At 38.6% G+C, this 126494-nt stretch overlaps 1 pseudogene; it reads left to right on the top strand.

The window, feature by feature from the left end:
• Positions 1–57536: 57536 nt before the first annotated feature.
• Positions 57537–119303, top strand: LOC101834471 (annotated as a pseudogene).
• Positions 119304–126494: the final 7191 nt, after the last annotated feature.

Below are 126494 nucleotides of genomic sequence, written 5' to 3' on the forward strand. Positions count from 1 at the left end.
AAATGTTAAATTCTAAATAACTTAGGGCACGAAACATCTAGGAAATCTGTTACACCATGAAAAGATCAAATCTAACAGTAATAGAAATAGGGGAAGAAGAAGAAAAAAACATAGAAATATCTTTAATAAAATCATAGAAGAGAATTTTCTTAACCTAAACAGGTAGATGTTTATCAAGATACAAGAAGCATACAGACATCAAATACATTGTGATCAAAAAGAAAACCCCATGACACATAATAATAAAACACTAATGTGCAGAACAAAGAAATAATATTAAGCTACAAGGGGAAAAGACAAAGATATAAAAGCAGATATAGAATAATGCCTGACACACCAAAAGACTCTAAATGCAGAAGATCCTGGACAGATGGTCCCTTCTGGATTCCAGGAATACATGCAGACAGAACACTGTATACATGATTTTAAAAAACGCCTTTAAAGAAAAACCAAGGAATGAATAATTTCAGGTGAGCAAATCAAAATAACGGAACACACACACATACACACACACACACACACACACACACACACACACCACATGCTCATACACACCACCAAGAAAAAAAAGGAAACAATAAACTCTGCTCATTGATAATTCTCAACATCAGTGGTCTCAATTCCCTAATAACAATATATAGATTAGCAAAATTAACATGAAAACAGTACCCATGGCTCTATTGCATTCAGAAGCAAACCTGAACATCAAGGATAGATATCCCCTCAGGGGAAAAGGAAGACAAACACTATTCAAAGTAAATAGACCTAAGTAGTAAGTTGGTGTAGCCATTTTAATATCTGAGAAAATAGACTTCAAGCCAAAACTGGAGTAGATAATAGGAGGTACACTAGATACTCATCCAATGAAAAATCCACCAATATGACATTAAAACTCTTAATATATATGAACCAAACACACGGACAATCAATTTTCACATACACACAAAGGAAATACTACTCTATTTAAATTGCTTATTGACCCTCACACCCTCAGATTGGGTGACTTCAGGACTCCATTCCACAATAGACAGGTTGTCTAGACAAAAACTAAACAGAGAAGTGCTCGAGCTAACAAATGCTATCAACCAAATGACCTTAATAAATATTTATAGAACATTTCACTCAAACACAAAAGAATATACCTTCTTCTCAGCACCTCATACAACATTCAACAAAATTGACCACATACTAGGGCTACAAAGCAAATTACTACAGATAAAACAAAATTGAAATAACACCCTGCATCCTATCTAACCAGCATGGATTAAAACTGGATATCAAAAACAAGATGAAAAAAAAAAACAAAACACTTAGAAACACATGGAAGAAGAAGAACTAACCACTGAATGAAAAGTAAGTCAGAAAAGAGATTAAGGGGGAAATTAGAATTGAATGAAAATTGAAAACTCAACATAGCCAAGCTTATCAGACCATTTTAAGAGGCAAGTTCAAAGCACACATTAAAAAAAATGGAGAGATTTCATGCTGGTAACAACAGCATACTTGAATGTTTTAGAAGAAAAAGCAGAAATCTCAGCCAAAAGTAATCCAACCCAAGGCCAAAAACAATAAAATAGAAACTAAAATAATTACAGAAAATCAATAAAACAAAGAAAGAATTGATTGGAAAAAAAACAGTAAGATTGACTAAACACTTATCCAAATTAACTAAAAAGCAGAAACAAAGGTCCAAATTACAAAATGAGATGTAAAAAATGAGGACATAACTTACATGGAGGAAATGTAGAAATCATAAACACACACTTTAATAACCTGTAATACAACAAATTGGAAAATCTGAAAAGAAATGTAAATTTTTTTTCAATACATACTCCTTACAAAAGTTGTTTCAAGATCAAATAAGTAATTTAAACAAATCTATAATGCCCAGTAAAATAAAAGCAGTAACTAAAAATCTCACAATCAAAAAAATAATCATGGCCATACAGTTTTAGGTTTGAATTCTATTAGACTTTCAAAAAAGAATTTACACCAATACTTGTGAAATTATTCCACAATAGATATGGAAGGAATGTTGCTAAATTCATTTTATGAGGCCACTCTTACCATAATATCTAAACTATATAAATAAAAACTCAATAAATGAAAATTACAGATAAATTTCCCTTATGAACCCATATGCAAAAATTCTCCAAAACCATACCCTTGCAAACTGACTAAGATCACATCCCAAAAATATTCCATCATAAACAAGTAGGTTTCATTTCAGAGATACAGGGATTGTTCAACATATGTAAATCACTAAATGCAATCCACAGCATGAAAAACCTGAAAGAAAAAAGAAAGCAAAAACCATGATCATCTCATTAGATGCAGAAAAAGTTTAACACAATCAAAAACCCCTTCACAATAAAAGTCCTAAAGAGAATAGCTATACAAGAAATACAACTCGACATAATAAGGTTGGTTTACAGCAAGCTCATAGCCAACATTAACTTAAATAGAAAGAATTTCAAACAAACTCCACTGAAATCAAGATGATGTCAGGGTTGTCCACTCTTTCCATACTACTCAATAAAGTGCCTGAAGTTTTATATAGGGCAGTAAGCCAAACAAAATATGATCAAGGGAATACAAATTATAAAGAAGAAATCAAAGTATCTTTATTTGTAGATAATATGATAGTATATATAATGATCATAAATATTTTACCAAGAAAAATCTGCATCCTATAAATATTTTAAGCAAAGTATCAGGACTCAAAACAAACACACACATACAAAAAAAAAACACTAGCCCTCGAATACACAAAGGACAAAGGGACTGAGAAAGAAATTGAGGAAACAATACTATTAAAAATAGCTTCAAAAATGAAGAATCTTAGGATTACATAAAAGAAAGAATTTAAAGACTCCTGAAGTTGTAAAGATCTCACATGTTTATGGATCAGTAGGATAAATATGGAATAGGTAGCCATTTTACCAAGAAATATCTACAGAATCATTCAATCATCAACAAATGTTTAACACAATGCTGCACAGATGTTGAAAAGACAGTTTTCAGCTTCAAATGGAAACAAAAAATCAAGGATATCTTTAAAAAATTCTGAATAATAAATGAATTTATACAAGTGTCACTGTCACCACCATCAAATTGTATTACAGAGCAACCATAGTAGAAAACAGCATGGTATAGCACAAAAGCAGACATATCAATCAATGTAGTCGCTTCAAATACCCAGTCATAAATCCACACACCTGTGGATATGTGACTTTTGTAAAGAAGTCAGAAATACATACTGGAAAAAAGACAGTTATCTTTAACAAATGGTGTTTGTCAAACTGGATGGTCGAATGTAAAGGGATCCAAGCAGATCCATACTTATCATCCTGCACAAAACAACCTCAAATGATTAAATTAAACAACCCAAACCAGATAGAACCTGAGCCAGATAGAAAAGAAAGGGAGGAATAGCCTTGAACTCAATGGAAAAAGACTTTCTTAGCAGAACTCCATCAGCATAGATACAAAAGTCAACAATTAACAAATTGCACCTTGTAAAACTAAAATCATCTACAAGGCAAATTCTATCAAATTTCTGAGAAAGTGGAAGGCTACAGAATGGGAATTCTTACCAATAACCCATCCAATAGAGGGCTAATATCCAAGTTTTACATAGAATTCAAAATCTGGATATTAATGAAATAAATAAAAAAATTAAAAATGGGATACAATCTAAACAGAATTCTCAAAAGAGGAAACTCAAATGGCTCTTAAAAGCTCTTAAAAGAAATGATCAGCATCCTTACTCATCAGGGAAATGAAAATCACAACTATTTTTATATTTCATGTTGCACTAACCAGAGTTACTAAGATCAGTAATACAAATGACAGCTCACATTAGTGATAGTGGGGAGTAAGGAGGAAACTCATCCATTTCTGCTAGGAGTGCAAACTTGTACAGTCATTATGGAAATCAGTGTGGTGGTTTCTCAGGAAGATGGGAATTGATCTACCTCAAGATCTAGCTATTCTACTCTAGAATATACACAAAGAATTCCTGTCCTCTCATACAGACACTTGCTCAACCATGTTTATTTTTGCTATATTCAGAATATTCAAAGATTTGAGGCAACTCTCAACAGAAGGATGGATAATGATGACAATGTAGCACATTTATACAATAGAGCTTTTCTCAACCATAAAAAGAATAAATCATACAATTCATAGGTAAATAGAGGGAACCAGACTCAAAAAACTGATCCTATATGAAGTAACTACACCCAGAAAGACAAATATAGTATATTCACTTATAGTAGATATTAGATGCTAATTCGATATGCTCAATGCATGGAACCTCAGAGGTCGGGAGTAGTTCTCCCTAGAAGAAGGCAATAGAATATGTAGTTATGGATGGATGAGGTACTGTGGGGAGGCTAGGACTGAAGAATCCGGATAGGAAGGAGGTGTGGAGGAAGTTGAAGTGGTAGAAGGAGGGGGAATCTGTAATCAGAATATATTATATGAGATTTTTATTTTTAAAAAGAAAACAATAAAAGAATTTAAAGAGTAGAAAAAAGTGAGACTAAAGTCAAAAAGCATAGACAACTTCACTAATAAAATTACAATAGAAAGTTCCTAACTCCAGGGAAAGAGGTGGATATTGAAAAACAAAAGCTGTTTAAAACATCCAACGTATATGATGAAAGAAAAATTGATTCATGATATATTATAAACAGGATGTAAGAACTACCAAGCAAAGAAAATACATTGAAAGTAGTAATACAAAAATGCCAACTCACATACAAAGGCAAACACATCACAATAATATCAGTTCTCCCTTCAGCAATGCCAAACAAGGCCTGTAAAATATGGGATGACATATTTCAAGCTCTGAACCTAAGTAACTGTCAGCCAAGATTGCTATATCTAGCAAAGATGTCTTATAAAATTGATTTATAAATAAAGCTGCCATAACAAATCACAACCTAAGGCATCTGGTGACAACCAACCCACTATGGCATAAATATTTAAAAGAATACTATACACAGAGGAAGAAGAAAGACTCCTCTTTCACGAGACTGCAGGAAATAGTAAATGTCATAATAGAAATGGTGAACAAAGAATGTGTCCTGTTCAAAAGACCAAACCAGAAAACTGCAAATAACAATGCAGTGGGGATGGAGGCTGACAATTAACAACTAACCAGAGCAACAGCCAACAGCACAACAGGAACTAATAAAACAGTGTCAATAATAAACCTAAAGGAAAATGATTTCAACTCACCATTAGAAAGGCAAAGGAAGTGAATGAATTAAAAACCAGGATAAGAGCTACCAATTTTGTCCATGACACATACCTTCCTGGCAAAAACCCACACAGTCTCATAGTGAAAGGATGAACGTCAATTTTTAAGTCAAATAGAACGAAAATTGTGTTGAATTTGTGCATAGTGCCTTGTAAAATAGTTATTTTCATGAAATTAATCTTGCCAACTCATGGTCATGAGCACTCTGTCCATATTTGATTCTTCACTTGAGTGTTTTAAGTTGTCATTGTAGAGGGCTCTCACATTTTGGCTAGGTTTGTTTGTAGACTTTCTGAGCGAACATCCTCTTGATTTATGTGAAATCTTGTAGGATGTAGTAAAGTAATAGGCCGCAAGCTTTTGTCTACTAAAAAACTACAAATATCATCAGAGACCATCTGAAACCTAGAGAAAATAGCTATCTGACGGAGGTTCCACGAGAAATGTGCCTTCATTTATGATTTTCTTTTGTTATGTGTCTACAAAACTTACAGATAATTATCATTAGACTGTAATATTGCATTTTGGGAAACTTGTGTCATGATCTTTTGCATTTATCTTAAAAATAAACTATCACATTTTCATTTGATGTAACTGCAGTTTTATTATGTTGTTAGACATTGGACTCATCTTTTATCCTGAAAAAAAAAGGGAAATTATAGAAGGCCTGAAATTTTCAGATATATCCATTAGCATAAACTTTCTGTTAAGTTACCAGAGTAGCAAAAGAATATATCCCAGCTACTGGCATATGAGACAGGTTGAAATTATAAAGCTTCTATATATGCAAAAATCACAGGGTAATGAGTCACATTACAAAGTGTATGTGATCTTTGTCAGCTCTTCAACAGTTAATGTCATAATATCTATAATATATAAAGAGCTGTGAATGCACAAAGAAAAAATAAATTAGCTTATTAATGAATGGGATAATGAATTCCACAGCCATACCTCAACTGAAACAAAAATATTTAATAAACATGCAGAAAAAAGAGTCCAATATCCTTAGCTATCACAGGGAATTGAAAATTCAAACACATACACAATTTCGCCAAACCCAAGTTAGAATAAGATAAACATTAAAGCACACGTGGGGAAAGAGAAACCCTTACATTTCCAGGGGGAATGTAAACAAATGCTGCCAATACAGGAACCAGTATGAAGGTTCCTCAAAAAGTAAACAATCAAAAAAAAGCCCAAAACAGAGCCAAAGTATAGCCCTCAAATCTTAAATCTTAAAGCAATTAATGACTCCAAATTTATAAGATTCACTGAATATTTCCTAGTGTTTGACATTATCATCTTATTCACAAAGCCTCCAAAATTTTACAATATTGGTACTGCAAAAAAATCCTCCTTTTGTACTAACACAGAAAATGATACTACCATGTTCATCCTCCTGTAAGATGTCTCCTATATATGTCAACCACCACTCAAGCTACACATCTGCAAACTGATTTAGACAAAAATTCTATGTCCTAGATTATTATTAGTGGTAACTGTTTTTAAAAATATGTTTTTATGGTTTTATTTCATAATAGATACTGATGAGCAATTACAGTTATATAAGTAAGTATTCATCTAGCAATGCAAATGGCTAAACTATGAATTTTTTAAAAGTTTTCAAGATGGCGTACTTTCTGGATAAGCATGAGACCAGGAGCCCTGATCTCCAGCGCACCCATACAAAGAAAAGCATGGTGGCTCGCATCTGTCATTACATTAATAGGAGTCAGAGGGAGAAGGATGTCAGGGACTGGCTGTGATTCCCATCTTGACAATGAGTTAGGGATTCTATGATACCCTGTTTCAATGATTAAATTACGGTACAATGGTGGAGATGCTCAGGAGATCAGTATTGACAGCCATGAGATATAACAATCAGAGCGATTTAAAAATATATAATCTTCACGTGTTCCAGAGATCTTAGATGGGTAGATGCTGGGGGGGGAGGTCAACTCATAACCCTGGTTTTGGGCCTGGGTGTGAGGAGCCGCCCTCGCTATCGCTATCACCATTAGAAGATGGCGCTGAAATCCGCTGTCAGTTGGAGTTCACCGTTTAAGCTGTGCCTCTCTCGTGGTGTCATCTGGGGTGATGAGCAAACCACCAATCTCGGCTCTACACGTCTCACTCGGAGCTCCTAGGCTTATATAAGGGGCTGGGTTTCTTAGCTTGGGGTCTCCCTCTCAGAAGCTGATCATCTATCTCTCAAGATGTATTAAAGCTTTACTGCAGAAGGATCCGAGTGTCCTGCGTCGTTCTTGCTGGCGAGACGGTAGCGCAGGACACCTGGGTAGTCGGCAGGGTTGGTCAGCCTGCCAGCTCTCCTCATCTGCACCACCAGAGTGAGTTCCCCAGCATTTTCCTGGCCAGTTCACCCCTTGCATCAATGAGCAAGTGGCAGGGCCGGTTCTCCTGCTCCTAAGCACTCCAGCACCGACATCTTCAGGCCTAACTCTACTTTGTTGCCCTGGCAAGATGCAGGGGCCGCTCTCTAGGTTGCCAAAACCAGTGATTGGAGGTTGTCTCTCCTGCTTGTAGATCTCAGAGCCAGCTCTCCCACCTGTCACAGGCTTCAAGGGCTGAAGTGGGGGGGCATCTCTCCTCAACCCATACCACCACGTGGCAGATGAGGGACAGGACCATATCTCCATGCTCCAGCTCTCCAGGCTGATGTAGGATCATGTTCTTGGCTTAATAAAATGCTGGTTGGCCAGTATAGGACTTATAGGCAGAGCCACCAAACTAGAAGCATTCTGGGAAGAGGAAAGGCAAATAAGGAGTTGCCAGCCAGACACAGCAAGAGCAAGGTGAGAATGCCACACAAAGAAAAGGCGCCAAGCCACCTGCTAAACATATATGAGAATTATGGGTTAATTTAAGTTGTAAGAGTTTCTTAGTAATAAGCCTAAGTAATAGGCTAAACTGTTTGTAGTTAATATAAGCCTCTGTGTGTTTATTTGGGACTGAACAGCTGCAGGACTGTGGGGGGTAAAAACTTCCATCTACATAGGGCCAGGTCACCTGCATCCCTAACTATGGAGTCAGCTCTGGGGTGCTTCCCAGGTGAGGTGCAGGGACAGAATTCCTGAGTGCTACATCTGGTAAAAGGATCCTGGGCCACCACAGGTGGCAGAGGCAAGGGGCCCAGAGGGCATCTTACTCTTGCCCTCACCACCACAAGACAGACAAGGGGGCGTGATCTGCTAGCCTACTCTCACATCCTCAGGGCCAGCTCACCCAAGCCTCTGCCACAGGGTCAGCTCTACTGTGTTTCCCAGGCAAGGAGGAGGACCCACTTTCCTGAATGCTGCCACTGGTACAGGGAAGGTTCAGCACCCTCTTCTGTCACAGGCAGTAGCTGTAGATGGTTAAGGAGAGGGCTATGTCCCATGCTCACAACTTGAGGCTGGCTCAACCACACCTCTGCCAACAGGGTCTGCTCTATTATGCTTCCCTTCCAAGGTGCAGGGCCTGTTCTCCTGAGTGTTGCAGCTGGTGAGGGGCAGGGACTGATCTGCTAGGATACATGAAGGGGCCAGTCCTACAGACCCAAGCTGCAGGACACAAGGCAATAGCACGATATCCAAGAGGATTTTCAATGAGGGCCCAGCCACTGAGAGTGTAGCAGAAGCCAGCGGCCTGGAACCAGACCAATGACTCACAGTAAAGTTATAAGTATAAAAGTGTTTACTGTGTAACTCACTGTATCGCACTACAGCTTCCATGGTGAGATTTTTTTCCTTTTTCTTACTTTTTGTTCTCTTAAATTTCATTTTATTTTATTTGGGTGGGGGCCTGTGAAAGCAGCAGAGGGTGGATACCAAGGAATGAGAAATGAATGGGGTCAAGTTGCATGATGTGAAAGACACAGAGTATAAATTAAAAGAAAGTTGAACAAATAAATGAATCCAAGAAAAAGAACATGTAATCTTATTACTGATATTTTATTTTCTCTACTCATGACAAATCCACCTTACACCTAATGGAAAAGGTGTCTACCTCTGAAGTATGCCCCAAAGGCCACCGGGAATTTATACTAAGGAAATAATTTTAATATAAACTTTATTTGGACTTTTAAAATTAATTTGAGCAAGAGATTTTTTTAGTAATCAAATTGCAGTGCATACCTGAAATCCATGGCAATGAACTCATTGAACTATGAAACCATTTGTGAGCTATGAAAGACATTCATTCATTAAAAATAAGAAACCACAGCATGAAGTTATACAAAATAATCTATCTGCCACTACTTTAAAGACCTACTTAGGAATTTGGCTCTGGTTTGATATATTGTGCATACTGAACACCTTTTTTTTGGAATTTGCCCGTGTGTTAGCTGGAGAGTGCTCATGTGAACAAATGCATGTCTTCAATGAGCCCTTTTCGGAAAGATTCTCTCGGTGGCTGTCCCCCAAGGAACTATTCTTGCCCTGTGTTCTTTGTGACTGCCAGTTTACAGTATCGTAGCTTCCATGGTGGCTACAATGACTCCATTCCTTTGCAGACTCTGTCCCCAGTGCTCTCTGAGAGTAACCATTTTCTGGAGTAGTACTGTGCTGAATTCTCAGGGTGCTCATGGACAATCTCACCTGTGGGAAGTCTATTCTTGATGATGCTGGCCACAGAAACATATACTTTGTTTTTGAATATACAAATAATTATTTAAGCACAAATAAGAAAAAACCACAACCTGCTAAGACTCTAAACTATGGATTGCAAAAACTATCTTCTAAATTTAATTACCAGCATTACCAGTATTCTGTCCACAAAAGCTTGTGTTTCTTTAATGTAATAGAAAAATAGTATAGCTACTTTACAGTTTTAATTTCCTCTTTCTTGTACAAGGATATGAGAAACAAACACTACATAAACCAAATGTTTGTAAGTGGTAGTAAAATAGATGGGAAGCACTAACTATGTAGAAAGTGATGATTTGCTTTGATTATCCTGAAAAGTATAAAATATTAATTGACTTGTTAGTTTCTAATACTGTCTTGGTTTGTTAAGATTTATAAGATTATACTGTCATTACTTGCTTATTGATATGCACACTAAATTAATTAAATTAAAAAGCAAAAGATAATCCACATTTTATATTTGTCAATAACAGCTTTCCAGCCTGTCTAGGAGAGTAACACTCCTGTTATTTTGACTTCATCATGAAACTAATTTCTCTAATAGCAATAAGCTTTGAAGTCCGACATATTCATGATTTGTTAGTTATTACTTGCACAAGTTAATTATTGTTGAAAAATATTAAGAAGACAAGTCTTTAGACACACAGTTGAGCATCTTTACCAATATTAATGAAACAAAACTACAAGAAAATCACTTTGATGAGGTCTGAGAAAATTGTAAAAAAAAAGAGATAGAAGAGATAGAGAATATGGATGCAATCCCAAAATTAAGTTAAAAAGGAAAATGAAGGGAAGGGTATTAAAAACAATTATGAATCGTATACAACAAGGCATTAAATTACATCTACTGTTTTAAAACAAGTTACCTACAAATTAAATGGAACTTTCATTTTTATTTTTCCTACCTGAAGTGAAGAGCTTTCAGTTGGAGAGCTTACAGCTTTCTTATTCAGATTAGATTTGATTAACTTAGTATTTTTTCCAAACCATATGTATATTTAAATTTCACTTTGTTAGAAATAGTCACCAGCCAGAACACAGTCCATCAAAGGACTCCTGTGAGAATTCTGAGTGCTTGTGAGAACACTGTGAGAATACAAGAATCTTGTGACCTCAGTTTCTTCAAAACACATAAGTGTTCTTGGAATGGGTTTTCCCACTCCTCCCAAGTGGAGCAAACAGGAGTGACTTTGCTTCAGATTACTCGTTATTGCTTGCTGTTGCTATCCGATTAAATATGTAAAATATCCTTTAAATACCTCTATGGAAAAACATGATTTTGCTCTGTGTGTCTTCTCCTTGTGACTGTATACAGCCCGAACTCCTGCATACTTTGCTCATAGAGCATTTTTTAGCTCTCAGAGTATTAAATTATCTGAGTAAAGCAGGCTACTGCATGACTCCTTTATCTGCCTTATTTGTCAGCTCCATTCTCCCAGGTCCCACCGTCTCTAGCTAGAGTAATGAAAGCTGACCTCAAAATTTACACTAGATTTAATTTAATTTAATTTGACTCTGGGTACAAATAGGAAAACATGTTGATGTACATGTTTATACATGTAAAAAGAATACCTGACTTTAAAAATTTTGAGAATCTAAATTTTATAATGTAAATAAACCCATGTAACTATCGTTATTGGCAGAGTATTTATTTTTGTTTTTCTTGTAGAAAGGCAGAATCTTAGAAAACAGTTCAAGTTAAAATATACAGTGCATGCATTATAAAAGGCATTAAATAAATATTCGCCAATTTGCCTTTTGTCCAGGCAGTTACTATATATTTTTTATTCATCTTACAGATGAATGAACTACAACACATTTTTGCCTGCTGAAATAATTCTCCTTTTTTTTTTGCAAATCAAGAAGGTATTCATTACAGTGGTTGTTCATTTGGGATTTTTAAGAGGTTTTGATGGGGAATGTTGTGGATAGACTACAGAGACTATTTTCCTTCTGTGTTGAAACCTCCTGTTGAGGTTTCTTCCCTCCTTTCTCTAACAGGAAGCCACTCCACTGCTTAAGGTCTCAGGTGAAATCACACAGTCTTCAATGGTTTACTGCTTATTGAGTTTGGCTGCCGCTGTGGGAACAATTTAGGTTGTTTGAAAATGTGTCCAAAATAATGAGAATGATTGACAGCTGAGTGAGATTAAAAATCCCATAAAAGAAAGGTAAAATATGTTTCTATTGCATTAGACTTTTCTTTTTATAAAAACCATGTTGAACTTTCATATAGTGAATTTTCATCTTGTCTTTAATTAGTTGGATTCTTTAGTAATTCCTTACCATTCCTTAGTAAATGACAAAATGCAAAAGGAAACAAAAGCTAATTTTCTATGGATATATATTTTAACTAAACCCGCTTTAATAATTTATTTTAATGATACTGCGTTGTGTTATCTCTGCCATATGTACATTTCAATAAACATAGTTTATTAATTTGATCTGATTTAGGCCTTCCCAATAACATTCTTTGGTTTCTTTTTTTTTTTCTCTACTTGGTAACAGGTATAGACAGCAAAAAATATCTTTCATCAAAAGGATAATGAGGAACTTTGATCCAGGAACATGGATTTAGGCTACCTCAAATTCCATGTTCCAGTGTACTAGCAGTTTGATGAATTTTGTACAATGACAGAACAAACAAAATCATAAATCAAGTCACCTTTCAACTAAATTAATGGAAACATTAGTTAGGAAGGTTACAACTAAGCAGAAAAAAACTCTCCAAGAGGCCTTTGGTGATTTCTGGTGGCATTTTCAAACCTACGGACGGTTAGTAGTGCTATGTTTGTAATGCTCACACAGGTGTTAGGTCAGATGCTGAGTAAGGCAGTAATGCCTAGCAAGAAGACTGAAGATACCCTAAGATAATCTGGTTATACATATGTGACATTTTCGCCTTTCTACATTGCTGATATACTAATCAGTCACTTATGTTTGCAGAGCCTTCAGTGAAAGATACTATTCTTTTCAGAACTTTTGTTCACATGAAGAATGGAGAGATGAAAGGACAGCTGTGATTAAAGTTTAGATAAACTAATAAAATGTTCCCTCTGCCTACTCTTGGTTTCTGAGAATGTTTCCTTTGGAATCGTCCAAGAAACCCTGGGCAGCTAATGAGGGGAAATATTCAGATGATGTTTCCTGAGCTAACTTAATTAATAGCCCCTCATTTCTCCCTCCATTGCTCTTTGACTTGTCAGTCTGTGACCCCTGCTAGCACGAGGGCCATGGATCCTGAGTTAGATACAGGTTTCTGATGGCAGATTGCATAGCTATAAACAGTCAGAGCCTCATGGGCTGCCAAGATGGTCCTCAATTAACATGCCATTCTTTGGAACAGTCCACATAATAAATGACCGCATAAAAATCTTTAAGTGAGGAAACTTTTCTAATATAGTATCTTTTTATGTTGAGAAATAGCAATTGATTCTTTCTAGCTCATGATTAGTAGAAATCCTCTGAATCAACTTTAAGGGATATTGATGCTAAGCTTTGATTTTAAGTGCTATAAAATTGCTAAGGACAGAAAAAATTTATGAAAAAAAATGTTTAAGGATTCTGTTTATACAATAAGTCAGATTGCTACTGGGAATTGGCATGATGAGCTCATCCAACCAAACATAAGTCTTTATGTGTATTTTTCTCAATGTAATACCATTATACTGTCACATTTAGCCCCATATCTTTTGGTATTGCCAAAAAATCTTCTTAGGTCAATCTAGTTGAGTTTTTTTTATTCCATTTTTAAATTTTTTATTTCATTTTACATTCCAACCACAGTTCTCCATCACACCCCTCCTCCCACCACCCTTTGCCTCCTCACACCCTGTATCACCTTCCCTGTAGCCCACACCCAGTCCATCCTTCTCACTAGTAAGGGCTCCCATGAGGAGTTAACATAGTCTCGCACAGTAAGTTGTGGAAGGACTTCGTTCCTTACCCATGGAGAAATCTACAGAGACAGCTGAACTAAGCTCATGAAAACCCATGAACTCTAGACCTAATTGAGTCTTTACTCTGCCATTTGATCACCTTACATATATCTTTCATTATATCCTAGGTAATATAGGTATATCCTATATTCAGAAAAATAAATATCTTTACTAAGTTTCCATCAAATTATGTCTACTACTCTCCTACTAGTTGTCATTCATTCACAATACATTTATAACTCAACCTAGTTCTATACTGAATATAGTCTTTAAAAATTTTTGGGAGGGATTTTTTTTACCATTTTAGTGTCTGGCTCTTGTTTTCTTTGATAGAATAAACTAAATTATCTGCATGTAGCTTCAGTTTGTTGCTGGCTTTGGAGAGAAAGAGCTTTCCAAATATATGCCACGATTCCAGTATGAGCTTCCAAGTTAGATCACAGTGTCAAAACTTGATGTCTTCCAGAAACAAGAAAAGGAAAAGGAAAAATATCTGAGCAGTTTGGATCCTTTTATTTTTTAAAAAAGTAACTGACTAGAAGAATCTATAATTAGAAAAAGTAAGCGCCAGGACACACTTGCGTTGACAACATAAGAACATATGTTTGTGTTTTAACTGACAGGTTGAGATTATTCTTTGGTTTCAATACATTAATTAAAATAATAACATCATTTGCATTTGAAAAAGAAGAAAAGCAGATAAAACAAGAAAAGATCCAGTGGCATAAAAATCTCCCTGTATGCATTAGGAAATAATCTTCCTAAATGCATAAAAATCTCCCTATATGCCACAAGAAATTATTCATAATTAGTTGTTAGCAATAGCAATCAGCTCTCCTAAATTTTTGTTAAATGTGTACATTATACACATTTCTCCACTCTTAGCAGTGTTACTTTGACAAAGTCTACCATATTGCTTTACATGTCCCATGCTGTCATACAAGAATCTCAGGCATTGAAAAAAAGACAAAAGGAAAAAAATCTCAGTCAAAGAAAATGCAAAATCTAAAAAGAAAAAAGAAATTTCCAGACACAAACAGCCAGAAAATTTGGGACACTATGAAAATACCAAATGTACATATAATAGAAATAAAGAAAGGAGAAGATACCCAGTTCAACGCCACTGAAATATTTTAGACAAAATTATTGAAGAGACATCAGATCTCTATCAAAATACAAGAAGCACAGACAACATCAGTGGTTGCTCAGCTATCATCAGAAAAGTTTTCTCCTGAATCAGATGAAAACAATGGGATCTACAGCTGGACTAAGTGCAGAAAGTGAGAGACTTTAGGACACTCAGCCCTAAATGTTATGTCTCCATCAAGTCTCCCCCCTCAGGACTTGGGGGAAGAAAAGAGTTAGAAATATTATAAGATCCAGAGCAGGTAGAAGACACCAAAGAAACAGCAGGACCATCTCACAGTTGGGCTCATAGAGACTACAGCAACATGAACAGGTCTTGCACAGGTCTGAGCTATATAGAATTCCAGCACTGAGAGGGGAAGTCCACAAGCCCCCATCGGTAAATCAAACTCTATCTTCTGCTGCTGACTGTTCCAAAATAAAACATTAGTATTTATACATTGGGTATACAAACCACTCTTAAGGCAGGCCCCATGCTCAGTAATGAAGGCTAACACAAAATGTACACAATGGTACTTTTGGGGGGGGGGAATTGTTAGTGTTTTGACGCTTTTTCTGGGTATTGTGTTTGTTTGTTTTACACTACAGATCTTTGGCTTATATATTATGGTTTCTGATTTTGTGTATTTTTTTATCTTTTTTTAATTAAAAAACAATCATATATTGCATACCAGTCCCAGTTCCCTTTCCCTATAGTAATTCCATTTCCCCCAATATCTCCCCATCCCATTCCCCATCCACTCCTCATGGAGGGTGAGGACTTCAATGGGAGTCATCAATGTCTGTCACCTAGTCCCTTCCTTGTGTATCTAGACTGAGACAGTATCCCTTCATAGGTAATGGGCTCCCAAGGCCCATTAATGCACTAGGGATAAATACTGGTACCACTGCCAGAGGCCCCAAACACAGGGGACCTGGTTCAGTCTTATGCTGCTTCCCAAGCTGTCAGATTAGGGTTCATGAGCACTCACTTGTTCAGGTCAGCTGTTTCTGTGGGTTTCTCCAGTGTGGTCTTGATTTGCAGAGACAGAGGACTGATTTTGTGATTTATGGGATTTCTGTGTGTGTAAATGAGTGTGTCTCTACATCTGTGTGTGTTTCCATTAGCTATTTTCCTTTTGTTTATTTTGTGCTGTTGTGGTTTGTTTGCTTTTATTTTATATTATTATTAGTTACTATTAATATTATTTTGGTTTCTCATAGTATGCTAATTAAAGCATAAACAGAAATGGGTTAATTTGGGTGAATTCCAATTGTGGAGGACCAAGGAGGGGTTTGGGAGCAGAACTGTAATCAGAATATATTGAATGAAGAAAATCTATTTTCAGTTTAAAAAAGAGAGACAAAAATGGCTGCTGACCTGGGATAGGATAATTTATCAGGGAGGGCTCACCCTTGGAGAAAAATCATTCTATCATTATCCTTAAGTACACACACACACACACACACACACACACACACACACACACACACTTCTCCATCCATTTAGAATGAAGAAGATAAAAGACAAAGAATGGGGAATAATTACTGGGGACACTTGAATTATATATTTGTTGAGTCTATTAGAGAACTGAGGTCACCAGGTCATGCAATTCATCTGATTCTGTCATGAATAGAAAAGTCTAAGCAGAAATGGAGCAATGAGGCAACCATCAAAAGGAAGACAATAAATTGAACAATTAGTTCATTACCAGACTATCTTAATCTTCTAACATACCTTGAAGAACTAAGCACAATAAAATTTCAAAGACTTTATAAAAGTCATCCTTAAGGTTTCATTGGCTACTCATCATAAATACCAGAAGCAAGAAAACAAAAAGACATATGGAGACCAATTTGGTAGTTATGCATATTGAGGTCAACAGGGTAACAGGCTAGACATGATTCCAGGGAACACTACATAATTCCACAGGTGTCCTTTCCTATGAAACATTAAATGGGTGTAGCAAGGATGTGAATAGTGTCTCTTCCCACTAGAGCAACTACCTTTCCAATATTAGACTATTTTCACTTTCTTTCAGATCCTTTTTTCTCTTATTTTATGAATTCAGTAATACTCTGTGTAGAAGTATCTAGGGAATGCTTTCCTACTACTAGGTAACTTGCTTATTAATCCTTCAAATAGATACTTGTTTTGATGACTTTTCTGTTAAAACTCCATTATTTCATTTCACTCACCTTTGTATCAAATTTCATGGTGTGTCTTGATATCATCCCATAATTCTTACTTGCTATAGTTTTTCTTCTAGATTTCTGGAAAACATGGACCAATTACATATTTCAATATTTTATATAGCTAGGATCCATACCAGAAAACTTTTTAGAAAGTAATATTGCTAAACAAAGGACCATTGTCTTTTCTTCTAAAAATTTCTCTATCTAAATTAACCTAAAGTGCTTAGCAGTCTCATTCAAACTTATGATCCATGATGTCTGAATTTATATAAATATGTTCAGGGATTTTGCACATTAATCTTTTATATTTAATCTCAGTTTTCAATATGATTTAGAGATGACTTAGAGATTAGTGTTATTCAGAAGATGTACAGGAAGGCATTTTCCAAAGATCATTAGATACACAAACTTACAAATAGTTTAAATTATTGACTAAATATCAATTCTAATAAATTCTTGGAAAATTGTAGAGCTGTAAAAAGTGGAGCCTATGGTGAGGAAGCAGATCAGTGAGAGGATTATTTTTAAAGTAGAATGGTTTTGGCTAAGACTTACTATCTGCCCTTCTTAGCTACCATGCAGTAACAAACATCTATCATGATACATAAATCTATCATGACACTGACATTTCTCTAGAGCCAAGCCAATGGACACATATGAGCAGAGTCTTTAATCTCTAAAAGTATAATAAAAAGTATTTCTTTTTAGTTGTTTGTGTCAAAAAATTGGTCACAACAAAGAAAATCTAACAGAGAAAACTGGTACCAGAAGTGGGGTTATTGTTATAACTGTTTCTGAGTATAGGTTTCAGCTGACTTCTGGGAAAAATTAGAAATATTTGGAGATGTGGGCTTGAGGAAGCCTATAATTCTGTAAGTGTAGCTCAAGGAGAAATTCGGAGACCTCAGAAGATCAGAATGCTCATAGAAATATATACAACAAAGGGATTTAAGACAAGATTAAAGACTTTACTAAGAATTGAACTTGAGGATATTTGTATTAAATTCTGACAGGTTTTCATTTCATTCTATGTCCTGATACTTTTGTGAGAGATAAAGTTTAAAGACATAGGTTAATTAATCTGACCCAGTAAAATTCAGAGAATCAGTCTTCAGGTTTTAGCATGGACATTCCTGGTGACTTTTAACCATTTTCTTTATTTTTGTAAACTTAAATTTAAAGTAATCTTGTTTTACATGTCAATCCCAGTTCCCTCTGCCTCTTTTCCTCCCCTGCTTCCCATCAACTCCCTATCCCATCTCCTTTCTGCTTCAGAGGGAGGGTGAGACCTTTCATGGGGAAATCTTCAAGTCTGTCATATCAATTGGAAAGGGTCTAGCCCCTCCCCCTTTTGTCTAGACTGAGAGAGTCCTCTATGTGGAATGGGCTCCCAAAGACTTGTTTGGAAAAAGTAGGTCCCTGCATGTTTGAGGGTAGTGTGCCTATCTAAGCTCTCACCTGTCCTGCTTACCTTTTTTCCTTGTCTAAATACACTTGAGCAGCTTCTGCCACATACACAAGCTACCATGCCATTTCTGCCTTATTTCACATTCAAAGCAGTGAAGCTTTATCACAGTAATTCTGACATAGTAGTAAATTTTTGAGTAATATGCTTGATTAAAAAAACATTCTGCAGTAAAAAATAAGTTGTATCATTTTATATAGACAAATATTGATAATTCTTCTGAGATCTTTAATTGGCAGCTAAATATTGTTCAAAAATCAAGCATGCCACTTGTATGGACAGTTTTATTTACTATTAAGATGTTTCACTTACGAGAGGAGGCTGGGAGTCCAGGGAAGCAGCTGTTCCTCAGGCAGCATCAGGTAAACAGGCCTGCTTCCTGGCCTGTGTTCCAGTGCCTGCAGATCGCCTGGGAACTGCACAGAGCTCCCAATCCCGGCGGGAGCCAAGCACCCCAGACGCCAGATCTTCTCTCCCACCATCGAGACCAGGAAACGAGAGGAGCCTGGGAGTCCAGGGAAGTAGCTATCCCTCTGGCAGCATCAGGTAAACAGGCTGGCTTCCTGGCCTGTGTTCCAGTGCCTGCAGATCTTCTGGGAACTGCACAGAGCTCCCAATCCCAACGGGAGCCAAGCACCCCAGACTCCAGATCTTCTTTCCCACCAACGAGACCAGGAAAGGAGAGGAGGCTGGGAGTCCAGGGAAGCACCTGTTCCTCAGGAAGCATCAGGTAAACAGGCCTGCTTCCGGGCCTGTGTTCCAATGGCTGCAGATCGCCTGGGAACTGCACAGAGCTCCCAATCCCGGCGGGAGCCAAGCACCCCAGACTCCAGATCTTCTCTCCCACCAACGAGACCAGGAAACCAAAGGAGCCAGGGAGACCAGGGGAGTAGCTGTTCCGGATCAGGTACAACAGGACCCAGCATAGGGTCCAGGGGACCAGGTAGGAGGCTAAGTGCCCCAGATTCCTGTTCTTCTTCTCCACCCACGGGACCAGCATTTGGACAAGGAATAGAAGAACCACCAGATTATTGGACTTGCTAGCATCCACCAAAAGGGAACTCTGGTCCCCAGACCAGTAAGGGGCTCTTTCTGCACCCACTAGAAGAAGAGATGGGAAAGAGACAATACAAAAACACAGTCAGCAACAGAAAAACAAATATGACACCGCCAGTTTCTAGAGACTCCACACTAGCAAGAACCTAACATTCCAATGCGAACGAAGCAGAAGAGAACGACCTTAAAAGCACTTTCATGAAAATGATAGAGGCCCTAAAAGAGGATATTGGAAAATCCCTCAAAGAAATGGAAGAAAAAACAAATCAAAAAATGCAAGAAATGGAAGAAAAAATGAACCAAAAAAGGCAGGAAATGGAAGAAGAAACAAAGCAAAAATTGCAAGAAATGGTAGAAAAAACAAAGCAAAAAATGAAAAAAATGGAAGAAGAAACAAACCAAAAAAGGAAGGAAATGGAAGAAGAAACAAAGCACAAAATGCGAGAAATGGAACAAAAAGCAAACCAAAAAATGCAAGAAATGGAAGAAAGAACAAACCAAAAAATTCATAAAGGCAACAAACGGATGAACAGATAAACAGAAAATTGCAAGAAGCAATGCAAACACTGCAAGGGTTGAAAACTGAAATAGAGACATTAAAAAAACACAATCTGAAGAAAGGCAGAAAATAGAAAAGCTGGACAAACAGTCAGGCACTACCAATACAAGGATTACCAACAGAATAGAAGAGATGGAAGAGAGAATCTCAAGTGTTGAAGATACACTAGGAGAAATGGATTTATTAACCAAAGAAAACCTTAAATCCAACAAATCCTTAACACAAAACATCCAGGAATTATGGGACACCATGAAAAGACCAAACCTAAGAATAATAGGTATAGAAGAAGGAGAAGAAATCCACCTCAAAGGGGCAGAAGGCATATTCAACAAAATCATAGAAGAAAACTTTCCCAACCTTAAGAAAGTCATGCCAATGAAGGTACAAGAAGCCTACAGAACACCAAATAGAGTGGACCAAAAAAAAAATCCCCTCACCACATAATAATCAAGACCCCAAACATACAGAATAAAGAAAGAATATTAAGAGCAGCTAAGGAAAAAGGTCAGGTAACATATAAAGGCAGACCTATCAGAATTACACCTGATTTCTCCATGGAAACTCTGAAAGCCAGAAGGTACTGGATAGATATTCTACCTACACTAAGAGACCATGGATGCCAGCCCAGACTACTATACCCGGAAAAGCTTTCAATCACTATAGACGGAGAAAACAAGATATTCCATGACAAAACTAGATTCAAGCAATATGTGTCCACTAACTCAGCCCTACAGAAAATCTTGGAAGGAAAACTACATCCCAAGGAAGCTAACTACAACCAGAAAAACATAAGCATTAGAGAATCCCTCTCTACCAACAGCCAAAAGAACAAAGGGGTGAAATTCCACACATAATTCCACCAACAACAACCATCACAAATCGAAGAAGGATGAGCAATCAATGGTCATTAATATCCCTCAATATTAATGGCCTTAACTCACCCATAAAAAGACACAGACTACCAGAATGTATTCGAAGACAGAACCCTTCCTTCTGCTGCATACAAGAAACACACCTCACCCTCAAAGACAGACATTAACAGAGTAAAAGGTTGGGAAAAAATTTTTCAATCAAATGGACCCAAGAAACAAGCAGGGGTAGCAATCCTAATATCTAACAAACTAGACTTTAAAATCAATCAAAAGAGATGAAGGAGGTCATTACATACTTATCACAGGTGAAACCCACCAAGATGAAGTGTCTATCCTGAACATCTATGCCCCCAATACAAAGGCATCCACATTGGTTAAAGAAACTAATAGAACTTAAATCTCATCTAAAGCCCGACACAGTTATATTGGGAGATTTCAACACACCACTCTCACCACTAGACAGGAATACCAGACAGAAACTCAACAAAGAAGCAAAGGGTCTAATAGAAGTAATGACCCAACTGGGATTAACAGATATCTATAGAACATTTCATCCACATAAAAAAGAATATACCTTCTTCTCACCACCACATGGAACCTTTACGAAAATCGACCACATACTTGGCAACATATCAAACCTCAGCAGATACAAAAAAATTGGAATAACTCCATGCATCTTATCAGACCACCATGCCTTAAAATTAGAATTCAACAATAACACAAATTGCAGAAAACCTACAAACTCATGGAGATTGAATAATGCTCAACTGTACCATCCCTGGGTCAAAGAGGAAATAAAAAAAGAAATTAAAGACATCCTTGAATTCAATGAGAATGAAGACACAACATACCCAAACCTATGGGACACTTTGAAAGCAGTTCTACGGGGAAAGTTCATAGCACTAAGTGCTCACATGAAGAAACAGGAAAACAGTTATACCAGAGAATTAACATCACAGATAAAAGCTCTAGAACACAAAGAAGCAAACTCCCCCAGGAGGAGTAGACGCCAGGAAATAATCAAATTGAGGGCTGAAATCAATAAAGTAGAAACCAGGAAAACAATACAAAGAATCAATGCAACGAAGAGTTGGTTCTTTGAGAAAATCAACAAGATAGACAAACCTTTGTCCAAACTTACCAAACAGCAGAGACTGAACACGCAAATTAACAAAATCAGAAATGAAAAGGGGGACATAACAACAGACTCTGAGGAAATCCAGAGAATCATTAGGTCATACTTTGAAAACCTGTACTCCCAAAATTTGAAAATTTAAAGGAAATGGATGACTTCCTGGACAGCTATCATTTCCCAAAACTAAATCAAGAACAGATAAGCAATTTAAATAGACCTATAACCCCTATGGAAATAGAAGCTGTCATTAAAAGTCTCCCAACCAAAAAAAGTCCAGGTCCAGATGGCCTCAGTGCAGAATTCTACCAGAAATTCAAAGAACAGCTTATACCAATTCTTCTCAAATTGTTCCACACAATAGAAGCAGAAGGGTCTTTGCCAAACTCTTTCTATGAGGCTTCAATAACCTTGATCCCAAAGCCACACAAAGATACAACTACAAAAGAGAACTTCAGACCAATATCCCTCATGAACATTGATGCAAAAATACTCAATAAAATACTGGCAAATCGGATCCAAACAATCATTCACCACGATCAAGTAGGTTTCATCCCAGGGATGCAGGGATGGTTCAACATACGAAAATCCATCAACGCAATCCACCATATAAACAAGCTGAAAAACAAAAATCACTTGATCATCTCACTAGATGCTGAAAAAGCCTTTGACAAAATCCAACACCCCTTCATGATAAAGGTCTTGGAGAGATCTGGGATAACAGGGACATACTTAAACATAATAAAAGCTATATACAGTAAACCAACAGCCAACATCAAACTAAATGGACAGAAACTCAACGCAATTCCTCCAAAATCAGGAACAAAACAAGGCTGTCCACTCTCTCTATACCTTTTCAACATGGTGCTTGAAGTTCTAGCTATTGCCATATGACAACAAAAGGGGATCAAGGGGATACAAATTAGGAAGGAAGAGGTCAAACGTTCACTGTTTGCAGACGATATGATAGTTTACATCAGTGATCCAAAGAACTCTACCAGGGAACTCTTACAGCTGATTAACACCTTCAGCAAAGTGGCAGGCTACAAGATCAACTCAAGAAAATCAGTAGCCCTACTATATACAGATGATAAAAGGGCTGAAAGAGAAATCAGAGAAACATCACCCTTTACAATTGCCACAAACAACATAAAATACCTTGGGGTAACGCTAACCAAACAAGTGAAAGACCTGTATCGTAAGAACTTTGAATCTGTAAAGAAAGAAATTAAAGAAGCCCTCAGAAAATGGAAAGATCTCCCATGCTCTTGGGTAGGTAGGATCAATGTAGTAAAAATGGCAATCCTGCCAAAAGCAATCTACAGATTCAATGCAATCCCCATTAAAATCCCAGCACAATTCTTCACAGACCTTGAAAGAACAACAATCAATTTTGTATGGAAAAACAAAAGACCCAGGATTGCCAAAACAACCCTGTTCAACAAGGCAACGTCCGGAGGCATCACCATCCCTGACATCAAGCTCTATTACAGAGCTATAGTCCTGAAAACAGCTTGTTATTGGCACAAAAATAGACAGGTAGACCAATGGAATCGAATTGAAAACCTGGGTATTAACCCACACACGTACGAACATCTGATCTTTGACAAAGAAACTAAAAATATACAATGGAATAAAGAAAGCATCTTCAACAAATGGGTGCTGGCATAATTGGAGACTGGCATGTAGAAGAATGCGGATCGATCCATGTTTATCGCCATGCACAAAACTTAAGTCCAAATGGATCAAAGACCTCAACATAAATCCAGCCACACTGAACCTCTTAGAAGAGAAAGTGGGTGGTACCCTTGAACGAATTGGTACAGGAGACAGCTTCCTGAACATAACACCAGTAGCACAGACAGTGAGATCAACAATTAATAAATGGGACCTACTGAAACTGAGAAGCTTCTGTAAGGCAAAGGACACAGTCAGCGAGACAAAAAGGCAGCCCACAGAATGGGAAAAGATATTCACTAATCCCACATCTGACAGAGGGCTGATCTCCAAAATTTACAAAGAACTCAAGAAGCAAGTCTCCAAAACACCAAAGGACCCAATTAAAAAGTGGGCTGCAGAACTAAATAGAGAGTTTTCAATAGAGGAGTCTAAAATGGCTGAGAGGCACTTGAGAAAGTGCTCAACATTCTTAGCCATCAGGGAAATGCAAATCAAAACAACTCTGTGATACCATCTCACTCCTGTCATAATGGCTAAAATCAAAAACACCAATGACAATTTATGCTGGAGAGGATGTGGTGAAAGGGGAACACTCCTCCATTGCTGGTGGGAGTGCCAACTGGTTCAGCCACTTTGGAAATCAGTATGGAGATTCCTCAGAAAAATGGGAATCAACCTAACACGAGTCCCAGCAACACCACTCTTAGGCATATATCCAAAAGATGCCCATTCATACAACAAAGATGTCTGTTCCACTATGTTCATAGCAGCTTTATTTGTAATAGCCAGAACTTGGAAGCAACCTAGATGTCCCTCACCCGAAGAGTGGATAGAGAAAATGTGGTACATCTACACAATGGAGTACTATTCAGCAGAAAAAAATAATGGAATCATGAGATTCGCAGGCAAATGGATGACACTAGAAGAAACCATCCTGAGTGAGGTAACCCAGTCACAAAAAGAGAAACATGGCATGTACTCTCTCATATATGGATTTTAGACATAGATCTGGGGAGTGCCAGCCTACAATCCTATGGCCAGAGGTTGGGAAACAGAAACTTCATTTAGTGGCTGATCGAAGAAGAGGCAGACTCCCTTGGTTAAGTACTGAGCTGAACTCAAGAAAGCCAGTAACAGAGAGGGAGGACTGGTGATCACATGGATTAAGACTGGGCTGGTTTAACCCCCAGAAAAAGCTGACCAGACAAAGGTTAACTCTTGAAACCCAGGCATCAGCCTGGGAATCCAGCATGGGACTGATCAAGACCCCCTGAATCTGGGTGTCAGTGAGGAGGCCTAGGTAATCTATTGAGCCTTGGGCAGCAGATCAGTACCCATCCCAAGTATACACACGGACTTTGGACTCCCATAGAACAATGTGAGGTGCACTCTCACCCGAACTCTTGGGGAAGGGTCTAGGCCCTGCCCTATATGAAATGACAGACTATGGACACCCCCATGGAGGGCCTCACCCTCCCTGGGGGAATGAGGGGATAACGGGGGGGGAGGTTGGGGGGAGGGCACGGGAGAAGGGGAGGGAATGGGAGAGGGACCTGGAACTGACTTGTGAAGCATCCTCGTTTCTTATCTAAATTTAAACTGGAAAAAAAAAAGTAAAAAAAAAAGATGTTTCACTTACATCCAGGCAGTGCTGGTACACAAGGTTTAATCCCAACCTCAGGTCGATTTCTGAGGTTGAGGCCAGCATGGTCTACAGAGTGAGTTCCAGACCTGCCAAGGCTACACAGAGAAACCCTGTCTCAAAAAAAATATTTCATTTGAAATAGAATTTTATATTAGAGAATAGTAGCCAGTAGGATAGAATATACATATGATTATATGTTGGAAAAGAAACAAAAATTATAGGAGATATATAAGACATGGAAGCTGGAAGTATAAATTACCCTGTCATCTGAAAGAACTGAATTAACCAGGTTTCATTTAGTAGTATTATTACACTCGGCAAACACTGTGGAGAAAATTATTGCATGAAAGATTTCTCAATGAGCTCATGCAGAGCCCACACAGTTACTGCTTTTTAAAATAAAACAGTCTTATGATTAGCACTGAGACATGACATGTGTGATACCAGTGTGGTATTGTGAAATGTAAGCTTTTTCAAAATTGTGTACTTATATGCAATGTGATGCATGATAATATTAATTTGTCTAAAATTTCTTGAAGCAATTGGTCTTTTAAAATGAAAACTTCAAATTCTGAATTATTTAATGTTTTTATTATTATTGCTATTGTGTGGGGCATGTGCCACTTCAACTTATAACATTGTAGTCAGTTCTCTCTCATGTTTATTTGGGTGCCAAGGATCAAACTTAGGTTTGCATGGCAAGCCCCTTTAGTTGGTAAACATTCTGGGCAGCCCACATTTTAAGTGATTGCAATAAAAAGGTTCAGTCTAATCAGAATTAAATAAATAAACTTAAAGGATTTTCTTTCTAATAGTTGGATGATTGCTAATAATTGTTTTCCTAGTGCCACTGCACTATTGGAGAAATGGTGGACTATGTCTATAATCCTGTGAACTTTTCTTAGTCACGCTTTTGTCATCCTTGGATGAAGTCATTTTTTGGTAGCAAGAGCTGTCGTGTAGAGGCTGTGTAAGTACCTCAATTTGAGGCACAAAATAATCGTTCACAACATAGTACTGAAATGAGTTTTCCAGGGTACTATTCTTCTTCTTCCTATTTTAAAGCTTTAGGGTATTTTGTTTTTAATAACCAAAGACCTACTAGTAGCTAAAAATCAAACAAATACTGATGTCTGATAGGAAAGCTCAACTTGTGTCACTTTGGGCATCCATCCTACCACTCATTGAGGTCCACACTTGGGGATTCTATGCTAACGTTATTATTGATTGAACTTTTCAAGTGCTCCATTTGTAACTAAAGTTGCGTTGCTAACGCCCAGGCAAGTCCAGCTGGTAGATTTTTTTAGTTGATCTTCTTAAAACCTGTCTGGCATTTGCACTCCTCCTTGAATTCTTTCCTATAAAAGGGTCAAGCAAGATTTTTATTATTAAATTTTGCATTTACAATATAGCTTTACCTTTGAAGGACTTCTAGCATTGCTGTTTTAAGGATTCAACTCTTCCTTTATAATTTCCTCATTGTTGTTTTCTTAAAAGACTTTTTATGTTTCAGTTCTTCATATCAATCATAGAAACATTTTATAGCAAAGATTTTATAATTTTTCAAGTAGATAAATGTTTTTTTAATAAAATGGCATACTAGTTACATAAAATGAGAAGTCTATTTTTAAGTTTCATATGCTTGAAGGAAATGAGAAAATTCAGATACTTTATTCTTCTAATTTATAGCCAAATTAAATGTTCTAAGAATATTATATGTAGGGCAGAAAAATTAACAATAGTCAACTTATATTCCAATATCAATTAAATTAGTTGCTAACTTAAAAGAAGGGACAAAATATTATAGATATTTTAAATTTTATGGAACTGCAAGAACATAGTTATGAAAATAATTTCCTTTTTCCTTTGGCTCGGGGTCATTTACTTTTTTCTTTTAATTTTTATAGACAGAATTTCAAACATGCTTGCAATGTGTTTTATGAGGTTCATCCCTTACTCTCCCAGTAATTTCTCTCTTATATTTCCTTGTGATCTCTCTCTATTTTCCTAACTAAACCCTTTAATCACCTAGTGCTGCCAGTGTGTTCCTGAGTATAGGGCCATCTTTTAAATCATGGTAAGCTCTCAGTGGCCACATCCCTTGAGAAAACAGATTCTCTATCTCTATCAGCTGCCAAAAGCTTCTCAGCTGGTGCTTGAACTGCCTTACCTCCTCCTCTTTCCATGCTGAGATGTTGTGTGGCTGAATCGTGCACAGGACTTCTATGATGCTGTAACAATAAACAGCACACATTCTGAAAGTAAAACTAAGTATTTATTATAGAAATTACTCACAAGATACCAAGCAAGTAACCCAGATGAGCCCAGTAATTTTCCACTGCCAAACCGGAAGCCGAAATCCGGGAAAAGAGACCAAGACTTCCTGTGTGCTGTCTTTTATGCCTTCACCCTTAACGCCCCCTAGCCATGCCCAAAAGTGGGCCTGGCTAGTGACGTAGTTCACCACCTATGTACATATACGTTTTTACGTCCGTCCGTATACGTCTTTAGTCAGGCCTAAAGTGGGTGTGGTTAGTGGTGCGGTAAACCACTCTTACCTCATCTGTATGTGCCTCTAGTAAGTCACATGGTTCATGGCGGCATACCGGCTTCCTCCTACACTTCTACATACAGCAACTGATGGCGTGTGTAACTGCTGTGTGTATATAGAAACTCAGGATTTGCTGTGGGTGTCCACAGCCTCTAACTCATAATTTTTCTGATCCCTCTTTTGCAATGATACCTGAGCATTGAGAGGAGGGTTGAACAATTCTCTGTACCTTGACGTTGTCATGGACTGCAGATCTGATACAGTGTGAGAGAGGTAGTAATCTGTAGGTATAATGCACTTCATTAGAAGCTGACTCAATACTCTGTCCATTTAGAATAATAGAAGCACGCTCTCCCCTAGGGTACAAGCTGATTGCTTCTTAATTAGGCTAGTCCCTGATATTTATTCAATTCTAGAATTTCAACACAAGCTTTTTCTTGTTACACACATGGAAAATATCTCAAATAGAGCTGTTTTGAAAGAATATTTTTAAGATATACCTATTTAAAGATGCAATGACAAGAAATAACAGCATAAATGTTTTCTCAGTTTCTATATGTATCACTTCTATTCAATAACAGACCGAGTCTGTCTGTTTATTTATGTGAAGAATTTCTCAACAAATTCAAAGTCAATTTTAAAACAGAGAGAGTTTGGTTTCATCATTTTAAATGAACAGCAATGAAATCAGAAAATAAAATGTTTTTCCTCCTTTGTTTTTTGAGACAATGATCAGTTAGGAAAAAAAACTGGTATAGCCACAGCACTAAAATCAAAAGAGAACTAACCAAAGGGTCAGGAACATCTTTAGTTTGTGGTGGAGAAGAAACTGCATGATTGAGACCTTTGTTATGAAGTGCACTACACTTCCTAGATAGATGGTATTCTGATTGGTTTTATTGCAGCTTAGCACAGACGCATGCCATCTGAGAGCAAGGAAACTCAGTTAGCAAAATGTCTCCGTAAGATTCGACTCTCGGCATTTTCCTATCTAGGTACTGGTGTGAGGGGCTCATTCCATTGTGGATAGGTCTACCCATTGGGTGGTGGTCCTGGAAGCTATGAGAATGTACGATGAGCAAACCAGAGTAAGTAACACAGTGAGCCTCACCCCTTGGTTGCCTGGGCATCAAGTCCTCCAGATTCCTGTTCTTTTTGAGCTCTTGCTTTTCAGTGAGTTCAGTTCTTCAGTGATGGACGGTGATGTGAAGACTTAACTCAAATAAGCCCGTTCCTCCCCAGTTTGCCTTTGATCATGGTATTTCATCACTGCGCTAGTAGCCCTGTCTAACACAGAATGGCATGCACATCCATGATTGGCACTATTTAAGCAATGCAGTGGGTTTTTTGTTGTTGTTTTTTTGAATTGGGGCTCTTTTTTTTTTACTTACTAGTATGAATAAAAAGTAAACGTTGGCGCCGGGCGTTGGTGGCGCACGCCTTTAATCCCATCACTCGGGAGTCAGAGGCAGGCGGATCTCTGTGAGTTCGAGACCAGCCTGGACTACCAAGTGAGTTCCAGGACAGCCTCCAAAGCCACAGAGAAATCCTGTCTCGAAAAACCAAAAAAAAAAAAAAAAAAAAAAAAAGTAAACGTTGACCATTCTATGAAATCTTTTCTTCAAAAAATGCAATGCCTCCTTGCCTCCCAAATGTATAATAATACTAAATGTCCATGCCATTAAAATAGACATTGGCAGATGTCAAACAAAACTCTTTGTTCCAGAATGCACACTTCCCAGATCCAAAATCTTTCTCTTATACCCAAAATGAGTATCTGCAACACATGCCATGCCTTTTTCATCATATAGAGTTTTGAAAGGGAAACAATAAAAAAAAATCTCAAATAACATTAATAATAAATGGAATAAAACAGCTCCCTTAAAATACAAATGTTTAAAAGTACAATATTTTACAAACATAGCAGGTAGTGTTGTAATTTTATTAATGTCTTTTAATGGTAATATTTAAATCAGTAATTTAAATTATTAGGTAAAGAGAGTAAATTTATACATTTGTAAAATTCAGCAAACACTACAATTATTGTGGATATCCAGAATAAATCTACCCCAAATATACATGGTTTTTAAATAGAAGCTAAATCAGAAGAGATACAAAACAGTTTTCTGACTCTTTTTTTTTCTGAAAAATCACTATTATATGTGTGCATGCATGCACAATCACTCAAACACACACAGACAAGAAAAAGTTATATAAAGTTTGCTGCCTTCTATAAAGCAGACATTAACCATTATAGACAAAGGTAGACACATTTGTCTCCTGTCAATGCTGGCAACTCTTCATTAAAAAAACCACCTACCCAGGTCTAAAATCTAGTATATTAATTTTAAGTTGTAAGACCTCAGACAAGTTTATTAATTTCTGTGTAACTCAAATTTTCATTGTAATCAAAATAATCATACTATTGAAATTAATGGTAGCTCCTGCTGTCAGCATATAACATATAACAAATGGAAGAAAAGTGACTCAGTTTGTCTCAAAGTTTTGAGCATTCCTGTCCATGAGTAGTTAGACCTGTTTCTTTGATATTTTGTGGTGACAGCAGTGTATCATGGGAGAACATTTGGCACCGAAAAAGCATTAATCTAGTATCCAGAAAGCAAAAGTAGAAAGGACCCATCTCCCATAATCCCATTCAAGAATATCCTGCTAAGGATTTGTCCCTAGAGCTTTACGTGGGTATTTATTTGGGAAAATGTGTTGTATTTCTGCCTCACTGTGGCTAGACTAAAATTGTTGTAGATCAACACCCTCAGAAGTAGCCACGGTTATGGAGATGTTTAAGTACTCTTTGCCTGGCCTTCAATCTCTAAGTTCCACCAATTTTCAAGCATACCACAATTGGCACTGTTTCTTTTGACATGTAGGTCTTGGACATACAAGAATTAAATGAGTTTCCACATGTAAAAAAGTAGGAAATTAAAAAAAGATATGAGACAGAGAGAGACAGAGACAGAGACAGAGGCAGAGAGAGACAGAGACAGAAAGAGACAGAGAGACAGAGAGAGACATATATAGAGAGAGGGGGGAGGAAGAGACAGAGAGAGAGAGAGAGACAGAGAGAGAGAGAGAGAGAGAGAGAGAGAGAGAGAGAGAGAGAGAGAGAAAGAGAGAAGCCTTATTTAATACTAAACAAAGAGCTATAGGCAACCAAGAAATGCTGGGAGCAGGAGAAATACTCATCCCCAGGAAAAGCACCGCAACTGTTTATCTATTTATTATCAGTGTTTCACCCTGAAAACACACACACACACACACACACACACACACACACACACACACACACACACACGTAACATTAACAGACTGTGCTGCTTGCATTTATGTATTGAGGAATATATTATATATGTGAGAGTCAGGAAGGAGAAAATAGAAGTGAAATAACATAATTCTTCAACATCTCTTAATCTCAACAAGCACTGGTTGTGTATGGAGACGATCTGTAATCTAAGCACTTGGGAGTTGGAGATAAAAGGGTCGGGAGTGAATTCAAGGTCAGTCTGGAACTATATAAAATCCAAAACAGACACAAGAACACTCAAACTCAACACACACTCTATAATATTACTTTGAGAAAATATCAGACCACAAAGATGTCTGCCCAAAATGTCCTTTTATTTACATTTAATAGTTTGGTTTTTTCTGTTATAATGGAAATAGTGTCCGTGGCAAAAAATCTCAGTTAGCTGCTTAGTGTCTATTGTGACCCATGTTACTTGCTGAGGAAATAAAGATACTTTTATGGAACGCTAGCATGTCATCAAGCTTGTGATTGCATTAAGGGTTCAAAACCTCACTTCCGTTTTCTGCAGCCCTGCTTCTGGGGTGCCAAAGGGCTCATTCTCAGCATGCTGCGTAAGCCTCCCAAGAGGGCCTTGGGGTGCTTATGCTTTGCTGCCAGCTGATGAGAACAGCTCTGACACTGCTCTTTTCCCTTCTTGGAGATGTGACAGCCAACGCAAGGACCAGGAGCAAAAGGACAACACATTAAGTATTACAGACTAGAAAGACAGGAGGATTCTGTTTCCTTAATTCAACTAATCACTGTGCCACCTCCAGAAATGAGCCCCCTTCCTTATTTCTAAGTCTGATGAGACAAACCAAAGACATTGTAATGGCCATTCTCGCTTATAGGTAAACCCTGACTAAAACAAAATTTAAATTTCTGTTATTTATTTAAGTGTATGTTTGTGTGACCGCGAGTGCTTACGTGCACCATGAGCATACCTGTGCCCTCAGCAGTCAGAGAGCATCTCATTCCACGAATCTGGAGTTACAGCAGGGCCCACCCACCTGATGTGGGTGCTAAGAAGGGAGCCAGCTTCCTCTGCAAGAACAGCAAGCCCTCTTAATTTCTGAGACGTCTCTTAAGCTCCCTAAAAATATTTAAGGAAATCAAAGATTTAGTGAATGATCTGATATTACAAAAGATAGCCCTACAACATTAACATGTGATATCACAGACATGGGCATAGTGTCGAGGAGCTTAAAAACTAAAGGTTTTAGAGGAGTAAATGAGAAAACAGATGGCCCCTGACATCTGTCCTTCATTGCACCTCTGTCTTCTCTGTCTAGATCTAGTCTACCACCTTGGTTAACTTTGTATAGATATGGCCTTTGAATCAATGTTTTAACCCCTTACTTCATTACGCTCTCTGTGAAAAAGAAATGATCCTTTAAAGAAAGTACAACCTTTTGTTCTATTCTTAGAATCTTTATCACACCTCACATTACCATCTTTTCAGGTAGTGTATCCTGTAAGTCCCCACAGCTCCCTCCAAACCTCAGGGTCAACACATCTCAATAAATATCTGCTGATTCAACCATTTTTTATTTCTTAAATACTTTCCATGTTCTTTACCTCTCTCCCCTCTCATCCCCCTACTCACGTTTACATTCATGGCTTCTTTTTTATTTGATTATTATTGCTATATGCATTTAACACCTAAATATATGAATACACTCTGCTGACTCCATTTTTGCTGTGTGTGCAAATACGATTTTAGGATTAGCCACTTTGTATTGGATTTTTTTCCTTCACTGACTTGTGTTTTCTATTCTCAGTTAGAATATGAATTCCATTAGTGTATACTAATAAGACATAAAAATTCAGAAATGCTGACAAAATATTGAAAAATAAAGGAAGGAATAGAAAGTCTAAGAAAACAGCATTCCTAGAGTGTCTCAATATCTCCTACATAATGGGCATCACTAAGCAATAACTTAAGAGTGTTCCTAAAGTGTCTCAGTATTTTCTACATAATGGCCTTCACTGATTGATACCTTAGGAGTGTTTCTGGAGTACCTCAGAATCTCCTACATAATGGACATCACTGAGTGATGCCTTAAGAGTGTTCCTAGAGTGTCTCAGTTTGTACTACATAATGGCCATAACTGAGTGGTACCTTTGGAACTGGACAATCCATTTGTACTTATTCCTAGGTGTTCTACAACATCTTTACAGTCTGCTTTGTAAATAACAGCAGCAATGAAATTTCCTTATTTTTAGCTAAGAGAAAGAATCTTCAAAATAACCACTCATTGCTCATATGATAGCTTGTTTGTTGAATTTAATAATTTTCAAACAATAATTAAAAATAGGTTTCATGCAGGCAGATCTCTGTGAGTTCGAGGCTGGGCTGGACTGATAGCCTCCAAAACAATACAGAGAACCTGTCTCATAAAACAAAACAAACAAAAAAAAAAAAACAAAAACAAAAAAACAAAAAAAATAGGTTTCATGTAATTTATATTAAACTTATACACCTCTGGCTTACTTTTCTATGCAATTTTTAATGTGAAAGATTACAAAAGGGTGATAAAAAAAAAATCAATCAGAAAGACGACACAGTGAAAACTCATCCATCCCTAAACATGATCCCATGGAACTAAAGGGATAAATGTCAATTTAACTTAAGGATACTTCTTTATACTGTCAGCTAAATTCATCACCTGTACTCATAATACATACACACACCTGCTCAGATGCAAACACACACACATACACACACACATAATACACAATCTTCTATCTTTTGTATACCCAGTTAACGTATTTCTTCTATAATTTCTGCTTCTACCTTGTTACTATAGTTGGCATTGGGCCATGGAGATTTCCCATAATATAGTGTCCAGCAGTAGTATTTTAACAAATCCATAGCAAATGTGTCGAAATACAAAATTTGTAAAGAGAAGCTTTTTCCTTTGAGAGCAGCCTTCCCGCCAGCCTGGTTCTAGAGCTGCATCAGTCCCAAATAAACACACAGGAGGCTATAATAATTATGAAGCTGTTGGCCTTGTTTGTTTCTTACTGGCTAGCTCTGACTTAAGTATTTACCCCATAATTGTTAATCTATGTATTTCTCTTACCGGAGACGTTCCGGGCTTCCTACCCTTACATCTTGAATTCCTGTGTTTCTCCTTCCCAGAATCCTCCTGGACTCCTAGTCCCACCTATCTAGATTCATATTGGCTCAACAGTACTTTATTGACAAATAACAGGCAAATAACAGGACTTCCCCAACAAAAATTGAAAATGATTACCAAATGGATATTAGAAAAATATTATGATATTTAAATTTTGTGAGGCCAAATATATTTCACCAAAAATATATAGCATAAAAAACTCATTTCACCAATAGTATGCAAACACTATCTTCCTTCATCCTCTACAATGTTTCTCTTGTATTTAACTTACGTTGTCCTGTTTGTTTGGTCTCTGAAGAAATGGAAAACATCATTTCATGGCTATGCAGCTCACACTAGTTCTAAGTGCACAAATTAGTGAGAATAACATATCCTAAGATACTGTAAAATGCACATTTTTATTCTTCCTTAATGTTCTTTCCCCTTTCTTATGTTCTTTTCAGTGGTTCACTGTTTGTCTCACTGATGTATAAAAATATCTTTACAACTATTAGGCCTTTGTAACAAAAATATAGATTATAATTAATTCTTTTATTTTATGCATTTAATTATTTTGTTTCATATTTTACAGAACAAAGAAATGTTATTTTTTACGTAATAATACTTGTCATCTTCATGTAGTAGATTTTCAAATTTCTTTGCTCTGTGTTAAAAAATGCAATGCGGTGTTATCTTGACATGTTGGTATTTTATGTTCCTTTTTCTCTCTGACACAAACCACAAAGAAGGTAGTTTCCTTTTCTATAAGTGGCATCCATAAAGCAGATAGAAAGGATCTTGCTTTAGCAATATAAAAAAATAATACATTAAGGTAAATTTCAGACACCCTCTAAACTAGGGTTTGTTTGTTTTATTTTAAATCAACATGGAAGGAGCAAGGAGAAGCTAGACCTAGAAATCTAAAACTCCTCTCACTTTCAGAGGCTGGTTAAGACGTGCACACAGTTGTGTTGCCTTGTTGTTTGGTTCATGTGCTTCTTCATCTTTAACACAGGGTCTCAAGTGGCCCAGACTGGCTTCGAACTTACTATGTAGCCGTGGTTAACTTTGACCTTTTAATTTTGTGCCTCCACCACCCAAGTGCTGTGATTACAGGTGTAGGCAATCATGTTACATTCATGTGGATCTGGAGATTGAAGTCAGGACTGAGTGCATTCAAGCATATAATCTTACAAATGAGCTTTGTCTCTAGCTCCTACCACACGCTCTTAAGAAAATCCAGGGAAGCTCCCTAGGAGAGGATAGGGACAAGTGAGAGATGAAGCCTGAGCCTGAAGAACACTGCTGAAAGAGCTAAGAGGGTGACCTGGAATTTCTACATGGAAGGGAGTAGAGTGAACTGCACCAGCTGCTGTCATTTATGGGGACCAGAGGATCTAAGACAATCTCCCAGCAATGAGAGCAGGGGCCCCTGCTCTTCAGCAGGACCATCCTTATAAAAAGATGTGACAGTCTCTTACAGCAGAAGCTAGAAAGTTAGCAAGAAGCCTATCAAGTAGAACCTTCTTTGTTGTTCTTGGTTTGGAGTATCGCCAGCTCACTTGCATGTTCGTCATTGCTGCTTTGATGTTACTGTGTCCCACTGAGCTACCCCTTAAGGGAGGGGTCAGGAAGGCACAGCGTCAACGACACAGATGCCTCCGGGAGACTAGCTGGATGTTGTAAGCTCAGTTTATTTTAGGATGGGCAAAGCCTTATATACCCCCATCCACCCAGAGGAGGGGAAACAGGAGCACTGGTATTATGGTCTCACATAGCTGCTAGAGACTGGTTCAGGTTGTCTTGTCTCACGGCAAGGCAGCTGTTGCTGGGGCCCTTTGCAAGACCTAGGTTGGGTCAATTTGGGGAAGTTACCTACTGCATTCTCAGATAGCCAGTTTAGTCCGGTTTATGTCGGCAAGGGTCTTTTGACCCCCAGACCCTTCGTATGCCTCGGCAAATATCCCCTCCCCACACACTTGGTATGGTGTGAATCTCCTCTTTCCCTTTCAAAGTTCCTCAAGCAAATGCTTCAATTGGTAATAAGTTTTTTTCCTATATCACATCAGTCACAATACAAAACTTAGCACTACCTGTCATTTCTTGGCCTCTGAACTCTAACCCTGTATTGGTCTTTTGTCAAATCTAGAGACACATTTGCACAGAATCACTAGATGCCTACTGCTAGGACATCTGGAATTCCAGTCACCAGCAAATTGCTGTTATCCCCGGATGCTGCAGAGAACATTATCTAAGTCACCTTGCTTTAACCACAGTCCGTGAGTCCCTGATAGGTCTACCTCCTTGGGAACGTTTCTCCATGATAGTCTCTCATGGTGCTGGAAAAGTGTGCTCAGTAGATGTTTTATGATGGTGTTGTTCTTGGTGACTTCTGAACCATAAACCCTCCTTTTCCCCTCTCCTACTTGGAATCTCATGTCACTACACTACTATAAAATTGTGGTCACATACCTGATTCTGTTGCTTCTCATTAATTAGTCACTTTATTTCCTTCCTTCAAAAGGATTTCTATAATATTTTAAACACATTGGATTATGGGCCTGAAAAATTCCTAAACTTTATGTCTGGCACTTTGAATATGGCATTGTGTGCCATTGTATCAATAAGGGGATTTGAGGCACAAGGAATGAAAAAGAAAGCAATTTTCCGCTGTAGTTGAGTAACTGGCTAATTGATTTTAAGGTTAGGATATGAAAACGATATGAAGTTAGTCAACTGGACGCGATGAAATCAAATGAGCACTTAAAATTCGATAATAAAGGCAACAAGAAGGGAGGTATTAAGACATGTGAATCTGATTGTAATTTTGGAATTTTTAAAAATTTGTTGTGCAGGCCTACAGAGATGATTCAGTAGTTGTCAGCACATGCTGGTTTCAGAGAGGACCCAGGTTCTGCACCCATGTCTAAATATTGCAAAAATTAATCATACATGTACATTTCCTCAAAAATTAAAATATCAGAATGGAGAAACAAAAAGCTACAAAACAAACCTAAGTATATTACTCTCCTGTATTAAAATGTAATAACTTATGGTCTAGTGATTGTCAGAAAAAGAGAACAGCCTTTAATGATGATGAGACTAGAAAAGAACCTCAGAGAAAAGGGTTTAAAGGGCAGCTTTTTATAAGTTCTACTTTTGTACAAGAACCAATATACCTATAAAAATAATATTAAAACATCAATATTTAGAAGTTTGTGTTTCTGCTTCATAAACTCTACAAACAAGTATCTCTAAATTTCTAACTATATATGATGAAAATAGAATCCAAATATTCTGAAGACTCTGTTCTATAACAAGCACTAAGGAATATCTAAGACTTCAATAATTTCAAAAAGCTCACAGATACAGAAAAGTAAAGGAACACCGATAGGAAGAAGGAACACAATGAAAAGGGAAGGATAGAATGGAAGGAGAGTTGAACCAATCGGTTCTCTTATGTAAACACAATAAATAGAAAAGAAAATTACACTTCAAAGATAAGGACTACCATAACAGCTTATAAATAAGTTTAACACACACAGAGAGAGAGAGAGAGAGAGAGAGAGAGAGAGAGAGAGAGAGAGAGAGAGAGAGAGAGAGAGAGAGAGTAGAAAGACAATAATAAAATCAAATGTGAATTTTGGAAAGGCCAATAAAATAACAAAAGCTGAAAGATTTTTAGGATAAAAGAATAGAAATTCTGCCTTAACAATTTTATGAGATATTAATTTATTTTATTGTTTGCAAGGATATATGCATGTCTGGTGCTAGGTGAGGCCAGAAGAAGGTATCAAATGCCCCTGGAACTGAAATCACAGGGGCCTGGAAATGACAAGTGCTTACATGTGAGTATTGAACCCTGAGTCATCTGCAGATCAGCAAATGGCTTTAATCACTGAACCATCTCTCCAGGCATGTACAATGAATTTTTTTAAGAAATCCAAATATTACAACCACATTGAAAAACAACTTTAGGAAGGTAATAGAAATTATTTTTTATCTTACAAAATGCAATGTACTAAAGTAAAAGTAGACGTAATTACAGCAAGATGCCAGGTCGTGCTTTATTTAAGAACTAGTTTCAGTGAGCTATGCCCACTCTGTTGTGTGTGGTAGGGTGGCTGGAGTTATATCTCATAACTATCAACATTATACTGAGGGACACAGAGGCTACTCTAGACTGCATGACTCATATGACTTATGAGAAAACAGTGTCACTGCTGCTAAGCATGGTGCAAAATGGATGTGAACTAGTAAACTATTGTATATACTTTGCATGCCATCCTTCTGGAAAGTCTGAGTACACAGAATTGAGGAGACAGATCCCAATACCATGAGGAACCAGTGCTACTGCAAGGTATACAAAGGACTCAGACAGAGCAGTAGAAAGTGTGGAGTGTGGGAACAATCACAGATATTGTGAAGGTTGAACTGATAATGTTTGGTGATTGACTGGAAGATGTCCCTAAGGAAAAAAGAGGCATCAAGAATTACTTTAATGCCTCTGGAGACATTTAAGGTAGAGAGAAAAGGTTGGGCATGAGAGAAGAGCTTGAGAAATAAGGGGAAAGGTTCCCTTTACCATTCTGTTTGTAAAATCTAAAGAGTGCATACATGAGTGAGTGCATACAATGTTTGTCTTTTTGTGACTGAGTTACTTCACTTGGGAAGGTTTCTTCTAGTTCCACCCATTTGTCAGCAAATTTAAGATTCCATTGTTTTTTTTTTACACTGAGTAGTACTCCATTTTATAAATGTACCACATTATCTCTATCCATTCTTTGATTGAGGGACATCTAGTTTGCTTCCAGGTTCTGGCTATTACAAATAATGCTGCTATGAACATAGTGAAACAGATGCCCTTGCTGTATGAATGTGTATCATTTGGGTATATGTTCAAGAGTGGAAATGCTAGATCTTGAGGTAGATTGGTTCCCATTTTCCAGAGAAACGGTCATACTTATTTCCAAAGTGACTGTACAAGTTTGCACTCCCACCAACAGTAGAGGAGTGTTCCCCTTTCTCCACATCCTCTCTATCACAGACTGTCATTGGTGTTTTTCATTTTAGTCATTCTGACAGGAGTAAGATGGTATCTCAGAGTTGTTTTGATTTGCATTTCCCTGACAACCAAGGAATTTGAACACTTTCTTAAGTTTGTTTCATTGGATTACCAGCCTGCAATCCACACCTCCAGAGAAACTAGGAAACAAGGAGGACCACAAAAGAGACATACACAGTCCCACAGTGAAGTAGAAAGGAACAAGAGTCCCTGAACAAATGGGGAGTATAGGAGGGAGGGAGGAGAAAGTGGAGGGGAGAAGAGTGGGGAGAAGAACATGAGGGATTGGAAAGTTTGAGTGAGGAGAGGAATAGAGGAGAGCAAGGAAAGAGACACATCAATAGAGGAAAACACTATAGGTTTAAAGAGAAATCTGGCACTAGAGATTTGTACAGAGATCCACAAGGATTACCTCAACTAGGACCTGTAATGTGTACTCTTCCTGCCCATCCCCTGGTTCCTGTTGCTCTTTCAGGCCCCAAGTAACACACAAGATGATGTATCAATTATGAAGCTGTTGGCTGTTTCTTATTGGCTCGTTCTGACTTGATTATTGATCCATAATTACTAATATATTTCTTATAAGGACTTAGCTTTATGAGGACACACTCCTGCCGCATCCATTCCTCCTGGGAGATCACACAACAACCAGTCAGTTCACTACATTTCCTAGAATCCTCCTTGACTCCTAATCCCATCTGTCTTGTTTCCCTATTGGCCAACAGTGCTTTATTCAAACCAATCAAACACATATTTACAGAATGACATCTCCCAACCAGGACACTAAGCATTAGTGGGGAGGCTACCTTAAATGCCCTTCCCCTGCAATGAAAATGATGACTACCTTACACGCCATCCTAGAGCCTTTATCCAGTAGCTTATGGAAGCAGAAGCAGAGATCCACAGCCAAGGACTCCTGGAATACAGTTGCAAAGAGGGAGGAGTGACAAACAAAGGGGTCAAGACCATGCTGGGAAAACCCACAGAAACACCTGACCTGAGCAAGTGAAAACTACTCGTGTACAGCTTCTGACAGGACCAAACATATGACCAAACCAGGCCCCCCGAACGTGGGTGTCAGTTAGGAGCACTGGGCAGCCTATGGAGCCTCTGGTAGTAGAATCAGGATGTATCCCTAGTGCATGAACGGATTTTGGGAGCTCATTTCCCATCTGTTAGCATAGATACACAGGGGAGGGCGTAGGCCCTTCCCCAAATGCCTTGACAGATTTAATGATCCCTCACAGAAGGCCACATCCTCGCTGGGGAGTGGATGGGGGATGGGATAGAGGGGTTGCTGAGGAGTATGGGAGGGAACTGGGATTGACATGCAAAATAAGACTGTTTCTAATTTAAATAAAATTTATATAAAAAACTAAAGAATGCCTTTCAACACTGTGCAGCATACAATGTTCTCACTGTGTTGACCCATATTAAAAAGTAAATGCAGAAACCCAACTTGAATGTTCAAGATCTATCTTTGCAGCATGTCTTAAAGAAAAAATAACATCAAAGTCACATTTTTTTCTGCTGTAAAAAAAAATGGCATCTTTTCAATGCCAGGAAATTTGGGTACATATTGGGGATGAAGTTATAACATCCACAGGTGAAATGTACAAGTGTGTTTCATACAAATCTTTCTTTCTGATTAGAAATAGGTTTGCATTATATACTAGAACTAAAAAGCCAAGGAACTGAGATATTTTCGGTGTGTGTACTGTTTCTAAAAACCACAAATTAAGACTGATAAATTATCAATATAATTTACTATTTGCTAATTTTACTACACTCTTGTTATATATATTTAAGGAAGTCATAGGGATTGTAAATTCGATTTGAGTAAAGTTTAAAACCATATATTTTCTGATAAAGAGCCCTTAACTTAGGATGGCCAAAGCACTGATATTATATATTTGCTGTAATAGAATTATAAGAATTTTATTTTTTCTGATATTAAAAGTTACTTAATAAACTTGTTTCCAATAACTTGAAAAAGTGGCAACCTTTAAGGTTAACTGTAAGTCACAGAAACTAAAAATAAGCAATGGCTTCCCAATAAATCACTTATTTCTTCTGTAGCTTCTTCTGCTTTGTTACATTAATTTTAACAGCTCCCACATCATGGTTCAAGCTAGCTATCATTATTAAGCCAGTATCCTTATATTCCTTTCCTGATGCCATGAAATAGGGACCATGCCACTTAAACAGCACTTTAAGTAGCCCTTCAAAAATTTGCACAACCAACTTTCATTACATGTCACTATATAATATGCTCACTTGATACTTCTTAACTCAAAGACAACTTGGGTGATTTAATAATCAGCTGGGACGGCAACGGTTTATTTACATGAACATTTTGCTTTCATAATGGAGGCTGGATTTTTGAATAATTAAGAAAAATTTGGAACCTAATGTGTACATCAGGAGTCTTCAACCTCAGGTCATGACCTTTTGGCAAGCCTTTTTCCCTAAAAATCTTTCCATAACAAATTGGGGATGAAGTTACAACATCTACAGGTGAAATGTACAAGTGTGTTTCAAAGAAATCTTTCATAATAGTAGCAAACTTACATTTATGAAGAAACAATAGAAATACCCTCATGATTTAGGGACATCACAGCATGAGGAACTGTATCAAAGAGTCACAGCATTAGGAAGGTTGAGAACCACTGGTGATGTTTCATGGCAGTCACATAATTGAGTTAGAAGCTTCTCACTAACGCTCCTCTGCATGGGATAATTAGGTTGGGGTGTTTCATGTTACCCGTAATTACTAGTTTTCAGCCTTCATGTCTCAGTTCCATGATAGTCCCACATTAGCACAGTGTTTTAGATTTCCTTAGCACTTCTTTAGGTGGTATGTATTGATAAGAGATTTAGCTGTCCTTTGTTAGCTACTTTGCTATACTGAAAGTTTGACTAATGGAACTGAATGACAAGTGTTCAAGCTTGAAAAACTCAGGTGGCAGAATCTGTTAGGACATGACATAAAACTGTGCTTTCAAGGAAAAAGTCATAAGGCAAACAGCGGGGGAAAGTAGATCAAGTGAGGGAGTGAAAACAGTAAGGAATAAAGTTGCTCTAAAAGACATGGAAGATGCTCTATAGAATAAATCAAATGATAAGAATGCTCCCTAAATTCAAACTGGTGAAAATGCAGTACAATCTTATGTTTCAAGTCCTTTCTAATCATAAGTGGTGTGAATAATATTTTTTATAGAAATACAAAAGCAGAAAAATCTCTAGAGATGAAGTTATGACTAAAAGGTTTTTAATAAATATTCAGGCACTTCTGTTTGTTGGTTTGTTTTTATTTCTCCACAATTTAGTGAAAACATTCCAATTAGATTAAGTACACACAAAAAATGTCAATATTTAGTCCAGCCATGGTGGATCATGCCTTTAATCCCAGTTCTTGGGAGGCAGATACAGGCAGATCTATATGGATTCAAGTCCACACTGGTCTAAAGAGTGAGTTCCAGGACAGGCTCCAAAGCTACAGAGAACTCCTCTCTTGGAACAAAAATTGTCAATACTTTGAACCTATGTCCATTATTTGTATGTAACACATCTTCAATAACCTCCTGTATTTGAACACTTGTTCCCAAGTAGGAGAGGAAACATTAGGAGGAGGAGCCATGAGGAAGGAAGTTGTTGGCAGGTGTTCACCTTGAGTTTTACAATCCAATATTTCCCTGTCTAGTTTCTGATTGCACTCTACTGCTCTCAAGTAATCAGCTACAAGCATCTGCACCAAACCAGAGGCCCCACCACCAAACCACTGTGCAGAAGAACTAACCTTTCTTTCCTAAGTCACTTCCTGTCATGTGATTAACAAATACACCAACAAGAACCTTGGCAGCTAAGCAGAGAAAAGATGCTAAGATTTATTTTCTTAGATTAGGTTCCAAACAATGTTCTTGTTTATGAATCTCTTTTCATTCTTAGCATATGAAATTTAAATGTATGTTATTCAATGTATCCTGGTCTCCTGTGAGATAACAGGGGGAAGAGGAATTGTAATCTACATTATTTTGAAGATAGCAATATCAGTTTAATTATATTTTCCTCCTATAAGAGTAAAGTATAATATAGGAAACATTTCTTTCCAGAGAAACATGTCAATTTTTTCCACATCTAGATGTTGTAATTGAGGAAGAAGTCTTCTCACATAGACACAATAATTACAATTCCTTCCTTTGAAAGGAAAATTATAAATAAGAGTGGAAACAACATCTAATTAAAACCAGAGATTGTCTGCAATAAAATTTCCAGGAAGAAGAAAACATGCAATTCAGAAACGCATTTTATGAAACAGCTGCGGAAATGAGTTTCAGTGATGAAGGTTCCCAACTGGGAATAAGTAAACAAAATACTGAAAGGATATAGATGCCCGACAGGGGGAGTGAAAGTTAGATTCAGAAAGTCCTCACTGTGGATGCTTCACTTAGTACCCAGTACTGTATCTGCTCTACTACCTTGCATTATGTAACTGTGGTGTTTGACCCTCAGAGATATCATTGTAGCCTTGACTTGAGAAGATGTGTGCTTTGCATATTGAACTCTGACAGTACTTCTGCTCTGTGAGTTCAGGAGACTTTTAAATGTATACTTTATAAAACCACATTTTATGCTCATGCAAGTAATATGTCATAATTACAGTCATGTTGAAATGTGCCTTAAAGGCTGCGAAGTATGACAGTTTATTCTGGACTGAAATAAGCTATCAAATAATTGGTTGTAATAGCTGCAAACCTAGTGTAAGCATTTGTTGTTTAAAGGTTGTCTGTGTTAAACACATGAAAATGAATCAAGTACTTCTGTTTTGTGAGTATCTAAAATATCTTCCTTATTTTATTCTGGTATAATTCCCAATAATAGACTAGGCCTGAATTTACTCAAAACAGAACATGCTTACAAGTGATATATGATAAAAGACAATTTTTATTTGATGAAAAATGATTGTTCAGTAGTTTAAACAGAAGATACATGCTTGTTTTTATATTTTGATTAATTAATAGGAAAGTTTACTGATATTTTCCTATAGCATAAAAATAGGCTGCCTTTATTTTTTACCATGGTAGCATTATAATGAATATTATCCAAGAACTTCAACATCCTTAAATTCAATATTTCTAACTTCAGCAATTCCAAAGGGCTCCAGTCATCCACAGATTATTGCTACTTAAAATTTTGCTGATGTACTCATTTAAACATGCTAATTGTCAGCAAAAGTGGCACTAAAGCTAGAAATATCACTGGTAAAGGCCGTAAAGGAAACAATTGAATTTTTAAAAACACTCAGTTTTGTCATTTTATTAAACACTTCTTCAGTGCCCTACCTTTAAGGGGGAACATATGACAACAAGTTTAATGAGCTTTATTTACTTAACCATTTGGTCTATGCAGCTGCACTTTTTACAGTAGAGCTTACTTTTTCCTTGGTGGTGTATAACTGTAAATGGATTTATGTGTGAATAATAGATTGTTCTGTATGTATGAGAAACAATGTTTTAAATATTTCAATTGGAATATGTTCATATTTCAGTAGAAAGGTTGGGATGATTTAAAATATCCAAGCCATACTAAACAGAAACTGCTGGTCATATGTACTCATTTATGCATATACACATGAAACAATAATAACAGAAGGAGGCAATTTGCATAATTTTTAAAGACAGGGTCTCTCTGTGTAGCCCTGGCTATACTGGAAATAGTTCTGTAGATCAGGCTGGCCTTGAACTCACAGAGAAAATAAGGGATTGGATGGACAAAAAGGAAAGACAAGTGATGAAATTATGTTTAATTTTTAAAATCTGAATACAAAACACATGTAGTATTTTAAGTTGTATTTTGCTTTCATTCTTCACCTAAAAATTAACCCACATTTACATTATATTTTAGGTAAGCCACATATGCAAATTTTAAAAGTTTACCTCTTAAATATATGATGGGGTAGTTCTTCTGTGTATATGTTTGATTGGTATAAATAAAGCACTGTTGGCCAATAGGGAAGCAAGATAGGTGGGACTTGGAGTCCAGGAGGCTTCTGGGAATTGTAATAAAGAGAGTCATCACAATGTGATCCCTGGAGGAGAGAATGCAAGTCTGGTGTTCTGGGAAAGATAAGTCCTTATAAAAATATGTATTGGTGATTATGGGTCAATAATCAAGTCAGAGCTAGCCGATAAGAAACCAAGGAACACCCAACAGCTTCATAATTAATATAGTGTCTTGTGTGTTATTTGGGGGCTGAAAGTAGCAATGGGACGCAGGCAGGAATTCCACAACAATATGGTGTCAGTGTGAGATATGAATTTTCCCATAGAATGACAAAAGCTTAAAAGGGATTTTAGAAACAAAAGAACAGAGATAAGCAAGCCTTCTTGCATTTTCTCGTGTGGGCTCTGTTTTGCTAGAGACAAGCAGAGACTTGCGCAGCCAGTGCTTTCTGTAAACTTAACTCCACCATCTTGGAAAGACAGCAGTTAAAACAGCCATGGCTCTTTGACAATAAAAGACACGTGACCAGAAAAACATAAAGATTTACAGTAAAGTCAGATTCAGACACAGTAAAATCTCTAAAACTATATGTAGGCTTGGGAGAGAAAAAGAAACAAGATAAAGTGGTTAAAAATGGAGAGAGAGAGAGAGAGAGAGACAGAGACAGAGACAGAGAGAATGGCTGGGCAGTGGTGACACACATGCCTTTAATCCTAGCACTCCAGAGGCAGAGGCAGGCAGATTTTCATGAGAAACCTTGTCTCAGAAAAAAATAAAAGTAAAAAACATACCAGAGTATTATAAAGCCACGTAAAGATGGAAAATACACAGAGAGACTGGATACTCTATGCTATTGTGTTTTTCAGTTGTTCAATGGCTAAGGAAGGAACAACCGCTGAAATATACTTGATTATAAATGTTGCTAAATTAACCCAACATAATTTTGAAAATGCTTTGACTTCTAAATGTGAGTATAAGGACAGATTATTTGGAAAAAGAATTTTTGATTTTATTTCCACAGAAAATGGAAAGCTGTGGATTCCTTCCAGGCTTCTGCAGTTTGATGAAACAAGACCTCCTGAAGCAATGTCCCAGGCAGTCAAACATCTAAAACAGCTGACTACAAAAACAAGGACTTGGCCAGGTTTCTGAGTATTGTCATGATCCCCGTCGTATGGACACCATCCCCAAGCAGCAGGAAGAAGTTTTGAATGAGCAATGTCCAAATTCCCAAATATTGTTTAAATGTTTATTTTCATTTATACATGGTTGGCTTTCAATGGTAATATTCACAGTCAATCTCTTTCTAAAGGGAAAAAAGGGTATATAATATAGAATGAATACTTTGCCTTGGAATGGATTTTCATTTATTGATACAAATTTAAGGTCAAATTTGTGATATGTTTATTTCTCCTCTTGATTAAGTATTGTGCTTATAATGATCTTTTAGACCATGATACATAATTAAATACAGACTATAGATAGTTACTTATAATAGTCATAATTTTTAGTTAGGTAAGTTAGGTTTTCTAGATATACAGATATATTTTTAAGGTATATAGATAGTCTTCAAACCTTCCAAAGGCCTTCAGAAAATGACATTTGAAATGGTTTAGGGTTTTTCTTGACTATGAGAACTGTATGCTCCTGGCACATCAATTATGTCTCAGAGGACAATGGGTATCGAAGAAACTCATTATGGAGTTTGCGTTCAATATAGCAAGATTCACCATTTGGGCAAGAAACTGTTATTACCTGGACTGTGTAACTGTTGCTGTATAATCTGGACATGCAGAACCCACAGAAAAGTGACTACTGAATTTCAACAGTCCTAAAGGTTTCCTGCTTCATGGAAGAGTCTGCTAGACTTTCTGCAGGACACAGAAAAATGACTGACAGACTACCAATGCAGATGTTCAAAGACTAATTTATGAAAGGAGTTTAGTAAAGCTATGGACAAGCCTAGTAATTTTTCCCAAACACTGTATCTGAGCACAGACTTTGATTTTCCCTCTAGTTTTGTAGAACATCATTGAATCCACTAGTAGGGGGTCACTTGTGCCTTAATAAACAACTTAAATAAGTAAACTATATTTCTGGAACATGGGATTAGAGACACAGAGTAGGAAAGAGAGAGACAGACTAAAATGGAGAAAAGTAGCAGAAGAGAACAGGTTCTTAGACATAGACTTAATCACTGCTGGATGAATAGCAAGACAGGTAAAGAGATGAGGCAATCCAAGATCTAGTTTATTGTAAGTTTCTAGTTAAAAGGAAAAACATCTTGAGAATAAAAAATATGTTAAATTAATAAAATAATATTTGTATATTTAAATATTCTTGTACATATAAAATGGAAGCTTGTCTTTCACAGATAGCAGAAAATACACTTAAAAGACAATTTTAGCTGCTAAATTGTAACATATTACAATATGATATTAATTGTGTGGTTGCACTGTTGCAGCTGAAAATGTAAGTAGCTTGTCTTTAATAACTATCCTTTTACAGATGATAGAACTCAGTGTAGAGTGTCTCACTCTTCCTCTCTCATCTTCCATATGTCTCCCATTCTCATATATTACTTCTGTTTACAAGTATGAACCAGAAGAAGAATAATAGTGTCTAAAAAACAGCGTAAGCTAACATTGACCCAGGCCTGTGGCTCTACTTCAGTTTTACGAGAAATGTGTAAAGACTAGATGTAATGCTGTGTCTTAATTTAAAAGATGGATAATAAATAAATGTAGTAGAATAATAAAAACATTTCATACATAAAATGTGATCTTGAATAAGATAATTAAAAACACAAAAAATAACCTTTCAAAGTTAGGATGAAAAGTGAAATATTTGAGGAAGCTTTCCTTACAGTTCTAATTCCTCGCTTTATAATTTCTCTAGTAATTACAACAGGATGGATGATAAAGCAAAGTTGTGTAATTATAAACCAAAGCCTGCTCCTCCAAGACTACTCTTTAACATTCTGAAACAGCACATTCGCTACAGAACACTTACATTGTATTTTTAGTTTCTCCTCACTACAGTAGTCTCCTCCCCATCTCACCCTCCTCCCATCACAGCCTCCTCCCCATCTCACCCTCCTCCCCTCACACCCTCCTCCCCATCTCATCCTCCTCCCATCTCACACTCCTCCCATCACACCCTCCACCCCATCACAGCCTCCTCCCCATCTCACCCTCCTCCCCATCTCAACCTCCTCCCATCACACCCTCCTCCCCATCACACCCTCCTCCCCATCTCACCCTCCTCCCCATCACACCCTCCTCCCCATCACACCCTCTTCCCATCACACCCTCCTCCCCATCTCACCCTCCTCCCCATCTCACCCTCCTCCCATCACACCCTCCTACCATCACACCCTCCTCTCATCACACCCTCCTACCATCACACCCTCCTCCCATCACACCCTCCTCCCATAACAAACTCCTCCCATCACACCCTCCTCCAATCACATTCTCCTTCAATCACACCCTCCTCCCATCACAACCTCCTCCTCATCACACCCTCCTCCCCATTACACCCTCCTCCCCATCATACCCTCCTCCCATCACACCTTCCTCCCCATCACACCCTCCTCCCCATCACATCCTCCTCCTCATCACACCTTCCCCCCCAAACCCTCCTCCACATCACGTCCTCCTTCCCATCACATCCTCCTCCCCATCCCATCCTCCTCCTCATCACACCCTCCTCACATCACACCCTCCTCCTAATCACAGCATCCTCCCATCACACCCTCCTCCCATCACTCCTTCCTGCCCATCTCACCCTCCTCCCCATCTCGCCATCCTCCCCATCACACCCTCTTCCAATCACACCCTCCTGCTCATCACAGCATGCTCCCATCACACCCTCCTCCCATCACTCCCTCTTCCCCATCACACCCTCCTCCCCATCTCACCATCCTCCCCATCACACCCTCTTCCAATCACACCCTCCTCCTCATCACAGCATGCTCCCATCACACCGTCCTCCCCATCACACCCTCCTCCCCATCTCACTCTCCTCCCCATCACACCCTCTTCCCATCACACCTCCTCCTCATCACAGCATCCTCCCATCACACCCTCCTCCCTTCACTCCCTCCTCCACATCTCACCATCCTCCCCATAACACCCTCCTCCCCATTACACCATCCTCCCATCACACCCTCCTCCCATCACACCGTCCTCCCCATCACACCCTCCTCCCCATCTCACTCTCCTCCCCATCACACCCTCTTCCCATCACACCTCCTCCTCATCACAGCATCCTCCCATCACACCCTCCTCCCTTCACTCCCTCCTCCACATCTCACCATCCTCCCCATAACACCCTCCTCCCCATTACACCATCCTCCCATCACACCCTCCTCCCATCACACCGTCCTCCCCATCACACCCTCCTCCCCATCTCACCCTCCTCCCCTCACACCCTCCTCACATCACACCCTCCCCCCCACACCCTCCTCCACATTACGTCCTCCTCCCCATCATACCCTCCTGCCCATCCCATCCTCCTCCTCATCACACCCTCCTCACATCACACCCTCCTCCCATCACTCCCTCTTCCCCATCACACCCTCCTCCCCATCTCACCATCCTCCCCATCACACCCTCTTCCAATCACACCCTCCTCCTCATCACAGCATGCTCCCATCACACCGTCCTCCCCATCACACCCTCCTCCCCATCTCACTCTCCTCCCCATCACACCCTCTTCCCATCACACCTCCTCCTCATCACAGCATCCTCCCATCACACCCTCCTCCCTTCACTCCCTCCTCCACATCTCACCATCCTCCCCATAACACCCTCCTCCCCATTACACCATCCTCCCATCACACCCTCCTCCCATCACACCGTCCTCCCCATCACACCCTCCTCCCCATCTCACTCTCCTCCCCATCACACCCTCTTCCCATCACACCTCCTCCTCATCACAGCATCCTCCCATCACACCCTCCTCCCTTCACTCCCTCCTCCACATCTCACCATCCTCCCCATGACACCCTCCTCCCCATTACACCATCCTCCCATCACACCCTCTTCCCATCACACTCTCCTGCCATCACACCCTCCTCCCATCACACTCTCCTCCCATCACACACTCCTCCCCATCACATCCTCCCCATCACACCGTCCTCCCCATCTCACCCTCCTCCGCATCACACCCTCCTCCCATTACACCCTCCTCCCCTCACACCCTCCTCACATCACACCCTCCCCCCCACACCCTCCTCCACATTACGTCCTCCTCCCCATCACACCCTCCTCCCCATCCCATCCTCCTCCCCATCTCACCATCCTCACATCACACCCTCTTCCCATCACACCCTCCTCCACATCACACCCTCCTCCTCATCAAGCCATCCTCCCCATCACACCCTCCTCCCATCACACCCTCCTCCCCTCACACCCTCCTCCCCATCACACCCTCCTCCACATCTCACTCTCCTCCCATCACACCCTCCTCCACATTGCACCCTCCTCCCCTGACACCCTCCTCCCATCACATGCTCCTCCTATCACACTCTCCTCCCATCACACCCTCCTCCATATCACATCCTCCTCCCCATCACACCCTCCTCCCCATCCCACCCTCATCCCCATCACATCCTCCCCATCACACCCTCCTCCCCATCACACCATCCTCCCATCATACCCTCCTCCCTATCACATCCTCCTCCTCATCACACCCTCCTCACATCACACCCTCCTCCCCATCACATCCTCCTCTTCATCACACCCTCCTCACATCACACCCTCCTCCACATCGCACCCTCATCCCCATCACACCCTCCTCCCATCACACCCTCTTCCCCTGACACCCTCCTCCACATCATGTCCTCCTCCCCATCACACCATCCTCCCCATCACACCCTCTTCCCATCACACCCTCCTCCCCATCTCACCCTCCTCCCCATATCTCCCTCCTCCCATCACTCCCTCCTCCCATCACACCCTCCTCCCCATCTCACCATCCTCCCCATCTCACCATCCTCCCCATCACACCCTCTTCCCATCACACCCTCCTCCCCAACTCACCCTCCTCCCCATCTCACCTTCATCCCATCACACCATCCTCCCCATCACATCCTCCTCCCCATCTCACCCTCCTCCCATCACACCCTCCTCACATCACACTCTCCTCCCATCACACCCTCCTCCTCATCACACCCTCCTCCCCTTCTCACCCTCTTCCCATCACACCCTCCTGCCATCACACCCTCCTCCCCATCACACCCTCCTCCCCATCTCACCCTCCTCCTGTTCTCACCATCCTCCCCATCACACACTCTTCCCATCACACCCTCCTCCTCATCACACCCTCCTCCCATCACACCCTCCTCCCATCACACCCTCCTCCTATCACACCCTCCTCCCCATCACACCCTCCTCCTATCACACCCTCCTTCCCATCTCACCCTCCTTCCCATCACATCCTCCTCCCATCACACCCTCCTCCCCATCACACCCTCCTCCCATCACAACTTCCTCCCCATTACACCCTCTTCCCATCACACCCTCCTCCCTATCTCACCCTCCTCCCCATCTCACCCTCCTCCCATCACACCCTCCTCCCATCACACCCTCCTCCCCATCACATCCTCCCCATCACACCCTCCTCCCATCACACCCTCCTCCCCATTACATCCTCCTCCCCATTACATCCCAAACTCTTTACTCTCACCACATTGTAGGTTTAACACAGAAACTTTGATCTGATTAGCATCATGGGAATGGTTAAAGGATATAATCACAGACTTATTACTTTTTAATAATTTTTATTTCAATTAAAAACAATTTCATTTTACATACCATAGATTTATGTATTTATTATATATAGCTTGATATGTCTGCATGTATACATCCAGTCCAGAAGAGGGCACCAGGTTTCGTTATGTGATGTTGTGAGCCATCATGGGATTTTTGGGAATTGAACTAAGGTCTGCTGTGAGTGTAGCCAGTGCTCTTAAATTCTGAGTCATCTCTCCAGCCTGGACTTATTAATTTTATATGATGGCTTTAAGGAATAAATCTAAATATTTTACTAAAATTGTTTACCTAAAGAAGCTATTATGTTGGCTGGGCGTTGGTGGTACACACCTTTAATCCCAGCACTCAGAGGCAGAGGCAGGAGGATCTCTTTGAGTTCAAGACCAGCCTGGTCTACCAAGTGAGCGGTTTCCAGGACAGAGTCCAAAACAATACAGAGAAACCCTGTCTCGAAAAACCAAAAATAAAAATAAAAACAAGAAGCTATTACATTACAAAGAGCACACACACACGCACACACACACACACACAAAACCCAGAGGAAATACACTACCAGCATTATAAACCAATTATATGACACAGGATAAAGTTGCCAACATTGAAGAACAAGCAGCAACATAAGTCACATCGTTTCATTTTCTTCCTATATTTGTAATTAAAAATATCAGCCAATACTTATGTTCAAACTCTATTATTCCTTTGTTGTTTCTTACCATAGTTTAGCTACATATACAAGAGTTCAGTGAAAATCAATAAAATCCATGTTAAGAAATAGTTGTTTATATAGAATTACAGCAAAGAATATTGCAAAGGTATTATGTGTAAGTCATATACTCCATATTCTTGTATCATTTTAATTTATAATAGCTATAAATGCACAAAAATATTCATATATTCTGCCTGCATTCTCTACGTTTACAAAATCTGGAACATATTTAAGCCTCCAAAAGTTAATACTTATGTTCTCCATCATTAGTTGAAGCTTATAAAACTGTTTACAATAAAAATTAGTTTTAAAAAAGAAAAACCTTTGTCCGATCATCAGTTGAAAGTACTTTTAAAATTATTTTTATTTAAATTAAAACAATCTTATTTTATATAACAATCCCAGTTCCCTCTTCCTCATGTCCTTCCATTCTTCCCACCATCTCCCCATCTTACCCCCCATTCACTCCTCAGGGATGGTGAGTCTTCCCATGGGGGATCATCAAAGTCTGTCACATCATTTGCAGCAGGACATAGGCCCTCCCCCATGTATCTAAGCTGAGAGAGTATCCCTCCATAGGGAATGAACTCCCAAAGCACATTCATGCATAGGAATAAATACTGATTCCTCTGTTAGCACCCCCATAGAGTGCCAAGTGACACTCACATTCAGCAGCCTGGTTTGGTTTTATGCTGGTTCCCCAAATAACAGCCTAGGTTCTATGAACTCCCACTTTCTCAGGTTTTCCCCAGCATGGTCTTGATCCCTTTGCTCATCAATCTTCTCTTTCTACAACTGGATTCGAGGAGTTTGGCTCACTGCTTAGCTGTGAATCTCTGTTTTACTTCCATCAGCTACTGGGGGATAGCTCGGTAATGGCATATAAGGCAGTCATCAATCTCATTATAGGGGAAGGGCATTCAAAGTAGCCTCTCACTATTGCTTAGATTCTTAGTTGGGGACATCCAGTGGATTCCTGGAGATCTCCCTAGTCCCAGATTTCTCGTTAAGCCCATAATGGCTCCCTCCATTAAGGTATCACTTTCTTTATTCTCTTTCTCTCTTCTTCCACAAACAGCCTTCCTGATCCCTCCCTCCCTTCCCCTCTTCTCTTTCTCATACCTCCATCCTGCCATTATCCCAATTTACTCAGGAGACATTGTTCTTTTCCTCTTCTCAGAAAGTCCATATAAGTGTCTCTTTGGGTCCTCTGTGAACAATGGCTGTGTGTGTTGCCTGTTTTACTGACTAGTATATTCATGAGGAATGTTTGCTGTTGTGTAGGCTGGGACAAAGGGAGGCCAGGAGAGGTTGCCTGCTGCAGCACTAGGGGAGACTCTGAGGATTGGGGAGCAGCAAGTATAGAAATATCTTTGGGCTGACTACCTAGTCTTTTAGCAGATATGGCCTCTGCTCAAGCATAGGGTGCTTGCACAATTTGGGGACTATGGTGCAATGACGTGGCAGGGAGGGAAGGCTAGAGTGGGGACAGTCTTTGAGGTTCACAGGAGGAGAGGACAGAGCAGAAGGGAAGCTATAGCCAGTGTTCTATTGTAGTGCTAGTGGTGACCCTGAATTGGTAAAAGAAAGCATCTATAATTTTATTTTTTATTTCATTATAAAATTATGTTTTTATATATGTGCTTGGCCTTAAAAATAAGAATTTTCTTTGAAACAATCATTATTTGTATTTTTTTTCTCTCAAAACCATATGTGACCTTCCAATTTTTATAGTTGGTTGCCCATCAAGTAACCACAACTAACCACCAATATGGGACCTGTGAAAATGCATTTTTAGTTCAAGAACGTAACACTAAAACTCAACACCTTAGCTCACAGAACTCAACTGAGAAATATAGTAGAGAGAGAAAGTAAGAAATCACTGAATAGTAGACTATATCTAAAATGAAGTTCTAGACTGATTGCCTTGAAACAGTTATCTGAGCTTAGTGAGATTATAGAAATGAGCTCTAAAAACAGAATGATTTGAGCACAGGTATTCTCCTTCACAAGTAAGTAAGAAAACAGAGTTCTGCAATTCACTTACAGTATGGAACCAGGCTTACAGACAATTGATTAGATGTAAAGATTGATAGCCTATGAGTAAATTATTTCTGGAGCATTAATATAACCCAGTCCACATATATAAAAATCACTTCAACCTTGCCAACACAGAAATATGAAATTTTCATCCTACATTTTGAAGCAGGTATCAAATTAGCAGCTATTAAATTATCAATGGGAACTGATGACATTATGACACATACTCGTTGCAAAGCAACAATATATTTATACAGCAATAGCAATGGGCTACCATTGAATTATCGAGACCACCAAATTCTTCTCACTCAGAAAATGGTACTGGAAGTTAGTCAGGATTTGTAATGAAAAATAGAAACAGGATGTTCCTCCCTTAAGAAATTAATATTATCTGAAAAAATATTTTTCATGGTCTAAAAACATTTCTACTATATGGTTTATTTTTTAAAGTGAATAAAAGTACTGGTTCTTCATTTCACAAGTAGGATTAAACACACAAACATACACACAGACACACACACACAGACACACACACACAGAGAGAAGATTAGTACTGTGTAGTAGACATTCCTACAATCTTAGCTGTTGGCAAATGAGACAGGAGATTGAAAAATTTGAAGTCAGCACCGACTATATAGTAAATTACATATCAGTCTAGGCTATGCTTCAGTACCTAGTTTCCAAAATAAATGAATAAATAAAATAATAATGAAGATAAAACAAATACTGCTTAATGATCAGAAGTACAGTATTGATTACTCCAGTGTTTGCAGTGCTACATAGGAATTTAGTGATAATCTGAGTAATATGAAATGATGTCATAGATAAAATGAAAAGTAGCATTATTGAACTCAGAAGCAAATAGCCCAACAAAACAATAATTTTCCCATAATCTTATGTTTCTTAGTTCAGGTAAACTCCTAAACCATAAAACACAACAAAGAAATCCATTTCATGTGCCTGTGCTGACTGAAAGTATAAAATATGCTTCAAAGCTATTGATTTTAAGGGCATAAAGTCAATTTTACTATAGAAGTAAGACTAAGTAACAACAGATCTTTTGTTTTTCCATTTTGAGTAAAAGCTGATGAAATGCGATTGGTAGATACAATATTTTTTCTTTTTATTATTTATTTAATTTAAATTAGAAACAAGTTTACATGTCAATCCCAGCTCCCTCTCCCTCCCCTCCTCTCTGCCCCCCTTTAACCCTCCTCCAACCCCTCCCCAAATCCCCACTCCATTCTCCAAGGAGGGTGAGGCCCTTTATGGGGGATCTCAAAAGCCTAGGCCCTCTCCCATATATCCAGGTGGAGACAGCATCCCTCCACATGGAATGGGCTCCCAAAATCCATCTGGATGACAGGGTTAAATGCTGATCTATTGCCTGAGGCCCCAAAGATTGCTGAGGCCTCCTTACTGACACCACATTCAGTGGGTCTGGATCAGTTCCATGCTGGCCTCTCAGCTATCAGTCTGGGGTCTATGAGCTCCCCCTTGTTCAGATCAGCTGTTTCTCTGGGTTTCACTGACCAAGTTTTAACCCCTACGCTCATCACTCCTTCCTCTGTAGATTCAATAATTTTAACTCCCTTAAAAATTCCTCAATTTTATAAACATAAAAAAATCTATGAATTATTAGTGCTGCTACTCTTGTCATGTTAAACAAAAATGCTCATCAATTGGCCTGAGCTGGATATGCTGGCACAAGTCTTTAACCTCCCTCAGGAGATAGAGACAGGTACTTCAAGGCAAGCCAGAGATATGTAATAAGACTCCCTCAAAATTAAGTATACAAATAAATAAAATAAACAAGTTAGAATGAGGCTATTCCACAGTTATGCATCAAGCCTAACTCACATGAAGTCTTAAGTGTGATTCTTACTATATCCCCCAAAAAGTCAACTCATTTATATAATACCCTTTTGTTATTTTATTTTCTTAAGATATGATGATCTATAGGCAGAAATAGGGATGTCTATTTTAGATTAAGATTAGTATGGTAATATTTTTCCTGCTCATATTATAAGAAAGCTATTGACCTTTGTAGAAGCCATCAGTATTTCTATTGACAGTATAATATCACAATACATTTTATTTGGTTCTAATAGAATTCTTTCCTTTTTCAAATGAATCTTTTATGAATACCTCGGGTGATGTGAATAAATTACTTTGGAGTTACCTACTTGCTTGGTGGTGAGTATTATGAATTCCCTAGTAAGGACTCCTAGGAATGGAGGGTACAGAACCTGAACCAGTCATCATCTGGGACCAGGCAAGGTTTCCCAGTAGCGGGACTGGGAGACCAACCCAGCCACAAAATCGTAAACCTACAGTTTATGTTATCTGCAAGAAGCGCTGAGGCAATGGTGGCACAGAGAGGTCGCCAATGATTGGTGTAACTCGAGGGCCACACCACGAGAGGAATCCTATGCCTAATGCCTCCATGATGATAAGGAAGCAGAGGATGGGTAACTAAGAGACCTAGGATAGGACCAAACATGACTAGGGGGAAATTCAAAGAAACGACTACAAACGACATTCTGCCATACTCATATACAGAATCTTAGAATAATCATCATCAGAGGGGCTTCATCCAGCAACTGACAGGAGCAGATGCAGAGACCCACGGGCAAATATTAGGCAGAGCTCAGGAGCCCAGCAGCTGAGGCAGAGTGGTGAGGATTGCTGCAGTCAGGAGGTGGAGGATTTCAGAACACAGCCCATAGTGATTAATCAACTAAGCAGGGCTCAGCAGGGCTCACGGGGACTGAAGGAGCAATCTACAGAGCTCACACGAGTCTGCACTTGGTCCTCTGCATATATGTCATCTCGTTGATGTTCTTGTGGGACCTCTCACAATGGGAGCCAGAGGCTGGCTCTGGTATTATACCTGCATTTGGAACACATCTCCTCCCTCCCGCTGAGTTGCCTCACTCAACATAGAGATGAGGGTTTGTGCCTAGTTTTACTGTAGCTTGTTAAACGTTTTTCAGTTGATATCCCCCCTTGTAGGCCTGCTCTTTTCTAAATGGAAATGGTCAAGGGGTGAATCTGGGGATTGGCAAGGTGGTGGGGCAGCGAATGGGAGGAATGGAGGGAGGGGAAATTGCAGCTGGGATACAGTGTATGAGAGAAGAATTAAATAAATATAAATAAATAAACATAATCTTTCACAGATAGCTGCAGGTAATTTTAATTAAACTATTTCTGAAGTGCGATTGAGTACTATAAATTTAGCAAAATGACGGTATTTGGTTCTTTGCTTCACAAGGTTCTTAACAGCTTGTCTAAATCTCCATATACGGACCTGCCCAGTGCATTTCACAAGCCAAGGTGTTCAGCAGGTGCTGAGTATCAAGTGTTTGTGAAGAAGGTTTCTCCCTCCCTTTGAAAATAGGCATTCTGCTGTTTTATCTCCTTGGTTCTTGTCACCACGTTTTACAGAGACACCAACAGTGTTAAATAATTCACATATTATAAGCATGAGAAAAATGCCTTTCATGATTTTTATAGCTCCCCAATATTGTGTTAAGAATTGTCTCATGCTATTGTACCTCAATGAGTAAAGAGCAGGTTTGGGAATTGCTGGCATGGTTTCATAGAAGGACCCCACCCTTTGGTGGGATTGTTCTTATCATGTCTTACTCGGTTTGGAGGCAGACGCTCAAATTCTCCATTCCTCATCTTACTCTTGAGCCTCAGTATCTACACTAAAAACTGCAGTCATTCTGATGGGAAACCATTTCTCTGAATGATTATACTGAAGTTGAGGATACCAGAGTCTGCCTAATCAATTCCGCAGGATTTAATTGGATCGACAAAACTCTTTAATAGCACATTTCCTATTTAACTGGTCACTGGTTTTCAGGCTCCCCAGACATGTACCTGTAGCTTTAACCTCTTTTTCTCTTTACCAATCTGCTAAAGAGACCGCAAAGGAGCAGCCTGCAAGAGCCTGGAATTTTGTGTGTTTCCACGGAGGGATGAAGTTTCCAGCTATGCTGGGCATATTTTCTGAGGAAGCTACAAAGAAGAAAAGCTAATGAAGTGAAAAGCCCTCTACTGATTCCATAGTCACCCGGCGTATCCTGTTTTATATTAAGGTCAGTGATAGTGCCTTTTGTGGAGTTCTTTTTGCTCAGATGAGAAAGTAACACAGCCAGAAGTTTCTATTTAATTTTCTATGAGGATTAAAAGCATGCATGAATGTAATGTTTAACAGAAGTGGATTTACATCATCAGTGAATCACTCCCAAAATGAGGGCATATGTGCTTTCTCACCAAGCCAAGAATTTAAGACAGCATTAATTTATGTCTTAAACCAGCAATTTTCAACTCATAGGTCATGACCTCATTGGGGATCCACTGACCCTTTCAATGAGGCCATCAAAGAGCAACGGAAACACAAATGCTTACATTATGATTCATAACAGTAGTAACATTACAGTTATGGAATAGAAACAAAAATGATTTTATGATTTGGGGTCAGCACAATATCAAGAATAGTATTAAAAGGGTCACAGCCTTAGGAAGGTTGAAAACCACTATCTTAAATTGATCTGTCATTAATACTGAGATCTAGTAGCTGACCCCATGATGTCCCAAACAGAAACATCTCAGTTGAATGGAAGTGGAGGGCAACTACTTATCCATGAGAAAAACAAACAAAACAAAACATGGCTGGTCAACAGCACAGAAGAATGAGGGATGGGGCCAACATGCCAGGCTATGCTACCCAGTTTTTTCAACTAGAAGTCCTGAAAAAAAGGCAGCTTATATATTGCTCTTTTGTTATTTATTTATTATTTTCTTATATATTATACCTGAGCGCAGTTCCCACCTCTGTTCCTCTACACCTGTCCTTCCTCTACCACCACCACCCCAGATCTAGTTCCCCAGGGATATCAACCAAACATGGCATAACAAGTTATAATAAGAGCAGCCGCAGACCTCATATCAAGGCTGGATGAAGCAATCCAGTAGGAAGAAAAGGGACACAACAGCAGTCAAAAGAGTCAGAGACAGCCCCTACTCCCACTGTTAAGAGTCTCACAAAAACACCTAGCTGCCCAACACACTCCCAGGACCTAGATCAGAACCATACACACTCCCCTGGTTGTCACCACAGTATCAGTGAACCCCTAGGAGCTTTGGTTACTTGATTCTGTGGGCATGTTTTTATGGTGTCCTTGACTCTGCGTTCCTACAATTCTTCCTCTCCCTTGACAGGATTCTTCAAGGTCTGCATGATTTTGTCTGTGGGTCTCTGCATCTGCACCTATCAGTTGCTGAATGAAGCCTCACTGATGGTGTTTATGCTAGGCTCCTATCAACAAGTATAGCATACATAATACCATTTGTGATCATTTCACTTGCCTTTTTTCTCCCAGTCATGTTTGGTTCTATCCTAGGTCTCTGAGCTATCCAGTCTCTTGCTCCTGGCCATCCAGGCTTCCTCTGGTGGTGTGGGTCTCAAATTGTACCAGTCACGGATTGGCCACTCCCACAAGTTGAAAGCCACCTTTACCCCAGCACATCTTGTAGGCACTACAAATTGTAGGTCAAATATTTTGCGGCTGAGTTGATATCCCAGTCTCCCCCACTGGAAGCCTTTCCTGTTAAGGAGATGGCTAGTTCTTTTGTATTATTACTGTTTCTAGCTTCAAAGTTTTATTATCTCAGTTTTTATATCCAGTGACCTATAAGTCACAAGTAATTTGATAGAAAACATGGTCCAGATCACACAAAATAATGGAAGCAAGATTCACCTAGACCCTATTCCTCTCTGCTGACTCTCAGGGTGTCTTGATAGCACTGAGGAATTCACCATACTCTTTTTTTTTTCTGAAGTGGGCTTGCTCTGCTGCTCACTGCCGGAGTTGCTTCTCTCTATGCTTTATAGAGAGCTTTCAGTTCTTTCTGTCCTAAGGTCTTATGATTTGAGCTGTTTCCAAACAAAGCCTCTTCCGTCAGAGTTGTCTCTTAGAAGTATTAACTCTCATACTTCCTAAATTTACTACAGACAAATGGTTGCAATAAAAATTCTTCTCTATTTCTTCTATAAAAGCAAGGAGGAGCTGGAAAACTGAGATACATTTCATTCTATTTTCTTCTTTTTCTAATTCTTTCTGCCATCTCTTCTCTTTATCTCCAAGCTTTGATTCCTTTAGATATTGTTGACCATGGAGTCCTTGCTTCTCCTAGGGCTAGTAATTCCCAGAGATGGGAACCAAATGTAGGAGTGATTTATATGCAAACTGAGCAACCTGTATCTGCACAGTCAACTACGCCTTTACACTCCAGGCTACTATTGACTTGCTGTATTCATCCCACACCATCTAAACCCTGAGGCCCCTCCAAAATTATTATTTCTCCCTTAGAAGCCAACAGTAAAGCCTTTTCCAGACTTTTTCTTGTTCCATCCTCCCTCTGGTTGTATGCAGTGTTTTACTCTGTGCCTCCTGATTAGGTAATGCTATTCCTGCATATAGAGAAATGTTACTATAAACTGTATCTTCCTTAATAACAGTTATTCCCCTGCCTGTATGTGCTATTATTGCTGACTGAAAGAAAACCCAATTTCCTAATCTAAAATGGATTTTTCTTATTATCATCCAAAGATAATTTATCAACAAAATCTGATTTTTTCCAAGCTTGATCATCATGAGTTTTTGCAGTCTGATGTCTATAACTTCACATTTGTTTAGAAAATTCTCTTGATCTGTGAACTTTTATTATTTTACTACTGATGCTTCCTTTTATAATATGTGAAATGCAATTATCCATTCTGTCATTCAGCACATGTGGTTTTAACTGCATACGATATAGCAGAGAATACATCACAAGTTCCTAGAATAACGATGATCCATCTGTGCCCTACAAAGAATAAGAGAGAGCTGAAAAGAGGGGAACTCACTGAGTAATCGATGAGTATTTACAAACAAGACATTTAAGCAACTCCACATCTAGGAAGAATAGCAAGAATTACACAAGACAGAAAAGCATCAACCACAAAGAAAATAATGTGGGGGAAATTGGAACTTCACGCCTCTGAGAGTGAAGACTATGGAGTACTTAATCTTGAAGATGGATGCCACAGAGATAGGCTAACAAACATTAACAAGGATTCTAGAATTAAACGTGTGAGCCAATGAGCTAGCTCAGTGAGTGAAGATGATGCATGCTACCAAGGGTGAGAATCCTAGTTTGACCCATAGGAAGTAAATGATTTATGGTGAGAACAGAACCTGCGTGTTGTCCTATGACCATGTGTGCAACAATCCCACACAAAAGACCACTGTTGTGGTTGATTTTTATTCTTTACTCGTTTACTCTTTTGGGTCTTTGCTCTTTACTGTTTAGAGTCCCAGTACCACAAATGGAGTCTTATTTTTTTCTTACAAATGCCCAGCCTTATTTACAGCTACCTTTTCCCTCTAGGCTTTAACTTTCTCTGATTTCTGTATTACTTATTTTCACTGTTACTCTTTGGTAGGCTGTGTGGCTGAGTGGTTGGCCCCTAGCTTCCTCCTTGTTTGATCTCTTGCTTCTTTTTTCTCCTTTCTCTCCTCCATTAATTCTCTCTGCCTGCCAGCTCCATCTATCCTTGCTTCTACCTCTCTATTGGCCCTACAACCCTTTATCAGGTGTTTTAGACAGGAAAAGTAACACAGCTTCACAGAGTTAAAGAAATACAGCATAAAAGAATGCAACATATCCTCGCATCGTTAAACAAATGTTCCACAGTATAAACAAATGTACAACCCATGAAAATAATATTCTACAACACACCACTACAAAATAAAGAGAATTTAAAACTGAGAAGTTTCCACTTTATTCTGCAGAAAGAAAAGGTCAAAGCAGTGGTGTTATAATTAGTTTTCAGTTTCAGAATGATAATGTTATTAGCAACTAAGATGAGTTGAAAGAGGACAGAACCAAATGTTGTGATACTTGTTGGTACATCAGCATCGTTATAGAAAATAGATATTGAGCTCATACAAGAACAGGGAGAGAAAAGATTGTTTTCAAATGGAAATTCCAAGTTGCAAATTAATGCTAAACATATGAATGGTTAATTATATGAAGAAGAGGGGAATCCAAGGTCTCAATGCTTTTGCATGAATGTATGTCCTGTGATGTGACTAAAGAATAGAAAATAGCTAATTCTGTAATTTTCTGGAGGAACAAGGCACGCAACCCAAAAGATGAAATTCAAAATAGTTTCAAATCTACAATGAAGGCCGAAGTGTTAATGCCAAAATTAATATAACAATGAGTAATTTTAGGGAAACAGGGATATTTGGGAGAAGGACCAGCGACAACCAAAACCAGCAATGTGCAAAAATGTATTCAATAGGTGACTCAAGAAGAACAAAACAATAAAGAATTCGAACAGAGGCACACTGAGAGTAGATAAAAGTATCCCCAGAAGCCAAATATTGTTAAGTGAAAATCCCATCCCCAGGGCTGTGCTGCCTGTCCATCAACTGTTGGTCAGTTGGGGGGCAATCTGTGGTGCCCCCCAAACAACAGAGCCATTAGTCACTTCCATTTGGGGGCTCTCTATTACTGAAGACTTGATGATGTCATACATGCCGACTCCAAGATATACAGAACCAAGCTGGAGCATCACTGAAAGACTCCCTCCTCCAAGGCTACTGGAGGATCATGGCCTTCGATGTGTTCCTCAGCTGTTGACAGGGTATGTCACAATGTGCCTGGGAGAAACCCAATGCCTCATGATTGGAGTTGATACCCATTCCAAAAGAAGGAATCACATCTGGATTGTAAACCTAGAATAAAAGGTTTTATGAATAAGCTACTGCCAATGTTTTGCTAAATAAACATATGCTGTCAAATTAGCTTTTAAGTAGCTATGTTTATGACTCAGATTATTTCTGCTATCAGTTTGGGTCAGACTGGCTCAGTGGTGGCAATAGAAACTCATACATGGTCAAAGCATGGGGAATAATTGAGTTTTGAGTACCTAGGCATAAATGAGACATCTATAACACCATTTACAATGTTCAAGGAACAGTATGCAATCAAGGAGAAAATGAATAGGAGCTGAGAAGAAGACAAGAAAGAGACCAGTGTGGAATGCTGACCTCTGAGTCTCACGAGCAGTTTACCCTTCTCTGAGGAACAGATAAAAGTGATGGGGAATGAGGAAAGCATTTTCTTCAGAGTTATAGCCACTGGTGAGGCTCCTGTAAACAAATCCTCACTCATGCTAGTATAAACATCCCAAAAGAAACTCAGCAGGTAACACACACACAGGGAAAGAGAGAAAGCAAGTAGACAGACAGACAGACAGACAGACAGACAGACAGACAGATAGACAAGGAACAGAGACAGAAAGACACAAATGTAGAAGAGGGGTTGGTTGGAAATAGGGAATAAATTAACAAAAACAGGTGGGGACAAGAGAGAGTAAGGGGGAATGAATATGAGAAATACATTATGCACATATACAAAAGTCATAATCAACCCTTTTCTTATGCATGTAAGTGTATGTTAATAAAAACACTAGAGGAATAATGTCAGAAAATATAGGATATGGGTATTCTCAAACTTTTAAGAAAGTTGTAGGGAAAGATAAAGCCTGTCATCAGTAATCATTTTTAGTTATGTTTAGATTGGATCCCATTTCTAACAACAAACTTTCAAACTACTCTGATGCATATTTTTACCTACTCAAGTTCCAATAATAAAAGGCATTGTCACAGACGGTGTTACTTCAGTAACACCTCCCACTCCTCAGCTACACTTTCTGAAAACAGAATATAAAGGCAGTTTGAATCTCTCATATAAATGATGAAAATAGTTTGAGTTTCTAACTAGCAATTTCATTAAATTCTAACCTGTTTTTTATTATATCTAATAATAAGTTCACACAGAATTTAGAGCATGTAGATTTGTATGAAGAGATATTAGGTAACATTCCTCTATGATAAAAAGAGCAAAGTGCATTGTTTGCAATTATGCTTTGCCCCAAGAACATCTGGGAAACTGTACATGATAAACAGATGACATCATAACTATTTTAGTACATTATAAATACTGGAATAAAGCAATTTTTTAATTCCATGGGGTAGCATCATAGATATCTCCCATCAATTGCTTATTCCATGGGTCCTACATATTTTAACAGGGAATGATCCTAGAAAAAGAAATAATTATTTATTAAACAAAATCAATGAAGCATAATGCTCAAGCCATCACCTGCTTAGCAGACATCACTGGATGGATGCAAGAGAAAAATTACAGCACATAGCAGAGTTATACAGACCCAAAACAATGAGAAATGAATGTAAACAATAAAATGATATCAAAAATATGTCTCTATAAATAATTTCAGGTTGAAATTATGGATATAGATTTAATAATCTGTGACAATCTAAGTAAGATATCAAGAAAAATATACAACATTGAAAGAAAAATTTAAAATTTGAAACTTCATCTTCATAATAAAAATGGACAGTATAATGTTTGTGATTCAGTAGTATTGATGTTATTTATTATTGTTTATTTTTAGATTTTGGTAATGGAAGATCAATTTTTGGTGCCCACATACTCATTTTATACTTTTTAGTTCTTTTATTATCTGAGACTTCAATATAATTACATCATTTTCCCCTTGTCTTTCCTCTCTCCAAACTCTCTTATACTTCTCTTTGCTCTCTTTCAATTTCATGGCCTCTTTTTTACTAATTTTGTGACATTAATATATTATATGATATCATATATATGATACTACAATATCATCACTCTGTATAATGTACTTGTATGAATGTTTACATGGATGAACATGTGGTATAAGATAACTAATGAATGCTTTATTTTCTGGAAAACATTATTTCTCCATCTCTCAGCATTCCTTTGCTGCCTATCCTGTGTGTAGGGTTGAGTGTTCATTTTTTTCCCACTGTCCATGTTAGCATGTCTATCAATGATGCCCTTGCTAGCTGATTTTATGCAGTCATCCTGGGAAGACTTCATGGGTATAATTCCTAATATTCTTAAAAGATACAGTTTCACTGCCAACTCTCTGTAACCCTGGATCTTACACTCTTTCTGCCTCCCCATCCACAATGTTCCTTGAGCCTGAGATACAAAAGTTGTACTATAGTTGATTCCGTTGGGACTGGGCTACAGAGCTCTGCACCAGAAATGGTTGTGGGTTTCTGCAATGGTCTCTGTCTGTTGCAAAGAGAAGTTTGTTTCTGTCTCGCTGTCTTGAGACTTGGGAGGAGGTTGTGATAAGAATGTCCTATTTAGTGCTGCATACTCCTCAATATTTCATTCTCCTCTTGCTGATTTATCGTTGGCCTCTGTGTAAATTGTTACCTGCTGAAGGAAGAAACCATCTCTAATGAAGGATGAGAAATGCACAATTCTTTGGATATAATGATAAACCATTAGGAATCATTTGTGCACTATGTAGATTTAGCAGAATAATACTAGAAGGTTCTTCCCTATAGCCTATTTCCTGTCTAGCCACAAGTTTGTGGCCCTGCTATGATTGGCAGGTATAGGTTTTGTCTTAGAGCATAGACTTTAAATGCAACTGGAAAGTGGTTGTTGACATGTGTGCCACTATTGCATCAGTAGGCATATATTACCAAGCAAGTCAGTATTCTAGCTTACCGGCATTTACAGTTTGGTAAGATTAATGGCCGGTTTCTTTCATTTTGAGACAGTGGCCAAGACTAGCTTTAAACTCACCAAGAAGTAGAGAAAGCTTTCCAACTTGTGACTTTTCCTTCCCAGTCTCCAAAGTACCTGGAATAATAGACATGTTCTACTATAAATATCTTTTTGTTTGTTTGGTTTCGTTTTTGTTTACCTTTCTGTCCTGCTTTGCATTTTTTACAGTGCTTGGCTCAAATCAATAATACTCTTGACTCAACTTCTTAAATTCTTGGATTATAGGCCTTTAACATGAAATATATAATAAAATCACAGCTATTTTTGTTTGGATTTTGTGGGGCTGGAGGTTTAACCCAAAGCCTCATTTTACTCGTGTGTGTGTGTGTGTGTGTGTGTGTGTGTGTGTGTGTGTGTGAAGTCTGCAAGTGGGGAATCATTTCATTCTTTGTTCAATTTCATGTGTCACTGAGAGAGTTATACATTTACTTATACTATTTCAACTAATATGGCATCTGTTATAAAGAATGTATTATTAGAAAATTACAGACGGTTCTACAACTTTTGTCACATATTTGTCATGTTCACAATGGCCAATCTGACACGATTCAGAATCACCTCAAAAGAGGTTCTCAACAAGAAATTGTAAAATTTGGGTGGCCTAAGGTCATAATTGTGAGAGCTATCACCCATGGCATGAAGAATTTCCATGAATATGGATGACATGATTTTATAGGCTGAGCTCTGGACCATAAGTAAAGAGAAAAGCAACTAAGCACTGACAAGAATGTCCACATTCATTCCTTATGTTCTTGATTCTATATGTGACTACCTACTTCAAGTTCCTACTTCCCTGGGCTTCAGTGATGGACTGTAGCCTGGAGCTGTTAGCTGGATAAATCATGTCTTCCTTAAAATAACAATAAAATATTGACTAAAAGCTTCCAGAAATGCCATCTGGGATTATTGACCATAAATAATAGCTATTTTAAGGTGTCAGTAACTGTTTTTTGTTCTGATTGAGACAAAAGCTAAATAAATCATCTACCTATCATCTATGTGTAGCCATCATTATCTAGTACTCTGTCATGTATCTAGCTGTCATCTATCCAGAATATATCTATATATAAATCATCTATCCAAAACATATCTATGTGTCATCTATTCATCAACTATCTATCTATCATCTATTGAGCTAGCATTTATCTCCCATCATACATGTAAAGCTCATAGAATCATATATATATATATATATATATATATATATAATGTCAGTTTTAGGGAATATCAATTTTTATTTCAAATTAAAAATAATATAGGAAAAAAAGATGGTCCACAAAATTTCATGACCTACTTGCACACATTATCTGAATAAGAACAATGGAAAGAAAATAAATACATTCAATCCACACATTACTTTTTACACAATTATTCCTGATATATGTGATAATCAATTCTACAGTTGCCATTTTATATTATTAATTAAAATGCTACTGACAAAATGATCCTAGAAGAAGGGATACTTTAAATATGGCTAAGGAAATACATATTGTGATTGCTATTAATATGCAGCATACCACATGGTAACATTGTAGTCCATTTCCTGCAGTTTCTTGAAATAAGGTGTTAAACAGATATTTTATATGCAAATATTTTATAAAGATCAATCTTCTGTCATGTTTCACTCAGTTTAAATCTGGCATATGTTACAGTATTCCCCATTGTATTTTTATCAAAACAAACAGTAAACTGTTCAAAGCTCAGAGGAATGGAACCAACAGCCTGTTTATAGAGTTTCATCAAAACAGTTAGAGAGAAAAAATTAGTTAATTCATCAGTTTCATGTGTGCAGGTAATTGACTCTACCTTTGAAATTGTACCATAAGATTCTGAAAGGCTAAATGCAGTGTTTTGAGGAATGGTGTGGGAGAAGTTTGAACTGTTTTGCTTTATTGAGAATGGTAATGTTGACAGAACAGATGTTAGAATTTGACCAAAAAATTGTAACATAACCCAAAAATTGAGCTGCTTTGCTGAATGGTAGATACTATCAGTGGCAATAATTAAAATTTTAATATTTCTGTTGTGTGTCATTTATTTTATCTGTGTAGCAATGGAAGGGATAGCTTAACTATAATTAGTTATCCCTGATTCCTAGGGTGCCTAGTTCACAGATCCTCAATCAGTGGATCTTATTGTATCATTATTGTTCCATTTCCTGCAAAGAGAAGGTATGTCCTCTTATATTTGGCTCATGTAAAGATAGAAACAGTGTTTTACATAAAGAGGAAAAATGCAACAGTGTGCAAGATACTCAAGTTGGCAAAAACAAGATCAAATATGGATGTCGCTCTTTACCAGACAGTAAATGTAGGTAAAAGCCCATTTCCACAATGGGAAAGCATAATCAGATTCTGCTGCACTTTAGGTATCATCAAACACTCTAAGAGAAGGAATCATAAACTATCAGCTAAACTCTGAAGTCAAACACCACTAGACACAATTTATATTGTTCTGTTTCATATTTGTTTTTCAAAGAGGGTATAGACCTGATGAGACAAAACAGAAGGCTCTCTTAGACATGCATAGAAATATTTTCTCATGTGCCTTTCTGAACATCCCTCAGGCTGAAAATCTACTTCAAGTGGAACATAAAACAACAACAAAAACCCACCAAAACAAACAAAACCAACTTCTTCATGCTGACTCACCTTTAAATTAGTTTGTGTTAAGGTCACCAATCCCAGTTTGGTTTGAGTCAAGATTCCTAAAAATCCTAGAGCCCCTCCTGCTGCTGTGATGACAGCAGAGGTAGCCTCCTACTTCTTTTCCCTCCGTAGCTACAATCCAGGATCTTGACCAGGGATCCATCTGAAACATAGTTTCTTTATGATTTACATGCAATGATTAACTAACTCTCTTTTAGATTCAGGGGGGAAGTGATGAAAGTAAATGACCCAAGTTGTAACAGATTGGGTTTCCAACAATGTTTCCAGAGGTAACAGCTTCCTATGCCCACTTCCTGACCTTGCTGTTCTCTTATCAAGCCACAGGGTCTACTCCCTCTCCACAACATTTGCCCAATTGTTGGTGGTTTGCTTAGTCAATCAAATGTAGTCAAAATGGGTCTGAGCATGAAAGTATCTACTACCAAGTCTGTTGCCTTCTTCACAGCTGCAGCAAAATGGTCCAACAAACTGAACTGAAGGGAGAAAGGTGTGTTTTGGCTCACAGTTTAAGCATGCAGTCCATCATAGAGAGCAAGTCCTGGCAGCAGGAGCTTGAGACATCTGGTCACATTGCAATCATAGTCAGGAAGCAGAGAGAGATTAGTCAGCATGCTCAGACTTCCTGAGTTTATTCAACTCAGGACTCCAGTCATGAAATAGCTCTGTTCACATCTGGAGGACGGGCAGGTTCCAACCTCAATTAATCCACCCTAGATAATTCTCACAGGTGTGCCCATAGGACTGTCTCCTAGATAAGTCCAGACCCTGTTAAATTGACAATATCACCCATCATACCTACCCAGAGAAAGGACCCAATGCTGTGACCGTTAGTACATGGACATATGTATCATGATCTAGACTTTCTATTACCAAAATATTCTCTACTCATGACTAAACAACTGAATGATGCCATACAGTCTGCTCTACTTTGCTTCCATCTTTCTAAAGTGACTGCTACACATAGAAAAGAAAACCAACCTATTTAGGTTCTAAGTGAATTCTACCAACACAATGTCCCTCACAGACACTAAGGTTTAAGGTAACTGACCAGCATAGGACTGACCCAGACCTCCTCATCATAGGTGTCAGTTAGGAGGTCTTGGCAATCTATGGAGCCTCTGGCAGTGGATCAGTACTTATCCCAAGTATATGAACAGATTTTTGGAGCCCATTCCACACAGAGGGATACTCTTTCAGCCTTGATATACAGGGGAGAGCCTAAGCCCTGCTCCAAATGATATGACAGACTTTGAATATCCCCCATGGAAGGCCTCACCTTGCCTGGAGAGCAGAAGGCATAGGATAGGAGGCTGGTGGGGAGCGGGGGAGGGGGGAGAGGGAACTGGGGTTGACATGTAAAACAAGCTTGTTGCTAATTTAAATTTAAAAAAAGAAAAACTAAATGCCAGAATAATAAAATAATTTGGTAAGTTACCCAAATCTTTTTGAAGGTGAACTATTTCTGATATTCCAAATCATCATTTATTTCTAAAAACTGAGAACTATAGGACAATTTGAAAGGTAACGGACTAGGCAAGAATAGGAAACAAAATCATAAATCACCTATTCCATTTTTGAAAGAATTCTCATAGAAATCAACTCCTTTTTCCCATCTATAAGTTCAAAAGTGAATGCTTGGTTTTTATTGTAAGAAATAAAATTATATATAATTTATTATTATATATAATTGATATAAAATATATATATCAATTATCACTTTAATATGATGTATACAATGGGAAAAACTCAGTGCTAGGGAGACTGCTCCTTATATAAGAGTGCTAGCTACTCAAGTATAAGGACCTGAGTTCAAATGCCCATCACAGAGATAAAAAGCCAGATGTAGCTCTGCACATTTCTTTCACCCCAGTGGTTTGGGAGGGATAGACAAGAAGAGCTAACCTATACTCACTCTAACTCCTGGTTCAGTGAAGACATTGTCTCAAAGACATATGGTCAGAGAGTGACTGAGGAGAACACCCAGTATACCCACTATGTCACTTTGGATTCAATATGCATTATCTTCTAATCCATCTGAATAGACCACACCCATACTATATACAGCAAACACAGACTCACAAAGGAGCTGTGTGGTGTGCCTCTCAAAGATATAACAATTGCCTACCATGTACAAGATGATAAGTTTAATCCCTACAACCACAAGAAACAACAAAAGAAATGGGGTACATGAAAATAAAATATAGAACACCATGCAAGCATTACTTTATAATTAAGGTCAATTTTCTGTGACTAATTAGGAAGCAAAACTCTCAAAACTCTTAAGATGTGAAATTTAGAAGTCCAATGCGCTAAACATATAAAATAAAAATAAAACAAAAAAGATGTGAAATTTAAATAAATGGCACCCATACTCACAATGAAAATGTCTCAAAACCAGATCAAATGTGGGCACAAAGAATTTTAAGCATTTTAAAGATAAGCACACTTATTTTTTCCAGTGCGTAGGATGAAAATAGGAAGAAACGCCTTAGGTATTGCCTCTGGGTACAGAAATAGGGCTGCCGGTTCCAATAAAGTTCAAATCACTGGAAATCTAAAATACTATGCAGAATACATTTTCTGTAGCTCAGCATTATTTCTGAAGCAGAACATTTTCATTTTTTGAAGATTCAATATCTTCAAACAGCTTCTAAGTATATTATTATTTAAAAATAGCATTTGAATAACAAGTAATTAAACTTGAATATTTAATAAAAACAATATTATGGATCAAATATTTGCATATTAAGTTACAGCAATGTTCTAAGTTTGCAAATTCCATAGAAAACTAAGTGATTAAATCAATGAAATACAGTCATGAATGTACTATGACTTTGAGTATTTTGTTTATTGGTGAGGTCAATGAGATGAAGGAAGATTCGAGGTGGAAAAGGAAGGGAAGGAAGGCTCTTGTTCAGCACAGACATGAAAGATCAAAGTTAGCTGAGTGCCATGTGAGCTGTTCCAGTCAGGGAAGTCCTAAAAGTAAAAATGGTATGAAATGAGGGATGAAGTGATGGAGCTTGTTTTCCTCTCTCTGCCCAACCTTGGTAAAGGGCTTTAGCCTTTCCTTATCTGCATTAATGTCTCTTCGTGCTAGCTTTGTGTTTCAAAGAGTCAGACAGAGTGTTTTGTGGAGGGACACATCACAAAAATGGAACCTGTAGACACATGTGTCCCTCAGTAACACATGTCTAGTCTGCTGTCCTTCAAACAGATCTCTGAATGATTTCATTCTTTTCTATCTCTATCAAGATAGCAATTTAACATCTTCTGCTTAGTTCTGTCTTCCAAGACCAAGAGCTGTTTTCAAGTATCATTCACTGAGCTTTGGGAAACCTCTGGATGAGCATTTATAAAGCTAAATTTTACATCCCTATTGAAGCTTCATATATTATATGCATTACCTGAGTATGGTTAATATATAATCTAGTTTTTAAAGAGAAAATCCCCATCAGTATCTTCCTATTTCTTAGCCCCGTTTTGCAAGGATACAATTGATCATAAATTGTGTCTATTTTACTTGAAAATGTTGCTTTTATAAGAAATATCTTTCTCAAACTAGTCGATCTCCTGCCTCTGCCTCCTTCAGTAAATCCTACCTCCATGAACTACCACAACTGGTGAAATAGCTGATCAGAACAAGGGGAGCTCTTGAACCCCAGACTGAAGGCTGGGAGGCCAGTATGAGGCTGATCCAGACTCCCTGAATGTGGGTGTCAGTGAGGATGCCTCGGCAATCTATGGGGCCTTGGGTAGTAGATCAGTATTTATCCCTGGCATACAAATGGCCTTTGGGTGCTCATCCCACAGAGAAGGATGTTCTCTCAGCCTGAACTCTTGGGAGAGGGACTAGCCCTACCCTGGATGAAATGACAGACTCTGGAGGTCACCCATGGAGGGCCTCACCCTCGCTGAGGAACTGAGTGGAGATTGGGGGGCTGTGGGACTTGGTAGGGGGTGGGGGAGGAGGTGAGGGAGAGGGAGCTGGGATTTACATGTGAAGCAAGCTTAAGTGGGAGGCACCCTTGAAAGCATAAGTACAGGAGACTTCCTGAACATAACTCCAGTAGCACAGACACTAAGAATGACAATTAATAAATAGGACCTCCTGAAACTGAGAAGCTTCTGGAAGGCAAAGGACACAGTCAGCAAGACAAAAAGGAAAGCTACAGATTGGGAAAAGATATTCACTAACCCCACATCTGACAGAAGGCTAATCTCCAAAATTTACAAAGAATTCAAGAAGCAAGTCTCCAAAATACTAAAAGATCCAGTCAAAAATGGGGTACAGAACTAAATAGAGAATTATAAATAGAGGAGACTAAAATGACTGAGAGAAACTTGAGAAAATGCTCAACAACCCTAGCCATCCAGGAAATGCAAATCAAAACAACTCTGAGACACCATCTCACTTTTGTCAGAATTGCTAAGACCAAAAACTTCAATGACAGTTTATGCTAGAGAGGATGTGGAGAAAGGGGAACACTCCTCCACTGCTGCTGGGAGTGCTGACTTGTACAGCCACTTTAGAAATCAGTATTGAGATTCCTCAGGCAAATGGGAATCAGTCTACCACAAGACCCAGCAATTCCACTCTTAGGCATATACCCAAAAGATGCACATTCATACAACAAGGACATCTGTTCCACTATGTTCATAGCAGCATTATTTGTAATAGCCAGAACCTAGAAGCAACCTTGATGCCCCTCACCTGAAGAATGGATAGAGAAAATGAGGTACATTTACACAATGGAATACTATTCAGCAGGAAAAAAAATGGAATCTTGAAATTTGCAGGCAAATGGATGGCACTAGAAGAAACCATCCTGAGTGAAGTAATCCAGTCACAAAAGGAGAAACATGGTTTATACTCACTCATTTTTGGATTTTAGACATAAATCAGGGGATTGCCAGCATACAATCCAACTGCCAGAGAGTCTAGGAAACAGAACTTTCCTCCAGCAACTGATGAAAGCAGAGGCAGATACCCACAGAGAAACACTGAACTGAACTAGAATCCAGTATCAGAAAGAGAGAATTGATGGGCAAAGGGGTTAAGAGTGGGCTGGTTTAACCCACAGAAACAATTGACCTGAACAAGGGGGAGCTCTTGGACTCCAGATTGATGGCTGTGTGGAAAGCATGGGACTGACCCAGACCCCCTGAATGTGGGTGTCAGTGAGGAGGAGTAGGTAATATATGGGGCCTTGGGTAGTATTTATCCCTAGAGTACAAATAGACTTTGAGTGCCCATGCCACAATATGGGAGGCTCTCTTAGCCAGGACTCTTGGGGGAGGGACTAGGCCCGGCCCTGGATGAAATGACAGTTACTGGAGATCAAACATGGAGGGCCTCACCCTCCCTGGGTATCGGAGTGGAGATTGGGTGGTGGACTGGTGGGACCTGATGGGGAGGGCGGGGGAAGAGAGGAGGGAGATGGAGCTGGGATTGACATGTGAAACAAGATTGTTTCTAATCTATATAAAAAATAATAATAAAAAAGAAAGAAAAAGTATCTTTCTCTCTGTGTTACAAATCTTAAGAACCTGATATTTCTGAACTACTAAAATGAATTCATATGTGTATGAATTGATTAGAATACTGTTTAGCTGTGATTTTTCTATGCGTGTACAAGCTAACATGGTATTAATTTCTCCATTACCTACATTTATTCTTCCCATACCTGGGGCATGTCATGTTAACTCAGAGTCCCCCTTCTACTTTTCTTTAAATTTTCCCAAATTTTCACATATGAAAGAAAAAATAACCTGTTTCTTGGAACCTTGGCTTATCTCCCCACTTCAGAAGATGGTCTCCACTTCTCTCCATGAGATTCTTTTTCTAAGTGGCTCATCTTTTTTTTTAATTCTGTGACCAATCCATTTTCCAGGGTACAAATATTTGAGATATGTGAACATATTCCGGGCAGTGACACTAACTATAGCCTGTGAGAATACTCTCTTAACTTCTACGATGACCTGCAATGTCCCCTCAGACCATGTGGGACCCCATTCCTCCTTGTGCCTTTCATTTCCCCTCAGCTCCTTCCTGATCACCGCCCAGCCACATTACCTTTTCTTATGGTTCGTAGGACACCCTCTCCTGCTTTTACTTACTATTCTTCTGTTTAGAGATGCATGCTTTAAATTTTTAGCCTGTTAAACCACTCATTCGTCGTGTCCCTGGAAATGCTCCTCTCTTCCGATAATGGTTTACTCAGTGTCACGCATCTAATTCTCTTCCCAGATATCCTCAAATCAATACCTCTGCATTATGCAAAATCTTAAAATCTGTTTAAATATGTGTCTCAGTTTTCTAAATAGCTATGAGCAAAAGACAAGGGATAAAATTACGGATCTGCTTGAATCTTGTATCTTGTATTCTGAACTTCGGAGTAACAGGACCTGCAATCCTTTTAGTGTCTACAGTACCTGGAAAGTACCTTGCCTGGATCAGGCACACATATCAATTAATGAACAAATGTACAATATAATCATGAGGACAGTCTTCAGGCGATTATTTCAATTTTCTATGATTGTAAACAAGCTAAGTTTAGGAACTACAGAATAAGAATGAAGTGACAGCACGTATGAAATAAAGTTCAGGGCCCAGAGCATGCCAGCACTGAGGAAATTAGAAGTGTGTTATAATGGGTACTTAGCTCCTTTTCTGAGAACATATGGCAAATGTGGAGAGGATGAGCACATCAGCATGAGAATATAATTAGTGAAATATAATCTATGGCACATTAGAGGTTAAGTCTGAGTCACCATTGACTCATCAGTGTCACATTCATGCAAAAAATAAAAGAACTTTTCCTTCGAGTAGATAACCAAGAGTGAGTGCATATTTGAATTCTCTGCCTCATGCTCCCTGTGTTCTGTCAGATCTGTGGATTTTATGTGCCAGCCTGAAGCCTGCTTCCCTGAGTCCATTCGCCCCTGTGTGTCTTCTGTGTGTCTGTTTTTGAGTGGTGCCTATCTTTATCTGCCCGTAACAAAGTGCTTCACTCTGTATTTACTGTACAGCATAGAAAACATAATGTGAGAAAGGAATGGGATGATACTCAGATAGTTTTAACAGTGGTATAGGAGATGAGTTCACTAGCTCCAACTGATCCTAACTTCCACAGAGAACAAACTTCATTTTTATCAACCAATATCAATAAGTAGTCACTTTCAACTTTCATGGTAGAACTTACGAAGTTGCTTTCAACTTCTGAATTTGCTGCTTTCAGCAAAGATACACATAGCTTACGATACTATATATCCATTAACTTAGGTTGTAAAAGTTAGTTATATGACAAGTATGATAGTTGGTACATTAGTCTTCTAAAGGCATATCAAACAGTTTGAGTACACAGTCGGCTAGTAGTGTTAAGTCTTAAATGAGTCCAAAGCATATTACTAACTGTCTGTGAGGTCCAGCAAAATTACCGGTTTCTTCTAATGAAGGAGATAGTTTTAGAATTCTGCATCACCACATTTTCAGAGATTGAAGGGCATGCACTGTTCAAATCAACAGCTAAATAAATTTTTAGTAGTTATAAATCATAAAATCATATCAGACTAGGGTAGATATTAAGCAGAAAGTTGCTAATCACCCTACGGAAGGGTACCAATTGTCACTGTCAGGTTATTTTAAAATAGTTTGCTTCAAAATTGCAGTCAATCAAAGAAACAACCAGAGCTTGAATTTCTAATTAGGAGCATAATTTTCAAATGTGTTGTCAAAGCCTAAGAGTTTTCTACAACTGGTGATAGTATTTATTGGCATTTCTTGTTAATGCTCAAGAAAGTTCTTAATTATTGTTAATCACTTGTGCCTTATCCATTGTAACTTAGAGCACGCTAGTTCTCAGCTCTATTACAGGTTCATTCCATTGCCTTCCTAGAACTCAGTCTTGATTTTCATGGCCTGCCTTCTGGAAAAATCCTCTTCTTTGCATCTACTGCTCACAGTATTACTGTCCTCCCATGTAGTTTGCCCATGAAATCTCTGGGATTGCATGAACCCAGATGAGGAACTCTTCAGTGCTTGGTTTTACCACTTTCCTGCTCTCTGTGATTCTTTCAGGAAGACCCTTCAGGGCTCTCAACTTTCTTCTTGTAGAGATTCTTCCAGCAGCAAAGTGGGTCTCATTTATCCTGAAATTCAGAAACTTTAGGAATTTCTAATAGGTATTGGAAATTAATTGAATGTTAAAATAATTAATGAATACTAGTAATAAAATGTGTGTTTAGAGTTCATTTTAGCTCTCAATTAAATACAGTAAATAAAGCATTTTTGTTTGCTTGCTTACTTTGCTTTTTAATATGTGACTTTTAAAAAAGGTACAGTCAACAAGAACACAGGAAATCTGTCCTTATCAAATAAGCAATAATTCTGAAACTGATTTATATACTAGGTGGTGGTAAATGATAGATTATATAAAATAAGATTAGAGTCTAAATTTTAAAATTAAGTTTAGCAAAATTTATCAAACTTTTAAGTCTATTTAACTTATAGCTAACTCATAAAAGTCTGGATATTCTGACAGACCATGTGATTGATTTTACACACACACACACACACACACACACACACACACACAGTGTTTTGTGTGTTTAGGGTAAATGTCTATTTCAATTACTTATCGTTTCTTTGTGGTGAGCATATTCAAAGTTCTTCCTTTCAGCTTTTAAAAACCTACAGTACAAAATAAGCCCATACAGTTCACTATCATTAGCTGTGATCCCTCCAGTGTGTAGTGGAACACCAGAAGTCCCTGTGTCTAATTGCAACAGTGCCAACTAACTTTCCACTTTTCCTGCCACGACACATTCCCTCCGCCTTTGATAACCATCCATCTGATCTCAGTTCTATAATATCAAAATACATTTCTTACCTCTTTCTGTCAGCTGCATTTCACTTCACTTAACATAATGTACTTCAGGTCCATAAAGTTGTTTCAAATGACAGGATTTCATACTTTCCATGGTGTTTCAAAATATGTTTTCTGTCATGTAGGTACCATGTTTTCTTTCCTGGTTCATCAGTTTAGGGATTCCTAGGTTGTTGCTATTTCCTAGATGTTGTAAACAGGGTTCCGGTAAATGTGGAAATGCTGGTTCTTTTCTCCCAGTACTAAGAACTGAACTCAAAACTCTGTGAATACTGAGGAAGCACTGTGTCACCGAGGTAAATCTCCAACCCTTAGGTGTCCCTTTAGCACACTGATTTCATAGCCAGAAGTACTACTGATGGTCACATGGAAGTTCTATTTAACTTTTTGAGGAATGTTCATAGAGTTTTTCAAAAGTTAATTTTTAGTACAATTAATTAATTTCAACCAATAATATTGCTAAAAGCATTTCCTAATGGAAAATTCAGTATTACTAAAAAGTGCATTTTTAAAGGATAAAGTATCAAATGAGTAAATTATGTGCTTTTAAATAGTATTAATGAGATGGGAGAAAACAGGCATTTTCTGGGTGAGATGAGTATTAACTGTCAGATTTTGTTGCATACAATGGAATTCCAGTGAAGTAGCTTATATTCGCCAGCGCTTTCTTTTGCCTATCATAAACTCAGTTTACCATAGTAAGTGTTCCCCACAGTCATTATAAAAATAGCAGTAAGATAAAATGTTTTAAAAACTAGCAGAGATTAAGGGATTATATATAGTCTACCACATCAAGCACAATAATGATTATAATGGAAATGGCTCCTTTTTAAAAAAAGACTCATTTGATTGGGAATGTCTAAAGTCACAATATATGTCATTTTTGACATGATACCAACATGCTAAACACACCGAAGATTAAGGTAGAGATTAAGTTCAATATCTCATTTATAAAATTCTTATAAAAAAAGAAAAATCTTTTAAACGATCATTCTTCTGGGTAGAGAATAGTGGATGGCACAGTTTTCATTCTTAGTATCGCTATTTCAGTGCTTCTTTTTATAAATTTAAAAATACTTTTCTTTTGACAAGATAATTCCGCCACACTGCTAACTAGTCATCTCAGAGCCTACACAATTATTTACTTTGCACCATTAATGGCCCGTTCCTTTTTTAAAGCTCAGGCAATCACTGTGACAGTAACAAGTCAGGGTTTTAGATTATTTGAGTTGCCAGTCTCCTTTGTTCTTTCTTAAAAGAAATGTCAGTTAAATCTGTGTCTGATAAGTACTTCCCAGAGAACAAGGCAGAAAATTTGCACTTGTCATTTAGTCATTTATAACAATGTTAGAAAAGAAAAGATTGAAACATTTATAAAATTCTTTGGAGGTGCTTCTACTGCACAAATGTGCTGAGTAGGATATTTCTTTTCAGTGCTTTAAAATCATATTCTGTTTGAAAACCATTTTAAGAGTCCAAATAATCAGAACTGGCATATTAGGAACCATGGGATGACTGTAAGTTATTTTTAAAGTGACTGCTGTGTGTCAATCATTTCCATGACAAAACATTTACTTGGAAATTATATAGAATGACCCAGTTCAAACTGGGTTGCTAATGTAGTAAAAGATTTTTAATGAGCTTTTGGAACAGAAAAAGCAGGACAGGCTAGGGGGATGAGGAACTGTAGTGTACTTAAAATTGCGCAAGAACAAAGAGTAAAACAATGAGGCATTTTCACCGTTGATGAGATTTACTGTTTTCATATGGTGTATGTGTGTGTATTTGTGCCTTTCTCTCTCTTTCTCTCTCACTCTGTGTGTGTGTGTGTGTGTGTGTGTGTAAGGCTATGTTTATGTGGTAATTTTCACAAATGTATTTTTGTATGTTTCCTATTATCTTCAGCTCTAGCTATCTGATTGGTTTTATGAGCACTTAGTACTTTTTTATTGCATGAGCTATATCTCTGTTGCTTTCCTTTGTATCGTGTTGAGGGGAGAAGATATGGGCTACTTGCTGAAAAAAGTAATAAACTATACACCTGTTTTAGTTTGTTCAAATGTGTCTCCCCATCCCCAGCATGATGCATATGGTGGTGGTTTGAAACTGAGTTTTATGATGCGTCCAGCCCAAAGCACAGTAGAAATACCAAATATATTGCACTGTAATAATACATATTATGCTGTTCACTGTTGTGAGTCTTTCTCTGTGCCCCAAAGATCCCAAATTACAACATAGAGACTTATTAATTATGAAAGCTCAGCCGGTAGCTTAGGCTTGTTTCAAAATAGTTGTTATATCTTAAATTAACCTCTATCTTTTAATCTAAGTTCTTTCACCTGGCTCAGTTACCTTGACTCTGTATTGTCCATGCTGCTTCCTCTGTGTCTCCTAGTGTCACCCTTTCTTCTTCCCAGCATCCTTTATGTCCAGGAAACCTGTCTAGCTACTGACCATTCAGCTGTTCATTGAACCACTCAGAGTGACACACCTTCACAGGATACGAAGTGATTATTTCATCACAGTTTAGAATGACCCATCAGAAAGCACCTAATTATTTGTATTCCCTCAACGTTCAGATATATAGGATAATCCTAAAACTGAAAACAATGAAAAATGAAAGAGGTGGTGAATGGAGGATTGACTAACCAAAAGAAGTCTACTCAATTCTAGCCTGATGGAGGCTCCATGGAAGAGGATAACAAGTAGAATAATGAATGAATGTGGTTGGTAGAACCAAATTCCAAGACACATAAATATCAGATAAAGAAGAGCAAAGAAAACCATAGACATAGAGCAATAACAACAAAAATATCCAGCCACTAGTTATTTACAAACATAATTTACAGGAATAGAAGACTTTAAGCTTGGAATATAATTGAGTAGAGAAACAATCCTTAGTAAAATAAATTAATACAATTATTAACAAAATCACTTATTTAGCACTCAATACAGCTCAGGCACTTTACTGAATTTCTAACAATATTTTTTTCTAGTAAATTGACCTCAGGGGTCTTCCAGCCATTTAGTTGATAAAAAGGACTACAGAAGCACTGGGAGAAACCACACAGCCTATGGTGTCTATGGACAATAGGCCAAAATCCTAAGTTTTGTTTCATACTTATTATGAAGCACAGTAACAACAAAATGAAAGCCACTTGGTTCACCCGATGCTATGACTGCAGAACAAACTCATTCAAAGAGGACTGGGAACATGGCTCAATAGTACAGTGATTAGCTCGCATGCCTGAGGACCCAGATTTGATTCTCAAAAACAGGAGCAAGGGTGTGCTAACAAAACAAATACAGCTGAGAAGTAAATAACACTCCTGAAGAAGAAATTCTCTTCAGAGGTGTATTTTCAAATAGCTAAAACAAATACACAATAAAATATACATGAGCAGAATGCAGCATTGAAAACACAAAGAGAAGAATATTGTATTTAACACAAATGAGCAAAACTAGTTCATCCCAGAAAAGAATCCTAGAGGGCTTTGGCTTCTGTTAATATAAAATATACAAAAGATCTATGACAAAAAGTACGTAAACAAAAGTTGAAAATACAGCAAACTGACTGTCAAAGATCAAGGCTTAAGGGTAGACAGATAAAAACAGCAACTAGAAATATAAGACAGGTAGCAATGTGATTGCTAATGTTTTCCTGCAATGCACATCCCAGAACAGCTCCTTTCATAGGAGAATGAAGTAAGTATCCAGGAAAAGAACAATAGAGAAAGAGAAAATTAAGGGCAAATGGAGCCTAATTATGAATGCTAGGATCACAACTTTAAAAGCAGGTATGTGAAAAGAAGCTGAGCTAAGACAACAAAAACCACAACAAAAGACAAATCATTTGCTCATCTGTAGACAATATATATGTGAATATCTGGATAAAATATGGTTTGACAGACAAAGATATTTGACTGCAAATGTAGACAGCCTGTATTATTTACTTTCCCTAGAAAAATGGTAGAAAACAGTACTGGAGGACACTTCTAAAGTACTATATCTAAGTGACTTCTTACAAAATTCTGGAGAAGTTTGAGCATGCTCTTTCCCAGATTATAAGCATATTAACTACTAAATTGTATGTGTGAAACAAGTACTTTTATTCATGCATAGGAAAACCCCACATACACCTTAAAAACACACAGGCTAATCTCATAAAGAGTGCTAAGGCTTTGGGCAGCAGTAAGCAAAAGCAGCATCTGCCAGCACTTATAAGCTACACCCTAGAAACCACAGCTTCTTCGCGGAACGCAGGGTGGGTTACTGAGGAAAACTCCATAGTAGAAACATATACACTGTGACCTAGTTTGACTTCTCCAGGACTCTTACACTGATTTATTTTAAATCTACTGAAATCAACCATGATACACATATTAACATATTGTTCTCATGGATGAAGAAGTAATTTTTAAGTTGCAACAATTCATCATGTGTAGTAAATTACAAACATTTGAATTCAGTGTAAAGTTCATAGACAAGGGCATCCTTGTAAACTAAGTGGGCTACATGGTAGGGGCCAAACTCACTGTCCTCATTTAGACCCTCTGGAGTTATCAGTCAATAAATGTAAAGACATTTATTTATTACCTAAAAATTTCTTGGGAATTAAATTAAAAATAACCTAGTAAAACAACAAAATTTGTTTAGATAATGCAATACATGGAAATATAAAGAAATGAGTATCTTTCTTCCAAGAAAGAGAGAGAATATACCAGTTAAAATAAAAGCAATGGCACAAATAATAAAAATATTGTAATAAGCACAAAAAACTTTACAGGATTTTATTAGACATTTAAAGCATTGTGAGAAATACAGAAGTCTTGAATAAATATCCTTTCAAACCTTCAGCTCTTGACACATGATGAAGTTATTTTTGAAAAGTCCCAATAAACCTTTTAGTGTAGAAAGGCTGAATAATTTAATAGGAATTTTCCCAGCATTCCTTGTACCAATAAAAATAATGGAAATAAAAAGAAAACCAAACAGTAAATTTCTGAAAGCTCAGATAGAAGAAAAATACATAGAAAGAGAGAAGTAGAGGAAAGAGAATAGTGAAAGCAGGAGAAAACAAAAAGCAGCAGCTTGCCAGCAAGTGTGTGGGTGTGTGGGTGTGGGTGTGTATGTGTGTGGGTGTGCATGTACAAGCATATATGTGTGTCCATAGATTCCTAACATTACTGTGAAACAGTGTGAATTTTTAAGCCTTCCTTCAAAATTCATCGTACAATATCCAAAGAAGAGAATATTAAAAAATTATAATAAAATGTAAGTCAAAAAGAAATAAAAGACATAAATGGCTAACAGCTCATTACATCACTAATCTTTTAAGATTAAATCAAGGCAAAGTAAAAATTTTCAGGCACAATGGCATATGACCTTCAACATAAAGAGCTACAAAATTGTTTGTATTTTAATGTAGTAATAAGTATTTTTAAGAGAATGGAACCTAATGTCCTAGTAACATTATTAGATGATAACTTCCTTACTCATCCTGTTAGTAACCAAGGCCACACTGCAGCTTGTGTTCTTAGTGTTTGTCTGATATTCTCCCACCCACAATATATAATATTGGTCGCATGGTAAGTACACTTTGAATTTGAACTAACAAAGTGCCATTGTTTCTAGTCAAATAAATATATTTCAATGTCATTCTTTCCATTCATGTTTTCCAAAGGCCCAGAAATCCTATGACATATCCTCGTTTAATGGATTACCTTAGAAATGGCTGTGACCGTGTCACCAGCATGCCAGAAGTTACATCATCATACCTGTTCCCTCTAGACAAATTCCTAGATTTTCTACAGTTGTGTAGAGTGGGAGGAAATTGGATAAGTGCCTACTGATGCTTTTTGTAAACTCAAGGTGCTCTTTGAAATTATGGTGAAAAGTAGATGGAGGTTTCTGTCATATCTGTTCCCACAGAGAGTTAGTCCCAAATAAGTACACAGAGGCTATATTAATTACAATTGTTTGGCCAATAACTCTGGTTTCTTATTGGCTAGCTCATTCTTAATTATTAACCCATTTCTATTAATCTAGGTATTGACACAAGAATGTACATTACCCATAATGCTCCAGAATGTTACTCCTTTGTCAGGTACCTGGCATCTCTCTCCTGCGACCCGCTGCCTTCCTCTTCCAAGCCTTCCCCAAGTCTGGTATCCCTCCCATACTTCCTGCCTGGCTACATCCTGCCTGTCTGTTGGCCAAAACAGCTTTATTCATCAACCAACAAGAGAAACATATATTCACAGCACACGGAAGGATCTCCCCCATTAGTGAACTAAGTACTCTTCCCTGCTTGTCTCCTTTCTAATCTACCTATAAAAAACACATTTTAACAGTTTTTAAAAACCAAAACTATTTAGACTTTGGAAAAATGGGAAATACATATAGGGAGAATTATTTGTAATGTAGCAGACAGAAAAGAGAGAGGAATATTTAATGATCATGTTTTAATATTAAATAATAGTGGACATTAAGGTCTCGTAAGCATATGCTTTCCTTTGTGTAACTACTACAGTATTTACCAAGAGGTTCAACTCATCTGTAAGTTATTAGTCCTGAAAAGTTAATAAATCTATGAGAAATGAACTTCCCAAGACTCCTGCGTCATAAAACTACAGCTGTCATTTATTTTTAACATAAAGTTTTAATCTAAAAAGTTCTCATTTAAAGTTTTCTGCAGTAAATTTGCTGGCAGTTGAGAACAAAGTAGTCATTTCCTGAGTTTTGACAGTTTGCAGATGCCGGAGGAGGACCGCCTGCGGACACTGGAGAATTAATCCTTGGGTTAGGAATGTGTGAGGGCAGGTGGGCCTCCTTGCTTATCCTGTGGGCAAAGCAAGCTGAAACTCAGCAGGGAAGAGAAGACAGAAGACAAGATAGGTCTGAAATGAAGAGCACATGGAAATAATTAGCCAGACAGGCAGCTGTGTCACAGCCAGGGGCCACAGAGTGCATAGGAAATTGAAACTGTAAGACAATGAAAAATAATTACTCAAGAAAAAAATCCACTGCAGTGAAACTGAAATATTAGTTATCAGGAAAACTCAAGTACTAAGAGACCATTTCATTGTACTTCAAGGAAGCTTGGTCCCATGAAGAAAAGTCCATTTAGGAAGTTTTCTGAATTTTGTTTCTCTTGAATCTAAATCCAAGCACCTGCTATTTCCTGTAGACCATTTGTGTCCTGATCAGCTGGTAACCCCTTTAGCACACAAACAGTTCCACAGATGGTGGTTCTCACCTCACTTGCTAAAACCACCTAGAGACATTGCTTGGTAGGCCTCTCCTTTTCTTGCTTTCTCTCTTAATAAGTTGATCCAAATAACAAAATACAAACGATCTCCAGGAGGCCAGCTTTTCCTAATGAGAAATAAATGATGGGAATGGCATACAAGACTAAGCTTTTTAACAGCTAAATATAACAAGAGGCTAACTCTGTATAACGCCATTCTGTTGGATTCCCACTGCTTCAAACTTTGTATTCCTTCTACCCTTGGTAGTCAGAGACCTGTTGCCTATGACTCAGCCCCCAATATACTGTCCTCTCATTCATTAAATAGGAATTAATAGTGATAGCTACACTATCAGATCATTGTGAAAATAAACAAATATATTTAAAACAGTAAAATTAGTGCCTGTAGATAGTAAGCAATAGGCAAAAAATACAGTATTTCAGAAAATTATGAGACAAAGGATAATTAGAATCTATGAAAAAGGAAAAGAGCAAGGGGGTAAGAAGAGAATATTATTATTTTCATCAGCATTTCAAATAATTTTTACATATAGTTTTGAGACTATATTAAAACAAAAATTGATACAGTCATAATTGGAAAATAGGCAAAAATGGGCAGTTATATATGTGAATTAATGATCATCTATCATGAAAAAAGGAATTAAATTAATTCAGAGCAGTGAAAGCTATTGGTAAGTATACATTTATTGCATGCTAATTTAATCAAGCATTTGCTACTTTCGTAAACATTATATGTGTATATTCATACATGTACTCATATATAAAGATTAAAACCTATAGCATCAAACCAAAATAAGGTTTTCTATATCACATCTCATAATGAATGATATCTAATACCAAAAGTTGGAGCAATTTAAGTATCTTGTTTAATGTGTCACCTATAACTTCTTTTTAAAGGCAGCTAATTCAGCCTGCTGGGAAGCATGAACCAGCAATCCTAGCCACCTGGGATAGGGAAGCACAAAATTACAAGCTCCAGACATCTCTGGGTCAAAGAATGAACTCAAAGTCATTACGCATAAAATAGTGAGGCCCTATCTCAAAGTATAAAACGAAAAGAAGGCTGGGAATGTAGATCAGTGCTAGCATGCTAATGCACTTGCCTCATATGCTCAACACCCTCAATCCAATTCCCAGTACAGAATGTTTTAAAAAGTATCTAAGCAGGGTACACAGCCTAAGTATTGCTACACTTTCCTTTGGGTACCGAAGTCACAATATGATTTCCACTGGAATAGAAACTGCCTGCCCTTCTTTTCTACCTGATCCTGGGAATTTTCCAATATGATATCCACTGCCCACTGGTAGTTAAGTCCGAAATTTCATTTTGCTTCTTGTGAAAAACAGATGGAAGTTATTCTCTCACCTCTTTATAACAGAAAATGTTACCTCACGTCCCAGTGCTGTTTAAAAGACCCTAATCCTTCCCAACTCTGCGTTTTACACATGGTGTCAAGATGAACTCTTTCTTTTCAGACAGATCCCCGCTGCTACCTGAGACAGGGAGGTATAAAGTAGCCTCTGGAGGGAGCAAGCTGAAACTATCGGAGAACGGATTTTTGTAGTAATGAGGTAAAGAGGGTTGAGTTCAAGTTCCAATAATGCTTCTAATAGTTTTTTGATGACTTTCCATGTTTTCTCTATCTGTAGTTAAAATTATATCCTTCCCCATTGCACATTGTAAATAACAGTGATGCAAATGAACCTAAAAATAGCCTCTTATGTTTTGTTCTCTTTTGCCCTAACAATGAAGTAATTTGGTAGACTGACCCACAGTGCTTTTATAGCCTTCACATAATCTAGGTAAGCACTCTAAACACAGGCAAAGAATTTTTAGATCTACATTTAAGGATGATTTAGGAACATTATACCTTTGTGATGCCTGAAGGAAGAGTAGGAAGGAAAAAGAATGAAAGTGAAATCCATTTAAATAAAACACACTGAAAAAACCGCAATGCTCTTCCACTATTCTTAAAGTCTCTGCTAAAATAAAATACCTTTATACAGATTTATTCAGAGTATCTAGTATTATTCAGGTAATATTCTTCTCAGAAACAAATTTTACATGTTTATATTTTCAAACTTCATTATATTTTCTATAGTTATAGTCTTAGTTTTTGAATAATTTTCTTAATAGGATTTGTGGAAAACCTTTTCTAAATATTATTGTGATATACATTTTAACATTATTCTGGATGCAACATGAAGCAAGTACTGTTAATTAGACATTCACATTTAATGAAAATAAAGTCAGCGAAGCGATTTGAGAAAGCAACATAAGGCACAATCAGGCTTTCAAACACATCATAGATCGTGGGTCTCACAGGTCTGAGCTTCCTGATGTTAATATTATGGTTACTGTTTAAAATAATAACTTCATTAAAATTTAAAAGATTTTATTCGTTCAATTACTCCCAAAGCAAATAAATTAATTCCTTGTTCTAGAATTACCTTTCAAAGGCTTCCAAATAAAATCTTTCCACATATTTTTCACAAACATCTACATTTCTTACAAAATATATTTGTGATCAAACTAGTGACTCTGAAATAAATTTCCAAGTTTGAGTATCTACTCATTTCTTATGTTCACATGTATCTGTGTTCAATCATATTTTCCTCTTTTGTTTTCATTCTGTCCTTAACAAAGGACAAAATGCAAGGGAGTGAATTTGTTAAAATTTAAATACTTGGTCAACATTTTAGTAGTTGCAATAGTATTGTTGTGAGACAAGGAGTTAGAGCTGCTATTGTTTTAAACATTTACGTGTTTGTTTTCTGGTTTGTTAGGAGTTCTGCACACAGAGATAGTAGAGAAGTTGTATATGTAAGACATATCAACCATCACCTGCCTTTGTTCATTGGTACCAAAAGGAAAAGAAAAGCAAACTAAACCAATTAGAATTCTTTCATGGACACTAGAATAAGCACTTTGACGTCAGCTCTTAGCTTTCAAATTTCTATTTATATAAGCAGTCAATTTTCTCCATCATCTCAAACATACAGATCCTATTCTCCATGTGTTCTCCAAAAGAATTCATGCACAAAAATGCATTAGAGAAAAATATGCACTTCTTCTGATAACTTGTTATGAAAGAGAGGGGTAAAGGGCACCTGCTTCACAGTGTACATAGGAAACATTCAAAGCAAAAACTATCCAGGAGGAAATTCTTATCCCCAAACCCCACCTTGTTATTGCAAGATTCTGCTTTTCCCAACCCCCCATTTCTCTAGGTTCTATCACCTGACTCTCCCTCTAATTGAATGGTCTCCTAATATGTAAAACTGTTCAGATTTATTCTGGTTTTTGTTATCAAAATGTAGATCCAAGTTCAAATCCAGGGATAGCAAAATACATCCCAAAGCGTTGTCAAGGCCGGCTCATGGAGGAAAATGGTATTATGCTATCCCACAGAGCCTTCCAGATCCTTCTGTCCCTTGACAAAGTGCCTGTCTCAGGAGAAATGTCAATCAATGAACTATGCCTTTGCCTACAATATTTAGTGTTTCTGGGAAGTTCAAATGAATAATGATAATCTTCATTGCCAACTCAACTATAAAATAACCCACCCTGATTGTAGGTGGCAGCATCATGCTGTCTTGGGTCCTGGATTGAACAAAAGGGGAAAAAAGGGAAAGTTAAGCAACTGCCAGTACTCACTTTTCCCTGCTTCTGGACTGCTCCTACCATGCAGTCCCTGCCATCATGACCAGTATTATTCCTTATACGATGAGTCAAAATAAGTCATTACTTTGTCCCTTAAATGCTCTGTCACAATGATGAGAAAGGTAACTAATTAAACAAACTAATGGCTATTAGTAGATAACAAGACAGGGAGGGACTATGACTCTTTTGCCTCTGTCACAATGACAGTACAGTTAGTGACGTAGGATAGACAGCAACTGGATGTTGTAATAAAAACAAGAAACATGACACAAGAGCTAGCAATTGTTATTTCATTTATTATTGCAGACTTCCTTGACTGTGTAGCATTAAGAAATGAATCTCAGGGTCCCTGGCTACATCTTAAACTGGTCACTACTCTTTAATGCTCGCTCTACCCATAGGTCCCATTGAGGAGCCTCAAGTCCTGTTTTATCAGTACTGAGCCTTCAGGGTTATGAAAATATGGATGGAGATTGTGTTATTTTTCTACAAGTTTTATAATTATCAGAAAATACAAGTTAAAGGGAGAACTGGGAAGAGCAAACACAAAGAAAGGCTTTTAATAGCTGTTACCCATATCTCAGCTGTTACATCAGTGACTGTGCCTCTACTCTGACTCCTCCTGGGAGGCCAGCAGTGGGCTGCCATTGCTCTTGCATTATCACTAAAGCATCAAGACGGCAGAGAAATAAAAGCAGTGCCTCAGTGTTGTGGTGTTGTTATGAACACATTAGAATCATTTGGGACATCACAACAGTTTCCAAGGGCCACACCTTGATCATTGGGAAACCTTAGATATATCCTTCCTTAGAAGACACAGTATTAGTCAGTATGACCTAAAATACACCCAGGAAAATTTACGTGGAAGCTATTTTCTTCTAAGAGAACACAGATTCTAAAGTTATGCAAGGGTCCAGGCTATAATGTTGTTTAGTTGTCTAAAAGTTTCATTTCAATAAATTGTATAAGTTTGATTAGTGCAATAATAAATATTGAAAATAGTAGCCTACATATTTAAATATAGGAAAGTTGCAATAAATTTCAAGGATATTACAAATAATATATCATATCAAAAGAAAATAAATCACTGTATAACATTTTCGTATCCCATTTCCACTCATTCAACAAAACTTGTAAATAGCAGTTTGTAAAGATGTACTTATTCTTCCAATTACATTTATTAATTGTGCATCCATACATATATTTCCTATAAGATATAGTTTTTAGTTTGAAACTATATATAGCTATATTATTGACATAATCTTCCATCTAATATATAGAAACAAAATTGAACTAAGATCATCCATAGAGCCCACCGAAACACTTCCAGAGCTTAGATGGCTCAGCTTATAAAGTATTAGTGAAATATGAATGAGGACCAGAGTGAGGAGCAACAATGGCAATATAAAGCTAGATGCTTTGGCACATGTTTGTAATCCCCTCAGAGAGAGGGGGCTCTTCAGTGGCTTGATAGACAGGAAGCCTGGTGTGTGTGTAGAGGTGAAGAAGAAGCCCTGTTTCCATACTGTAGAAGACCTGACCCGAGAGATTGTCCTCTGACCTCCATACATTCACTGTGGATCACACACACCTCCTACCATACATGTATGAACTTCACACAGACACACACGTGCTACATATGCACACATGAAAATCCTTCCAGAAACCCTACAGAATATTTAAATGAGAGGTATCTTTTAAAGACCCTCATCTATTGAGAAGGCACTAAAGCTTTCCCACTTGTCAAGTTTCCTCTTAAGAACCCTAAATCACACACTTCGTCCCTTCTGACTCCAACTGTTTCATTAAATGAATGAATTATTGATGTACCACAGTATCATTAATAAAATAAATAACTTAATAAAACTGTCTCTGGAATTTGAAGACTTAAGATTTGGGTAAGAAAGGTTTATCTATTCCAGTAGTCCTCAGTTTACAGGGAATTCAAGATCAAAATGGTCTACATTATTTTCACTCTAATCTAGAGTCACCAGCTCCTACTTAGTCATGGAGCTGATATGGCAGGCCTGCTGGCAGGGATGTATCTAACTTGCTTCCTTAGATAGTCTAACACTGTGGACGCTGGCTTTCTTCTGTTTTCCAAAGATGTGATAATAGAAAAAAATTAGTCTTTCTGAGTCTTAATTTTCTTATTTAACACGTCCTTATAAACATGATGTCAGTTTCACCTGAGACCTGCCCCCTACTCCCCCAAAAACCTAAACAAACTAATGTGAAAGCCTGTGGTTATAATGAACATAATTATACTCATAATATTCATTTGTTTAATTATAACACAGTAATTGAGCAATAATCAGTGATTCTATTTTGATTAACATATGAATATTCTATGGATAATTAGTACAATAGGATGGGCAGTCTCCAGCTCTTGTTCACATCTGTGTGTCTCCTCTTGCAGGAAACAGAGATTTACTAGACCATGAGCAGCATGTCCATTTGGAAACTTACAGCAAACACTGAATGCCAAACAATCCTAAAATATGGAGAACAAAATTAATCCTTACCAAATTAAAATCTTTTGACAGTTGAAATCAAGTCATTTATTTTCCTATTACTACCTCAATAATCAGGTCAAGTAATTAAGACCTATGGGACTGGCAGGAAATGCAGAACAGCATTTCTCAGAGATTCCCTGGCCCATTATCTCTATGAGGATTGATACAAATATCTGCCCTAAAAAACTGAATACTTGACTTTAGGATATTTGCTAAGTACCAGGCAAGGTTATCTACAATTTAAAACCAAGACACGAAAGTCTAACTCACAGAGTAACACCATTGACAGAACTCACAATTTGTTGCAAAGGCATTGTCTCTGGTTTCCTGGAAACCACAGAATCGTCATGTGTGTTGTCAAAGTCTTGGAGCACACACACAGTAAAAAATTTTTAACTATTAGCATAATTTCAAGAATATAAATAGTTTGTCTCAGAATCAACCTAAAACTATTTAAGAAATACTTGAAAAATCTTCATGGCAGTTGTAAAATTTAAGAATTCCCAATACAGGTGTAGAATATGAATCACAAATCAATGTTCGTTTGAAATCTTAACTGAGACCTGTATTTACCCAGGAGTATGTAGTGTATAGTTGTAGCTAAAACACTAGAACTTGCAGCAGACTGATGCATAAAGCAGAGTTAACTGCAGATGTATCCTAGAAAGGGAGGCCAAGGGGCTTTGCATTTAAGACAAATCTAACTCAGAAACATTTGCCCTGTATTGTGGATTATTGTATAAATTGACGATGTGACTGCTCCTTATTATCTTTAAGGGAAAGTTTTTCAATTTACATATTAGAGATAAAATATATCTCTGTCTAGGGGCAGCCTCCAGTCAGCACCAGAGTATAAGAAAGATGACCTCAGAGTAGCAAGGGCTTAAGAAAAAGTAATCTATCTGAGGGCTTTTAGAAATAAGTTTCTATCTATCCGAGCAGCAAAATAAAGAAACACATATGCTTTTTGATGGTAACTTTCTCTTACTTCATCTTAAATAAGCCCTCTGAGAATCTCTCTGCTTCATACAGCTGCATTTCTCTCTTAAGCTACATACATCCCTCTCCTACATGGTCATATGTCTCCACATACAAGTACATCTATTTTCACATGGCTACCCATTACATACATTTCACTTCTCTTCTTTATATGCATCTGTCTTCTCTACAACTTTATCTTCCTTGACTTCACATGTGTATAAATCTACTCAGTCACGGATATATATTTCATCTGCATAGCTCTCTTGCCATACACGTTACACAGTTCATTCACACGTTTTCACACAGTTCCTTTGCATAGCAGCAGCTCTTTCGCAAAGCATCTGTCTGTCTCCCTCTCTCACACACAAACACACACTCAAAACTCATCTACATCATTTACTCACACTACTCGCCCTTTCAGTCACTACTCGCTCTCCCACATCCCTTTCATGCTTCTTTGTCATCATCCCGGACATTTCTCTCTCTGTCCATTCAACTACATCCTTCACTCAGTAATTGCGCATATGTATGAGCATGTGCGCGCGCGCACACACACGCGCACACGCACACACACACGCATACACACACACGCGCGTGCACACACACACGCACACACACACGCACACACACACGCACACACACGCGCGCGCGTGCGCACACACACACGCACACACACACCCGCGCGCACACACACACACACGCGCACGCACGCACACACACGCGCACACACACACACACACGGCGTGCACAGCTCTTATTTGGCTCTATACAGCCACCTCACACTACACCAATGCTCTGCTCACAATCAAACTCTACAATTATATGTAACATTTCAGGACCTGACCCATTCTCTCTTTTTTTAATTATTTGTTTATTTGTATTTTATGTGCATTGGTGTTTTGCCCACATGTATGTCTGAGTGAGGAACTGGATCCTCTGGAGCAGGAGTTACAGACACTGCGAGCTGCTGTGTGGGTACTGGAAACTGAAATTGGGTCCTCTGGAAGAACAGCCATTGTCCTTAACCACCGATCTATCTCTCCAGTCATCAACTTTATTCTTATGACATGAACTTATTATAAACAAATTTCCCTAAATTTTATCCATGAATTTTCACTCTTTTTAAATCATGAACTGGACATGGGCAAGGTTATTTTTAATGAATCAAACAGACAATGTTATACTCATCCAAAATTATAGTCTTTGCTTTGAAAATACTTTTCTTTTCTGAGTCCCTTTATTGTACCCATTCAGTACAGGTATAACAAAATCATACTGTGTACCTATGTCATTATATTTATTTGTGTATTTACATTTTAATATATATTTTTTATTTGTAAATTTAAATTTCAATTAGAAACAAGGTTGCTTCACATGTCAATTCCAGGTCCCTCTCCATTTCCTTCCCCTCCTCCGGTACCCTTCCGTCCCCCCCAGTATCACCTCATTTCCCCAGGGAGGGTGAGGCCCTCCATGGGGGTGTCCATAGTCTGTCATTTCATCCAGGGCAGGGCCTAGATCCTCCCCCAAGATTTCAGGGTGAGAGTGCATCTCTCATTGTTGGATGGGAGTCCAAAGTCTATTTGTATACCCAGGATAAATACTGATCTACTATCCAAGGCTCAATAGATTACCTAGGCCTCCTCACTGACACCCACATTCAGGGGGTCTTCATCAGTCCCATGCTGGATTCCCAGCCATCAGTCTGGGATTCAAGAGGTAACCCTTGTCAAGTCAGCTGTTTCTCTCTCTCTGTCACTGGCTTTCTTGAGTTCAGCTCAGTGCTTAGCCGTGGGAGTCTGCCTCTGCTTCCATCAGCCACTGAATGAAGGTTCTGTTTCCCAGACTCTCTGGCCATGGGATTGTATGCTGGCACTCCCCTGATCTATGTCTAAAATCCATATATGAGAGAGTACATGCCATGTTGCTCTTTTTGTGACTGGGTTACCTTACTCAGGATGATTTCTTCTAGTGCCATCCATTTGCCTGCAAATTTCAGGATTCCATTGTTTTTCTTTTCTGCTGAATCGTACACCATTGTGTAAATGTACCACATTTTCTCTATCCACTCTTCAGTTGAGGGGCATCTAGCTTGTTTCCAAGTTCTGGCTATTACAAATAATGCTGCTATGAATACAGTGGAACAGACATCCTTTTGGATATATGCCTAAGAGTGGAGTGGCTGGGTCTTGTGGTAGGTTTATTCCCATTTTCTGAGGAATCTCCATACTGATTTCCAAAGTGGCTGTACAAGTTGGCACTCCCACCAGCAGTGGAGGAGTGTTCCCCTTTCACCACATCTTCTCCAGCATAAATTGTCATTGGTCTGACCCATTCTCTTAACACAAGATAAGTCACACAGTTTCTCTTACCTTAGGGAGGTCACATTAACTGCCCAGTGAGTAACACTTAGTCATACATGTATCCTAAATGCTCAGGTTCTTGACAGAAAGTAAGCAGTTGGCTGAACCATGAGCCTGTAACCTAAACTGAGGTAGTAACTAGGAGTGAGAAGACAATTACTGAGAAATTTATATCTACTAAAGTTGCCTCAAGTTCAGACATTGAATCATCAATAAGGAACACCTGGGGAAAAGACCTTGTTTATGTTTGACTTTGGAGTGTGAGGAGCCGCCCTCACTATCGCTATCGCCATTAGAAGATGGCGCTGACATCTGCTGTCAGTTGGAGTTTACCGTTTAAGCTGTGCCTCACCCGTCATCTGGGGTGATGAGCAAACCACCAATCCCGGCTCTACACGTCTCACTCGGAGCTCCTAGGCTTATATAAGGGGCTGGGTTTCTTAGCTTGGGGTCTCCCTCTCAGAAGCTGATCATCTATCTCTCAAGATGTATTAAAGCTTTACTGCAGAAGGATCCGAGTGTCCCGCGTCGTTCTTGCTGGCGAGACGGTAGCTCGGGACATCTGGTGCCGAAACCCGGGAACTCTTCAACATCGCCGGTGCCGCGGGAGACCCCTCGGAAGACGGGGCGGATTCAGAACTGCAGGGACGTAAGTTCAGAGAGGTATGCTTTATCCTGAACACCCCTTTTCTCGACTTTGGCCTTAGTTTGTCATCACCGTGGGATGGGTCAGTGGAGGCTTTGGTGCTAGTCCTGTTTGTCCTCCTTCTTCATCGTGGCTGGTACTGACAGAACGGTGCTGTCAGTCTGGTAAGTCGAGCGCCGTTTTTTAGATAAGCCGCTAGCGCGATGGGGTTGTCACAGTCAGTGGTTACTGCCCTACAGACTGTGCTAAAACAAAGAGATCTCAAAATTGCACCACGAACACTTCAAAATTTTGTGAAGGAGGCAGATAGAGTGGCACCATGGTATGCTTGTTCCGGGTCCCTCACTGTGGCCTCATGGAACAAGCTAGGTAAATAACTAGACAGGAAGCATGCAGAAGGAGATCTCCACTTAGGTACCAAAGCCATTTAGAAGCTAGTTAAAAACTGCTTGGAGGATGAGGCCTGTCACCCTGCTATAATAGAAAGTCAGGGAACCTTAGAGGAAGTTCAGGATAGCATGTCAGAAACTGAACAGAGTGAGAGAATGGGAGCTCGCAAAAGGAAAGACATGTCTAAGAAAAAGGCCCTCCCCAAGAAGTTAAGAAAGGGGAGAGAAAGAAGGGAGTGATCATTCACCCCCTAACAAATCTAAGAAAAAGAAAAAGCCAGAATCTAGCCTATACCCTACGGTAGAGCTAGAAGCCTTGGAGCTAGATAATTCCGATTCTGACACTATGGATTCTAGCGAAGAAGGTGGTCTAGAGGAGGAGGTGGCACGGTATGAGGAAGAAAGATATCACCCTGATAGACACCGGCCGCTGAAAACAAAAATGAATGTGAGGCCACCACCTATAAATCCGGCGGGCTCACGCCCCTCGGCACCTCCACAGTATGAGCTTCGGCTGAATACTGGTACTGACTCCTTTTTACCTTTAGAGGAACGGAGAAAAATACAAATGGCTTTTCCAGTATTCGAGAATGTGGAAGGCGGAAGAGTACATACCCCTGTAGATTACAATCAAATCAAAGAATTGGCCGAATCCGTTCATAATTATGGGGTCAATGCTAACTTTACCACAATACAGGTGGAAAGGCTTGCTAATTTTGCCATGACTCCCACTGACTGGCAGACGACAGTGAAAGCAGTGCTTCCCAACATGGGACAATACATGGAATGGAAGGCTCTCTGGTATGATGCAGCCCAGGCGCAAGCTAGAGTTAATGCCACAGCTGAAGATGAGAATCAGAGGCAGTGGACATTTGAAATGCTGACAGGTCAGGGTCAACATGCCCTTAATCAAACCAACTACATCTGGGGCGTCTATGGTCAGGTGTCGGCCGCCGCTATTAAAGCATGGAAGGCCCTCACAAAAAGGGGAGAATCCAGTGGACACCTTACAAAGATTGTCCAAGGACCCCAAGAGCCATTTTCAGACTTTGTGGCCAGAATGACTGAGGCCGCCGGTCGCATCTTTGGTGATTCAGAACAAGCTATGCCCCTGATTGAGCAACTTGTCTATGAACAAGCAACCCAGGAATGTCGAGCGGCTATCGCCCTCGCAAAAGCAAAGGTTTACAAGATTGGCTCAGAGTGTGCAGGGAGCTGGGGGACCCCTAACCAATGCAGGACTAGCTGCCGCCATTTTACAAACGCACAGGCGTAGAGATTTATCTAATCGAAAAGCTTGTTTTAATTGTGGGAAAATGGGGCACCTTAAGAAAGATTGTCAATCCCCTGAAAGAACAAGAGAACTGAAGCTTTGCCATCGTTGTGGTAAAGGTTATCATAGGGCTAGTGAGTGCAGGTCAGTCCGGGATATGAAAGGGAGGCTTCTGCCCCCTATTGAAGAACCCAAGGTACCCCAATCAAAAAACGGGTCACGGGGCCCATGGTCCCAGGGCCCTCAGAAATATGGGAACCGATTTCAGAAAAGCAATCAAGAGGAAGTAGAGGCTTCCGAGGAACCCCGGAATGGACTTGCGTGCCGCTTCCGACTTCTTACTCATGCCCCAAATGAATGTTCAACCGGTCCCAGTCCATTCCCCTGGACCTTTGCCCCCTGCCACCATTGGGCTTATTCTGGGCCGTGGCTCCTTAACTTTACAGGGACTCATTATATATCCTGGGATTGTTGACCCGTATCATAAAGAGGAGATTCAAGTTCTCTGTTCTAGCCCTCGGGGTGTATTTTCTATAAAGCAGGGAGATAGAATTGCACAACTGGTGTTGCTGCCCTCCCTCGGGGATGGAGAAACCTACACTTTACAAAAAAGGGCTATGGGATCTTCTGGAAGTGATTCAGCCTATCTGGCTATACCCCTAAATGAGAGACCTACAATAAAATTGTTAATTAATGGAAAAGAATTTGAAGGGATAATGGATACGGGAGCAGACAAAAGCATTATTTCACTCCATTGGTGGCCGAAGTCTTGGCCCACTGTTGTTTCATCTCATTCTCTACAAGGTCTTGGATACCAGTCCTCTCCTGCCATCAGTGCCTCAGCCTTAACCTGGCGGAACGCTGAGGGCAAACAGGGATGTTTTACCCCCTATGTGTTGCCACTCCCTGTAAATTTATGGGGACGGGATGTGTTACAAGCCATGGGCATGACCCTAACTAATGAATACTCCCCCAGGCATCAGCCATTATGGCAAAGATGGGGTATACAAAGGGTAGAGGCTTGGGTAGGCAAGAACAAGGCAGAATAAAACCCATTACACAACATGGAAATCGGGGTAGAAAAGGACTGGGTTTTATTTAGGGGCCGTTGAGGCTTCACGACCCATACCGTGGAAAACAGAGGAGCCGTTATGGGTCTCTCAATGGCCTCTATCCTCTGAAAAATTAGAGGCTGTCACAAGATTAGTGCAAGAACAGGAACGGCTGGGGCATCTAGAGCCTTCTACCTCCCCATGGAATACACCAATTTTTGTTATTAAGAAGAAATCTGGGAAGTGGAGATTACTCCATGACCTGCGGGCCATTAACAATCAGATGCATCTTTTTGGCCCTGTTCAAAGAGGACTTCCTTTGCTTTCTGCACTCCCTCAAGATTGGAAGCTTATTATTATAGATATTAAGGATTGTTTCTTCTCTATTCCACTTTACCCACAGGATAGACCAAGGTTTGCCTTCACTATCCCTTCTCTTAATCATATGGAACCAGACAAGAGATTTCAGTGGAAGGTACTGCCGCAAGGCATGGCCAATAGCCCAACAATATGTCAGCTGTATGTGCAGGAGGCTTTGGAGCCAATTAGGAAGCAATTTACATCTTTAATCATGATCCATTATATGGACGATATTCTTATTTGTCACAAAGAGTTAGATGTTTTACAAAAGGCTTTTCCCATGCTGGTGGCTGAATTAAAACAGTGGGGATTAGAGATTGCCTCAGAAAAGGTTCAAATTGCAGATACAGGGCTCTTTTTGGGCTCAATGATTACTCCCAAAAATATAATTCCTCAGAAAATAGAAATTCGCAAAGACCACTTACAAACATTAAATGATTTTCAGAAACTTCTGGGAGATATAAATTGGTTGAGGCCCTTTTTAAAAATTCCATCTGCTGATCTAAAACCCCTCTTCGATCTCCTGGAGGGTGAGCCTCATATCTCCTCACCCAGAAAATTTACCCCTGCCGCCCACCGAGCCTTACAGATGGTGGAAGAGGCCTTACAGGAAGCACAATTACAACGTATTGAGGAGTCACTACCTTTTAATCTGTGTGTTTTTAAGACAGCTCAATTGCCAACTGCAGTCCTGTGGCAACATGGACCATTACTTTGGATTCATCCAAATGCTTCCCCTGCTAAGATTATTGACTGGTACCCTGATGCTGTTGCACAGCTCGCGCTTCGCGGAATAAAAGCAGCTGTTACGCATTTTGGCAGGGATCCTGATTCCTTGATTGTGCCTTATACTGCTGCACAAGTTCAGACCTTGGCAGCCACATCTAGTGATTGGGCAGTTTTAGTTACTTCCTTTTCAGGACAAATTGATAATCATTTTCCAAAGCATCCAATTTTACAGTTTGCCCTAAACCAGGCTATAGTGTTTCCACAAGTGACAGCTAAAGACCCACTCCCAGATGGGACTGTGGTGTACACTGATGGATCAAAAACTGGTATGGGAGCTTATGTGGTCAAGGATAGGGTTATATCTAAACAATATAATGAAACTTCACCTCAAGTTGTAGAATGTCTGATAGTACTGGAGGTTCTTGAGGCTTTTCCAGGACCCCTCAATATTGTATCAGATTCCTCTTATGTGGTTAATGCAGTTAATCTCCTTGAGATAGCTGGAATAATAAGATCCTCCAGCAGAGTTGCTAACATCTTTCAGAAGATACAAGCTGCCTTGTTAAATAGGAGATTTCCTGTTTTCATTACCCATGTCCGAGCACATTCTGGACTCCCAGGTCCCATGTCCTTAGGGAATGACTTAGCGGACAAGGCTACAAAGCTGGTGGCCGCTGCCTTGTCTACCCATGCACAAGCAGCAAAAGAATTCCATCAGCGCTTTCATGTGACGGCTGAGACCTTGCGCCGTCGTTTTGCTCTATCCAGGAAAGAGGCTAGGGAAATTGTTACTCAATGCCAGAATTGCTGCGAATTCTTACCTGCTCCCCACGTGGGAATAAACCCACGTGGCATTAGACCATTGCAGATGTGGCAGATGGATGTTACTCATATTCCCTCTTTTGGAAGGCTTCAATATGTTCATGTTTCTGTTGACACCTGTTCTGGCGTAATGTTTGCCACACCCCTAACAGGGGAAAAGGCCTCATATGTGATTCAACATTGCCTTGAGGCCTGGAGTGCTTGGGGAAAACCCAGAATTTTAAAAACAGACAATGGACCAGCATATACCTCTCAAAAATTCCGACAGTTTTGTCGGCAAATGGATGTTACCCATCTAACTGGCCTACCTTATAACCCTCAAGGACAGGGCATTGTGGAACGTGCCCATCGTACACTCAAATCATATCTGATTAAACAAAAGGGGAGTATTGAGGATGTTCTACCCTCGGTACCAAGAGTTGCTGTGTCCATGGCACTTTTTACCCTTAATTTCTTGAACTCTGATGCCCAAGGCCACACTGCGGCCGATCGCCACAGTTTAGAGCCTGATAGGCCAAAAGAATTTGTAAAATGGAAAGATGTGCTAACTAATGAATGGAAAGGCCCGGATCCTATTCTAATAAGATCCAGGGGAGCTGTGTGTGTTTTTCCACAGGAGGAAGAAAACCCCCTGTGGATCCCTGAAAGACTCACTCGAAGAGCTCCTTCACAACTCCAGAATAAGAAGGATGGAGGCCAAGTGGGTGATGAAGACTCTCCTACTCGGGATGATGGTTCCTAGTATGATGGGAGAGTTACGGTGGGCCATCATGTCTACCTTCCCCCTACCGATGCCAGTGATGCATAATGCCCAGGAGTTCCCTAGATTTTTCACAACTAATAGAGAGTTGGGGCTTGCCTTTTTGCCTTTAGATCCTCAGATACAGAGTTTTCAGGATGAGAGAACCTTGTCATTGGTAGGAAGCTTGTGCTTTACTGTGATTTCTTCATTAAAGGATAATTTTATTCATATGGATCCAGAAAGATCTAATGCTAATCCTTTTGAATTAATGGAAGCTGTACTGATCTTTCTCCTATGGCAATGATTGCTGGAGGATATAGTGAGAAGGGACAGATTACTTTTGATTGGAAAGGGGCATTAGGCAACAGTCTGAGTGAGGGACAGAGCTCTGGATCATCTGATTGGTCCTCCTCCAATGTTAAGTATACCCCTTTTAAGAGAACTAATTATTCAGCTGCTCCAATTTGTGTTTGGCTGCCCTTTATTTGGGTTGTGAGTAATGATACCTTAGGTAAGAATCAGAAAGAAATAAATTGCTCTGCTTAGAATTGTTTTTATGCATTATGCTGGGATGCTATTAAGCACCCTTTTGCTTTGGTAATGCGCATGCCTCGATTTGTTCCAGTTCCTGTTGAGGTGCCAAGTAGTTTGAGTTTGTTTAGGGAAAAGCGAGATTTTTGGGATCTCTGCTATTATTGTGGGCCTGATAGCTGCCGCCGCGGTTACTGCTTCGGTTACCGCCTCGGCCCTTGCACTTTCCGCCACTGTGCAGACAACTCAAACCATTAATGAACTATCAGCCACTGTGACCATGGCCCTAGATAAACAGGCCACTGCCAATTCTCAGATACAAGGAGGCCTGATGTTGGTAAACCAACAGATTAATTTGGTTCAGGAACAATTGGATATATTGTGGCAGATGGCCCAATTGGGATGTGAACAAAAGTTGCCTGGCCTTTGTGTTCACTTCAGTACAATATGAGAATTTTACAAGAGCAGCTAACCTGTCAAAAGCTCTGTCTCAACATTTATTACAGAATTGGACTTTTGAGTTTGAGCAGACACTCCATGAGTTGAGAGTGGCGATCCTGCAAGTGAATTCGACGCGTCTGGATCTTTCTCTGATGGAAGGCCTCTCCTCCTGGATTTCATCTGCATTTTCTTATTTTAAGGAATGGGTGGGGGTGGGATCATTTAGCCTAGTTCTCTGCTGTGGAATAGTGTTGATGCTTTGGATGGTGTGTAAGCTCAGAGCCCAAACAAAAGAGACAAAGTGATGGTGGCACAAGCACTTGCTGCCTTAGAACACGGAGCCTCCCCTGACATTTGGTTAACCATGTTAAAGCAATAGGTCGCTGGCCTCCCGGCTCTTGCACCCCACGAGGCTAGTCTCATTGCACGGGATAGAGTGGGTAGGCTTCAGCAGCCCAAGGAGTTGCAAGGCTAAGCACTGCACAGGAGAGGTCTGCGGTATAACGACTTTCTCCTGGGAGATAAGTCATCTTGCATGAAGGTTCTATGTCATGATCTCCTTCCCCCAGAAAAACGACATCGGGACTGGTCAGGGCTCCCTCTGGGGATAAGACCCTGGAGAGGAGCTTTGTACATGTTCCAAATTTGCACATGGGGATTTAACCTCTATCTCCACTCCAAAGTTGTGGGTGTCCTATGGCTTCAAAAATAAATGAATAGGGGGAGATGTGAGGAGCCGCCCTCACTATCGCTATCGCCATTAGAAGATGGTGCTGACATCTGCTGTCAGTTGGAGTTTACCGTTTAAGCTGTGCCTCACCCGTCATCTGGGGTGATGAGCAAACCACCAATCCCGGCTCTACACGTCTCACTCGGAGCTCCTAGGCTTATATAAGGGGCTGGGTTTCTTAGCTTGGGGTCTCCCTCTCAGAAGCTGATCATCTACCTCTCAAGATGTATTAAAGCTTTACTGCAGAAGGATCCGAGTGTCCCGCGTCGTTCTTGCTGGCGAGACGGTAGCGCGGGACATCGGAGGAAACCAGAGATTTGTCTCTAAGAGCAACCAGATTGCTTTGAATACATTCTGAAGTCTAAAACTATCTGTCTTTGTGACTGAGAAAAGTATTATTTTCCTATGCCAGTCTGAATAATAAAAGACAGTATTTTTATTTATCAAAATTATACAGCTTAAGCAGAAATCATCTTTCTGACCATCCATAACTATATGTGCATCTGATACTTTGAATGTACTTGAGAGAAATCCACAAGCAGTGGGGAACACCCATAGCCGTTCTTAAGAAACAAGCCAAGTAGCACATGAGAGAAATTGCAGTCCCCACAGTAATTGATCCCGTGGCTCCCCAACAGAGTCTTTCCATTCCTCTGGTGGGCTGGCCTTGTTATTTACCATGCGTGAGTAGGGAGAGGGGGAGTGCCCAGACCTGTATGGAAGAAACCTGGTGAGAGAGGAAGTAGGTCAGCATGCATATGGGGGCTTAGTATCCATGATGTGCATAACACATTGGTATGACTAGGCATTTGCCTGAATGCTGATGGCGCATGCATAGTTACTATTCAGCCTGAACTAGGCGATACTTAACCCATCTGACTGTGGGCATGTGAGCAGAATCAAGTTGTCAGTCACTTCCTGCGCCGATCCCCTGGCATGGTGGATAGGAAAAGGGAAGCTACAATATTTGGAATTGGGGTTTGACTTTTGACAGATTTTAATAAGAGGCAGTGATAGCTTTTAAGAATTGTTAAGTCCACAGGGGTGGGCTGGAGGTGACACTTGACAAAATGAGAAAGAGCCTGACTATTAGGATGAAATTGCTGTTACAGACAGGACAGAACTGTTGAGCATCAGGGGTGACTGTGAGGATGCAGGATGTGTTGTGTGGATTCCCTGCAGTGTGTGAGGTGAGTCTGGGCTTCAGAGGGCTGCAGCTCTAGCTGCCTCATCAGCCCAGTTATTTCCCCTAGAGATGATGGAGCTAATGACACCCACAGTGAATAATTCCTATGGCTTTGGGGAAATGGGAGTCTTTTAGCAATAATTTGGCCTAAGTTAGCAATGGACCAACCTTTTGTAATAAGTAGTCCATGCTCTTTCTTCCTGTTCACCCACTCAAGTGTTCCTAGCTATGCCATCTGAGCCAGAGGAACCTCCCACTACTCGTTGCCTTGAGAGGCATGCCTCAGAGATTTTTCAAGTTAGAATCCATGGCTCCTGGGGCGCTTTGTGCCTTTCAGTTCCCGAAAGACTGGTGCACTCCCTCAGGCAGTGAAGTGCTCAGTCCACTCTGTGTTTCTCTGCATGTTCCCTTGGAAGTCAAGGAAGCACAGACGCTTGAAGGGACAGTTGGTCTTGGACATTAATCTTGTGTACCCTGTACAGGTTACAAGTGCCATTGTATCCTGGCAACTACAATTGTATTGATCCTGGCAATTGCCATTATATTATTTCTGATAAAAATATAAAAAGATTGATTGCTCTCAATAAAATTGTCATAGACTTAGTTGTGCTGTGGCCCCTCCAATTATCCTGATTTAGTTTTTGAGGCCATACCAGGTGACCTTGGCTTTGTAATGAACGTAAGTCTACACAAGAGAGGACAACACTCTTGTATTGAGAGCCTCAAATTTCTGAATAACTTTCGTTGTTGAATTGACTTTTACTGCTCAATAGATCTGAAACCTTCTGGTTTATAACTCAAGCCAATTTTGAATGGCATTATTTATTATTTCAATGCACTCATACTTAATGTTTTATATGAAGATTCTGGCATTACGTAAAACTATTCTTGTCTGGACAGTCTCACTTTTTTCTATGAAATAGTTAATTTCCCCTTTTAAAATTTCGATGTTATGATGTTGGAGTTGGAGAATGGCTCAAAGGTTAAGAGCATACACTGCTCCTATGTTAGACACAAGTTTATTTCCCAGTATCCATGTCAGATGTCTCACAACTGCCTGTAAGTCCAGCACTAGAGGATCTGACACTTTTGGCCTCTGCAGGTGTCTGCATTCATTTACATATATCCAAACAAAGAAACATGCACAAAACTAAATATAATTAAAATTAATCCAACATGTTGAGGTCATTGCCTCTCACAAAAACACAGATCTACACAACTGAAATGTTTCTGCTGCTAGATCACGTGTAATATATAATTAGAATTTTGTAAAGGTTGGAAGGCAATATGTATACGCAATTATTTCCATAAATTAATTATGCAAGACGTGAATAAAATTTGTTCTCAAATTAGCCAAATTTCATAATTATTTTAACTATTGATTTTCAATTTAATTAAAGTTAAACTAGATTGCAGCAAGCTAAAGCTAATACCAATTACTACTTGCAAATCTACATTTTGGATAATAAGCATTTTGCCAGAAGCAAGGAAAAGAAAAATTATTTGTGGTCATATATTTTAATATTAGTTTTACTACTAATGAATTCTATTCAATTAATACTTCTAATTAAAACCACTCCTTAAAAATAGCTTACTGGTTATTCACTTTCCTATAGCATCTTTTTTATATTTTGTGAACTCAGTATTAACTCAATTTAAAGTAAGTTGTAACTCATTGTTTTTTAATGTTTTCAGTGTCAAGTAACTATTGTTATGCAAATGTTTATGGGGTGAAGTGAGTGTGTGTGTGTGTGTGTGTGTGTGTGTGTGTATACATATGGTGGAGGAAAAAATTACAATCCAAATCTTAATTCAGGCTTCTAATCAAAACACAAGCAAGGTCGTAATTCTGTGTGTGTGTGTGTGTGTGTGTGTGTGTGTGTGTGTGTGTGTGTGTTTCAGCAGGCTCAACAGATATAACTACTCTTCCCTCCTACTGTTGAGGACTGCTCTTAAGTACTCTTAAAGTTTAAAGTAGGTACAATGCCATGATGGCCACTGAGATAAAATAGTTTAGGTGTTACCTCTGTACTCCTAGTAACCTAAGGTTTCTTGATTACAAAGGAGATAAAGAAATTTCCCCATGGAATGCAAATTCCAACTATTTTTAGATTTCATTATCTACCGAGAAGCAATATGAATTTCAGCTTTCCATAAATGGAGTAAGTCTAAATTTAATCTAATTCTTAGTTAAAGAGGAGAAACAAGAGTGGGATAGAAAGGAATAATACAAGGGATAAAAATAAAAATGAGACTTGCTCGACACATTTATCTGTGTCAGATGCTTTGGTTGTTTTATATGGAGCCAGGAGAATGTTGATCACCAAGGTCTTCAAGGCAGGATGTGCACAGTGACTGTCCTCAGAGCAGGATCTAAACAAAACATATTTATTAGGGAGTATCAATCAGAGCTGGAAATGGCCATAGTGAATAATACATGAGGCAGCAAAGTAGCTCTCTGAGATGCCAAATTCCTGGTGTAGTTGGTCACCTTTCCCCCACTCAAATTTGCCAGTGGGAAGAGGGGTTCCTCAGAAACATAAAAAGAAATTAAAGTTAATAACAATAGCAATAATATTCATAATAATTCTGGAGTTTCAGTGTAGAGCAGCCACATTTGTGTTAAAGATAGAATGGAAATCTTAACTGTGGCCAGTCAGCTGTAGTCACAACTTTAATTCCGGTACTCAGGTGGTAGAGGCAGGTGGATTTCTGTGAGACTGAGGTCAGCCTGGTTTACAAAGTGAATTAAAGGACAGTCAAGGATACACAGAGAAACCCTGGCTTAAGAGACTAAAATTAAACAAAGAAAGGAGAACTTAACTTGCTAACCAGATTCCATTCTTTCTTGAAATGAAACATTACAATTATTCACATTTAGAACAGGGTGTGATTTTTTTTTACCTGTAAAATAAGAATTATATGATTGAGGAATAGCTTGGAGATATTCAGAACACTGTAAATTTGTGATTTTACTCATTGTATGTGTTTAGAGAGGAAAAAGTGGAAGTCATTTCATTCATAGTCAGACAAGGTAAGCTAAAGTGTCCAAGAAATTGTGTCCATAGCATCTTGGTAAGTGGTAGTAGGAGCAGTACATTACTTCTGAGCTTATCTATTATCTATCTATCTATATATATACATATATATGTTTACATTCTCACAGATACTGTAATAGGATCTGCATCTCCCTATTAATTTATTAATTTTAAGGTGATCTTTACAACATGGGCTTCAGTATATCAGGAAACAGGATATAGAGCTACTGCCTGAGTCCTTGGCCACTGGCTACTATATAGCAAAATTTTAGATATGCCTGTATGAAGCCCTATCTGTCTAAAGAGATGAAGGGAAGAAGAAATTTGGAATGGACTTAATGAAAATCACCCAAATGGTTAACTAACAAGACCATTATTTATGCAGAGCAGGAAGCAAAGGCTCAAAATAGAAATTACATTTTTAAGGAAAACAGGGAAAAGTTTCATTTTCTACACTTGAGGAGACTGTGGCAGTATAATTCTTAATTTTACTTCCTTGCCTATACATGGATTAGCCCTCTCTTATCTTTATTCACTATTCTCCATTGTTATGTCCCAAAAAACCACCTACCACATTATTGTTCACATTTTTATGCTGAAGACACTCAAATTGTTTCTACTGCTGCCTTGTAATGATTTATTCAGTCTATTGCTTTGCTGAATCTATCTGGCATGAAGAGCTTATATACTAAGGGATAATAATACTGGAGACATGGAAAGATAACCTCATATCAAAGAGAATACTTAATGGCTAAATAAGCCAGCAACTTTACAAAATAAAATTTTCTTTTACTATTTCCCATATATGCATGTGTATACATGAGTGTTCATATACATATGATTGTATACATGTGTGCAAGTCTGCACGTGTGTGGGAGTGCATATGTATGGGTGCAGTTGCACGTAGAAGCTGATGTTAATGTCAAGAATTATCCGTGGTTGCTTTTCCACCATACCCAAAGAAGCAGTGTCACTCAGTCAAACTCAAAACCCACCCTAGGCAGCTTGCCTGAGGATGTCCTGTCTCTAGAGCGTTGATGATAAAATTATAAGTTCGGTTCCATTCCCATCTGTTATAGGAATTCTGAAAATGCAAAATCAAGCTCGCAAAGCCATCACTTCAGCCACGCAGCCATCTCCCCAGTCAGAAACAAGTATTGTTAAGTGAAAAAAAAACTAAATGTATGTTTAGCAGCTGATATATCTATGAAAAACTGACCCAGTGACATAAGCTTTAATAAATAAGACACCTAACAAAGAAGATGAAGACAAAGATGTCCACATGTATAGGGCTAAGGAGTTTAGGGCAAGAAACAGAAATGGATCAAGAACTTCAGAATAAAGGACCCTCATAGTGACAAATATTTCTTTTCTGGGCAAAGATGACTAAAGCATAGGATTATTACTCTCTTTTAATGTGGCTCACCCAACAGAGAGCAAAAACAATGAAGTGAAAGCGGGTCCCTCCTAAAGAACTGGAAGCTTTACACACCAGTGTTGTGCACATCTCTTTAACCAGAACACAGTGACATCGCCACGGAGCACTGCAAGGCAGGCTGAAGGTGTTTTCATTTTGTTGCTAAGCAAGACACAAGATCTCTATTGTCTCATAAGAGGGGACTGTGAATTTTGAGGAACAAATAATATTTTATCTCTCCCTTTTCCCCTACCCACAAGGAACATCAAACTTCTAGTGTCTGGGTATTTAATAACGTAGACAACACATCCCTATCAGTAAGGAACTTTTCTAATGTTAAAACTGAAGCCAGTCACTCCCCAGGCACTCTCCTGGTTCCCCACAAACTGGGGCATTTGGATCTCCTATTAACTATTTGGGTTTTTTTTATTTTTAAATTTAAATTTACATTAGAAACAAGATTGCTTCACATGTCAATTCCAGGACCCTCTCCCTGTCCTTCCCCTCCTCCTCGGCCCTCCCACCAACCTCACAATAACCCTCAATTCCCCAGGGAGGATGAGGCCCTCCATGGGGTTGTCCATAGTCTGTCATTTCATCCAGGGCAGGGCCTAGACCCTCCCCCAAGAGTCCAGGGTGAGAGGGCAACTCTCATTGTTGGATGGGAGCCCAAAGTCCATTTGTATACCTGGGATAAATACTGATCTACTACCCAAGGCCCAATAGATTGCCTAGGCCTCCTCACTGACACCCACATTCAGGGGGTCTTGTTAGGCCCCATGAAGGATTCATAGGCATCACTCTGGGATTCAAGAGCTAACCCTTGTCAGTTCAGCTGTTTCTGGGGGTTAATCCAGCCCAGTCTTAATGCCTTTGGTCATCAGTACTCCCTCTGTCACTGGATTTCTTGAGTTAAGCTCAGTGTTTAGTTAATACTTAGATTAACAATTATGGGGTAAATACTCAAGTCAGAGCTAGCCAGTAAGAAACAAGCAAGGCCAACAGCTTCATAATTAATACAGCATCTTATGTGTTATTTGGGGACTACAACACGGCAGAGCCCAGGAGACTGGCGGGCATAAACCAAAGCTGCTGGCAAGGAAAAGGCTTCTCTTTACACTGATTTCCAAAGTGGCTGTACAAGTTGGCACTCCCACCAGCAGTGGAGGAGTACTCCCCTTACACAACAACCTCTCCAGCATAAATTGTCGTTGGTGTTTTTGATGTTAGCCATTCAGACAGGAGTAAGATGGTATCTCAGATTTGTTTTGATTTGCGATTTCCAGATGGTTAGGATGTTAAGCACGTTCTCATGTGTCTCTCATCCATTTTAGCATCCTCTATTGAGAATTCTCTATTGAGTTCTTTAGCCCATTTTTTTAATTGGATCCTTTGGTGTTTCGGGGACTTGCTTCTTGAGTTCTTTGTAAATTTTGGAGATCAGCCCTCTGTCAGATGTGGGATTAGTGAATACTTTTTCCCATTCTGTGGGCTGCCTTTTTGTCTTGCTGACTGTGTCCTTTGCCTTACAGAAGCTTCTCAGTTTCAGGAGGTCCCATTTATTAATTGTTGATCTCACTGTCTGTGCTCTTGGAGTTATCTTCAGGAAGCTGTCTTCTGTACCAATTCATTCAAGGATACCCCCCATTTTCTCTTCTAAGAGGTTGAATGTGGCTGGATTTATGTTGAGATCTTAGATCCATTTGGACTTAAGTTTGTATATGGCGACAGACATGGATCTATCTGCATTCTTCTACCTGCCAGCATTCAGTTATTCCAGCACCATTTGTTAAAGATACTTTCTTTTTTCCATTGTATATTTTTAGGTTCTTTGTTGTTAATCAGATGTTCATAGATGTATCGGTTAATACCAGGATGTTGGTCTACCTGTCTATTTTTGTGCCAATACCAAACTGTTTTCAGGACTACAGCTCTATAATAGACCTTGAGATTGGGGATGATGATGCCTCCAGATATTACTTTGTTGAGTAAGATTGTTTTGCCTATCCTGGGTCTTTTGTTTTTCCACACAAAATTGATTATTTTTCTTACAAGGTCTGTGAAGAATTATGCTGGTATTTTACTGGGGATTGCATTGAATCTGTAGATTGCTTTTGGCAGGATTGCCATTTTTGCTACATTGATCCTACCTATCCGAGAGCATGGGAGATCTCTCCATTTTCTGAGGGTTTCTTTAATTTCTTTCTTTAAAGACTCAAAGTTCTTGTGATACAGGTCTTTCGCTTGTTTGGTTAGCATTACCACATGGTATTTTATGTTGTTTGTGGCAATTGTAAAGGGTGATGTTTCTCTGATTCTTTCTCAGCTTTTTTATCATCTGTATATAGCAGAGCTACTGCTTTTCTTGAATTGATCTTGTAGCCTGCCACTTTGCTGAGGGTGTTAATCAGCAGTAAGAGTTCAAAGTTAGAGTTCTTTGGGTCATTTATATAAACTATCATATCATCTGCAAATAGAGAAAGTTTGACCTCTCCCTTTCCAATTTGTATCCCCTTGATCTCCTTTTGTTGTCATATGGCTCTGGCTAGAAATTCAAGTACAATATTGAAAAGGTATGGAGAGTGTGGACAGCCTTGTCTTGTTCCTGATTTTAGAGGAATTTCATTGAGTTTCTGTCCATTTAGTTTGATGCTGGCTGTTGGTTTGCTGTATATACCTTTTATTGTGTTTACGTATGTTCCTGTTATTCCAGATCTCTCCAAGACCTTTATCATGAAGGGGTGTTGGATTTTATCAAAGGCTTTTTCTGCATCTATTGAGATGATCATGTGATTTTTGTTTTGTTTATATGGTGGATTACATTGATGGATTTTCATATGTTGTACCATCCCTGAATCCCTGGGATGAAACCTACTTGATCATGGTGAATGATTGTTTTGATGTGTTCTTGGATCTGATTTGACAGTATTTTATTGAGTATTTCTGGTAGAATTCTGCACTGAGGCCATGTGGACATGAGCTTTCTTTGGTTGGGAGACATTTGATGACTGCTTCTATTTGCATAGGGGTTATAGGCCTATTTAAATTGCCTAATTGTTCTTGATTTAATTTTGGCAAGTGATAGCTATCCAGGAAGTTGCCCATTTCCTTTAAATTTTTGAATTTGTGGAGTACAGGTTTTCAAAGCATGACCTGATGATTTTCCGAATTTCCTCAGAGTCAGTTGATATGTCCCCATTTTCATTTCTGATTTTGTTAATTTGCATGTTCATACTCTGCTGTTTGGTTAGTTTGGATAAAGGTTTGTCTATCTTGTTAATTTCCTCAAAGAACCAACTCTTCGTTGCATTGATTCTTTGTATTGTTTTCCTGGTTTCTACTTTATTGATTTCAGCTCTCAGTTTGATTATTTCCTGTTCTCTACTCCTCCTGGGGGAGTTTGCTTCTTTGTGTTCTAGAGATCTCAGCTGTGCTGTTAATTCTCTAGTATCACTATTTTCCAGTTTCTTCATGTGGGACTTAGTGCTATGAACTTCCTCCGTAGCACTGCTTTCAAAATGTCCCATAGGTTTGGGTATGTTGTGTCTTCAGTCTCATTGAATTCTAGGAAGTCTTTAATTTCTTTTTTGACCCAGGAATAGTGCAAACTCAATTTGCATGAGTTTGTAGGGTTTCTGCAATTTTTGTTGTTGTTGAATTCTAATTTTAACACATGGTGGTGTGGTAAGATGCATGGAGTTATTTCAATTATTTTGAAGCTGCTGAGGTTTGATATGTTGTGAAGTATGTGGTCGATTTTTGAGAAGCTTCCATGTGGTGGTGAGAAGAAGGTATATTCTTTTTGATGTGGATAAATTGTTGTATAGATGTCTGTTAATCCCAGTTGGATCATTACTTCTATTAGACCCTTTGCTTCTTTGTTGAGTTTCTGTCTAATATTTCTGTCTAGTTGTGAGATTGAGGTGTTGAAGTCTCCCACTATGAGAGTGTGGGGCTTTATATGTGATTTAAGTTTTAGTAATATTTCTTGTACAAATGTGGATCCTTTGTATTTGGGGCATAAATGTTCAGAATTGCAACTTCATCTTGGTGGATTTCGCCTGTGATGAGTATGTAATGACCTTCTTCATCTGTTTTGATTGATTCTATTTTAAAGTCTAATTTGTTAGATATTAGGATTGCTACCCCTGCTTGTTTCTTGGGTTCATTTGATTGGAAAATATTTTTCCAACCTTTAACTCTGAGGTAATATCTGTCTTTGAGGGTGAAGTGTGTTTCTTGCAGGCAGCAGATGGACGGGTTCTGTCTTTGATTCCATTCTGTTAGCCTATGTCTTTTTATGGGTTATTTAAGGGCATTAAAATAGGGATATTAATGACCATTGATAGCTCATACTTCTTTGATTTGGAATGTTTCTTGTTGGTGGAATTATATGTGGAATTCCACCCCTTTGTTCTTTTGGCTGTTGGTAAAGTGGGATTATCTAATGCCTATGTTTTTCTGGTTGTAGTTAACTTCCTCCGGTTGGAGTTTTTGTTCCAGAATTTTCTGTAGGGCTGGGTTAGTGGATATGTATTGCTTGAATCTCATTTTGTCATGGAATACCTTGTTTTCTCCATCTATAGTGATTGAGAGCTTTGCCGGGTATAGTAATGTGGGCTGGCATCCATGGTCTCAGCGTTGGTAGAGTATCTGTCCAGGACCTTTTGGCTTTCAGAGTTTCCATGTAGAAGTCAGGTGTAATTCTGATAGGTTTGCCTTTATATGATACTTGGCCATTTTTCTTAGCTGCTCTTAATATTCTTTCTTTATTCTGTATATTTGGGGTCTTGTTTATTATGTGACAAGGGGACTTTTTTGTAGTCAACTCTATATGGTGTTCTGTAAGCTTCTTGTACCATCATTGGCATGTCTTTCTTTAGGTTGGGAAAGTTTTCTTCTATGATTTTGTTCAATATGTTTTCTGCCCCTTTGAGGTGGTTTTCTTCACCTTCTTAAATACCTATTATTCTTAGGTTTGACCTTTCATGGTGTCCCATATTTCCTGGATGTTTTGCGTTAGGGATTTGTTGGACTTAAGATTTTCTTTGGTTGATGAATCCCTGAGATTCTCTCTTCCATCTCTTGTATTATTTTTGTAATGCTTGCAACTGTAGTACTTAACTGTTTGCCCAGCTTTTCTATTTCCAGCATTTCTTCAGATTGTGTTTTTTTATTGTCTCTATTTCAGTTTTCAACCCTTGCACTGTTTGAATTTGTTTCTTGCAATTTTTGGTTCATCTTTTTGTTCATTTGTTGCATTTTATGAATTTTGTGGTTTGTTTTTTTTCCATTTCTTGCATTTTTTTGGTTTGCTTTTTCTTCCATTTCTTGCATTTTTTGGGTTGCTTTTTCTCATTCCTTGCATGTTTTGGTTTATTTTTTCTTCCATTTCTTTGAGAGATTTTCCCATATCCTCTTTTAGGGCTTCTATAATTTTCATTATTTTGTTTTTAAGGTCATTCTCTTCTGCTTCGTTTTCATTGAAATGTTGGAGTCTTGCTAGTGTGGAGTCTCTAGAATCTGGAGGTGTCTTATTTGCTTTTCTGTTGATGAGTGTGTTTTTGTATTGTCTCTTTCCCATCTCTTCTTCTAGTAGGTGCAGAAAGAGCCCCTTACAGTTCTGGTTGTTAGGGGACCAGGGTTCCCTTTCAGTGGGTGCAAACAAGTCCAATACTCTGGTAGTTCTTCTATTCCTCCTCCTAGTTCTGGTCTAGTGGGTGGAGAAGAAGCCCAGGAATCTGGGGTGCATAGTCTCCCACATGGTCCTCTGGTCCCTTTGGTGGAAGAGAAGACTTGGTATATGGTGTGCGTAGCTCCTTCCTGGATTGAAGGCTCTGTGGCAGTCCCTAGGCACTGGTCCCCTGGACCTGCTGGTCTCCTGGTCTAGTTGGTGGAAGAGAAGACCTAGGAGCTGGGGTACTTGGCTCCCGCAGGGATGGGGAGCTCTGTGGCAGTCCCCAGGAAATCCCTAGGCACTGTAAAGCAGGCCTGATGCAGGGCCTGTTTTACCTGGTTCAACCAGACTTGCTGGTCCCCTGGTATCTTAAGTGGAAAAGAAGACTTGGTAGCTGGGAAGCTTGGCTCCTGCTGGCATGGGAGGGTCTGTGGGAGTCCCCAGGCACTCCTATTAACTATTTATTAAAAACTTATATGTAATACTTCACACCAATCCTCATCCAAACTGACTTACAATTTTATAATTATTTAGCACTAACATTCAATGTGTTTTTTTTGTTTTGTCGATTCAAAATGTATTTTAACTTAGAAATAAAATTCACTGAAGCAAGTTTTCAAAAAATTGGAGGAAGCAAGGAATAACCAAAATATTCCCCAAAAGAACATATTGAGTATATTTAAGGGAATCTTGTTATGTTTGTTAATTTTTAATGTGCTTAATGTAAATTTTAATTTACTTACCAATTATTTATCCATTTAAAACACCAGGAATGATAAATCTGATATTGAGGTATGAGATTCAGGGCACCACCTCAGTTATAGTTTAGGAAAACAGAATCCCTTTAATGAATAATACCTTCCTGCATCCTACAGAAACTTTGTTGGAAGAATGGACATTGTACAGGGCAGAGTACAAGAATGATGACCTATTATATTTTTGAAAGTCTAGTTTTCAGAAAAATCACATAACTACAATTTGTCACTAGAATTACCTAAATAAATGCTTTATTTGCAAACCTGTGTTATATGATTTGATGTATTGAAAGCCCATGAAACAAATGCTTGTGAAGAAAAGTGACCATGATTCAGAGCTACCACTGGTCCCTTCTGCCAGCTCATCAAATAGTTTTCCAGGGTTCTATCCTCCACTGTCACTGTCAGCAGTCTGAAATGTTTTCTCAGCTGTCTCACTGACTGTCATGTTAGAACGTTGCCCTTACGATGCATTGCTCATCTCCAAACCATCATCTCATACCTAGGACTTTTCCCAGAACTAAGAATATGAACTGAGTCCACTTCCCAGGATTGGGATAAGAATCATTCCTGGTGCCTAATGTATATATTAGCAGGCACCATGTCCACACTCTTGTTGCCCCTTTGTTTTCACTTCTGGGTTGACACAAGCTCATCTTATGCTTGATTCATTTGCTTCTAGAATTTCAAAAGAACTCTATGTCTCACTCTAACCCCTAACAACTGTGAAGTTTATTTTGTTAATTACAAGTATTACACAAGTTAAGGACCTTTTCATCTACTTATCTAATAGTTTCACTAAAGTTTATCAATTATTTTAGGTAATTAAACACATATATTTTAGCCGAGCTGACATATACCCTGAGCTAGTGCTTTGGGTGGAGACTAGAACACCATTTACCCAGGCATCAGTTGAGCTGGAGAGGTGGAGCCTAGAGTTCCCAGAATGGCTGACTTAACACAGTGAACCTTAAAGTAATAATCAAGCCTGTGCTCACTGCCACAGTTCAGGAAACAGGCTAATCTGGAGAAAGCACAGAGTCCTCTTTCTTCTGTTTTCTTTCATAAGATGGTACCAGCTAAGGTCAGGTACATCCATTCAGGACACGCAGCAGTAGAGCAAATAACATCTGAAGTCCGTTTAGCTTAGAGCTGAGACGGCAGTGAGAAAGGACCAGGTACAGAATCCAGGGGCGACAGTTTCTTTCACATCATCCTCTTCCTGAGACGACCTCAGCTGGGGCACCACAACCACAGTGAGGAAGGCATCAGCTAAAGTCTTTCCAAAATGAGAACTCAGGCTAGCAATGCAGAATGGAGTAAGATCAAACGTGTCCTGTTTCATTTTAAGAAAACTGGTTAACTGAAAGCTAATATATATATCTATGTATTATGATACACACACACACACACACACACACACGCACACACTGTCATGTCAACTAAGTAAGTTTCATCATTCTACATACCTAGGACTCCCAAACAGCCTTGCTTTCGTCAGTTTTTATTAGCTAATGAGATAAACATGACAATAGTGCTTCCCTTTTCATTTTCCTTTAGATAATCAGAAATTGAAGAATTAACATTTGGACTGAATCATACTAAAGATGATTTTCCAGTTGTATGATTCACCATTTTTAAGAAAGCATATTACTATTTCCCTCTAAAGTAGTTTTGTCTAATAATCCATATTGTTATAAAAATCATGTGTATGTTTTACTAATATTGTAGCATGAATCTAGATTTTGAATTATATGGTATACTATATGTGCTCTGCAACATCAACAGACATTTTGTTCTCTAGCAGAACTATAAATTACGTTGCATATGTGTGCCTGTTTATATGTATCAGAAGCATATGTTCATTCCTGCACTCCTGTATAGAAGCCAGAGGAAAATCTACAATGTCAAATTTCAGAAGTCACAGTCTTTGCTTTTCTTTGACTATTTGTTTTTGTACCATACGTTTGAGTGTTTTGCTTACATGTATATAAGTGGACTCCATGCTTTCCTGGTGCCTGCAGAGTTAAGAAATAGAGTTAAGAAATCGTTGTCAGGTACCATGTGGTTCTGGGAACAGCACCGGAGTCCTTTACAAGAGCAGTAAATGCTCTTAAATTCTGGACCATCTCTTTAACCCCATTAGTCTTGGATTTTTATTTAAATTAGAAACAATCTTGTTTCATATGTCAATTCTAGTTCCCTCACCCTCTCTTCCTCCCCTGTCCCCCACTGACCCTCTGTTCCATACCATTTCTTCTCCCCAGGGATGGTGAGGCCTTCCATGGGGGATCTTCAAAGTCTGTCACATTATTTGGAGCAGTGCCTAGGCAGTCCCCCATACATCTAGGCTGAGAGAGTATCCCTCTACATAGAATGTGCTTCCAAAGTCCATTAGTATATGAGGGAAAATTACTGATCCACTACCTGAGGTCCCATGGGCTGCCCATATATCCTAACTGACACCCACATTCAAGGGGTCTAGGTCCGTCCTATGCTGGTTTCCCAGTCAGTCTGGGGTCCATGAGCTCCCCCTTGCTCAGGTCAGTTGTTTCTTTGGGTTTCTCCAGATTAGTCTTGAACCATTTGCTCATCAGTCCTCTCTGTCTGCCACTGGATTCCAGGAGTTCAGCTCAGTGCTTAGCTTAGGTGTCTCCTTCTATTTCTATCAGCTACTGGATGAATGCTCTGGGATGGCATATAAGGTAGTCATCAGTCTCATTTTAAGGGAAGAGTATTTCAGGTAGCCTTTCCACTATTGCTTAGATTCTTAGTTGGGGTCATCCTTGTAGATCTCTGGACATTTTCTAGTGTCAGATTTTTCTTTAAACCTACAATGGCTCCCTGTTTATGGTATCTCTTTTCTTGCTCTTCTCTATTCTTTCCCTGTTCTTCTGGCCTGGGGACTGCAGGCAGGTCGATTTACCCTTGGTGGACCAAGCCATCCAGAGTTTACTGATAGTCTTGGATTTTATTCAGGATCTCTCACTGGCCTAGAACTCAGTAGTAATTATTCTTAACTAGATGTTGGTCATGAACCCAAGGATGATCCTGTCAATTAAATGTGGGATTAAACTGTGCCACCAGACCATGTTTTTCATGGGCACTGGGAACTGAACATAGGCCATGGTGAGTCAAGTCTTTTGCCAGCTGATATGTCTCCTTAATGATACTTGGGTCTTGTTTTTTTTTAATTGTTTTAATATTGAAAAGGTTTAAAATTCAAAATGTTCTGTACATAATAGGTTGAAGTTCTAAAGTTATAAATTTACTAAGATATGACATATGGTATATTGTACACCTCTGAGTTATAAACACTGTCTTAAAACTAGTATAATTTCAATTTCTTCCTCTACCATCTGAAATGCCTTGTTTCTTCATATGATATTGCATATATATATATATTCAAATGCTCATTTCTTATGATAAGATGCTGTTCAAATAAAACCATCTGAATATTTTAAACTAAAACTGTATTTAATACTCTTAAATAAACTTAACAACTTAATAGTACATTATACTGTAGAATAACATTTACTTACCCTTGGTATGTCTGGCAGTGGAAACTGACCGTCATGATGATAGTGTCCTCTTTACTTATGATTAGTTTGAGAGAGGGTCAAACTGAAAAATCTTCAGTATAGTTTCTACTGTGTTCTAATAGCATTTGTAAAACCATGTAGTTGCTATTTCTAGCCAGCACCAAGCTGTGAGTGTCTCTCAGGATTATTGGCACAAGCCCTGAAAGACCTACGGTAAAAGAAAGCCCTATCACAAGAAGCAGAAATATGAGCTGGCACAGTCTGCTGCTAACACTAAAATTGGCCATACATACAGTCTCAGTTCAAGAAGGCAGTAGGAAGTACTGAGCCCTAAGATTCGATGTGGGGATCTTTCGTGGTGTTCTGAGTATTGTGATTGCAAAACAAGGGTCATTGATGCATCCAATAAGAAGCTGGCTGCCTCCTGCTGAGGAGCTGCATGGTGCTTATAGGTAGCCTACCATATCGACACGATGTACTGCCCCTGGGCCACAAGAAGGGGACCAAGAGATTTGATACAAAACAAAACCAAAAATGAAAGAAAATCCAAAAGAAATATGACAGAAGAAAAAAGATGGACAAAATCAACAGTCTTCTGGAGGAGTAGCTTCAGCAGGACAGGCTTCTTGCCTGCGTTGCCTCAAGACCAGGCCAGTGTGGCAGAGCAGAGGGCTACATTCTAGAAGGCGAGGAGCTGGAGTTTTATCTGAGTAAGATCAAAGCTTTGAAAGACATAAACTATCATTTACAGCTCATGTAATAAAGGTCGTTCAAAAAACAAACTTTAGTTAAAAACTGAATTTCTGTTACTTCATTTCTCTTCCTAATATAATAATGTCAATATGTTTTTAAGGGTTCTTATTATGTCTTCTGAGACACCAGTTTCCATAATACAAGCTTATGATTCTATTTATATTTATGTCCAGAACTTAATTTACCATCATTTCCCCACAAGCATACATTTTTTTAAGTTTAACAAAGGGGGAGCTTTGCTTTCCTCTTATACTCAATAGAAAGCCACCAGAAAACCCTATAAAGTTGCATCAAAACTAAAACCAGAGGGATTCCAGGTATATCTCAATGTGAGAGTCCTTGCCTTGTAGGCATGTGGCCGCCAGTTTGATCCACAGTACTGAAAATAAGTAAAAAGGAATCAGCATCTCACCCTACCATAACCACTCCACTCCTCTCACCACCCTGAACCAAGTCATCAACACCATTCTCTTAGAATATTGCAACAGCTCAGTCACTCATCCAACTTTGCCCTGAACCCTTTCAACTCTTACTCCCTATCCCAGAAGGCACAATGAAGCTTTTAAAAAGGAGTTAGAACAAGTCACCCCTCTGTTCAAAGTCACATCACTTAAACACTCCCAGGAAAGCACAGAGGTTTCCTGATTCTGACCATGATTTTCATAGCCCTTACTCATACAACCTAACCCTTGTTTACTCTGCTCAAGTTCAGTGGGTTCTGAGATGCTGTTTGGAGTAGGAATGCCCCAGCTCCCACTCATTCAGGGTGTACACCTCCCTATTTTCTCTGCCTCCCATTCTCTTCACACACTTTTCTGTGTAAATGTGTAAATCCTCTCACCATATTAGAGTCTGTCCTCAAATATCATAGACCATGCCTGGACCTGATGATCCCATTTCTAACTTTTAATCCTTTGTCTTAGTTAGGGCTATTATTGCTGTGTGATGGAACACCATGACTAAAGCAACTTTGTGATGAAAAGCTTTATTTGGCTTAATTTACCACTGTTCATGGTTGATGAAAATGTGAATGGAAACTCAAACAGGGTGGGAACCTGAGGGCAGGAGCTGATGTAGAGGCCATGGAGGAATGCTGCTTGTTGGATTACTCCTCAAGGCTTGTTCAGCCTGCTTTAATATAGAACTCAGGACTACCAGGTCAGGGGTGGCCCATTCACAATAGGCTGGACCTCCTCATCAATTTCTAATTAAGATAACACCCTACAGGTTTCCTAAAACCAGATCTAACAGAAGATTTTTCTCAGTTCAGGTTCCCTCCTAATGACCCCAACAAGTGTCAAGCTTACATAAATGTAGCCAGCACATCCTTCATCTCTACACTCTTTCTACATTTCAACATGCTATTTTCTCTCTCCGTAGTACTCATAATTATATACACATGAACACATATGTATTGACATGTATACACACATGAACATGTGTACACTATATAAAGTAATAGAATATAATAATATCCATCAAATTTTAATTTATTTTCTGATAAATTATATTTCCAATAAAAATATCAGTTCCATGAAATTGAGAACTCTTACATATTTTATTCATTGTTATATTCTATATATGACATACTGAAGTATGTGCTCATTTATTTATTTCTGTCTGTGTATATGTGGTGTAAGTTTCCAAATGTGGGTGTGTGTGTATCATCTATTACTCTCTTCCAGACTGTGGGGTTTCAGTTTCTTTGTATGATGGAAGTCCACAAACCCCAGAGATGTCCCATCTTTGCTTTCTTAAAGCTGGGATTGCAGAAGTACACTGATACCCACCCTGCTATATAGGCTTAGGACCCAAACTCCAGTGTCCCTTACATCTAGACCCTCATTATTATAGTCTCATGCTGATAATAAAATCTGAGATGTAGCAGGCATCCAAATACTTGTTGAACAAATGAATATTTAAATCAATCAGAAGCTGCATAATAGGATTAGCAAAATTCCTCTGAGACTTAGGAAAGTAAGTAGAACTTAGTTCTGTTTTTTCCCATCATTAGTAGAAATTAGAGAGAGAGAAGAAAGGAGAGAGAGAGGAGAAAGAGACAGGGATCAGTAATTCAATATATATAGAATAACCTCTAAAGATGGCCAACCTAAATTCTATAAAAAAAATTCTGAATGCCATTCCAAGTTCATCTTGTTTTCATTATCTAAAAATTTTATGAGGTGGTGTCATTATTCTTACAGTAAAAAGAAAAATATATAGGTGTACAGATTTAACTGTGCTGAGAATTTCAGTTCTCTCAAAAACTGCTATATATGTTACTCCTTGTAATAGTTAGAACCAGCAAAGTTACAGTAATCAAAAGAAGCAATTTTCAAATTCCTCGTACGCTCCCCTATGCATTGCCATTCCCACGCCGAAAGCCTGACAGTGGAGAGACTAATGACCCTGGACCTCAGTCCACACCCTTATTAGACGTTTCTACCGGGGCGCATACCTCTGCCTACTGTCCCGTGCTGTTGGTGATGAGACTCCTTCCAAACAAAATGAATAAAAATACTATAGACAAAGACTGCAATGTAGGCAATGGGAGAATAATGGTCTAGCATGTGTAAGTCCCCACACCATAACTACCTAACCAAAAATGTTAACTCAGACAGCATTGATTGATATGTTTAGTCTAAGGAAAAATTATGGATATTGTGGAAAGAAATAATATTTCAAATTTTAACTCAGACAGCATTGATTGACATGTGTAGTCTAAAGAAAAATTATGGATATTGTGGAAAGAAATAATATTCCAAATTTTTCTACTATTTGTATATAAGACCAAAAACAGTGCGCTTTTACTGAGCTCCTACGCTAATTAAGCACATAGACATGACTCTGGTCACATTTTATGGACTAGATTAAATTTTGGTCTATAGTCTAAGATTTCAGTGTGAAAGCTTTATGCATGTTTCCAAAATAATACGTTTGAAACAATCTGCTGTTTTTCTTTAGAACACTGAGTGCTAGAATAAAGTTAGCATTGGTGATTGACCTAACATTCACATGAGGAAATTAATAAATGATGTTATTGTAGTTTTTCAGTTTATTCAATTAATGCTTGTGTTTTGAAGGCACTGTTATGTTTCTGGCCACTTTTCCAACAGAACACTCTGGGCACAATTGGATGATAAGTTTTATTTCCACATAAAGATTATGACTACTGTATTTTAATTTAATTTCTCTTTGTATGCATATGTGATTAAGCTGCCACAAGACTCTAAAGAAGTTCAGGTTTACAGGATTATGGCACAAACACAGAACAAATTATGAGTTATTTGTACTTATCAGAGCAATAAATTCTTTAAAATTTTTTTAGATTTAATTCCATCTAGAAATGTTTGTGAAATGCAATTTGTGAAGCACAGATTGATGCGTTTGTTAGTAAACTCTCCATCCTTAAGGCAGAGCACTGAGGAAAACAATGAGCATTACAGAAGAGCTTAGGAGACAGGGGCAGACCAGCGTAATGCCTTAATCCTTACACTTAGCCTGCTACTGCACACACATAAAACCTAAGAGCGGTTGAAGTGCTAAGAACAACTTTAATCATAAGCCAGCAGGACTCTATGCTTAAAGCTGCAGGCTAGCCTGGGACATAACTTGCAATCCTTTCTCAAAATATATCCCCAATTAAAAAATAAAGGAGAAGAAAACGGGGAGAGACAGCCAAGAATCATAGAAGGGAAAGGAGAGTAGTGATATTGCAAGCAGGATTCCATAGTGCAGTAATAAAATCATGCACTGAAGATTGGGGTCTTACATTCTGAATGTCAAAGGAAAACACTCTGCTTACCTCTACTGATGTCGAGGACAAGAGAAACTATGGACACAGCTTAGACATTTTAAACTCACCAACATAAAACAAATTTTCACACTGAAATATCTTGATCCATCTCTGTAAAATTTTTGAAGTATATGTCTGACTACACTTTCCCGAGACACAGAAACAATCCAGATGGCAGTCTTGACACAAGAGGGAAAATCTGTGTCAGCTCTGATGGCCTCTCTACTATTTCTTAGGAAAGGAGGCCTGGTGTGCTCATAATGCTATTATAGTATACATTGGGGTTCATCCATAAGTTTAAATCATCCAGTATTAAAACTAGTTGTAATCTTCTGGGGTTAAAGCTCTGTTGTAGGACCTAAGAAAAATTACACATATATTTCACTGTAGCTCCAAGTGTAAATGAACATATGTACAAAACTTTAGATTTGCAGAGACACTAAGAAGCACAAGTACATAGACTACCATCATGTAGATGAAATCCCTCATGTTATAAAAATTCAAATATTCTATTTATTGATTCTGAATGCACATATTTTGAGCTGTAATCAATCCACATAGAAGAAAGAATAAAAATATGAAAACTCACAGCTTATTGAAGGAGATTCTGAACAAACATTACTAGTGGTTTATTGATACAGAAAAAGACTGAAATGATCAAGTATGGGGATGGTTTACACAGGAAGCCACAAGAATATGTAAAATCAGCTTCTGTTTATGCTTCTATCACCTTATTTAATGGGATCAGACATCCCAGAGAAGGTGGCTGAGCGATGGAGTCTGTGAGCATGATAAAGAATTTAGCCAGATAAACAAAAGTGTTATTACAAATAGAGAGAAAAGCAAGAGATTCAGTGATCCCAGTTCACCTGAGAACTTGCTGTAAGGAAGCCCGATGCCTGGAAGCAGTGAAGAGGATAGAGATTGGGCCATGAAGGGCATGGCCACTCAGGTAAAGATCTGTTGCATAGAGCTCACACCATGCCTTTGGGGGGTTTTCAAACGCTGCTTAAATTCTCTGTGTAGAAAACCATCTTAGAAGAGGTGTGAAAACAGCATTAGAACTAGAAGCAGGACCAGTGTTCATGGTGGGAAAGGTATAAGAGTTTGTAGTTTAAAGCAAGTGTATTCAGCTGTCAACACACAACATTACAAAAGATGGAAGTCCTTACAGGACTAAGATTCATTTACCAAAATGCAGCAGCACTTGGTGTTTATTAACAGTCAAGTAACTTGCCCTAGGCCATATAATTAGTAGCAGAGATACATGTAGAGATAGGCTTTCTCACTAGCATCCTATTTTCCCTTCTAGTGCTCCATATCAGTTCTTATTGTTTGAATAATTTATGTAGAGATTTCATATTAGGGATTGAAAATTACCTATCATTGGTGATGACTTTCTCTCGAGTGTTCCATTTTTCTCTTAAACAAGGAAATCTGGAATAAGCACAATTTTGGTTTACTTTTAACAAAACTTTCGTTGCAATTAAACCAATCACTGTTCTTCCAACACTTACAAATGAATGTAGTTCTAGTGTCGAGATTAAACTTTGACTTGCTGGTAACCAGGTGTGAATAAAGCAACTTTCTAAAAACAATGTTCGCCATTATGTTTGCCTATACATTTATTAGGGCTTTTGCCAATTTAGACTTTTTAAGAAATAAATACCCCCAGGTCTATAATCTCCTCAGGCTATACCTGTGACCAAAGACAAATGATTGCTCTCCAGTTTCATCATAAGACAATATTTCTGACATGTTATGTTTACTACAGAGGTCACTGCACACTCTTTGCATTTGAAATAGTCAATATGCACTGATATCCTAAGTATTAGGGAAAAAGTATGCATTTCTTCGGTTTGAAAAGTCAAAAAATACCATAAGAATATAACATCATGTGCTTATTAATTCCTTCTTTCATTCTTAAGAACAACAATTGTAAATCTTGCTCTGTTTACTAAAACAGAGGAGTTGTTTTTGCTCTATTTTATAAACTGGTATGGTTATTGATGCTATTTAAAAAGGAAGCCAACCACTGAACGAAATGTTTGGGTGGAATGAGGATAGCAACATTGTTCAATTTAAATTGAGCAAGTTATTTCAGAATGCAAGCTTCAAAGAAATTAGAAAACAACATAAAATCAGATCACACTGATATGAAAGGTAATGCCTTCCAGATACTATATTATGTATGTTTTTCTCTTACTTCCTAAAATAACTGTTATCTATTATCTTACTAAATGAATAGTTTGAGGGAGTTTCTACTTTGTTTGAATACTATGCTGGCAATGGAGACAACTCTTAGTTACCCTTGTGCCAGCCTCAAGGAATTCATACTTCTGGGGAAAATATAGTCAAGAATCAGATAATTTTAATAGTGTGTGATAAATGAGAAAGCAGGTATATTGCATTATCATTTTCTAAAGGATTTGAGTGATGATATGGAAGTAAAGCAGACAAGAGTTTGGGTCACACAACTGATTTCCAATCTGATAGACCTGTGGTTGGTCTTAGTTATATTTCTTGGTTGTCTTTCAAAATTCAGTATTTGTCTCTTCAAAATCTTTATCTTCTTCAAATAGAAAATTATTCTTAAACAGTGAATAAAGGTATCTGGAATTTGAGGTGAGGAGCTTTGGTCCCACAGTGTGAATAAATATATTCTCACTGATTGGACCACAGCTATAACTCTTACTTGTTAAGGCTGGTGAATACACACACTCTCTTTGTAGTTTCTTTCTCATGTTTATGCATTGAGGCATATTGAGTAGCCAAGCCTTCTCCAATATATTCTTTGTGGACTGATCAAAACATGTGAGCTGGTATTGCAGGCACACAGATTTATTAAATTATAAAGTATACGGGAGAATGCCATACTTAGTCGCTTCATGTGTGGTGTTTTACCTATGTATCATCATAGGAATGAAAACACAAGTAGCATGCATGAGATGATGAAGGGGAAGTAGAACTAGGGGTCCATTAGACAGGATGCATTAGGACACCAGTGTATGGCCTCTGCCAGGATCAAAAGGAGTTCATCTGATTCTCCTGTCCATCATTTGAAAAAGGGAGTTAAAAGTAATAATAATAAAGGAAATCAATTAGGCTTGTTTAGAAAACAACCTTGTGTTTGATTCTAACCAGGAAATTGATATAGGCAATGTACATCAAGTGGGTTGGTTCAGCCTGATGTTTTTCTTTAAAAAATAGGAAAATATCTGAAATAAATTCCCACGCCTGCTTCCAACATTTAGCTTTGAATGACATGAGCATCATCATTAGGAGCCAGCAGAACAGAGAGCTTTTGAAAACAGAGAATTGACTCTGAGAAGAGCCGCAGAAATGAACTTCTAGAACAAGTCTGGCCGAGGGCCAGATCCCCCTTCAAAATTTCAATGACCA

Source organism: Mesocricetus auratus, unplaced genomic scaffold (assembly GCF_017639785.1).
Source record: "Mesocricetus auratus isolate SY011 unplaced genomic scaffold, BCM_Maur_2.0 Super-Scaffold_100009, whole genome shotgun sequence".
NCBI lineage: Eukaryota > Metazoa > Chordata > Mammalia > Rodentia > Cricetidae > Mesocricetus > Mesocricetus auratus.